The 133270-nt window shown below is 45.2% G+C and overlaps 1 protein-coding gene and 2 long non-coding RNA genes across 5 annotated transcripts; 1 reads left to right on the forward strand and 2 right to left on the reverse strand.

Annotated features, from left to right (window-relative positions):
- Positions 1-941: 941 nt before the first annotated feature.
- Positions 942-78558, forward strand: LOC125181864 (ubiquitin-associated protein 1-like). 3 transcript variants are annotated; one of them, XM_066986941.1, is made up of 8 exons: positions 942-1059; positions 42691-42731; positions 45368-45492; positions 47361-48290; positions 65163-65198; positions 65671-65868; positions 67237-67338; positions 77389-78558. In XM_066986941.1, the coding sequence occupies exons 2-8, from the start codon at positions 42698-42700 to the stop codon at positions 77527-77529; spliced, it is 1566 nt and encodes a 521-aa protein (XP_066843042.1). In that variant the 5' UTR covers positions 942-1059; positions 42691-42697; the 3' UTR covers positions 77530-78558. The 3 variants fall into 3 exon arrangements, with proteins under 3 accessions (XP_066843042.1, XP_066843044.1, XP_066843043.1); XM_066986943.1 differs by having other exon boundaries at positions 67237-67406; positions 77389-77527; XM_066986942.1 differs by lacking the exon at positions 65163-65198.
- Positions 32533-39194, reverse strand: LOC136788420 (uncharacterized). The gene is made up of 2 exons (XR_010827214.1): positions 38535-39194; positions 32533-35423 (listed from the first exon to the last, which is right to left on the reverse strand). It is a non-coding gene; the product is annotated as an uncharacterized lncRNA (long non-coding RNA).
- On the reverse strand, positions 56196-59049 carry LOC136788424 (uncharacterized). The gene is made up of 2 exons (XR_010827219.1): positions 58699-59049; positions 56196-58117 (listed from the first exon to the last, which is right to left on the reverse strand). It is a non-coding gene; the product is annotated as an uncharacterized lncRNA (long non-coding RNA).
- Positions 78559-133270: the final 54712 nt, after the last annotated feature.

Genomic DNA, 133270 nt, shown 5'->3' on the forward strand with positions numbered 1-133270 from the left:
TAACCTGTCCCCGCTTCATATTAAAATTAGTTCCAAGGAGTCATTTCCATAAGCTCCTCCCATCTGCGCTTGCGCAGTGTCTCCTGGTGGTGGTTGCCGGGGGTCATGGGGATGAAGGTTGATGACTCTTCCTCGTCACCGCTAGTTGACTTCTTGTCTTTGCACAGACTCAGTTGCTCCTTGGCTCTTGTCCATCCGCAAGACCAGTTCCTTCCAGTTTTTTAAGATAGGCTCACACTTATTAGGAAACTGACCTTGGTAATGGGTCCAAGGCTTCTTGCTTTAATTAATTTGCACAATGCACCATAGTTAGCAAAGACACTAAGTAGCATCCTAGTTTCATGCCGTCAGCACTCTATCTCTACTTGATAAGATTCCCCTAACTCCCTCTCTCACCACTGGTGGTCCCTGAGCATGTTTGAGGCTCTGACTACGGGGCCTCAGGGACAAGGTGCTTGCAGGTGCCCTGTTGTGTCACCAAACTTCCTCATTTCAGGGCAACCAAAGGGCAGATGGGGATATTTACGTTTACTCATTCCTTTATTAAAACCGAGGTGGCTATACTTTTTCTTATGTGTGCTTTTAGCGTGCGTGCCTCTAGCGAGAAAACCTAAGGACAGGACAGGACAGGACAGGACAGGACAGGACAGGACAGGACAGGACAGGACAGGACAGGACAGGACAGGACAGGACAGGACAGGACAGGACAGGACAGGACAGGACAGGACAGGACAGGACAGGACAGGACAGGACAGGACAGGACAGGACAGGACAGGACAGGACAGGACAGGACAGGACAGGACAGGACAGGACAGCCCCCCCCGCCGCTATTTCACCGCCGCCATCCCTCCTACTACCCCGCCTGGTGACGTCACCGGCGAGCATTCCCCTTCCCGATTGGGCGGCCGTGGGGCCAGCTGACCTGGCAGCGTGACGTCAGCGCGTCACCGGGGCGGCGAGGAGGAGGTGGTCAGGCAGGCAAGATGGCGGCACCTGGTGGTGGGGCCGGCGGCGCGCGGGGAGTCTAGGGGCCAGCGGTCGCGGTCTGGGGGCCGCAAGGTAACGGTTAAGGTTGAGGGAAGGGGGAGGGTTGGGGGGTATCCGTCGCCGTTATGGGCCCGGGGGGGTGCCGGTTGCTCGCCTGGGGGGGGACTCTCGGGAAGCTGCGGTGGAGGGGAGTGGGGCGGCGGTGGTGTCCGGCCTGGGGCGAGGCAGTGGAATGCCTAGTTTCCAATTATGGAAACTAGTAACAGAATAAATGATTTTGCTAGTTGTGAGAGTTGTGAGCTCCCAGTTAGTCTGGTCTACGTTGCTGGAGGTCAACGTTCGTCATGGCTATCTACTAGGTCACGTGAAAGAGTTGACTTAAGCCCTTTCCTAATGTTTGCCTTTGTGCTTCCATGGTTTGATATCTCTAGGGTAGCAGCAGATGAAGTCATGACTAGTGAGATTTATTCCCTGAGCTTTGGAGGTTGGATTTCTAAGAGTCTGCGTGTTGCAAGTTGTGCTGTGTCACGTGTAAGTGCTGTGCTTAATCTAGACATCGAGATGTACTTGTATGTTCGATTTGATTTGCTTCATCAGCTCTGGACTCTAAAATAAAATTATTTTCTTTGTTTGTAAATGATCTGTGAAGTAGTTGTTAAAGGATATGTATTTCCTTATCTAATGCAGCAAAGCTATCCTGGGTTCTACCCTAGTGACTAATACTGTCATGTGGTGTCCTTGCACAGTAATCTATAATACTTTGAAATAAAAATATAGGAGGTACTTGTAGTAGGGGAAGGTATTTATATGAATAAAATCACTTAGTTATCTGGAATAAAACTTTGTGGTGGAAAAAGTATAGAAAAGCTTTATGCTGTAACACAGTCCTAGAAAAGCATGTGTTCTTAATCTCATAATTATTAGGTCACCACAAGCAGTTTGCTGCCAGTCTGTTTGACTTCTCTTAAAAAAAAAAAAGCGACTTTCATTTTTCTTACTGTGTTCATAATAGTGTATATTTTTTAGAATGTGACTTTCAGAAAGTACCTTAAGGTCCTTTATTGGGAAGAGAGGGAATAAGTTGATGTACCTCAAGTCAGGTTGGAGTTTTATGAACAAAAATGGATGGAAAAGTAATTCAAACTAACAGTGCACTTTGGGAGGAGTAATGAGTCAAATATTTTGGGGAGCAGATTTCTGTATTTATTATATGGTTTATTAGGAACTCACCGATTTCATAAACAAGATTAGTTATTAAGCTGTAATTCTGTCAGTGGTCATGGGCTGTCAGGGCTCTATACCTGCAATTACTTTTGCAACTAAGCACTTAAATATTTGAAGTGTCATCCTCTAGATAATATCCTGAGGATTAATATTAAGAAAATGTTTGGGGAAGAAAATTTATCAAGTTTTAAATAGACATTTTAATATGAGTAACTATCAGACTTTGGAGTGAGGGGAGATGCATTTCAGGACTCCTACAACTAACAGTCTCGTGCCACAGCAAAGCTAGCAAAAATGACTGTCTCAGAAGTGCTAAGAGATGGTGGGATGCAAAATGCAATTACTTTACACCAGTGAATAGTCTGTAAAAGAGCAGCTGCTAGATGCTAGTCGGTGTCTTGACAGAGGGCAGCTCTCAGTATCTGCAGTTAGAGGCTTCCTTCTTGTCTGTACCTTCTTTTTTGTAGAAAGGAGTTGAATGCATAATTGCTGTAATTTGCCTGGAGTTCTTTGGATAGCTGGTAAAAAGCCCATAAATGCCCATAATGTATTTCTAGACTGATGAATGCCTGAGCTTATCAATGTACATTTTTGTAAAGCAAATGCAAATAGAGAGGGTAAAAAGCTTGTTGCTTTTATGTAACACTGCTCAGTATCTCTTTATAAGCCAAGGGAAAGCTAACAAATTCAAGTGTGGACACAAAAGCAATACTCTTTGTTCCATAATCTTTTCAAAATGATGATCTTCAATTGGAAAAGTCTTAGCTGTAGCTTAAAGAACCCACAAGTATATGATGAGATATAAGGTAAATGAAGAGAAAGGTGAAGAAGCTGATGGTGTCACAAGTAGCTGTGTGGTCTAAGCTGCTTTTGGAGCTGGGTACTAACTCCAGAAATGTACCTTTGGGTGACGCAGTGGCTGTGCCACATCTACTCATGTAATGTGCTAACACCATCCTTTCCATACCTGAATGTGCACATTGCATGTGTGTGAGAAACACTCCGTAGCCAATAACTTAGGCTCAGGTGAGGATCTCAGTGAAGTAGCATTTTTATTCGCGATTGCAATGGTGGGCGTCCCACAAGCAGGAGCGCACCTACAAGTTACATAGCACAGTTTATATACTTCATATTTTCCTCAATGACCGGGACCCTCCCCTGTTTCCCCACTGAGTGGGTAATCCAGGTTCACAATCTATCCCCTGCTTCATAGACAGTACATGGCTTTCAGTGGCTGTCCTGTTATTTTTCAAATTTCTTTTGACTTTTTTACTCTGTAAGGTGGTAATGTTTCTTACACAGTGATTTCCGCCTAATTGCTCTAAGGAGTCTGGTTGTCTGCATTTTACAAGGTCCTCTGCTAAGCTTTCTTATCGCTGCAAGCATATCTCAATACCACGTTCCTTACCTTTAAACAATGTAACTCTGTGCAAAAACATTTTTATTCCCACAATTCCCCCCTTTTTCTTCTTTATAAATTGCTGATTTTTGTAAAACTTTTCTCTAAGGTGTAATTTGGTAGATACCTTCCTCTTCTTCACTTTCTTTGCTTTACATCTCCTCTAATGTCATCCTCTTATCTGAGTAAGGTGGTGGCTCCATGGTCATTTGTTTCAATAGTGCAGTTTGAATTAACCACTGTACTAGTACTCTTACACAGGGGGTAGTGCAACAACTGATGGCTGTCAAAACTCCTGCTACTATGATCAAGGATGTAAATATGCCTAATTTTTCTGCCAATTCCCTGGCAAGGGTGCTAAGCCCTTGCAATGCTCTAGTTACTGTGCCATCCGGGGCAGTATTGTTGGGTATAAAAGTGCAACAGTGGTTGCTCAGTATCACACACACACACCACCTTTCTCCGCAAGCATCATATCTAATGCTATTCTGTTTTCCCAAGCCATTTTGCTGGCGGCATCTAGTTGTTCAGCGATTCCTCTTATCGCATCCCTTGTATAATTTATGAATCTCTGCTGATTATAATAAATATAATTAACCCAATCCACATTCTTATTGACTGTTACCCACCAGAACAGTGACTCAAACCCTGCAGCAATTTGATTCCTGGCTTCCTGTTCATCGGGAACTCCTCTAGGCACCCCAATAGAATCTATGTACGCTCTATCATCAAATGATACTCCTAAGCTTCTTTTACTTCTTCTGGGTATTTGTGATGTTTCTCTTTCAAATGCCAGGGTGAAGGGTATAGCTAATTGAACAAGTGCACAAGTGCCTCCCCAGTTAGATGGTAGGGTGGACCGTAAGATCTTCCCTGCACAGTACCACCAGAGATCTGCCCTGGGGATCTCAAGTCTTGAGCAGTTTCCCATCAAGTCCTCGGTAGCATTCAAGGTCCTCGTGCACAAGGCAAATTCTCCCAGATGCTGGGTAGCACTCACACCCTGCCGTGAGAGGCAAGCTGTATGGTTACCTATAGCTGTGGAGAATGCAGGAGGAACCCTGATATTGCTATCACGCAAGGAAGGGAACAGCAAAGAGAGAGACTTACAGGCCTCATTTCCCCAGGCAGTCTTTTCTTGGTACAATGCAATCATACATCGCATTCCCTGGGAGTCCTTGGTCCACCCCAATGGGCAGGGCACTATCTGGGCAATCGGTCCTCCCGAGGCACAAGCATAGCAAGTGCTATGGTTGAGACTCTGGACAGTATATTTGACCCATTCTATCCAGGCATTCACATCCCCATACCCTGTTTCAATCTCAAATGTTTGAACTGCCACATTTCAAAGAGGGCCTGCGGGGTTCTCTCCTGCGGGGTTCTCTCCTGCGGGGTTCTCTCCTGCGGAGTTCTCTCCTTTTTTTTCATGGCAGTAGAGGATCGTTTCACACAGAATCACAGAATTGTAGGGGTTGGAAGGGACCTTGAGAGATCATTGGGTCCAACCCCCCTGCTAAAGCAGGTTCCTTAGAGCAGGCTGCCCAGGTAGGCATCCACATGGGCCTTGAATATCTCCAGAGAAGGAGACTCCACAACCTCCCTGGGCAGCCTGTTCCAGTGCTCCATCACCCTCACTGTGAAGAAGTTCTTTCTCATGTTGGTGCGGAACTTCCTGTGCTCCATCTTGTGGCCATTGCCCCTTGTCCTGTCCCCACAAACCACTGAAAAGAGGCTGGCCAACCAAGAGGTTGGTTCCTTCCCAGGTGCAGGACTCTACGCTTGCTCTTATTAAACCTCATTTGGTTTCTTCCTGCCCATCTCTCCAGCCCGCCCAGGTCTCGCTGAATGGCAGCACAGCCTTCTGGCGTGTCGGCCACTCCTCCCAGCTTTGTGTCATCGGCGTACTTGCTGAGGGCAGACACTATTCCCTCATCAAGGTCGTCGATGAAGATGTTGAACAAGAGCGGACCCAGCACCGACCCCTGGGGAACGCCGCTAGTCACAGGTCTCCAGCTGGACTCTGCACCACCATTCACCACCCTCTGAGCTCGGCCAGTCAGCCAGTTCTCAACCCACCTTACTGTCCACTCCTCTATCCCACACTTTCTCAGCTTTGCTAGCAGGATGTCATGGGAGATAGTATCGAAAGCCTTGCTAAAGTCAAGGTAGATGACACCCAGTGCTCTCCCCCCATCTACCCAGCTGGTGATGCCATCAGAGAAGACAACGAGGTTGGTCGAGCACGACTTCCCCTTGGTGAATACATGCTGACTACTCCTCATAACATTCTTCTCTTCCAATTGCTTGGAGATGGCATCCGGAACAAGCTGTTCCAACACCTTTCCAGGGACAGAGGTGAGACTGACTGGCCTGTAGTTTCCCGGATCCTCCTTCTTGCCCTTCTTGAAGACCGGAGTGACATTGGCTATCCTCCAGTCTTCAGGCACCTCTCCTGTTCTCCAGGACCTTTCAAAGATGATAGAGAGCAGTTCAGCAATCACCTCTGCCAACTCTTAGCAGAACAACAACAACAACTTAGCACACGTGGATGCATCCCATCGGGACCCATGGATTTGTGTGCGTTGAGCCCACTCAGACGCTCCCGAACCACTCTCTCGTCAAACAGGGGGGAGCCCTCCATTTCCCAGACCCTTTCTCCTCCTGCCAGGGTCGAGGAGTCCTGGGAGGCAGTCCTTGAAGCAAAGACTGAAGCAAAGAAAGCATTCAGTATCTAGCCTTCTCAGTGTCCCCTGTTACCAGGACACCCCCCTCATTCAGCAGGGGACCCACATTATCCCTAGTCTTCCTTTTACTGTTTACATACTTAAAAAAAACCCTTCTTATTATCCTTTATCTCTTTTGCAAGCCTCATCTCTAGGTGGGCTTTAGCCTTCCTCATTGCGTCCCTGCAGGCCCTGACAACACTTCTGTACTCCTCCCAAGAGGACAGGCCCTTTTTCCACATTTCATAGACCTTCCTCTTCCTTTTGATCTTGTCGATGAGCTCCTTGCTCATCCACGCAGGTTTCCTGCCCCCCTTCCCCGATTTCCTACTCTTAGGGATGCACTGATCCTGAGCTTGGAAGAAGTGCTGTTTAAATGTAGCCCAGCTCTCACAAGCACCCCTGCCTTCTAGCAACCTAGCCCATGAGATACTCCCAGGCAGGTCTCGGAAGAGGTCGAAGTTGGCTCTCCGAAAGTCCAGGGTAGCAATCCTGCTTTTAGCCTTACTTCTTCCACCAAGTTCCATCTTGAACTCCACCATCTCATGGTTGCTGCATCCCAAGCTGCCCCCAACCTTCACATCCCTAACAAGCCCATCCCTGTTGGTAAGGACAAGGTCCAGAAGCACCCCCTGCCTTGTCGGCTCCTCCACCACTTGCGTCAGAAAATGGTTCCTACAATGCGTTGAAGACAATTTGGACTGCGCGTGCCTGGCTGAGTTGCTTACCCAACAGATGTCTGGATAATTGAAGTCCCCCATGAGAACCAGCACCCGTGATCATGAGGCTACTACCAGCTGCTTGTAGAAGGCCTCATCGACCTCCTCCTCCTGATCTGGTGACCTGTAGTACACCCCCACAACAGTGTCCCCCATACCAGCCCACCCCTTAATTCTCACCCACAAGCTCTCCACTTGTCCTTCACCCTCCCCCAGGTGGAGCTGGGTACACTCTAATTGCTCCCTCACATAAAGGGCAACCCCACCCCCTCGCTTCCCCAGCCTGTCTTTCCTAAAAAGGACATAGCCCTCCATGACAGCGTTCCCGTCATGCGAGCTGTCCCACCACATCTCTGTGATCGCAATGAGATCGTGGCCCTGCGACTGAACACAGATCTGAAGTTCATCCTGTTTATTTCCCATGCATTGCGCATTGGTATACAGGCAGTTTAGGGAAGCAGCAGTTTCCATACAGCTATTCTCAATCTGGCTGTTGGGTCTCTCCCAGTTATTTGTTCTCTCTGCTCAATTGTCGTTGGGCATTTAAGTCTCGACAAGCTAACACCTCACAAGCATCAAACATGATGGATTGTGGTACATAACCCTCTGTCACAGTCACCCATATTTTTTAACCGTCTTACTATTATCTGGTCATGCCTTTTCCAAGTTGCCAATTGACCAAGGCTTTCTCTGAGGCCTACAATCACTAAAAACAAAACTAATAATTGATTTTTCCCTGTCATTATTTTTAACACTTAGGTTTCCAAATATTTATCGATACAAAGAATAAGATATACACTACTACTAGAACAAAAACCCCTTGGGAGCACTTCAGTTCACTATAGGCCAGTCCTTATTCTCAATCACAAGTCACACTCATTAGTTACCTGTGAAAATAAAAGGTTAGTTTAGAATTGTAAGCTTTTATCCTGCTTAGAGTCCATTATGAGGTTTTTCTTTTTGATTTTAATTTTCAACAAGTCTTCTGTAGGAACAACTTCCCCGGTACTAGGGTCGACGGGTGCTTTCACTCGAGTATAGTGAGTCCAACCTTTTTCCGCAGTTCCTATGGCTGTTTCAGTGGTTAGTAGTACTTGGAATGGTCCTTCCCATTCAGGCTGGAGGTGATCCTTTCCAGGTCCGAATCAGGACCCAATTTCCTGGGTGATGGTGGTGAATGGGGAATTCCAAAGGTGGGGTTTCAGACAACAGCCCCTGGGTCCTGAGAGATGACAAAGAAGAGGACAACCCCAGAATATAGTTCTTAAGAAAACTCTCTTGTTTCGAATTGTGGTATCTCATTCCTTCTGCCCAGATAGGGCAATCCGAACAGCATCTCATACGGTGAAATTCCTATATCGTTTCTTGGTGCTGTCTGAACCTGCAGGAGTGCTAAAGGTAAGCATTTTACCCAAGGAAGTTGGGTTTCTAACACTCATTTAGTTAATTGCTTCTTTAATGTCTGGTTCATTCACTCCACCTCCCCAGAAGAGGAGGGGTGCCAGGGGGTGTGAAAATCCCACTCAGTCTCTAAGGCCTGCATTAACCCTTGCAGTACTTGTGAAGGGAAATGACTTCCTTGATCTGAATCAATGTTTTCAGCTATCCCATATCTAGGGACTGTTTGCTCCAGTGATACCTTAGCCACCGTGTTTGCAGTGGCAGATACCGAGGGGAAAGCTTACACCCATCCAGTCACGTGGTCAACTAGGACAAACAAGTACTTAAATCTCCCTCCTTTAGGTAACTCAGTAAAGTCTACCTGTATACTTTGTAAAGGTCGAATCCCTGGCTCCCGTCCCCCTCTAGGTGAGTTACAAATGACCTTTTTATTTGCCTTTTGACATATGGTACATCCTCTGCATATTTGCTTCACTAAAGTGTATATTCCTACACAGACATACTTTTTTCTAGAACAACATCACACATTGCTTGCACCTCCCAATGACTCTCTTGATGTAAAACATATTTGCCTCATTGGTGCTTTATTCAGCATTTCTCTCCCATCAGGGAGTATCTGTTTTCCTTCAAACTTCGTGGCTCCTGATTCCTTAAAAAAAATCTTTCTCTTAAAACTTTTTAGTTCTTTCTTAGTTTTCAACAATTCCCTGAATCCTCTCTGGATTTATTCTCCGTTTTCCCTCAGACATTAGATGCCTTAAATACCTGACTTCTCTTTCTACGTATTGTAATTTATTTTTCAACACTCCCAAGCCCTGCTTTCCCAGAAAGTTGAATAGCTTGTTAGTGGCTTCCTTCACAACTGTTTTCTCCTGTGCTGACAATAAACGATCATCCACATTTTGTAACAGGAATTCCTCCTCGGGAGGTTGGAATTGCTCCAAAATCTGTTCTAGAACTTGCCCAAATTAATCGGTGGCCCTGTAAACCCCTGAGGTAAAACTGTCCATCTGTATTGTTGCTTCCTCCCCCACTTCAGAGTCTTTCCAGTCAGAGGTGAATATATCTTTGCTCTCAGGGCCTGAGAGCACTCCATTAATACCACTGTTATTCCAGTCTAACAATTTACTATTTGAATGCCCAATTTCATCATCAAATCCCTTCCCAACAAGTTAGTCCCTGCCTCGGGTACATACAATAATTGCCCAGAGATCATTTTATCCCCTAGTCTCAGCTTGGTATCCCCCAAAGGTGGCACTGTTATCCCAGCCCCTTCTACCCCCATCACATTTAGGGTTTCATTAGTTAATTTAATCCCTGATACTTTACAGGCCAGTAATGACCTAGCTGCCCCAGTGTATTGGGTTTGATGGCAAGGTTTGGGGGGGAGGGGGGCTGCAGTGGCAGCCCCCCACGAGGAGAATCCAGAAACCTCCCCGTGGCAGATAAGGGACAATTTCATCCGGCCCCAGAGGGGCCCACCGCTGCCCAGAGCCAAGCCATGAGCAACACAGTCCGTGCCTCTGTGAGAGCACATCCACGAAAACAAACAAACAAAAACCTGCTGCTCAACAGCAGCTGGGAGAGCGAGGAGTGAGAAACCTCCCCGCAGACACCAAAGTCAGCACAGAAGGAGGGGGTGGAGGCGCTCCAGGCGCCGGAGCCGAAGCCCCCTGTGGCCTGTGGAGAGGCCCCTGGTGGTGCAGGCTGCCCCCCCTGCCCCCCCCCTTCCCGATACTTGGGAAACTGACCAAACAGCACAGCAAATATACCAAAACTTCTAGACTGTTACTTAGATAATGCCTACATCCTCTTTCCCTGCTCATTCAACTTTCCCAACTCATTCAAAAAACAGCTCTGTCAAACATTACATACCACACCTTTAACACCTTTAATAACCTTTTTTAAGCTTCACTCCCAGGCTGAAGTGGCCAGCCTGCCCACACTTAAAACATCCCATCAAAGCCTGTCCCTGCTAAGATTCAGGCCGCAACACGGGTAGCTTTCCTTGCCTGCCATTCCTTCATCTCTCTTCCTCTCTTTTCCATCCTGGCCCTGACTCCCCCTGAAGATTTTCTTCCTCTTTCTCCAACCCTCTGCCTCACTACCTGCTACACTGTCAATACCATCAGTTTCACTCTCTGCTTTTCCTTCTCATCTCCCCTCCTGACACACACCTTCAGGGCCTCGCACAGGAGGGCCCCCCAGTGACTGTTCACTACATCCCCCCACCTTCTGGAGCATTTTCTGTGCATCTTGCCAGGCTTCAATCACAAAATGAACTTTCAAGAGCCCTTGGGATACCGGGTCCTCAGGATTCATCCCCAAGTACTTTCTCATTCTGACCCCAAGTCTCTCATATGATTTCTGTGTTGCACACTATTATTCTTCCAGCCAGGATCGGCAAGTGGGTATTTCTGCCCTGCCGGTATTACCCCTGGTCCTGGTGTTAGTGTTGGGGAGAATCGAATGGATGTTTTATTAATGTCTCTTAGGTGATGGGTCATACAGTATAATTAAGCATTGCCAAATGTACTTACATTATCAATTAATTTATGTATACTGGGAAGTTTAGGGAGTATATTATCAAATAATCTATGTATACTGGGAAACTTAGGGAGTATACTGAACAGTCAAATGAATCTTTGAAGGGGAACCCTGGGAGGGAACAGATACAACCTGACCTTGGATAAGGGCCTGGAAGCGCTGAAATGAGTTGAAGCAGAACCAAGGAGCAGAGGGAGCATGCGTCGAGTGAGAAAGGTGAAAAGTTTAGCGGAGAGGAAGACTCCTTACTTCATCTGGACGACCACCAGAGAGCACCACGCATGTGCAAAGGGGAGGGGAGCTAATTAGAATGGAATGCGAGGCTGATGTTACCACCTGTAATGAATATGTATGCCTTACGTAATGTTGAATGTATAAATAATGGCTGGGAAGTAACGGGACTTGAAGCCAGATTTGGGCACCTGCCCCGGCTTCCAGCGCTGAATAAAGCACCTTCATAGAATCACTTGGTGGTTATGTGGTTGCTACGCTAACATTTTGGCGACCCAGATGGGACGGCGTGGGCACTGCTGAGGCGGATCGTGTCTCGGTTTCGCTCTAGCCGGCACCGAGGGATTCTCGGGGAGCAGTCGACCGCGACCGACCTCCGCTGCTCACGACGTACCACTGGAGCGGTAAGCAAAGGTGCTTTCAACTTTGGGTATTCGGTACCGATTTGGTTGGGAAAGCCTGCCGGTCAGACGCGGCAAAAGCCACGCTCGGTTGGGCAGGGAGCTCCCGGGGTAAGCCTAGGCGCCGTCCGTTAGACAGAGCGAAAGCTCTGCAGGTTCGGCATTGGTGGTTTGGTATTGGTAATTGTATTGGTTTGTGCTGAAGGGTCAGCACCTGGTATTATTGGTATGTGGTAAGCACGCTGCTGCTCCGGCAGCTTCTGGGGGAGTGTGCTGCTGCTCCGGCAGCTTCTGGGAGAGCGTGCTGCTGCTCCGGCAGCTTTTGGGTTTGTATCATAAGCTCAAAATGAAAAAGATTAAAGGAATTCTGGGAAAAGATGTACCTATCCCGCGAACATCCCCACTGGGGTGTTTGCTAGCACATTGGAAAGAGGGAGGTTTTGGTCAAGAAATGCGGAAAGGAAAGCTGATTGATTATTGTAATATTTGGTGGCCACAGTATAAACTAGAGGACCAAGAAACTTGGCCTGAGAATGGAACATTGCAATATAATACAATCTTACAATTAATGCTATTTTGTAAGCGGGAAGGAAAATATGAACTGCCGTATGTGGAATTATTCTTTTATTTGCGCCGAAAGCCTGAATGGCAGCATGCTTGTGGAATAATGGTGCTTGAAGTTTCAACTGAGGAACGTTGTTGTGCATGTACTAGGGAGGGACGCTGTATACAGCATCAGGTAATAGAGAATAATAAGTGTTATGGGGAAATGAATAATGGAAATATTGATTTGGAAGTTGCGCCGTCGGCTCCGCCGGAAGAGCCAGGACAGGGAGGGAAAAGAGAAAAGGAAGATAGCAGTAGTGATGGAGAATCCCCGACTTTAGTCTCCCCTGTGTCACATAGGACCCGGCAACAGCGAAGGGCAGGAGAAACTATAAATGAACAGAGAGGGAAAATAATCGCTCCCCTCAGGCAAGGAGTGGGGACAGAAGGACCGGTATATGTTAAGGTGCCTTTTCAGCCGGGGACTTAATGATATGGAAACAAGCAGCCGGCACCTACAGGGAAAACCCAGATAAAGTAGCCAGGGTAATGAAAATGATAATTAAAACCCAAAATCCCAATTGGGATGATCTCCAGGTGATCCTGGATACTTTGATGGACTCGACAGAAAAAGACATGGTATTGCGGGCAGCCAGAGAGAGAGCCCGAGAGGATATACGAAATGGATTAGTGCTTGGAAATCTAGATCAAAACTTCCCCACTGAGGATCCCCAATGGGATTATAACACAGGGGATGGAATAAGGAGGCTGAAGAGATATCAAGATTGGGTACAAGTCGGGGTACAGAATGCCATGCCCCGGACCATAAATTGGTCAAAATTGTATAATGTCAGGCAAGAAAAAGCGGAATCACCTTCCGCCTTTTTAGAGAGATTGAAAGAAACTGCTAAGAAATATACAGATTTAGACGTAGAGACTGAGCAAGCTAAAGCTCAATTGGCACTCATTTTCCTGGGACAAGCCCAAGAGGATATTAGGAAGAAATTGCAAAAGTTGGAAGGTGCAGATTTGAGAAATTTGGATAGGCTGTTGGAAATAGCCTGGAAAGTGTATAATAACAGGGAAAAGGAAACGACAAAAAGGCAACAACAGAACTTATTAGCAGTAATTCTAGGGAGAGAACATGCAGGATTAAGGGGCAGGGGAAGAGGAAATATTAATGGTCGAGGTAGAGGAACAGGGAGAGGCTACCCGAGCTCAGGGGGAAACCGGCTGGGTCTTAACCAATGTGCCCATTGTAAGGGGGAGGGTCATTGGAAAAACGAGTGCCCTCTCCGTGGACAGCTGATCGTTGGTGGGGGAAATTCGTTCCGAAACCAAGAAGCAGCCAAGGCGATGGTTCTGGGGGAATATAGTAGCTGACTAGGAGATCCGGTAGCAGAAACTAAAGAGCCCTTAGTAAAAATTCAAATAGGAAATAAAGAAGTAAAATTTTTAATTGATACAGGGGCCACATATTCAGTACTCAATAGATTAAGTGGTAAGATAGGGGAAAGGAAAACTACTGTTGTAGGTGCCACCGGGAAGGAGGAAATACGGCCGTTCTTACAACCCCTTGATTTACGGTTTGGAGGTAAAGAAATTACGCATGAACTTTTATATGTACCAGAATGCCCTATTCCTCTTTTGGGACGGGATTTGTTAACTAAACTAAACGCTACCATAACGTTTGAAGATGGAGAATTGATTATGAGAATCCCGGAATCAAAACTGGGACAAATATTAATGATTAAAGAGAAGGCTGTTCCTCATATACCAAAAGAGGTAGAAAATGCAGTAATGCCTACGATTTGGGAAACGGACGTGCCCGGAAAATCAAAAGTAGCCCAGCCAGTAAAAATTGAACTTAAGGAAGGGGCCCGACCGGTACGGATTAAACAGTACCCGTTGAAGCTAGAAGCTAGGCTAGGAATAGTAAAGATTATAGATAAATTTCTTAGCTACCACATTCTGGAGGAATGCAAATCCGAATATAATACCCCAATTTTCCCAGTAAAGAAACCTAACGGGGAATACAGGCTAGTGCAGGACCTTAGGGCAATAAACAAAATAACAAAAGATATTCACCCAGTGGTGGCTAATCCTTATACATTGTTAACATCTGTAAAAGAGAAATATAAGTGGTTTACGGTAATTGATTTAAAAGATGCCTTCTTCTGCATACCCATTGACAAGGATAGTAGAAAACTCTTTGCTTTTGAATGGGAAAATCCACGGAACGGACGGAAGATGCAACTGACCTGGACAAGATTGCCTCAAGGATTCAAGAATAGCCTGACCCTCTTCGGCAGTCAACTAGCTAAAGAAATAGAAGATTGGATTAACCAAGGGCAGATTCAGGTACCAAAGGATCGATACCTGCTGTAACAATATGTGGACGATATATTAATAGCTACCGAAGGAGAGTCAGAATGTATTCAGGTAACTATTGATATTTTGAATCAATTGGGACTAAATGGGTACAAGGTTTCTAAACAAAAGGCACAAATCGCGTGCACAACAGTAATTTATTTGGGATGTGAAATTTCTCAAGGACAAAGAAAATTGGGAGTTAACCGAATACAAGCTGTTTGTGAAATCCCCGAGCCGCGAAATTTGCATGAACTACGGGCTTTCCTAGGTATGGCCGGGTGGTGCAGACTGTGGGTAATGGACTATGGACTCATAGCAAAGCCCCTCTATGAAACCCAAAAGGCCTGTACATTTACCTGGGGAAAGCCACAACAAGAGGCCTTTAAGAAATTAAAAGAAGCCCTGATAAAGGCGCCTGCCTTGGGCTTGCCGGACTTATCAAAGGACTTCCAGCTGTTTGTGCATGAGAGACAACGATTGGCATTAGGAGTACTGACCCAGCGACTTGGGAGCTGGAAAAGACCTGTGGGGTATTTTTCTAAACAATTGGATGCGGTAAGCGCTGGATGGCCCTCGTGTTTAAGGGCCGTGGCAGCCACAGTCCTTTTAACACAGGAAGCCAGGAAGCTCACATTAGGGAAACGAATTGAGGTGTTCATGCCACATATGGTGACTACGGTATTGGAGCAAAAGGGGGGCCATTGGCTATCGCCCAGCCGAATGATGAAATATCAAGCTATACTAACTGAGCAAGATGATGTAATCTTAAGAACTACTAACTTATTGAACCCAGCAGTGTTTCTAGGAACAACTACGGAGGAAGGAGACCTCAGTCATGATTGCGTGGAGATCATCGAACATACCTATGCCAGCAGAACAGACTTAAAGGATCAGCCTCTGGGGAGACCGGATTGGGAACTTTTCACGGATGGAAGCAGCTTTGTGGAAAATGGGACTCGTTATGCAGGATACGCGGTAACTACATCAAAGGTAGTGATTGAGGCAAATTCCCTACCTCCGGGAACTTCAGCCCAACGAGCAGAAATAATTGCCCTGACACGAGCCCTGGAACTAAGCGAGGGTAAGAACGTGAATATTTGGACAGATTCAAAATATGCATTCGGGGTAGTTCATGTACATGGGGCATTATGGAAAGAAAGGGGAATGCTATCCTCACAAGGGACTAATATAAAATACCAGGAAGAAATATTGAAATTAATAACAGCTGTACAGAAACCCCAACAGGTGGCCATAATGCATTGTAAAGCCCATCAAGGAGGGGTGTCAGAGATTGCAGAAGGTAACAGACTGGCAGATTTGACGGCCCGGAAGGTTGCGCGTGAAGTATGGAAAGTACTGGCTCTAATTCCATCAAAGGTAGGCCTCTCTTGTTTTAAATTACCTAAAGACCCAAAGTATTCGGCAGAAGATGAGAGACTTGCAAATTTGATGAAGGCCCAGAAGAATCCTGACGGATGGTATGTGACTACGACAGGACAACTCATAGTGCCTCCTATAGTAATGCGAGAAATCTTACAAATAAAACATAATGAATGTCACTGGGGTGCAGGAGCAATGGTGACCTATTTGAAACGAGGTGTCATCTCGGTACACATGTTAACAATGGCAAAGTCAGTAATGTCAAAATGTGAGCTTTGCTTAAAGAATAATCCGGTAGCAAGGAAACATGCTGAGATGGGAAGAACTAGGGCTGGGATAGAGCCTGGAGATTACTGGCAAATAGACTTCGTGGAACTGCCTAAAGCAAGAGGTTATAAATACCTATTGGTAGGGGTTGATACTTTTTCAGGATGGCCGGAGGCCCTTCCCTGTCGCACCAACCAAGCAAAGGAAACGGTAAAATGGTTACTACGGGAAATAATCCCTAGATTTGGTGTACCATTGGGTATTTCTTCAGACAGGGGACCACATTTCATTGCCAATGTCGTTAAGGAGGTTAGTAGGTTACTGGGAATTACCTGGAACTTACATACCCCATGGAGGCCTCAATCTAGTGGTCAGGTAGAGAGGATGAACCAAACTTTAAAAGGACGATTAAGCAAAATTTGTCAGGAAGCTAAGATACAGTGGCCACAGGCCTTACCAATAGCTTTGCTAAGAATTAGAATAAAGCCAGGAAGTGGGATGTCAGTAAGTCCCTATGAAATCATGTATGGAAAACCTTATGAGTCTCCTGAACCGAACCCGAATATACATGTTACCGGTAAACAGGTTGGCAAAGGTAACCAAGAAGGGGTTCAAAGATTTAAACTTACAATTACAGGCTACAACCAAAAAGACCCTGCAAAACAGAATGGCTCTGGACATGCTTTTGTTAAAAGAGCATGGGGTGTGTGGATATTTGAAAGATAGAATTGATCGTTGCTGTGTACATATTCCAAATGTAACTACAGATGTGGAAAATGACATATCCCAACTAGTTCGTGTGGAACATAAGCTAGAGGAAGAAAAGCAAGAAGCTGAGCAAAATTGGTTGGGAGCAACCTTTGAGGGACTAGGCCTTCATCTGGAAGGATGGCTCAAGTCCCTCCTACAAAGCATTGTGCTGCTGCTAATTGTATTCGCTGCAATGGGAGTAATGTTCTCGTGTGTGAAGGGAGAAATAGTTAGGAGTAGTGCATGGGATCGCCGAATAATGAGAGTCCTTACTGGGAATCACCCAGAACACCCTATCCCACTTACTCCACCCCCATGCTATAGTACTAGCGTTAACAAGCAGGCATGGAGGAATCAATAAGATAGTAGACTAACGAAGATGCATTAAAATTATACTTACTAATCTCTATATCAAGTTATACTTACTAACCTCTACTAACCTGATTCAACCTAATAGTAATGAAAATACTTGCTCTTGGTATGAGTGAAGTATTTTCAAAGGGGGGAAATGTTAGCGTTGGGGAGAATCGAATGGATGTTTTATTAATGTCTCTTAGGTGATGGGTCATACAGTATAATTAAGCATTGCCAAATGTACTTACATTATCAATTAATTTATGTATACTGGGAAGTTTAGGGAGTATATTATCAAATAATCTATGTATACTGGGAAACTTAGGGAGTATACTGAACAGTCAAATGAATCTTTGAAGGGGAACCCTGGGAGGGAACAGATACAACCTGACCTTGGATAAGGGCCTGGAAGTGCTGAAATGAGTTGAAGCAGAACCAAGGAGCAGAGGGAGCATGCGTCGAGTGAGAAAGGTGAAAAGTTTAGCGGAGAGGAAGACTCCTTACTTCATCTGGACGACCACCTGGACGACCACCAGAGAGCACCACGCATGTGCAAATGGGAGGAGAGCTAATTAGAATGGAATGCGAGGCTGATGTTGCAACCTGTAATGAATATGTATGCCTTACGTAATGTTGAATGTATAAGTAATGGCTGGGAAGTAACGGGACTTGAAGCCAGATTTGGGCACCTGCCCCGGCTTCCAGCGCTGAATAAAGCACCTTCATAGAATCACTTGGTGGTTATGTGGTTGCTACGCTAACACTGGAGGATGAGCTCTTTCCCATTTTTGTATAGCAGCTCTCCTCCTGATCATTCCCATTTCTTTCCCTGTAAACAACATATTTATATACATAATTCCCCCCCCCAAGAGTATAAGCTAGGTCCTAGGAAACTCCTAACCTCTCTTCTGGTAAGGAGGGGGGGAAGTTCACTTAAGAGGACACACAGTTAGTGTTAGTACTGTTAGTATCAGGGAAGGCAAAATTCTCAGTACCTCTTCTACCTTGTTCTAATTCTTGCCAGAGCCTAGAGTACGCTCTTCTCTAGGGACAGTGTTAATTGCAGTCCCTGTCTCCTTTCCTGGAGCGACTGCTGCTGCCACCGGTGCAATATTAGGATTATAGGGAGCATAACTTGGCTCCTCCTCCAAAAAAAAAGGAATCTTATTGTTTACACATAAATTTCAAGCCTGAATTTTCATCAGGCCCGTATTTTGGCCAAAATACTGCTGTTTCCTTAATTGGTTCTTTTGTCCAGACTAATACACAATATTTAGCCATATTTATTTTTTTTTTACCATCTCCTCCAATTTTGAGATTATTTTTCCAATTTCTTATCATTCTTCAGGAAGAACTGTCGGTAGGCACTCCCCCAGGGATATCTCCCTGTCCCCTGGAACTCATATTTCCCATTTTTCCTATTCTGGAAAATGGGGCTGTACTGCCAAGCACTTCCCCGTGCAAGGATTACTGTACACCAAATTTCCCTGGTGTACTCCCAAGCACCTCCCCGTGCAAGGGCTTACCGCACACCAAATTTCCCTGGTGTACTCCCAAGCACCTCCCCGTGCAAGGGCTTACCGCACACCAAATTTCCCGAGACTCTTCCTTTCTCTCCCTTATCTCACGCTTCGTCCGTCTCCGGCCGCGCCCCTCGCGGAGCTACGGAACCGCGGATCAGGACTCCACACTCGCTTCGTACAAAAGTACGTCTCAATCACACATCACACAGAGTCTCACCCGACCCCCAAGGCAATACTTCATATTTCTTACCTTGGTCTGTGCACAGAGTTACCGGATCAATTCTTAAACCCGGAGTGCCTACCTTCTTCCCTTCCCCACTACTTCACGGATCCTGCCTCTTTAATCAGTCTCGGGCCCTCTGTCAGCTCACCGCAGAACCGCCACCGTCGATGCACAGGACCCTGAAATCAGCGGGGCATGCCTTCCTGCTGCTGCGGCGGTGGGGCTCCCCGGTAGGTGACTGGATCCCGGACGAGCCCCCAAATTGTGAGAAACGCTCCGTAGTCAGTAACTTAGGCTCAGGCGAGGATCTCAGTGAAGTAGTAATTTATTCGCGATTGCAATGGCGGGCGTCCCACAAGCAGGAGCGCACCTACTGGTTCCAAAACACAGTTTATGTACTCTTTGATGACAGGACCCTCCCCTGTTTCCCCACTGAGTGGGTAATCCAGGTTCACAATCTATCTGATGCTTCACAGACAATGCCTGGCCTTCAGTTGCCGGCCTGTTTTTGAGATGGTAATGTTTTCTCCCCTTATCTGGCTTGACTTAACATAGTGATTTTCACCTGATTGCTCTAAGGAGTCTGGTTGTCTGCATTTTAGGAGGTCACCTGCTGAGCTTTCTTATCACTGTAAGCATATCTCAATACCACATTCCTTCCTGCTATACAATGTAACACTGCAAAAACAACATTTCTATTCCCACAGTACTCCGTATAAAGTGACTGCACCTAGTAATGTAAAGGTCTTTTCTCTTTTCCTGCAAGTTGGGAGAGAGCTTGTCTATCTGTTTTATTACAGGCCTTCTTCAAGGCACATTTCTCCTGTAATTTGATGTTACCGCAGGAATGTGAGCATGATGATTCTGTTCTTTCATTAGGCAACACTAGATTTATCTTTTAAAGCTGTGTTGAATCAGACAAGGGTTAGAACAGAGGCTGGGGAAGATTCTCAGATGATGGGAGGAAATTAACATCTCAGTAGAGGAATGGTCTACTCGAAGTCTTTCCACTTTTTTTTTTTTTTAAAGAAAATCTTGCTGCTTTGTAGTGGTAATGATGGTCCAATGTGATAGATCAGGTGTTGTTAGCAGTCCCGTATTGTTGCTGATCTGTTAGTCTGTTTGGAGAAGAAAAGCTGTGGGCACTTTTGTTGGATGGTCCTGTGGCAATCTCATCCAGCAACCTACTCCAATCTAGTTATGTAGAAGTGAAGCTAGATTGCTGGAGCTGATTCAAATCTGTCAAAATGTCCTGAGGAAACAAAGCTAATGCATGTCTGAAGACTCCTTTGGCATGTCAAATGAGCTGTTTCTGTTTAGTTATTCCTTGCTTTAAGTGTTTCAGGGTTTGTGCTCATTAGCAGTGCTTCTGAAGAAATGTCTAATAGGCTGGAAAAAAGTTTATACCACTGAGGAATACTGGAGATCATGTGTAACCAAACTGCAAACTTAAATGTGTTGGAAATAGTAACTTCAACAAAGTTTGGGCTAAATCCTGTTTCATGATAACAATCCAGAAGAATATCCTTAAGGCTTTTGTAGTAAAGTGGAAAACTGAATAGGAGAAATTTGATACAGAAAATTGTGGATCAGAGGTATTGGACCAAACAGAGATAACACAGTGATATTCTCGGAATAGCTGTGGGTTTGGGAATCAGGAAATACAAGTTCTGCTCTGGCTTTGTTGTTGGCTGAGCTGGGTGACTGTGGGCATACAGTTTCATCTTTGTCCCCTGTTCCTTACACCCGCAAAACTAGGATGAATTTTGCTCCTTGGTAAGTGCCTTGAAAACTGTTTTGAAGTGTCATGCATGAACTAGGTGGTGCTGATGGTTTAAGGGAGTTTTGGCAAAATGGCTTTCTGCTCAGGGTGAAAGTTGTGAATGAGAAATTTTTTAAAAAGTGTATTCAGTTTGTGGTGGTGTGAATGCCTCAGAGCCCTTTAGGCTTCGCCTGAAAGCAGCGTGTTTCTGGGATTATGGGTTCCTCTCCATTTCTCATTCCACCTGAGTATGAAATTCTTGTTCCGTCTTCATGTGCTCTTATCATTGGGAGGCTTGTAGTTGCACATCTGTCACTCCCAGTTTCTCATGAGTTTATGGATTTTGTTCTGTGTATTTATGACTGAAGGGTGAATGTGTGTTCACAGTGAGGTGCGGGCTTCCAGCCTACAGTAAGTGTTAAACTCATCTGTTCCTAGTGTCAGTCTGCAGTGCTGAGAGGGCAAATTGAATTATTGTCTTAGAGAGAAAGCAGACCTTTCCAGGTTGTTGTTTTTTAAGCGAGGGAATGTAAATCTTGCCTTAAGTCCAGTTGTTTCCATATTAGATGAGTGTCATGTGGATACAGGTTATTTTATGATGCTTAAGGATGTGCTGGGTATTTTTTCCTTAATGTAGCTGACTTCTGTGCAGCAGAGGGGGAGGGATTACACCTGTGGTATGGAAAGGCTTTCTGAAGCAACTTGTGAAGGTGAGTTTAGTGACTGGAGCATCACTGAAAAATGTCTGGGGTTTAGGTAGTTGCTCTGCTTTTTCTCAGAGGCTGAGGGCTGTTTGCATGTGTTTATGTCTTAGCTGTGAGCAAGCTCAGCTGTGGCAGTCGCACACATAGAGGGAACCTTGTTTAACAGATGTACTCACTCTTTGCCTCTTGCTCGTGGCTTCCTTTCCTGAGCTCTGTAGTCCATTGTTGGACTACAGGCTAAGCCTTATTGCCATTTAAGCAGCCCTAAATAGAGCGGCCTTTGCTGTTTGGGAACTCCAAATCAGGAGACTGCAAGGAAGAAGTTTCTGTTTCAGGACTGGAGCACGATGCCTTCAGGGAGCTTAGGCCAACGAAGTTTTCTAATACACAGCAAGCAGCCCTTTGACTTGTCATATTCTATTTTTGTGATAAATCAACTGCTATCGCTGAGGGCAAGCTCAGTTTGGCTGCGTAAAGCTAGATTTCTACTTCTCTATGCTAGACAAGCTCGCGAAAGACAACTTCCTGTGGTCTGTTCCCAGTTAATTCAGTTCCAGAAGTGTGGGCACCACCACTTTGCTGAGCCTGTTCTGGTGTCTGTTGCTGTTTTCATATGTCAAGAGTGTTTATTCTTGATATCAGGTGACAATACTTCTGTCCCTGTGGGTTTTTAAAGAGCAAGACTGAATGTTTGCTATAAATTTCAGTCTTCCCTGAAGTTAACAAGTTTTTTCAAGAAACAATTAAGGTGTAAGTGCTCACTTCAAAATTATTTCCTGTTTGGTATGCTCAGTTATGCACCTATTCCATTTTTTGTTGAAACTAGTGGAACTTCTTTAAAAGATGACTCTTTGGAGCAGAACTTAATTCAGTGTTGACTACTGATGATATTTCCCTTCTGGACCATTTTTTTAAACTGTCATTCAGCCCTATTTGGACATGAAGGATATGAATATGGATATGAAGACAGGTACCTATGGGCTAACGAGAAAATGAGCTGAGAGCTGAAGCTGTGCCAGTGACATGCTGATTTGGTAGAAGAAGTGACGAAAACCCAAAAAAGTCAAGTCACTGTGTAAAGAATGTCACATCTGTAGCACTGAAGATGGAGTTCACATTTCTCTCGTAAGCTTAGCTTGCTGGTGTCTAATAAGGTGTGTTTTGAAAATCAGGCAGGTTTGGGATGATGTCAGTTCTGTGCAGTCACTTGCAGAAGAGTGTTTTGGTAAGCATGCTCTTCCAGGTACCCCGTGACAAGATCTTAGGTGCTTCTGAAAGTTTCCTATTACTGAACTTCTGCACTTGTGCATTTTCAATTGCATGTTTGGTGAAAGAGAAACTTGTGTCCCAGTGGTGAGTACAGGTGTTTGTTCAAAAACAGACAGCACAGAACTTGGTGGCATCTTTGAATGGTGGCTTCTAAATTACAGGGAATTTGTGTCCTCAGGATGTGACACTTCTAGCTGAGAGAAGTGAGGGGTGTCAGGTGGATGGGAACGTTCATCAGTGTTACACATATCATGGGAGAGATCCTATAGGGAGTGGGAGAAGGCTTCTGGTGGCCTGACGTGTGTTGAAACTGCTCAGGCTGAGGGTGCAATCAGGATTTGAAGCAGCAACTCCCACACCAAATTCAAGGTTTTAGCAAGGGGGCAGGCAGAGTCATTCGTAGGTGGGGATGGTTCATTTAACAGACAGCATCTTCCCAACAAAACTCAGTATGGTACTGACAGAAAGCGAAGTGTGTGGTGCAGGTGGGTAGTGCATGTGACTCGAGCGTAAGGATTAAAATTGATAACTCTCTAGTAGCCTAACAGTGTTCCCATTATTCTTGTATAGCACAATACATGTGTATCTTGGTTCTGTTTGAATATATGAAATGGCAACTGCTGTTTGACCTGCTAGCAGATTGCAGGTTTTGGTTTTAAAGCTTTTGTCCAACTTGATTTCTTGCTGGATTTTTTTATCTGCTTTAAGTAATTCCATAAGAATTCATGTTTCACCAAATTAACCAGGACCATAACTAGCAATAAATTAAAGCTCAGAAGGAAAATGGTTTAACAAGGAAAAGGTAACAGTTATATAGCTTGCTTTGGAATAGATTTTTAAGTAGTCATTTAATTGCTGTAGTGGTAAAAATGTATTAAGTCCTAGTTTATGTTGATCAAAAGAACACAAATTACTTCTGCAGTGAAATAATTGGGCAGAATTCTTGTGTCAGTGTTGAGAGTAGGTCCTGGTATTGTCCACAGTGTTGAACTCTTTTTAGTTGATATAAGACCAACTACTTTATACCTCTCTTGATCAAAGAGCATAAGAAGAAAGCTTGAAACTGCACTTTTTTGATTAAAAATGGACTTCTGTTTAATGATAAAAGCTGCTTTGCTCTGTGGTGGTGGCAGCATGTTGGCAATGTTTGTCTAGCTCTCTTCATAACTGGGAAGAGTCTGCAGTATTAATAATACTCAAGTACTTCATAGTTGGCTTGTTGCATATTGAAATCTCATTGCTACAAGGACAGCAGTATTTTAATTAGCTTAAGTTGCTCTGGGTTCCAGACGTACATTTTAAACACGCAGGATGCTCCAGATTTTTTTTCCATGCATCTTTACCAAAGGAACAGAAAAAGTGAGGCATTTTGTTGAAGCTGGTAGCTTGCTTTCTAGTTACTCTTCTCAACTTGGACTGATTATATCAAAATATTTGCTTTCTTCTGAAGTGAGTTAGCTACAAAAGTTAATACCTGTACTTTGCTCTAGCTAGTACTGAGATTACTGTTAAGGATTTTGTTTGTTCGTAAGTGGTATCAAGTCTTGTGCTAACTAACCTGAAATTTCTAAATTAATTAGCTTTCAGGCTCTCAAAAGTGGTAGGTAGTTGCTGTCCAAAACTTGAGATACATCATAGAATCCCAGGATGGTTTGGGTTGGAAGGGACCCTAAAGCTCACCCAGTCCTACCCCCCTGCCATGGGCAGGGACACCTCCCACCAGCCCAGGCTGCCCAAAGCCCCATCCAGCCTGGCCTTGAGCACTGCCAGGGATGGGGCAGCCACAGCTTCTCTGGGCAGCCTGGGCCAGGGCCTCACCACCCTCTGAGTGAAGAACGTCTTCCTAATATCTAATCTAAATCTCCCCTCTTTTAGTTTAAAGACGTTCCCCTGTGTCCTATCACTCCACCCCCTGACAGAGTCCCTCCCCAGCTGTCCTGTAGCCCCCTTTAGGTACTGGCAGGCTGCTATAAGGTCTCCCTGGAGCCCTCTCTTCTCCAGGCTGAACACCTCCAGCTCTCCCTCAGCCTGTCTCCATAGCAGAGGTGCTTCAGCCCTCTGAGCATCCTCATGGCCTCCTTTGTATTTGCTCCAACAGCTCTGTTTCATTGTGCTGGGGCTCCAGAGCTGGGTGACTCCAGGTGGGGTCTCACGAGAGCAGAGCAGAGGGGGGCAATCCCTTCCCTCCCCTGCTGGCCACGCTGCTTCTGGTGCAGTCCGGGACATGGTTGGCTTTCTGGGCTGCAGGCACATACCTGCAAATGTTAGCCTTGGTTCTGTTGTGTCTTGAGGAGCGGAAGATGGCCCTGCTATTTCTAGTTTACTGCCTTTTTCCTGGTGATATTGCAGCCTCTCCAGGTTAGTGAAGCTGACCTTCTAAAGAACCAACAATAACAAAAATAACCCCTTTTTTTCTATGCTTTACTGTTTAGCTGATCTTCAAGTCAGAAGTAGGAGCTGTGCTCAGAAATTCACATCTGCTCTCGGCCTAGATAGAACCTGAACTGTCCCCTTACTGCCCGGGTTGGTAGTCAGGCCCGCCTGTTGTTTGCAGATGGCTTTCTCTTGTGGCAGACTCTTTGGGAAAGAGTCCATTTTAAAAAGGTCACCTCCTTGTTTGTGTAGTTAAATATGAACTTAGAATTGGTGCATTTCCCATACGCTTCTTTGGCAAGACACTCTGGCCAAAGGAAAAGCTTGTGCTGATCTGCTTCCACCACAGGGCTTGTACACAAGGGATTTTCAGTTTTCTTATGCTCTTGCTCATGAAACCTGCAATTTTAGAGACTTGTGGGGTTTATAAGCCTCAACTTGGCTGGAAACTTGTGTGACTGATAAGCAATTCAGTGATAGTAAAAACTAGTGCATCAGTGTACTGCATCTCCTCAGCCGTTGCAGGGTTTTCCCTTATTTCTAGGTGAAATTTAGGGCAGGTTGCTTTATGGCCAAGAAAGATCAGGATGTTAACAGAGGAGTAGGACTGTCTGTTATCAGGTAAGAGCATTAAATCCTTAACCGGTTCAAACAGTATGCACTTCTATTGAGTGGGGTGTGTTTAACGAGCCAAGTGGGGCACTCCATGAGGAGAGCCATGTAACTACAGCTGTCTGACATTAATGCAACGAATCCATATGGGGCAACAAATGGGAGCTGCAGTGTGTGGAAATCACACAATTGTCTTCCACTTTAACTTCCCATTGATTGCATGCTGAAGCAGAAGGTCTAATTGCACGCTCTGTCACATTAAACAAGTGCACAGCTTGAAGAATCAATTTCTCCTAATGTCTGTCCCTGCTAGGAAGATATCGTTCCACAGCTGTATGTGGAGCCCCTTAATGGATGTTACTGCCATCGCTAAAGAGCCTTGTCTGGTAATTCAGTGATGCAATGTGCAGATAGCCCTGCTCCTTGGGGGCTCTTTTCTCCCTGTCCTTCCCATTAATGGGAAATGTTTTTTGAAAGCACTACCCTATTGGTTCCTGTCCCTCTGCCCCTCAATCACTGCACTGAAAATAGCAAACGAAATTAATTTGATGTTATGGGCTGTCTTTCAAAACGTAGGTCTCTCTTCAGAGTGCTTGGTTGTTGAAATGTGGGGTGTGTACACAGCATAGCTGTCTCATCCCTGCCTCCCTACACCTCCTACTGCAGTCGTTGCAATCCCTGCTCTGCCTTTCGTTAGCTGCAGGATGGCCACTTGTATCCAACAAGATGAAGATGAGTCATTAGCTTTGTTTTAACTAGTGGCCATTGAAAATCAAACACCAGGATGGAGTTTGCATTTGCTTCAAGGAGGGTCTGGTTTGTGCTCATGATCTTAAAATAGAACAAGAACCATAATGTACCTGATCTCCTGTCTTCAAGTAGCACTTGGAGTAATCATAGAATATCCCGAGTTGGAAGGGACCCATAAGGATCATCGAGTCCAACTCCTGGCACCGCACAGGTCTACCCAAAAGTTTAGACCATGTGACTAAGTGCACAGTCCCATCGCTTCTTAAATTCAGACAGGCTTGGTGCAGTGACTACTTCCCTGGGGAGCCTGTTCCAGTGTGCGACCACCCTCTCGGTGAAGAACCTCGTCCTGATGTCCAGCCTAAACTTCCCCTGCCTCAGCTTAACCCCGTTCCCGCAGGTCCTGTCACTGGTGATAACGGAGAATAGGTCACCTGCCTCTCCACTCCCCCTCGCGAGGAAGCTGTAGACTGCGATGAGGTCTCCCCTCAGCCTCCTCTTCTCCAGGCTGAACAGGCCCAGTGACCTCAACCGCTCCTCATACGTCTTCCCCTCTAGGCCCTTCACCATCTTCGTCGCCCTCCTCTGGACACTCTCCAACAGTTTAACGTCCTTTTTGTACTGTGGTGCCCAGAACTGCACACAGTACTCGAGGTGAGGCCGCACCAGCGCAGAGGAGAGCGGGACAGTCACTTCCCTCGACTGACTAGCGATGCCGTGCTTGATGTACCCCAGGATACGGTTGGTCCTCCTGGCTGCCAGGGCACACTGCTGGCTCATATTCAGCTTGCTGTCAACCACAACCCCCAGATCCCTCTCTGCGGGGCTGCTCTCCAGCGTCTCGTCGCCCAGTCTGTATGTATAGCCAGGGTTGCCCCGTCCCAGGTGCAGGACCCGAGTAATTCACATTTTCGTTCCATTAAGACTAGTGAAAGTGATGCTTTTTTTTTTATTTAACTGTAGAGGATGTGGTTGCAATATGTCAAATCCAGTTTTACAGTGACTATCCAAAGAGCTGTCACTACCAGCTTGATGCCCTTGTACTTCATAAAAGGGGAGCACCTCTCTGCAGCTTGCTGGGATCGTTGGTTGCAGAGTTGTTAGGGGGCAAAGCAAAAGCATGTGCTGTGGATTTGGGGGTGATGTCATCTCTTTGGAGATTGTAATGCTTGAAAACTGGACCTGTTGTGTGCTGTGCTGAACTTCTGGGGTCAGGTTTTACTCTGATACCCAGATCTTGTTTTGTCCTGGCAACAGGCACTGCCTCCATCTGTATGTGCTGTGGACAGCTGTATAGAGAGTTCTGACGTTGGTCCTAGCCTTTCCCTTATGCTGAAATTAGTAGGTGCAGTACAACTTTTAAAATGTTGTCTAAAACCGGTGTCTTACGTAACATCGATATGCCAGTCACTTGAATCAAACTACTTTTTGCTTTCTCAGTGTAAAATCACTGCTGAGCTCATCAATGTGATCTATGCAGAATAAAAGTGATCTTTTTGATTTTTTGTTTTGTCTTTTTGTAGTTTTTCTTCTTCAAAAACTGACCGTGTCCTGATTGTGGTCAGATATGGCAAATGGTAGCGGGTGGATTGGCCTAACTTGGGTAATATCAATACCTCAGAGCAGTTGTGAAGATGGTTCAGGTGCACGTAACTTCAGAGGCTGAGCTTGTGTTTATTGGCTCTTAATACCAGGTCTGGGACTGACGTGATGCATGGAGCCTCTTGGTATCATCACCTCCAAATGTTCCAGGGCCAACTGTGCCTTTTCTTTCATCTTGTTCTTCAAAGCATCTCAGTGCTGTCCCTTCAAGTCTGTTCAGCTCGGCACCATCTCTTTGTGCTGGTTGCTTTTGTCATCAGTTTTGTGTTGGCACTTCTTTGCTTCTGCATCTTTTTCTCTCTTATTTCCCCTTCTGTCCCTCAGTCTCTGGGCTCTACTACACTGTCTCTCTCTGGCTGCATGGCTTTAAGACTGTTGTCTCAGGGTAATTAAGTAAAAGGTGGGCTTTTCCTGTCCTCTCTGTATGTTCATACTAGGCTGTTGATGTTAAAATTACTTAGAACTTTCAGGCACCTGTAGCCCTGATCCCCTTTCCAAAGGGTTAGCCAGAACCAAGAATTAGGGGATGGGGCTAAGGAGGTCTATGATTATAGAAGAAAGCTTGGAGGTGGCTGTAAGAAGACCTAGAAATATGGAACCAACTTGTTTCACTAGCCCAGGAAGGGTGCTGAAAAACTCTACCTACAGTAGAGTAGGCTTTCTGTCAGTTTAAAATGCACAGTGAAGCGTCAAACCACAAATGCCCTTTAGCATCTTGTTCTGGTGTCTGGAAATCCAAGGGCTGCAGGCAAAAGTCCTTAGCTGGTTTGGAGGATGGCTTTGGGAGCAAACCCTTCAAATCTCCAAAAGATCAGCCCTAAAGGTGAGCAAGCCCTTACTGTCTACTGTAACAGCTTTGACCAAGCCTGAATAGCTTATCAAATCTCATTACTCAGAAGACACTGGTTTAATTAAGCCCCCTTTAGAAAGGAGGTGACGAAATGTGGCTGGCAGCCTGTGCCAGCATTCCTGCGTTCAGCGCTCCACAACGCTGTTTGCTGATGTTGCAGGCTCAGGGAATGGTCTCTTGCTAAGTGTTTGCTCACGGTGCATTAGGAAGAGCTAGTGAGATTTAAAAGATTTTTAAGATTTTTAAGATTTAAACTGGAATGCTACTTGAATCTAAAGTGTGACTATCTCTGTGAATAGCGCAGTTTCATGATAGATTGCTGTAGCTTAAAAATAAGGTGTTGCATGTGGCAGAGGAATTGTTTTTCCTCCTGCATTTCAAAACTAATGCCAGGTCCTTGGCCTCCTCTTGGATCTTACTACAGGGTTGGCAACAAAAGAAAAATACTTAGTGCTTATGTGGGTATTTTTGCATCCAGGGCACATCCAAGGCTTTATGTGGCCCCAGCCTGATATGACTGTGAAAATCCCTGGATGCTAGAGATACACATCTTTGGTTCTGGGGGACTTGTACATGCTGCTGTTCATGTCCCTGGAGTGAACTGATAACATCGCGCTAACCCGGTGTTCAGTTAGCTAAGATCAGTGTGTGGGAAACTTAGTATGTCCTTGCAGCAGCCTGCTGAAGAGGGGATATCAATTATCACTTTAAAAATGATCCCTTTGGATTTTCCTTTCGTTATTCCTTATGTGAGAAACACTCCGTAGCCAATAACACCTCACAAGCATCAACCATGACAGATTGTGGTACATAACCCTCTGTCACATTCACCCATATTTTTACGGGGTATCCCGTCTTACTATTATCTGGTCATGCCTTTTCCAAGTTGCCGATTGACCAAGGCTTTCTCTGAGGCCTACAAACACTAGAAACAAAATTAATAGTCGATTTTTCCCTGTCGTTATTTTTAAACCTCAGGTTTCCAAATAATTATCAATACAAAGAATAAGATGTACACTACTACTACAACAAACCCCCCTTGGGAGCACTTCAATTCACGATAGGTCTGTCCTTTCTCTCAATCACAAGTCACACTCATTAGTTACCTGTGAAAATAAAAGGTTAGTTTACAATTGCAAGCTCTTATCCCGCTCAGAGTCAACTATGAGATTTTTTTCTCTTCAATTTCAGCTTCCAACAAGTCTTCTGTAGGAACAGCTTCCCAGGTACTAGGGTCGACGGATGCCTTCACTCGAGTATAGTGAGTCCAACCTTTTTCCGCAGTTCCTATGGCTGTTTCAGTGGTTAGTAGTACTTGGAAGTGTCCTTCCCATTCAGGCTGCAGTTGATCCTTTCCAGGTCTGAATCAGGACCCAATTTCCCACGGGTCCTGAGAGATGACAAAGAGGACAACCCCAGAATACAGTTCTTAAGAAAACTCTCTTGTTTCGAATTGTGGTATCTCATCCCTTCTGCCCAGATAGGGCAATCTGAACAGCATCTCCTATGGTGAAATTCCCATATCCTTTCTTGGTGCTGTCTGAACCTGTAGGAGTGCTAAAGGTAAGCGTTTTACCCAAGGAAGTTGGGTTTCTAACACTAATTTAGTTAATTGCTTCTTTAATGTCTGGTTCATTCACTCCACCTCCCCAGAAGAGGAGGGGTGCCAGGGGGTGTAAAAATCCCACTCAGTCTCTAAGGCCTGCATTAACCCTTGCAGTACTTGTGAAGGGAAATGACTTCCTTGGTCTGAATCAATGTTTTCAGCTATCCCATATCTAGGGACTGTTTGCTCCAGTGATACCTTAGCCACCGTGTTTGCAGTGGCAGATACCGAGGGGAAAGCTTACACCCATCCAGTCATGTGGTCAATTAGGACGAACAAGTACTTAAATCTCCCTCCTTTAGGTAACTCAGTAAAGTCTACCTGTATACTTGGGAAAGGTCGAATCCCTGGCTCCCGTCCCCCTCTAGGCGAGTTACAAATGACCTTTTTATTTGCCTTTTGACATATGGTACATCCTCTGCATATTTGCTTCACTAAAGTGTATATTCCTACACAGACATACTGTCTTAGCACAACATCACACATTGCTTGCACCTCCCAATGACTCTCTTGATGTAAAACATCATATTTGCCTCATTGGTGCTTTATTCAGCATTTCTCTCCCATCAGGGAGTATCCATTTCCCCTCAGGCTTCGTGGCTCCCGATTCCTTAAAGAAATCTCTCTTAAAAACTTTTTAGTTCTTTCTTAGTTTTCAACAATTCCCTGAATCCTCTCTGGATTTATTCTCCGTTTTCCCTCAGACATTAGATGCCTTAAATACCCGACTTCTCTTTCTACGTATTGTAATTTATTTTTCAACACTCCCAAGCCCTGCTTTCCCAGAAAGTTGAATAGCTTGTTAGTGGCTTCCTTCACAACTGTTTTCTCCTGTCCTGACAATAAAAGATCATCCACATATTGTAACAGTAACACGTCCTCGGGGGGTTGGAATTGCTCCAAAATCTGTTCTAGAACTTGCCCAAATAAATCGGTGGCCCTGTAAACCCCTGAGGTAAAACTGTCCATCTGTATTGTTGCTTCCGCCCCATTTCAGAGTCTTTCCACTCAAAGGCAAATATATCTTTGCTCTCAGGGCCTGAGAGCACTCCATTAATACCACTGTTATTCCAGTCTAACAATTTACTATTTGAATGCCCAATTTCATCATCAAATCCCTTCCCAACAAGTTAGTCCCTGCCTTGGGTACATACAATAATTGCCCAGAGATCATTTTATCCCCTAGTCTCAGCTTGGTATCCCCCAAAGGTGGCACTGTTATCCCAGCCCCTTCTACCCCCATCACATTTAGGGTTTCATTAGTTAATTTAATCCCTGATACTTTACAGGCCAGTAATGACCTAGCTGCCCCAGTGTATTGGGTTTGATGGCAAGGTTTGGGGGGGAGGGGGGCTGCAGTGGCAGCCCCCCACGAGGAGAATCCAGAAACCTCCCCGTGGCAGATAAGGGACAATTTCATCCGGCCCCAGAGGGGCCCACCGCTGCCCAGAGCCAAGCCATGAGCAACACAGTCCGTGCCTCTGTGAGAGCACATCCATGAAAACAAACAAACAAACAAAAACCTGCTGCTCAACAGCAGCTGGGAGAGCGAGGAGTGAGAAACCTCCCCGCAGACACCAAAGTCAGCACAGAAGGAGGGGGTGGAGGCGCTCCAGGCGCCGGAGCCGAAGCCCCCTGCGGCCTGTGGAGAGGCCCCTGGTGGAGCAGGCTGCCCCCCCTGCCCCCCCCCTTCCCGATACTTGGGAACCTGACCAAACACCACAGCAAATATACCAAGCACTTCCCCGTGCAAGGACTACCGCAAACCAAATTTCCCTGGTGTACTGCCAAGCACTTCCCCGTGCAAGGACTACCGCACACCAAATTTCCCTGGTGTACTGCCAAGCACTTCCCTGTGCAAGGGCTTACCATACACCAAATTTCCCGAGACTCTTCCTTTCTCTCCCTTATCTCACACTTCGTCTGTCTCCGGCTGTTATAAGCGAGACCACGCAATTTTCTGGTCGAAGATAATTTATTAATTAAGTAAGCAGGCACAAGCAAAATAGCGCTGGGCGGCTGGGGAGTCTCCGCTCCACCACAGCACGCAACTTTCCCTTTTCAGTGTCGCCGTTTTATAGCATCCAAGTTTCGGCTTGTCAGGACTTGTTGGACCTTCTGAAGCTGCGCAGTTCGTTGTTGGGGGTCGTTGTTTTTCTTTCGATGATCATGCGTTGTGCTCGTGTTCAAGGGGGAGGGTAGTGAAGCGGCAAACAGTATTTCACAGAGTCTTTGTTTTACCAAGGACGTTTATCCAACACCCCCTCCCCACTATCTACTTGCTTAGTCTTCCCCCTTAACAAGGTCGTAAATTGCAAAACCTTATCTTCTCAGCAGATTCTCTGAATTCCTTTTAAAGACAATGAACAAACACCCACTAATTTATCACAATCCCTCCTTTTTCTTTTTCTAACATATTTTGTTCATTGATGAATTTTTGAAGCACTTGTTTGCTGAATATTAAAGTTTCTGCGTCATCCTCCTCCTGTTCAAGAGATTCATATTTCGCACGCACAAGCATAAGGTGAGCTGCCTCTAATCGGTTTTTTACAATCGCGATTACTCGATTGAATATACATGGTCCAAAAGTCAATGCTAATATAAATAACAGTAAAGGTCCTGCTATGGTTGATAGCAAGGTAGTTAGCCAAGGCGAGTAATTAAACCAGGATTCGTACCAGTTTTGGTGGGCTTCATTCTCCCTTTTTCGTTTTTCTAGCCCTTCTCTCAATTTAGTCATTGTGTCCCTTACCACTCCAGTATGATCAGCATATACACAACACTCCTCTCGTAGGGCTGCACACAATCCTCCTTGTTGTAGAAAAATCAGATCTAATCCCCTATGATTTTGTAGTACTACTTCAGATAAGGATCGCACAGATTTCTCGAAAGCTGATATAGATTGCTCGATATGGGCCAAATCCTCATCTACAGCAATGCGTAGAGAGGTAAATTCTTGGCTTTGTTTTACCAGAGAGGTAATTCCAGTTCCGGCTCCTGCAGCCCCCAGAATCATCAGAGTGGCTAAAGTAACAGCCGTAATAGGCTCTCTCTTCCTTAAGTGGTTTTTTGCCATAGCATGTTGGATGTACATATACTCCTCAGAATGGTAAAGAATCCTAGGTATAATTACTACCTGTACACAGAAATCATGAGACGAGTTGAACAATTTCAAAGATAAGCATGGAGTTACCCCCAGAGACGAACATACCCATCTGGTGTTATCTGCTGGTATTAACCATTTTTCTTTGTCTAATTGTGTAACATTTTCTGTAATATTGCATAGATGGAACTTCTCACCAGGGACCGTGCCTACGCACCTGCCATTCCCAGTTACTTCCGTTAACGTTATTCCTACATCCCTTCCCCAATTGCATTGTGGGGGATCGGTTTCGTTTGAACGGGTGGTTTCTCCCAGATCCCGCAATGGTGTCGTAATATGAGGGCCTTATATCAAGACATAACCAGCAAGGTCTAGGCACGTCTGGATTTGTTTGATTCAACAACTGATAACTAGCATTCATGATTCTCCATGTGTTATTCCCGGTCACCCCTTCATTTCTAATCCCGTACTCCGGGTTTACTGATTTATTAGCAACCTCCAGTGGTTTAGGGCTATTAGGAGTGTCCTGGTTCCAGTTAGGACAGAGTTAATTTTCCTCCTAGTAGCTGGTAGGGTGCTATGTTTTGGATTAGGATGAGAAGAGCGCTGATAACATGCTGATGTTTTAATTGTTGCAGAGCAGTGCTTACACCAGGCCAAGGACTTTTCAGCTTCTCGCTCTGTCCTGCCAGCGAGCAGGCTGGGGGTGCAGCAGGAGCTGGGAGGGGACAGACCCAGGACAGCTGACCCAAACTGGCCAAAGGGGTATTCCATACCATCTGACGTCATGCTAAACAATATATAGGGGTGGCTGGCCGGGGTGGGGGGCCGGCTGCTCGGGGATAGGCTGGGCATCGGTCAGCGGGTGGTGAGCAATTGCATTGTGCATCACTTGTTTCATACACATTATTATTAATACTATTATCATTATCATTATCACTATTATTATTATTATTGTTATTATTATTTTCCTGTCTTAATAAACTGTCTTTATCTCAACTCACCGGCTTCACTTTCCCGTTTCTCTCCCCCATCCCAGAGAGGGAGGGGGGAGGGTGAGCGAACGGCTGTGTGGTGTTTAGCTGCCAGCCGGGTTAAACCACAACAAGGAGTTAGCATTCTAAAAGCTTGTGTAGGCTGAATCCTCAAAACACTCCCCGACAGTTTCTGATTTGGTCCCATCCGTTGGGGACTCTTTGTCTCTTCCTTCTTTATATAGATGATGCCTCCCCTATCAGTCCCCCAGCAGTAGTTATCTGCTGAACAACATGGTGATCTTCCCATCTAATCAGGCTCCATTTAAAAGGTTTGTGAGGGTGCACAGACCCAGGAACAGTGTAAACAATCGTACCCATTACTATGTATCGCAAAAAAAAAAATAAAAAAATGGCTAGGGCCCATTTTCCAGAGTTCTTTACCTGGCCACGTAATTCCCCACCGTTTCACTCTCTGCCTCGCTTGTCAGTTCGGTTGCAGCGAACTACAAGGTGCAGGTTCTTCTCGGCAGCAGCAGTGTTCTTCAGGGGAGTTTCTCAGGTAACCGCGACCTTTTTCTGATCAAACAGGGTCCCCTCTCCTCCTTTTTTTACGATACATAGACAGTTAAACCATACTTATCGAGTTCGTTTCAACGTAAGCTTTAAGTCATCAGGGCCTGTGACCGCTTCCCATTTGCTTTTCTGGATCGGTCCTTTCACGCGACTGGCATGCGTCCACCCCTTCTCAGCCGTCCGGATAGCTGTCTCTGTGGTAAGTAAAACAACATAGGGGCCTTCCCACCGTGGTGTTAAAGACGTTTCTTTCCATGTCTTAATTAGAACCCTATCTCCAGGTTGTATCCTATGGATTGCTATATCTAGCCACCAAGCCTTTCGCTTGCAACTCCCTCCGTCGGTTCATAAGCTGTATTAAATAAGGTTTTAATTGGATATCCTGTACCTGGGGGTGATCAGATGGCATCTCTAAATCATAAGGCATACCATACAGCCTTTCAAAAGGTGAGATTCCGACATCGGCTCGGGGCTATGTCCGGATATTCAATAGTGCAAGCGGTAAACATTTCACCCAGGAGGTTTTTGTCTCTATCATAAGCTTTGTTAGTTGCTTTTTAATTTCACCATTCATTCGTTCTACCTTTCCCGAACTCTGAGGATGCCAGGGAGTGTGATATTCCCATTTAATTCCCAGAGCCTTCATCGTGTCTCGGGATACCTTTGACACAAAGTGTGGGCCTTGATCAGAGTCAGTTGCTTCTATTATCCCGTATCTGGGTATGATGCTTTCTAATAATATCTTTACCACGGTTTGAGCTGTGGCCCTTGCCGTAGGGAATGCTTCAACAAAGTTTGTGAGGTGGTCTACAATAACTAACCAGTTAGTTGAGAAGATAAGAAGATAAGGTTGCTGAGAAGATAAGGTTGGAAGTTCAGTAAAATCTAATTGAATCTTTCCAAAAGGTCGATGTGCCAATTCTCGTCCTCCCGGGACCCTTTTTCTCATATGTTGAGCATTTACCCTCCGACAAGTTATACAATTATTTATGATCCTCTTTGCTATATTATAAATCCCTATACACATATAATTTGTGGCAAATTGATCCACCAATGCCTGGGTTCCCCAGTGCATCTGTTCATGAAATCTCCGTAGCACCCTCATAGCTACTGATTTTGGTAACACTTCCCGTCCATCGGGCAGTACCCATTTCCCTTTATCGTTTTTTTTTTTTTTTCGAACCCCCATTTGTGTCATCTTGTCTTCTTCTGTAATAGTGAAACAGAGTAAGGGGAGGGGAATGGGTCCATTCGACCACAGGGAGTTAGCCGGCCCGCACTTGTAGCAGTTTTTTATAAGGCGGGCTTTCTTCCTCAGAACAATTGCATTCAATCCCATCAACTCCCCATTCACTCCAGCAATCATAACATGGAAATTCCTTTAAGTCTTTCCCACAGTATTAAGTATTAAGTATTAAATTAAGCATTATTATATATTATTTATATATTATATTATTAATTATTATATTAATTATTATATATTAAGTATTAAGTATAAGTATTAAGTATTTCCCACAGTCTGGGCAATCTTCCCTTGTTCTTATAATTCTTATACTCATTAATGCTGCCCTTTTTGCCTCCTGATCTGCTAGATTATTACCCCTAACCTGAGGGGTGAGGCCTTTTTGATGCCCTTTTATATGTACTACGGCAATTTCTTTGGGCTCTCTGATAGCTTGTAAAACCTGGGTAATCAATTCCTGATGTATTAAACCCTTTCCTTGTGAATTGATGAGCCCCCTTTCTTCCCATATTTTACCAAATGTATGTACTACCCCATAAGCATATTTTGAATCTGTATATATTGTACCGCTTTTATTTTTCAACAATTTTAGGGCCCGCAATATGGCATATAGCTCGCAAGCTCGGGCAGACCAGCTAGGGCTCAAAGGTCCAGATTCCACTATCCCAAATGTTTTCCCGTTTACTAACGCGTATCCTGATTTTCGCTTTCCCTCGACTACTCTCGAGGAACCATCCACATATATCTGTTCACCGATGGGTAATTCCACCTCCTCTAGATCAGGTCTCAATTTCGTTTGCTCTTCTATATTTCGGAGGCAATCATGTCCTAAGGAGTCATTTGGTTCCCCATAAAGAAATTGAGCAGGGTTCTGTAGGGAGGTTGTTTCTAATGTTAATTTTGGAGAGGAAATCAAAATTCCTTCATATTTTAATAATGTGGCGTCAGTGATCCATTTCTCTGCCTTCTGTTGCAGTACCCCGCATATATTGTGTAGAGATATTACTTTGATTTCCCCCGCAAAAGTGATCTTCTGTGCTTCTTCCACTAACAAGGCAGCAGCTACCACTACCTGCAAACAGTTTGGCCAACCCCCGGCTAACCGGATCCAATAATTTAGACAAATAGGCCACAGGTTTTTTACTCCCTGCCCATTCTTGGGCCAGCACTCCGTATGCCGTGCCTGCTGCGCTGTTCACAAAAAAAACCCAAAACGGCCTCCTTAACACTGGGGGGCGTACTAGTTCCTCCTTTAACTTGTTCAGTCGTTCCTCATCTTCTTTTGTCCATTTGAGTAATCCATCCTTATTCAGCTTGTTATATAAAAATTTAACCTTTCCACTGTAATCTTCTATCCATTGTCTACAGTATCCGGTCAACCCTAACAGTTGCCGTACCTGCCTTTTAGTTCGAGGGGACGCTAAAACCAATATTCCACTGATTCTGCCCGGGTCTAACTTCTTAGTCCCCTTACTTAACTGGTGACCCAGGTACTTTATCTTTTGCTCCACAATTTGTAATTTTGCCCCTCCTTTTTCTTTTAAAGGGTACAGATTAACTCGATTCTCTGAGCCAATCCAAAGGCTCACATATTCGCTCTCCTCTAAACAAAAAGGTTCCTTTGCATTTACATGAATGTTTAAGGCTTGGCAAACCCAGTCTTCAAACGACCCAAATATGGGCCAATAATTTGCCTACCTCCCCAAACTTCAACACAATAATGAATCATTTTTACTTTATCCTTTCCCCGCCCAAAAGGGGAATCACTCCAATTCTTAATCATTAACCCCAGCGGACTATCTGGGGGAATAGGGGGCAACCTAGCACTAGGCATTACCCCACCCATGGGACCAGAAGGCTTACTCTTCTTCTGTCCCATCTTCCGGAGTGCCTTCACACACACACAGAGCCGCTTCCCCCTGGTCGTGGCCCAGTCCCTCACGGGATGTGGGAACCGCACTACTGAGGGGTCCGCACTCACTTCGTCCGCAATTGGACGTCTCACACAGACGCACTCCGGGATCACCAACCCCAACCGAACGGATCACCGGCCTATACTTACCCACCCCGTGGGTCTTCGTTCGGTCTTCGTGCACAAAGATTGCTTGGGGTTACCGGTTTTATTTGCTTGTGCCTAATTTTGAGTTCGTCGGTGAAGGGCTCGAGTGAGGCTTTCCGTTCCAGGGGCCGCCGAAATCGGCGGGGCGCCTCCCCTAGAGGGATTCCCAGTCAATCCACCTTCATCCGAGTCACGGCACCAAATTTGTTATAAGCTATAAGCGAGACCACGCAATTTTCTGGTCGAAGATAATTTATTAATTAAGTAAGCAAGTACAAGCAAAACAGCGCTGGGCGGCTGGGGAGTCTCCGCTCCACCACAGCACGCAACTTTCCCTTTTCAGTGTCGCCGTTTTATAGCATCCAAGTTTCGGCTTGTCAGGACTTGTTGGACCTTCTGAAGCTGCGCAGTTCGTTGTTGGGGGTCGTTGTTTTTCTTTCGATGATCATGCGTTGTGCTCGTGTTCAAGGGGGAGGGTAGTGAAGCGGGAAACAGTATTTCACAGAGTCTTTGTTTTACCAAGGATGTTTATCCAACACCCCCTCCCCACTATCTACTTGCTTAGTCTTCCCCCTTAACAAGGTCGTAAATTGCAAAACCTTATCTTCTCAGCAGATTCTCTGAATTCCTTTTAAAGACAATGAACAAACACCCGCTAATTTATCACACGGCCGCGCCCCTCGCGGAGCTACGGAACCGCGGATCAGGACTCCACACTCGCTTCGTACAAAAGTACGTCTCAATCACACATCACACAGAGTCTCACCCGACCCCCAAGGCAATACTTCATATTTCTTACCTTGGTCTGTGCACAGAGTTACCGGATCAATTCTTAAACCCGGAGTGCCTACCTTCTTCCCTTCCCCACTACTTCACGGATCCTGCCTCTTTAATCAGTCTCGGGCCCTCTGTCAGCTCTCCGCAGAACCGCCACCGCCGATGCACAGGACCCTGAAATCAGCGGGGCATGCCTTCCTGCTGCTGCGGCGGTGGGGCTCCCCGGTAGGTGACTGGATCCCGGACGAGCCCCCAAATTGTGAGAAACGCTCCGTAGCCAATAACTTAGGCTCAGGCGAGGATCTCAGTGAAGTAGTAATTTATTCGCGATTGCAATGGCGGGCGCCCCACAAGCAGGAGAGCGCACCTACTGGTTCCAAAACACAGTTTATGTACTCTTTGATGACAGGACCCTCCCCTGTTTCCCCACTGAGTGGGTAATCCAGGTTCACAACCTATCTGATGCTTCACAGACAATGCCTGGCCTTCAGTTGCCGGCCTGTTAAATTTCAAATTTCTTTTGACTTTTTTACTGTTTGAAGTGGTAATGTTTCTTCACTTCTCTGACTTGACACCGTGACTTTCACCTAATTGTTCTAAGGAGTCTGGTTGTCTGCATTTTACAAGGTCGCCTGCTAAGTTTTCTTATCACTGCAAGCATATCTCAATACCCCATTCCTTACCTTTAAACAATGTAACTCTGCAATAACAAAATTTTAATCCCACACTTATACTGGTACAGTCTGGAGTAAGTTACTTCTCATAAATGAGGTAGGCAATATAAACTGTATTGCCCTCAGATAACTGAGTGAGGAAGCTACTTTTCTGTGCATCACAAGTTTTAAAATCCTTAAGGAGAGGAGCACTTGGCTTTCAGTCTGAGGTAGTAGCTAGAATAAAGCAGAGTTGAGAGAAATGCAAGGAAGTGCACAGAGACCCTGCCCCAGTTCATCGTGGACAAGTGGCCGCAGCACATGCTTGCAGTATGTGAAAACTGTGTGACTTCACAGGTGGCCTGGCTGTCTCAATAACAGCAGATCAAGTTGACATCTTAATTGCTACTCCCACAGAGATCTAGCAAAGCAGCAGCTTGTCTGACCCTGTGATCCGGGCCCAAAAGGTGCAGCTGGCTTCATGCTCTGCAGTGTGATCTCCTCCTCTGTGGTGCTGTGACCAGTAAAGCCCTTTCAACTCCAGTAGTTCACGTACAACTGTACTGTCTGGTCTTGTGGCTTTGCCCTCAGCCTTCCTGAATGCCCTCTGAGAGGCAAATTCAACACTGTTCCGTCTCCTTCCCTCTTTGAAGGCTCCATATATTGTTTCCTTCTGAGAAGCAGCTGTTGGCTGGTGCCAAAGCCAGCTCAGTGGCCGAGAGGAGCGCTTTGGGGCATACGTCCAATGCCGAGAGAGAGAGAGGGTGAGACATGCAGCGAGGAACCTGACAAACACCAAGCAGAGTGATGTGCAGCTCTTCTGTGTAAGGTGTGTGGCAACAAAAATGTTTTTGCACAGAGTTACATTGTTTAGAGGGAAGGAATGTGGTATTGATATGCTTGCAGTGATAAGAAAGCTTAACATATGACCTTGTAAAATGCAGACAACCAGACTCCTTAGAGCAATTAGGCGAAAATCACAGTGTTGAGTCAGATAAGGGAAGAAACATTACCACCTCAAACAGTAAAAAAGTCAAAAGAAATTTGAAAAATAACAGGCTGGCAACTGAAAGCCATGTATTATCTGTGAAGCATCGGATAGGTTGTGAACCTGGATTACCCAGTCAATGGGGAAACAGGGGAGGGTCCCGGTCATCAAGCAATAAAGTATATAAACCGTACTGTGTGACTAGTAGGTGCGCTTGTAGGACACCCGCCATTGCAATTGCGAATAAAAATGCTACTTCACTGAGATCCTCGCCTGAGCCTATGTTATTGGCTACAGAGCGTTTCTCACAGGTGTGTCCAAAGTTGCCCAGCATGACTCACTTCCCCACAGCCTAGTGCCTGCTTGCTTTGCCTCAGGAAGTTGGGCTGCATCTGGGTAAATCTTGCAGCTTTGGCTGTGTTAATTCCCATTAGCCATTGGTGTTGATTGAGCTATTGATTCTGATGTAATGGTGAAAACGACCTTTGCCCAGCAAAAGGTAGTTTCCAAAAGTACTTGAAACTCTCTTCCTGATCCCCACCATGTCAGCTGCTGCCAGGAAGGACAGCGAAGCTGTCTATGTAGTCCTAGGCTCTGGACACCCTTCCTTGAAGGTAACATTTGCCTCTGGAATTCACAGTGGAAACACCGAGGCTGAAGAATAAGACCTCATTTGGGGAGTGATGGGTTTGAAAGTTAGATTGGCTCCAAATTGTGCTTTGAGCACTGACTGCTGCTGGTGGGTGTGTAGCAGATAATTTCATGAGTGTGAAGATAGACTGCCCTGCCCAACAGGCAATCAGCTGGAGGGCTCCAGAAACAAAGGGCAACTCTGAGTCTTTGTTATGCATAACGTCAAAGGGGGGCTTACAGATGGAGTTATTCAGGGAAATAGGCTGTGGTGTTCTAAGGAAGATCTTGTGATGCTCTTGTACCTGCTTTAGCTGCTAGACTAGGTTATTGAGTGCGCCACAAGCATCCTGTAGTGGGGTTTTAGCTGATCAATCAACAAATATTCTCCAGCTCGCTCTAGTTTCAAAACAGCTCTCTTCTCAGGATAGCCCTGAGAAGGCCCTCTGTGTTAAGAGCTGCCTGAATAATCATGCATTTAACATCTTAGCCATGTAGGATTTGCATTGACTTCTCAAATTAAACAAACAAACAAACAAAAAAACACACACACACACACAAAGAAGCTGTTGATTAAATTCTGTGGTTGCTGGATGAAGGCTCTGGTTAGCATTGTTTCCTTGTGCATATCCGAAAACTTGAGGTCTTCCTACCAGTTACTGTGTACCGGCATTGTGTATTGTTATCAGTGTACTACCCAGCACATCTAGACAAGTGCCATGCTGGCTGTGCATACCCAATATCATAGTATCCCTTTTTAGAGCAACAGGGATTAAACTGAAGAGGATCAGTGTGGTATTTCCAGTGGGAAGGGCTATTAATGCCAGAGGAGGCAGGATGTGCTCAGTGGGGCTGGGAAGGAGCAGTCTTGGAGTGCTGTGATCTACAGCATGGCTTTCCTAATCAACCTGGTTGCTTCTTGGCTATTTGGATTGTCAGACTCTGAGCAAAGTTATTTATTCACTTGGTCAATTCTTGGCGCTATAAAATACATTTTGCTGTCTAACATAGCAAGTGTCAGCAGCGTGTCCCATACTGCAGAGATAAGACTGTAGGCTTATGCAATGCTATATGTATTAAGTTGCTAAATCAATTTTAAAATGTTTTTCAGGTTCTAAATGGCTTCTAAGAAGTTGGGGTCTGATTCTCATGGTAAGTGGAATTTGGTATCCTTGTCCTATCAGTAGGATGAATCTTACTGTTGCTGCTGACTAATGTCCTGGCCATCGAGACTAATCTGTTCAGCCCCTGACTGGCTTTTTTGTTAGGAACAAAGTGCCTTGGCTTCCTTCTTGCATATCTGCTTGCTAACGCTGTGCCTGTTCTCTGGTTAAACTGAAGTTCAGCCTATGACTATCCCCCATCATCCCTGCCCCTCTCTTATGAGAGAGTGGCTGAGGTGGAGCTCAGCCGCCCACCTGAGTAAAACCACCACGTTACCATCGAAACAGTGGCTTGGATGTTACTTTGTATATGTTGGTTTTGCTTTTTGTATTGAATTTACTGTTAGAAGACAAATCGAGTCTTTATCTATTTGAGTATTCAGGTAGTAAGGTCATCTATTTAAAAAAAAAAAAGAAAGTGAAGGATTCTTTACTTTCTGGGTCAGTTTTCAAGTTTTCCTAGACTAGTACTGTTGTGATTGGGCTGAATGCTATGAGCATCAGTGTTTTGCTTCAGAAACACTTTTTTTTTCTATTAACTGTCCTAAAACAGTTGGTGTCTCTTAGCACATGCTTGATGTTTTTGTAGCAGGATTGTATTCAAGAGAAGCATTGTATTAGAAATAGAATAGCATTGTATTAGAAAATTAACATACTGGAAAGAACCAAGAAAGTTTTTATTCCTTAGTCTAGGTGCTGAGGTTAAACTGACAGCCATCAGTTCAGCTCATCTAGTCTGGGTGCACTTAGGTTTTTTACTGTCCCAAAACAAGGGATGTTGCTCTGTAAATACCACAGAGTGTGTTCTATGGCTAGTGTGTATTTCAGGCAAACAAGAAGGCTGTGGAAGAGGAGGTGTCTCCCACTTACTGTGTCAATAGGTCTAATAAGACAAGTATTTGCATACTGAGCAATTTGGGCTGTGAGATTGGTGCAAAGAGGTAATTGTGCTTGGCTTGTGTGCTTGGATCATCCCAGTTAGAGCTGGACTTGTAGCAGTGGGACTAACCAGGGCATGGTAGCAGCAGGCAAGCTTGACTCTGAGCCTTTAGGAGGAGATAAGGCTGTCTCTGACCTGGCTGTGATGTAAGTGTAAGCACAAAGGCTGCCACAATTGCTACTTCTGCATAAACACGCACTGTTGTATCCAAGTTCTCACACTGCCAGCTCAAATACTGTTTGGGTGTCGTGGTGTTGGTGGCCAGCGAGGTGCAGTTTGAGTGCTGTACTGTGTACTGCTTCTCAGTAAGGACCAGTGAAAATACTATTATATTCTGCCTGGAGCGCTCTTTTGTTTTGGTAGTATGGGTGCCATGTAGGTTGTTCAGCCTGAGGGTGTCAGGGCTAGAGGAAATGCCCTCTGTGTCCCAACAGGGCTCTGGGACCAGCCAATGCAGTTTATAGCACAAGAGGTCAACTGATGACAGCACATAAACATTTGATTCCAAATTAACAGGATATTCCTGTTCTCAAAAGCTGCTTGTCCTCTTGGAGCTTGTGGCTGCCTTGTTGTAGATGAGTCAACAGTGAAGGAGCACAAATAGTACTTAAACTGTCATCCAAGTATGAAAATGGGTCACATAAAAATGGCAAGTCACAGCTCACTGAGCAAGAGGTTAGTCACCAAACATCTTACATTGCCACTAATGTCTTGTTGGATCTGTAGCATTCGGAGCAAAGTTACAAATGATAACAAAAATTTGGAGTGTTTGTCTAGTAATATACAGTCAAAAACCTTGTATGTAATTCCAGAAGGTTAGACCAGTTAATCTAGAAACTGACTACAATTTATGTTATGGGTTTTCTCGCACTTCTTCACAGCAGCTCATGGAAAAAAAAAACTTTAGTCTGGCTTCTTGGAGGAGCTTGAGTTGTTGGTGATTCTGCCTAGTGAGTTTGCAGGGTGCTTGAAAAGTTTTTGTCCTAAAACACTATAAATACTACACGTAAGTGACAGATGTAAAGCACAGATGGAGGACCATGGAATAAGTCTGTGGCCTCCCACTGGAGTGATCACAAATCAGACTGGATCCAGTTAGATTGCCTTGTTTGGAAAGTCAGAATTGCTACACTGAATGTTCTTGAGCTATTTCACCGTGTTTTGTTTAAAGCAGATCTCCTGGACTTGGGGCTACTTTGTCCTTGTGACCCCTTCTGTCCAAATGTTACTTTCCACTTGTATGTCAAACCTTTTTTTTTTCTTAGCTGCTCTACAGCTGGGTCATTTTAAAACTTGCTTTGAATATAACAAAAACTGATGGCTCCTTCTATAGAGGCATAACAGAACGCAACATTCAGGAGAGCTTCAATTTCTGGTTGTGTAGGCATAGTGTTGTCATGAGGGAAGCTAAGATGCTGGAATATTAACTTCAAAATCTGCTCAGCGATTGGAGTGTTGTAAAATATAGTTATGGACTAGAATATTCTTTTAAAAAGAACAAAACTGAAGCAATGAAGTCCAGGCATATTCAGTGTGTTTCTTATCACGCAACTTCCTTTGTATTGAGTCACATTGTGTGGTTGGGGTAGCAGAGAAAGAGTAGCTGCCAAATACAGAAACATGAGACTTAACTGAATGCATCAAATTTGTATGGTTTTTGATACAATTTCTTCTTGTGATCTTAGGGCCTTTCAGTTATCTCGATGACGTCCCATTTAAGATAGGAGACAAATTTAAAACCCCTTCGAAGGTTGGATTACCCATTGGTTTCTGCCTGCCTGATTCTTCTCAGCTTGTCAGAGAAGCCCAGGTAAGGATGGTTTGTGCACTTCTGCTCTTTCCTCTGTGACCCTAGGTCTTCAACGTGCGATGCTGTGAACTATATTTTTTATATATATATATCTTCACTGTGCTATACTGTTATTTCATAGTCTGCTAGAATGTAGAGGAAGATAATATTGTAAGCCATGCAAAAAGTTTGTACTACTTGTCACTATAAAAAGTCTGATGGCATTTATTTTAGTGTATCTACTCCAAAAAACCCACAGTGTTTTTGTGTAACAGGTAAGGGTTTAAATGCTACCCTGACATTGCTAAACTAAGTTGTAAACTAAGTTGCTAAACTAAGAGGAAAGATGGTAATAATTGAAACACCCATGCTATGGCATACCCTCAAACAGGGTTCTACAAGTATGACCATATTCTGTGCTATCTCTGTTTTCCAGCCAAGCTGGGGTTCAAATACAGTACGCCTGGTTGGATTGCAACGCCTCGAATAAAATGATGTGATCATGTAGGCTATGCCTTGCACAGAACTACTTGGCTTTTATACAGTTCTGGTGGGAGCTATTCAAAGTAGTAACAGTGCATTGAGGCTAAATTGACCAAAGCCATGTACTTAGTATTTCATGTGTCTAAACGTGTGTTTGTATGTATACAGCTATGATAGCTCTGCTCAGATGGCAAAGTGTGGAATGAATAGTGCCAGTGAGTTGTGTTTCAAAATCACCTTGCTGATAAATTATATGTCCCATCTCTTAGAGCTAAAGGAAGGGAAAACTACTTAGTATAGAGTTGAGATAGGTCTCCAGGTTCTCTCTGGAGCCTGCTATGGGATGGATAGCACAGTGTGAGTCCCAGAAAAGCCCAGCAGAGGCGTAGCAAACCTTCCTGACTTGTTGCTCTTCAGAGCTAGGATGTCTTATTACCCGTTTGGTTATGTGACATCATCCTGGCAAGCAGGCTGTAATTCTTGTGAGTCACAGGTAGGTTACACCCTGGACTTAGCTTTGTAGGCTGTGTTCTCTGAATGTTTTGTCATGATATGGAGGGCGCTAAGGGCATCTGGTCTCTGTAAGATATTAAAGCTTCACATGTATTTAGTGTGTTCAGAATTTTGTCCTCTCAATCAGGCTACCACAGTGGCCTGTGCGCTGGTAGTGAGTAGCTTATCTAAATGTCTTATGTGCTAACCCAACCCTGAAGGAGCTGATGTCAAATGAGAAAAGCTTGTGGGATCCAGTCATGCCAAGAACAGTGGCAAAATCTGCTACTACAGGAAGTTGTTGTCAGAGTAGCCAGCACATCCCCTTTGGCTGATGAGTCCTTAGCACAGGTATGAGAATGCTGATACCTCTCCAACCAGTGGGTCTAAAACTAGTGTCAGGTCCCTTAGGAATCTTTTAGGGGGAACTGATAAATACCTTATTGCTCTTTGGATGCAAAAATTACTCTTCTGTAGTATTGAATGCCTTGTTCAGTGGTGCCAGATCTGGGTGTGACTGTCCATCATGTGTGACATCGCTGTCACTGACACTTCAGGCTTCCACTGACTGCATCTATTTTCTTGTTGGAAGAGGGGGAGAGAGTTGTGAAACTGATCTTGTGATCATCAGTAGCTCTAAACAAAACTAAATGTAGGATGGACACAAAATATGAGATTCTGATCCAGACTATAGCCAGATTTTGCTGCAAGAGGTAAAATGAACTACTGCTGGTGTCTCCTAGTTTTGCCATTCTGTAGGTTATAAGAGATGCTGGGGAAAAATTGTCTGTCTGTGATGAATCATGTAGTTCTTGCTCTGTGTTACTTGTGTTACTTCTGCTGTAAAGTAGTAGCTGTGATTCTTATAACTTGTCTTTATTTTTTTCCCTCTTTCCTTCTCTACCACTGGTCAGTATGACTTCTCCCTGGAAAAGAAAACAATCGAGTGGGCTGAAGATATCAAAAAAATTCAAGCTGCCCAGAAAGAAGCTGAACGCAAGGCAGAAGAAGCAATAGCAAACTCAAAAGCAGCCCCAGAGGACAGCAACAGAATGGGGTTCTCAGAGGGACCTTGCCCTGAGGCCATGCCTCCTCCTATTAACCCCATCCTCGCTGGTCTGCAGCACAATAACATTCTTACTCCCACGCCAGCCGACAGCAGTGCTGTGAAGCAGAAAGTTCTTAGTCCACCTCGCCCCAAAGCAGACTTCAACCCAGCTGATTTTGAAAGTGAAGAAGACCCATTTGACAAACTGGAATTAAAAACTATCGATGATAAGGAGGAGTTAAAAAACATTCTGGAAATCCATGTCGGTACTACTGGGCCGGTTGTTGCCCAGCTGTTAGATAGCAGTTTGCCCAAAGGAGGGTCTGAGTCTGTGTTGCAAGATCAGGAGGTTCTGGCATTCATAGAAAGGGCCACGTTGGACTTCAAGCCCCTTCACAAACCCAATGGCTTTATCACTTTGCCACAGTTGGGAAAGTGTGAAAAGATGTCCTTGTCTTCCAAAGTGTCCCTGTCCCCCATCACTTCAGTGAGCAATATCAAATCCCTATCCTTTCCTAAACTCGACTCCGATGAGAGTGATCAAAAATCACCAAAGCTCATGAGCACTTTTCACAGCACTACCTGTCTCCACAACGGCACTTTCCTCAGCTCTTTGCAGGCCTGTGCTCAGACTAAAGCTAGCAAACTGAACGGACACCATGTGGTTGGTCTGTCTGCTTTAAACGAGGACAGTGGCATGGAGACATCAACGTTATCCTCTTCAACCAGGCTGCCTTCCCTGGCTGTGTCAACAGTTCGTACGGAAGAAGAATCGTCTCAAAGCACAGCGACCACGGTAAACACGCGGTGGATTAAAACTGAGTTTGTGGGGGAGATGTGGAGGTGTGGAGGCAAATGTTGATTCTAAAATGTCCCGTGGCTTTGTATTTAATTTCATTTAATGTGTGGTGTGTAGATAGGACAGGTCATGTACAGTAATTCTTTTATGTGGCAAAATCATCAGCCCAACAGGTCTTCATGCTGACAGTTGTGAACCTCAGGCTACTGCTCACAGGCTTCTCCCTGCTCCCCTCCCATCTCTGAAACCAATTCTGGTGACTTTTTTCAGCTTCTCAGCTCTTGTTGTTCATAGTTATACATAGCTGCATGCCTTTTGAGCTAACTGTAAGATTTCTTCCATGGTTTCTTACCTGTGAGGATGGGAGGATTGCTTTTTGGATACCAAAAGCAGTTTTGAAGACCATCTCAGATTTACAGATTTTGGTTGCTGTACAGCTCTGAGACAGGAGTTTGAAGCTTTGTTGCTTCTAACTTATAGCAAGTTCTGAGAGTACTTCGGGGACACCTAACTTGATGCCATCTGTTGTGGCTTTGTGAGTGGGAGTCCAGATTTGAGTGAACTTGGGCACTTTTTTCCAAAGAACCTAAGATCTGGACACCAATACTTATGAATTCTAATGGAAACTGTATAGCCAAATCTTCTAATTAGCTCTAAAATGTGAGATTTGGAAGGCTGCTTCTGTCCTGTGCGCGGTGGTTTTGCGTTCTTGCTGGTGTACTGTAGGTTTTTGTGACACCATGTGCTCTAAAACTGGTGATGGTCCTTCTCTTCCCACTGTTCTTTCATCTCTCTTCAGGCTTAAGTAAATGCAGTATTATTTGAGAAATGCAGTATTCTGGCAACTAGCATATCCCTCAGAGCATAGCAGAATAGGTGCTTATGGATCACTAGAGCAAATTCAATGCTGTAAGCTTTGGCAGGAGCAGCGGTGTGCTGAGCAAGTGCTTGCTGTTACAAATCACAGGTTTGAGGGGAGATTGCCTCATTGTATGAGGCTCAGAGGTGAAGCCTTGGAGCATGACGTCTCTAGGGATTAACATGAAAGATCACTTACCACTAGGTAGATGGGCCTTAAGATAACCAAATTATCACTGCAAGTACTTAAATCTCTGTGCTAGATTAAATCCTAGTGAAGACCGAGAGGGGAGGTGTGTTCTCGACAATGCTGTAAGGGAAGGTACAAAAGGTTTTAAAAACTAAAAAAGGAATTAACAAATAGACTTACTAGGAGACGTAATAAAAATCATCACTTGAAACTGTGTGTTTTGTAAGTAGCAAGCCAAGAAATAGGTATGTTGACAGAACTAGTTCTTTCTATTGAATTTCCAAGGCTTCTGAATATGCTTGTTTCCTATTTCCACAATAAGGTCCCAGTGGCTGGAAAAGGACAGCAGAGTTGCAAGAAGTTGAAGTATAGGCAAGGACCGTAACAAAAATCCTCGGAGTATGAAAAGGATAGAGAAGGAAATCAGAGTAAACCATGTGGCCGACAGAAGGAGGACACAATCCTCCTACTGCAAGATTGCACGAGAAGAAGCCTGGTGATTTTATAAAGCTTCAATATACTTCTGTCCCAGTGTGTTGCACAGTGCTGTTTACATACATGTTTTTTCCCTCACAAGTTCAGAAATCATAACTTTGGATTTGGAGTTACCACTGGAGCATGTTTTACCAGTAAATTGGATCTAAGGGTTTTTTGGATGCAAATAAACTTGTGATTTCTCTGCTGCACTGATTCTGGCCTGGGTGGTTCCCTTTTTCCTCGCGGTATTTCTTGAAGCTCACGGGTTTACTTTTTGCAACTTTGGCAGAGGAAGAAATGACTAGCGAAGACAACCAGTTGAAATTAAACAATTGTTTAGAGACCTGAATTTGTATGGAATGTCTTATTTGTGGAAATATTTGGTTATGGGAGGATGGACACTCCCGATGGACCATTCAGAATGGACACGCTCCCAGATAGTGTACAAAGTCCCTAAAAGTAGGAACAGTGTGCAAGCATGGGCTGAAAGCACTGCATGCCTTCTTGAAAGGCACTGAAATGCAGGCTTGAGTCTTAAGGGAGCACAGCTTCTGAGTGGCCGCCAGCTCTGGCTTTGTCTCCTGCAGTTCCTTTAGGTGATTCTGTCCTCCACTGGAAGTCCTTTGATCATGAGCACAGGTTATCAAGCTCAAGTAGATCAAGGAGCTGCTTTACCATGACTTGAATCCCTGGTGTCAGAAACAGTTTGGGTTCTTCTCGCTGTTGCATTAATAACAGAGCATCGTTCATTTGGAGTATTTGATAACCAGCTGATTTTAAGGCTATTCCAGACCCCTATTTCACTGTATCCCATATTCTAGTGCTTTATGCTCTGCCAAAAGAGTCTGGAGAAGGGTGTAATTTGAAGAGCTTTCAAACCCCTCTTACGACCATCAGGACCAGGTTCTTAGGTAAACCAGTCTATCAAACTGCATGTGATTTCTCGTGCTTTGTCTCCTGGAAGAGAAATTGAGTGGCAATGTAGAACAAACCCCCTCGCCTCCCCCAGTCCTTCTTGGGGCCCAAAGAAGGACTTTCTGAAAGAAGTGGCCAAGTTTTCAAGCAATTGATGTTGGCTGAAAAATATTAAGAAAGGCCATATACTGAGGGTTTTGGCGATGTGATTTCTTGCAGCTTCTTCTAATTCTATTTATTCGATTCTATTTAAGTCTTCCTGCATTTTAAATGTGCAGACCTTGGGCAAAGTAAAATAGAGTTGTTGGTTGGTTGTGCCCCTTGGCAGACCAGTTCTGCAGAAATGGAGCAGGTGTACAGCCCTGACACAGGTGGGTTTCCTTGCCAGGCTGTTTTGGAAACTGAACAGGCAGGACAGAGGAGGCCTCTCTGAACTAGATGTGCTACTGAAAATGGGTAATTTCTGTGCTGTCTGGCTGGAACTTCTCAAAGAAGGGCCTGCTCCCAATTGCTTATTTTTCTTCTGCCAGCTGTTTAATTAACAATTAACAGCCCAAGTTGGATATGAGAAGTTTGATATGAGTGATGTGAAACAGCCCTTTGAGGTGGCTACTTTAAGGTTCCTCTTGAAGTAAGAGCACTTAGCTCCTTTTCAACCCAGCAAAAAGTTTACTAAGGGAAATGTGGTTTAACCCGGCCAGCAGCTAAGCACCACACAGCTGTTTGCTCACCCTCCCCCCTCCCTCTCCGGGATGGGGGAGAGAATCAGGAAAATGAAGCCTGTGGGTTGAGATAGAGACAGTTTATTAGGACAGAAAAGAAAGGAAAACAATAATAATAATGATACGTATATACAATGTCCACAGAGTTTGTGTAGTCCATGACTGACTTTGGGCTCCATCTGTCACAGCAGTCGTTCAGGGCAGAAGAGGTGGTGTGTGGTGTTGGATCATTGCATGCTGAAGCCCGTTCTCGTTCCATCACACCACTGTGCTTGTCCAATTCTATCAAAATTCATTCATCATTATCTGCGTGGCTGTTACTGTGATACCATTAATGGGACATTGGCATATAGCAATCACAATGGTGATGACATACAGTATTATATAATAATTAACATACTACAACTCATGGGCTATTCTCACCCAGTATTAAATCCCCTTGAGGTACACACCGGACCTTCCCATTCTTTTGCATCACCCACCAAGTGCATCCAGGTCCCTGAGCAAAAGCAATCCCACGAATGGGTTTGCCTTTTCCTGAGGCAGGAGTAGCCCAGACTGTTTTACCCAGCATGTTTCTTACGTGCACTACAGGAACTTTATCCCCTTCTACAGTGCGTAACAGGTTTGATTGGGCAGGTCCAGCTCGGTTGGCAGATCCCCTAGTACTGAGTAACCAGGTGGCCTTTGCCAAATGCGTATCCCAATTTTTGAATGTCCCAGCACCCATTGCCTTCAGTGTAGTCTTTAACAGTCCATTGTATCGTTCAACTTTCCCGGAGGCTGGTGCATGATAGGGGATGTGATACACCCACTCAATGCCATGTTCTTTGGCCCAAGTGTCTATAAGGTTGTTTCGGAAATGAGTCCCGTTGTCTGACTCAATTCTCTCTGGGGTGCCGTGTCGCCATAGGACTTGCTTTTCAAGGCCCAGGATAGTGTTCCGGGCGGTGGCATGGGGCACAGGATATGTTTCCAGCCATCCGGTGGTTGCTTCCACCATTGTAAGTACGTGGCGCTTGCCGTTGCGGGTTTGAGGGAGTGTGATGTAAGCAATCTGCCAGGCCGCTCCATATATTTATATTTCAGCCATCGTCCTCCATACCAAAGAGGCTTTGACTGTTTGGCTTGCTTGATTGCAGCACATGTTTCACAATCATGAATAACCTGTGCTATAGTGTCCATGGTCAGGTCCACCCCTCGATCACGAGCCCATCTGTATGTTGCATCTCTACCTTGATGGCCTGAGGTGTCATGGGCCCATCGGGCTATAAATAATTCACCTTTATGTTGCCAGTCCAGGTCCACCTGAGCCACTTCAATCTTAGCAGCCTGATGCACCTGCTGGTTTTTTTTGATGTTCTTCAGTAGCCCGATTCTTGGGCACGTGAGCATCTACGTGGCGTACCTTTACAACCAGGTTCTCTACCCGGGCAGCAATATCTTGCCACAATGCAGCAGCCCAGACGGGTTTGCCCCTGCGCTTCCAGTTGTTCTGCTTCCATTGCTGTAACCACCCCCACAGGGCATTTGCTACCATCCATGAATCAGTATAGAGATAGAGAACTGGCCACTTTTCTCGTTCAGTAATATCTAAAGCCAGGTGGATGGCTTTCACTTCTGCAAACTGACTCGATTCTCCTTCTCCCTCAGCAGCTTCTGCAACTCGTCGTGTAGGACTCCATACAGCAGCTTTCCATCTCCGATGCTTTCCCACAATACGACAGGACCCATCAGTGAACAGGGCATATTTCTTCTCATTTTCCGGTAGCTTGTTGTACAGTGGGGCTTCTTCAGCACGGGCCACCTCCTCCTCTGGTGATATCCAAAAGTATTTGCCTTCAGGCCATTTCATCATAACTTCCAAGATTCCTGGGTGATTGGGGTTCCCTATTCGAACCCACTGAGTAATCAGTGCAACCCATGTAGCATCAGTTGCATGATGTGTGCTTCCTTTGAACATCCAGCCCAGTACCGGTAGTCGGGGTGCCAGGAGGTGCTGTGCTTCAGTACCGACCACTTCCGAAGCAGATCGAACTCCTTCATATGCTGCCAATATCTCCTTTTCAGTTGGAGTATAGCGGGCCTCAGATCCTCTGTATGCCCAACTCCAAAACCCTAGGGGTCGACCTCGAGTTTCCCCAGGTTCTTTCTGCCAGAGGCTCCAGGTGGGGCCATTCTCCCCGGCTGCAGTGTAGAGCACATTCCTTCCATCTGGTCCTGTTCGGACTGGCCCAAGGGCATGAACTATCTCCCGTTTAATTCGTTCAAAGTCTTGTCATTGCTCGGGGCCCCGTTTGAAATCATTCTTCTTAGGGGTTACTTGGTAGAGCGGGTTTACAATCAGACTGTAATTTGGAATGTGCATTCTCCAAAACCCCACGACACCTAGGAAAGTTTGTGTTTCTTTTTTGCTAGTTGGTGGAGACATAGCTGTTATTTTGTTGATGACATCCATTGGGATTTGACGATGTCCATCTTGCCATTTTACTCCTAAAAACTGGATCTCTCGTGCAGGTCCTTTGACTTTATTTTGTTTTATGGCAAAACCGGCCTTCAGAAGGATTTGGACTATTTTCTTCCCTTTCTCGAAAACTTCTTCTGCAGTGTCACCCCACACAATGATGTCATCGATGTACTGCAGGTGTTCAGGAGCTTCCCCCTGCTCCAGCACAGACTGGATCAGTCCATGGCAAATGGTAGGGCTGTGTTTCCACCCCTGGGGCAGTCAATTCCAGGTGTATTGGACACCCCTCCAAGTAAAAGCGAATTGTGGCCTGCACTCTGCTGCTAGAGGGATGGAGAAAAATGCATTAGCGATATCAATTGTGGCATACCACTTGGCTGCCTTTGATTCCAGTTCATACTGGAGTTCTAGCATGTCCGGCACTGCAGCACTCAGTGGTGGCGTGACTTCGTTCAGGCCACGATAGTCCACTGTTAGTCTCCACTCACCATTAGACTTTCGCACTGGCCATATGGGACTATTAAAAGGTGAATGAGTCTTGCTGATCACTCCTTGGCTCTCCAGTTGACGAATTAGCTTATGGATGGGAATCAGGGAGTCTCGGTTGGTGCGATATTGCCGCCGGTGCACAGTTGTGGTAGCGATCGGCACTTGCTGTTCTTCAACCCTCAGCAACCCCACAACAGAAGGGTCCTCTGAGAGACCAGGCAAGGTAGACAACTGTTTAATGTCCTCTGTCTCCAAGGCAGCTATGCCAAAAGCCCAGCGGAACCCTTTTGGGTCCTTGAAATATCCTCTTCTAAGATAGTCTATGCCAAGGATGCACGGAGCATCTGGGCCAGTCACAATACGGTGCTTTTGCCACTCATTACCGGTTAGACTCACTTCAGCCTCCAATACAGTTAACTGCTGGGATCCCCCCGTCACACCATAAATACAGATGGGCTCTGGCCCTTTATAGCTTGATGGCATTAGAGTACATTGTGCACCGGTGTCTACCAAAGCCTTATACTTCTGTGCGTCTGACGTGCCAGGCCATCGAATCCACACAGTCCAATAAACTCGATTCTCCCTTTCCTCCCCCTGGCTGGAAATAGGAGCAGCAAGTTTCTCAGAGAACCCCCTCTTTTGTGACTGTTTTTCCTTGCAACTCACGTACCTGTGCCTCTAGGGTCAAGGTAGATTTTCCATCCCATTTTCTCATGTCCTCTCCATGGTCATGTAGGTAAAACCACAGGGTGGCATGGGATGTGTACCCATTATATCGTCTTCCTTGCACAGATGGACGTTTACCCCTAATAGCTGAGACACTGGTTCATTCAGGTGGGGAGGAAGATAAATTCTCTTTAAGTTGGTGGTCCTCTTCCAAAGGTTTATCCACAGCCGAGACACAGGCCTGTAGGGAAGAGGAGAGACTTTCTTCGTACTGCCGGAGTTGTTTAGCCACTTCATCCATTGTGGGTTCCTCATCCTCTTTCCAGGCCATTACTGCCAATGAGCTGGCATATGATGATGGTGCACTCCGTACAAACTTCCGCCACATGGGTCGTGTACACCGGACTGCATCTGGATCTGCGGATGTTTGTGCGTCGTCTAGGTCCTTATAAATTACTTCCCGTACGGCCAATTCCCTCAGGTACTGAATTCCCTTCTCCATGGTGGTCCATTTGCCTGGTAGACATACAAGTTCTTCCTTGAAGGGATACCTTTCCTGCACAGCTGACAGGAGATGCCTCCAGAGGCTGCGAGATCGTGCTCCATCTCCAATTGCTTTGTCAATGCATGCGTCTCTAGCAAGGGATCCCAGCCGCCTGGCTTCCCTGCCCTCTAATTCCACATAATTGGCTCCCGTGTCCCAGCACCGGAGCAGCCAGGTGACAAGCTGCTCACCTATACAGCGACCAAAATCTTTTCGCACATCTCGTAGCTCACGCTGGTATAGGGTTCGGGTAGTTACTGTTGTTTTTGCGACATCCTCATCTTCATCTTCCTGTTCCTCTGATGGCCCGGCCTCATCTTCTTCATGCTTAGTCTTAGCAGGAGTTTCTCTGCGTTTTAAACGATCTGACTCTCTAAATCATATTTTCACCTTGGCTACAGGGGCAACTTGCACTGCTACAGTTTGTTTCTCTGCCCCAGCCACAGGGCCTGCCACAGGGGTTGTAACGACCGCTGGGTCCGTCACATGTCTTGGAGTGGCCACAGGGGCTGGAGCGGACGCAGGGTCCATTGTAGAGGTTGGAGTGGCTGCAGGGTCTGTCACTAGGTTGATAGTAGCATCGATTGCAGCTTGATAGGCATAGGCCAGACCCCAGCATGCTGCAGTGATTTGTGTCTCTTTGGAATTGCCAGAGTGATGACACCCCTTTTTCAAGCAGGGTTTTTTTTTTTTTTTTTAAGGGGTGAATTTCCAAAGCACTGGACATTCACACTGCTCTAGATGCTGTGGTGGTTTTACTCGGGTGGGTGGCCGAGCTCCACCACAACCGCTCTCTCACTCCCCCCTCCTCAAAGAGGAAGGGGGAGAAAATACAACACAAAGAGCTCGAGGTTTGAGATGAGAATGATTTAATTAAAGGGAAAGGGAATGGGGAGGGAAAAAAAAAAAAAAAGGCCACGCGGAAGCACAGAGAGAAAAGGGGGAAAAAAAAAGTTATTCTCTACTTCCCATCAATGATCAATGCTCGGCCACGTCCGGGGAAGCAGGGACTCAAAATGCATAGCGTTGTTCGGGAGGACAGCCCCCTCGCCCACGAGAGCCCCCCTTTTTATTGCTGAGTGTGACATCAGGTGTTATGGAATATCCCTTTGGTTGGTTTAGGTCAGCTGCCCTGGCGATGTCCCCTCCCCATCACTTGCCCACCCCCAGCCTGCTGGCTCTTGGGGGCTTGGAGGGAGTCCTGATGCTGTGCCAGCACTATGCGGCAATAGACACAACACTGGAGTGATACCAGTGCTGTTCCAGCTACGAGTGCAGAGCACAGCACTGTGTGGGCTGCTGCAGGGAAAGGTGACTCCATCCCAGACAGACCCAGCACAGATGCCTGCCCATATCCTCCCACACTCCCTGCCACTCGCAACTATCCCGCCTCAGGACAGATCTCCGGATGAGATTCCTAAGTAGTTGTTTAACCTTAAACAAAATCTGAAACACATTCAGGAGACATAATAATAACAACATGCTGGTCTGAACATCCCAAGGATATTCAACATCTTGAAGAGCTATCGTAACTAGCTCGGAGGAGAAGAGGGGGGTGAAGGAGAAAGGGAGAGTAAAGAAGTAGGAAAAAAATATCTCCCCCTGTCCCCTCCACAGATTGGCTCCCTGAAGAAAAAAAGTAATAGGTGTAATTGTTAATAGCTTCCGAGATATGGTTTCCAAAGTATGGAATTGACGACAGTGCAAATACCAGGTTAGTCTCATGGCCAGCAATTTTATCATATCATAAGCCAGTGTTATACTGCACAGTAAAATAATGATCTTAAACCAGCCCCCTGGAAAGGATAAACAGCACAACAGGGAACACAAACAGTAAGTAATGTGCTATATAACTCAATTTGGAAAACAGACACAGTAGACATGAGATCAAAGCAAGATCAAAGCAATCAACATTGTGACTAGCAACTATTAAGCAGGTCCAATACTTATACCAATTTTAGTTTAACACACTCTGGTCAGATCTGTCGTTATCTCAACCCTTCGAGCCCCACGTTGGGCGCCAAAAGGACTGTTGTGGTTTAACCCGGCTGGCAGCTAAACACCACACAGCCGTTCGCTCACCCTCCCCCCTCCCTCTCTGGGATGGGGGAGAGAAACGGGAAAGTGAAGCCGGTGAGTTGAGATAAAGACAGTTTATTAAGACAGGAAAATAATAATAACAATAATAATAATAATAGTGATAATGATAATAGTATTAATAATAATAATGTGTAAGAAACAAGCGATGCACAATGCAATTGCTCACCACCCGCTGACCGATGCCCAGCCTATCCCCGAGCAGCCGGCCCCCCACCCCAGCCAGCCACCCCTATATATTGTTTAGCATGACGTCAGATGGTATGGAATACCCCTTTGGCCAGTTTGGGTCAGCTGTCCTGGGTCTGTCCCCTCCCAGCTCCTGCTGCACCCCCAGCCTGCTCGCTGGCAGGACAGAGCGAGAAGCCGAGAAGTCCTTGGCCTGGTGTAAGCACTGCTCTGCAACAATTAAAACATCAGCATGTTATCAGCGCTCTTCTCATCCTAATCCAAAACATAGCACCCTACCAGCTACTAGGAGGAAAATTAACTTTATCCTAGCTGAAACCAGGACACTATGGATTATGATAGTCATAAAAGGTACTGATTACTGACTGTTGGTGGATGTTCTGTGGGCATTTGCTGTGGATGCTATGAAAGGAATCCAGCTGTGCAAGGCTGGGTGGATTCTGTTGCTCAGAGTCCCAGCTTTATATATGTACAAGATGAAAATAAGTTTATCCTCAAAAAGAAGGAGATAGCTTGACTTGCAGTGCTGAGAAAATAATTTCTACCTAAAGCTTCAACATATTTGATCTCATATATCTGAGATATCAGATGCTGTTTTCTTCATAGTTCCTTTTGGAAATAGAAGTGTATTTTGCATTTGAGATGATGTCACATTGTAAGAGGGTGATTAAGCTTCTGATACACAAAGAAGTGAGTGAGACCTGTTGACACAGCAACATGAGCTCCCCACGTACCCCACTTCTAGTACTAAATGGTGGCTTTGGGTACCTGGGACCTGAGAGAATACTCACCTCTGTGATGAGTATCACAGATCGCCTCGCCGAGGTGATCGGCTCCGGGGCAGACGTGTTCTGCAGCGGAGCGGGGGATCGAGGTGGGCAGGTCTTTTTTTCCAGCATCGAGGCCACTCGAGGCAGCCGAGGGAGCAGCCATGACCTGGCAGCCCTCGCGAGTGAGGCTGACGAGGCGTAGGCGGAGCCAGCAGCGCCCCCTCCCCAGCCGTACAAAGGCAGGCCCTAGGGAGCGAGAGTGACCAGGGCGCGCCACGTCAGTCAGGGCGTGGCGCAGCAGTTCGCGGGCAGGGCGCGCTCAGACAGGACAGAGCATCCCGCCCCACTCAGGAGAACAGCTCGTCTACCGGCTGTCTACCTATGGCTAAACTGCCATGGTCTCCACTAGGCAGAAAGCTCTTCCTAGAAAGTCTGTGGCGACCCAGACTGACTGCCCGCTCAAAAATGCGGCAGTTCAGGTCTCTGGGTGCAGGGAGTGCCTGGGCCTGTTGCTGCCATCTGAGGGAGGCAGAGGCACCATGTGTGTGAGGTGTGAGCAGGTGGATGACCTGGTCAGCCTGGTGGCAGAGCTCAGGGAGGAGGTGGAGAGGTTAAGGGCTATCAGGGAGTGTGATAGACTGGTGGAGCAACTCCCTGCCAGGCCAGAAGGAAAGGCACCAGGGTGAGACACCCTAAATACCAGCCCTGAGGCTTAGGCAGGCAGCAGAGGCTCCACAAGAAACACATCACCCCCTACCGCCTTGTGAGCAGGTAATAGGAGGGGACCAGCAGGCAGAGTTCCTGGTACAGTGAACCCCCTCTCCTCTCCTCCCCCTAGCAACGATGCTGATGAATGGGGGACAGGGGGCAATGGCAAAAGGTCCCTGCTCACCGTTACAAGCGTAGCAGGTGCTCCTGTCTGGTGATTCCCCTACCTCCCTAGCTGCCCCTGCAGAACAGGTACACTGCTCTGCGAGGACAACTGGACAATGGCGAGGGTGATGGTTCTTCCTACTTGGAGGTGTCACCAAAGTCTAATCAGGCTACCCACTGCATTAAAACCTCCTCAGTAAAGAGTAAAAGACGGGTCATTGTCATTGGTGACTCACCGCTGAAGGGAGCAGAAGGCCCGATATGCAGACCAGACCCGCTACACAGGGAGGTCTGCTGCCGCCCGGGTTAAAGATGTAAGGAAGAAACTTCCTTCGCTAGTACGGCCCTCGGACTATTATCCTCTTTTGTTGTTTCAAGTAGGCAATGATGAAATAGGAAGAACTCCTCTAAGGACTATGAAGAAGGACTTCAGAGCCTTGGGGAGACTGGTCAAGGGTTCGGGAGCACAAGTCGTGTTTTCCTCTATCCCTCCAGTTATAGGAAATAATGAGGTACTGGACATGATGAGCCAGCGGGTTAATAACTGGCTCCGAGACTGGTTTCACTGGCAGGGTTTTGGTTTTTTTTTGACCTTGGGTCGATTTACATGAGACCAGGCCTGCTGACGACAGACAGGAATAGCTTTTTCCTCCGGCAGAAAAGGGTTTTAGGATGGGAGTTGGCAGGGTTCATTGATAGAGCTTTAAACTAGGTATGAAGGGGGGTGTGGGTGGAACCGGGGACACTAGAAAGGAGCCTGAATGTGACATGCCAGTTCTTCTGGGTGAGGAATGTGCTAGCAAGACCTCGCAGTCTTGTGTCTTGGTGAAGGATGAGGATGACAGAACATTTTGCAGGAAGGACACAAGGGTTGGTGAGAGGTTGGTAACTATGGAAACACCTGAGTGTGGTCAGGAGGGTATTAGGGTTTCTCCCTCCCAAAAGGTGGCCTAGCTGAGGTGCATTTACACTAATGCATGCAGTATGGGCAACAAACAGGAAGAGCTGGAAGCCACCATACTAGTAGGAAACTATGATGTAGTTGCCATCATGGAAACCTGGTGGGGTGATTCCCATGACTGGAGTGCGGCCATTGATGGCTACAAACTGTTCAGAAAGGATAGGCGAGGAAGGAGGGGAGGTGGAGTTGCCCTCTGTGTTAGGAAGTGGATAGATTGTGAAGAGCTGTGCCTGAGAAACAGCCATGACCAGGTCGAGAGCCTGTGGGTGAAAATCAAGGATCGGTCCAGTAAAGGACATCTAGTGGTTGGAGTCTGCTACAGGCCACCTGATCAGGGGAAGTCTGTTGACGAGGCCTTCTTGCTTCAGCTGCAAGAACTGTCACACTCACAAGCTCTTGTCCTGATGGGGGATTTCAACCACCTGGGTATCTGCTGGGGGTAGCGGCACTGCAGGTTCCAGGCAATCCAGGAGATTCCTGGAGTCTGTTGAGGATAACTTCCTGGTCCAGGTAATAGACGGACCGACCTGACGTGAAGCCTTACTAGACCAGGTGCTCACCAACGTGGAATTAGAGAGGTTAAGATTGGAGGCTGCCTGGGCTGTAGCGACCATGCCCTGGTGGAGTTTGTGATCTTGAGGAATATGGGTCTGGCAAAAAAGCAGAGTCAGGACCCTGAACTTGAGGAGAGCAAACTTCCGGCTGCTCAAGGAATTACTGGCTGGGATCCCCCGGGAAACTGTCCTTGAGGGCATAGGAATGGAACAGAGCTGGCAGATCTTTCAGGACACCCTTCTGAGAGCGCAAGAGCTCTCCATCCCCCAGCAGAAGAAATCGAGCAGAGGAGACGGGCGACCGGCATGGCTGAGCAAGGACCTGCAGCTTAAACTGAGGGAAAAGAGGGAAATGTACAGGAAGTGGAAGCAGGGTTGTGTAGCCTGGGAGGAATACAGGGGTGTCGTCCGGATGTGTAGAGACAGGATCAGGAAAGCCAAGGCACAGATGGAGCTGAACTTGGCAAGGGATGTGAAGAATAACAAGAAGGGGTTCTACAGATAAATAGGCAGGAGGAGACAGGCCAAGGAGAGTGTTCCCCCTCTGATAAACGAGACAGGAGAACTGGCTTCCTCAGACATGGAAAAAGCTGAGGTACTCAATAAGTGCTTTGTCTCAGTCTTCACTGGTGGTCAAGTTTCCTATGTCTGTCAGGACCCTGAACCTCGAGGAGAGGGTGAGAGGAGCAGATTCCGTCCCACTGTGACAGTGGAACAAGTCTGGGACTACATAAGGAAATTGGATGTGTATAAGTCCATGGGGCCAGATGGTATACATCCCAGGGTGCTGAGAGAGATGGCTGATGTGGTTGCTGAGCCGCTCTCCATCATATTTTGGGCCCCTCGCTACAAGAAGGACATGGAGGTGCTCGAGAGAGTCCAGAGAAGGGCAACGAAGCTGGTGTGGGGTCTGGAGAACAAGTCTTACGAGGAGCGGCTGAGGGAGATGGGGTTGTTTAGCCTGGAGAAGAGGAGGCTCAGGGGAGACCTCATCGCTCTCTATAGGTACCTTAAAGGAGGCTGTAGAGAGGTGGGGGGTTGGTCTATTCTCCCACGTGCCTGGTGACAGGACGAGGGGGAATGGGCTAAAGTTGCGCCAGGGGAGGTTTAGGTTGGATGTTAGGAAGAACTTCTTTACCGAAAGGGTTGTTAGGCATTGGAATGGGCTGCCCAGGGAGGTGGTTGAGTCGCCATCCCTGGAGGTCTTTAAGAGACGTTTAGATGTAGCCCTTAGTGATATGGTTTAGTGGAGGACTCGTTAGTGTTAGGTCAGAGGTTGGACTAGGTGATCTTGGAGGTCTCTTCCAACCTAGACGATTCTGTGATATTCTGTGATATTTGAAAAATCATGGCTGTCGGGTGAAGTCCCCGGTGACTGGAAAAAGGGAAACATTACTCTCATTTTTAAGAAAGGGAGAAAGGAAGACCCAGGGAACTACAGGCCAGTGAGCCTCACCTCTGTGCCTGGGAAAATCATGGAGCAGATCCTCCTGGAAGACATGTTAAGGCATGCATGAGATAAAGAGGTGATCCGAGACAGCCAGCACAGCTTCACCAAAGGCAGATCTTGCCTAACCAATCTGGTGGCCTTCTATGATGGAGTGATGGCATCGGTGGACAAAGGAAGGGTGATGGATATCATCTACCTGGACTTGAGCAAAGCCTTTGATACTGTCCCTCACCACAATCTTCTCTCTGAATTGGAGAGGTATGGATTTGAAGGATGGACTGTTAGGTGAATAAAGAATTGGTTGGCTGGTCGCAGCCAAAGGGTTGTGGTCAATGGTTCTATGTCTGGGTGGAGGCCAGTCACAAGCGGTGTCCCTCAGGGGTCGGTCTTGGGACCGGTGCTCTTCAACATCTTTATCAATGACATAGATGGAATCAAGTGCACCCTCAGCAAGTTTGCAGATGACACCAAGCTGAGCGGTGCAGTCGATACAATAGAGGGAAGGGATGCCGTCCAGAGGGACCTGGACAGGCTGGAGAGGTGTGCCCATGTGAACCTAATGAGGTTCAGCAAGGCCAAGTGCAAGGTGTTGCACTTGGGCTGGGGCAATCCCAGGTATTTATATAGACTGGGCGAAGAATTACTTGAGAGCAGTCCTGCGGAGAAGGACTTGGGGGTCCTGATGGATGAGAAGCTGGACATGAGTTGGCAGTGCGCGCTTGCAGCCCGGAAGGCCAACTGTGTCCTGGGCTGCATCAAAAAAGGGGTGGCCAGCAGGGAGAGGGAGGTGATTGTCCCCCTCTACTCTGCTCTTGTGAGACCCCACCTGGAATACTGCATGCAGGCCTGGGGCCCCCAGCACAAGAAGGATGTAGAGCTCTTGGAACAGTCCAGAGGAGGGCCCCTAAGATGATCAGAGGGCTGGAGCACCTCTCCCATGCAGAAAGGTTGAGGGAACTGGGCTTGTTTAGCTTGGAGAAGAGAAGGCTCCGGGGAGACCTCATTGCGGCCTTCCAGTACTTGAAGGGAGAGTATAAACAGGAGGGGGAACACCTGTTTACGTGTGTTGGTAGTGATAGGACAAGGGGAATGGTTTTAAACTAAGACAGGGGAGATTTAGGTTAGATATTAGGAGGAAGTTTTTCACTCAGAGGGTGGTGAGGCACTGGAACAGGTTGCCCACGGAGGTTGTGGATGCCCCATCCCTGGAGGCATTCAAGGCCAGGCTGGATGCGGCTCTGGGCAGCCTGCTCCAGTGGTTGGCAACCCTGCCCAGAGCAGGGGGGTTGAAGCTAGATGATCTTTAAGGTCCTTTTCAACCCAGGCAATTCTATGATTCTATGATTGGCTCCCTGAAGAAAAAGCATGAAAGGTGTAATTATTAATAGTTTCTAGGGTAGGGTTCCCAAAGCATGGAGTTGATGGCAATGCTGAGTACAAATACCAGATTAGTCTCATGGCCGGTAATTTTATCATATCGTAAGCCAGTGTTACACAGCACAGCAAAATAATAACCCTATACCAACCCCCAGAAGTGATAAGCAACACGACAGGGAATACATACACTACATAATGTGCTATATAACTCAGTTCGGAAAGCAGGTACAGCAGACTTGAGATCACAAAAATCGGCATTGTGATTAGCAACTGTTAAACTGATGTAATGCTTATAAGAATCTTGTTTTAACATGCTCTAGTCAGATCTGTTGTTATCTCAACCTTTCGTGCCCCACATTGGGCGCCAAAAGGACTGTTGTGGTTTAACCCGGCTGGCAGCTAAGTTCGCTCACCCTCCCCCCTCCCTCTCTGGGATGGGGGAGAGAATCAGGAAAATGAAGCCTGTGGGTTGAGATAAAGACAGTTTATTAGGACAGAAAAGAAAGGAAAATAATAATAATGATAATAGTACTACTACTAATAATGTGTACAAACAAATGATGCACAATGCAATTGCTCACCACCCGCTAACCAATACCCAGCCTATCCTTGAGCAGCCGGCCCCCCACCCCAGCCAGCCACCCCTATATATTGTTTAGCATGACGTCAGATGGTATGGAATACCCCTTTGGCCAGTTTGGGTCAGCTGTCCTGGGTCTGTCCCCTCCCAGCTCCTGCTGCACCCCTAGCCTGCCCGCTGGCAGAACAGAGCGAGAAGCTGAAAAGTCCTTGGCTTGGTGTAAGCACCGCTCTGCAACAATTAAAACATCAGCATGTTATCAGCACTCTTCTCATCCTAATCCAAAACATAGCACCCTACCATCTACTAGGAGGAAAATTAACTGTATCCTAGCTGAAACCATGACAAATTTTTACTGTCAGAGATAGGTGTTGTTAGCCCTATGCTGGGGATGGGACAGTATTGGATGCTGGTGGGAAACCACGTGCGTTTAGCCATTGTGCCGTTTTGCTCATATACAGCATGCGAAATGCAGTGCTTTGAGAGCAGAACAAACAATCCTTATGATTATGTTATAACTACACACAACTGCATAACCTCTGCATCTCATGTGGATTACTGATCAGGCCACAGGTCTCTCCAGTACAGTAGACACAGTCCCCAGTCTCTTCCCTGAAACCTTTTTCTCCAGCTGTAGCAAACTCTGCTTGTGTGTAATGTTCATCACCTTGTTCATGTGTTGTCCAACAGGTACACCCAGACAACAAGGAAACAGAAATGCCTATGGTAAGTTCCCACCTTGCTGTGTGCTTGCATTGCGTGGTATTTGTAAAATGCTGCTGGGGTGTTTCCAGAGGTAACATTCCTCTGAGTACAGAAAATCATAGGTGATGAGTGAACTGCAGGGTGAGGGAAGCAATCCCTTGCTTCTTCCAGGGTAAAGGGCTTTCCCATATCATAAGGACCTTTACTGTTGGAAAGGTTGGGTGTGAGAAAGTTTCAGTCCTGCCAGTAAGAGAGGGTATGTAACAAGAAATCTGGGTAATCAAATGTCTTTTTGAGGGTAAAAAGGGTGTGGTAGGAGTCAGACTACATAAAGTGCTTGGTTTCATCCTACCAGTGAGCAACTTCCCCAGCACAGCCTTGGAAGTCTCCAGTTACCTAATTTTGTGGGTTGTCCTAGTCCTGCAGTAGCCAGGAATGGGGACATGGATGCAAAAGATGACCATCACCTAAGCCTCTGGGTTTTCCCTTGTAGGTAATGCACCAAAACTTCCCAGCGTCTCAAGTGCCCAACAACACCAGCTGCGCAAAGCGGTCATGTGGCCCTGCTCCTGACATACAGCAGGCCCTCTCCGCTAGCGAGAGGCAGTGTGTAGAGACCGTCGTCAACATGGGGTACTCGCCTGAGAACGTCCTGAAAGCCATGAAGAAGAAGGGACAGAACATAGACCAGGTAAGAGCTTTTGCAGGAAGAGGGAAACCTTTGAGTGGGTGCTGATTCTGCTGAGAAACAGCCTTAGCTTTGCAAAATGGAGGGGGAGGGCACTTTATTCTAACAGTGAATTGCAGAACTGCCCCAGAAGTTTTCACCTGGCAGAAAAGTCTTCCCAAACCAAAGAACATCTGCATAACTTTCTGTTAATCTGCTTCAGTCAGCACAGTCTTCCTAGGAGTCACAGAACAATCCTTGGGAAGCTTGGTATGGATCCATGCCTTTAGTGCTGCGTGACCAAAAAGCAAAGCACCTTCCCTGTTCTGAGCACAAGGGGTTACTCTGATGATGCCTCTCCCTGCAGAGAGATGGGCCCCTGCAGGCTTACTACAGCCATGAAAGGCTCGCGAGGCACCAGTGACTGACTTTTTGTGTGCTCTGACTGTGGTGCTTCCTGCCATGTGTTGCCTCAAACACTTGCTAAAACCATGTCACGGAGCATAAAGTGTGGCAGGGTGAAGTGTGGCTCTGGGTCTTGGATCAGCTTCAAACAAAGCAACGTTTTGAAGCCAGAGGAGCGTGGCCAGGCTTTCTGTGCTGGCCCCGTGCTCCCTGTGCACTGCGCAGAGCGTTGCCTCGGCAGGAGGAGCATTCCGGTAGCTCCTGTGCTGTGTAGGATTTGGCTGCTGGTAGAGCTGCTCTGCTTGCCCCCTGCCTATAAATCAAGAGCACTTTAATCTGTGTGAGGAGCTGTAGTGCCAAACAGAAGGAATGTCCCTTCGGAGGGCAGTTTCAAATCCTGCAGTATTTGCATGCTGCTTTCTATCTCATTCCTAGCACTACCTTTCTCCTACCTGTCAGACTTTCACCCATACCTCTCAAAGCTGAGAATGAATAAGAAATGTGGCAGTAGTTTCTGGGCATGTGATCTGGGATCTGCAGCTTGCTCAGCAGTATGCTGAGGTGATCTTAAGAAGCTGACTGCTTTCAGATTGCGTTAGGTCTTCTGGCTGAGAGGAAACTAAAAGCTGATGTAGCTTGATTGCTGGCCTACGGTACCACCTTAAAAATTCACAGTATAAAAAGCACTGTTAATCTTAAATTTCTGCCTCCTGAGTGATTCAGAATGGAAGGCTAGAGAAGGAAGGCTGTTTGACTGGAGTGAAAGATGAAGCTGATGGGAGAGCACAAAGACAGAAGGACTTGTTTGCTGTTTTTTTGAACAAGCTCTTGCACAAAGAGCATCTCAAGATAGAGTAGGAAGAGCTTTGTCTCGGTTCCTGGTGAAGCCTGGGACAGAGTTGTGCTCAGTTCCTCTGCACGTATTGAGGTGCACGACTCTGTGCTGTGAATGCAGCTCTGCAAACTTCTTTGTTTTGTTCCCTGCAGGTTTTGGATTACCTGTTTGCACACGGACAGCTTTGTGAGAAGGGCTTTGATCCACTTCTTGTTGAAGCAGCTTTGGAAATGCATCAGTGTTCAGAGGAGAAGGTGAGAGCGCCATGTGCTCCGCAATAGTGAGAATGCACCATGAAGGGGAATTCCAGCACAATGAAGTGGTTGGTGTAATTCTATCTCCTTGGTAATGCTGCCTTGTTGTCAAAACTGGCTGCCAAAGATCATTCTTGTAGTGATGAAGGGAATATGTTAAAACATTAGATTTCTTCTGCATTGGTTTATTGGTTTATTACCCCTACTCGCATGCATTTTTATGGGGACAAGCTCTTTTTAAAGACCCTGCTTAGTTTAATGGCAACGTTCTAAACCACAGTGTTGTCTTTTGAGCAAGGTGCTCAGTACAGAGAGAATTAACTTCAGAAGCAGCAAATTATCATCAAAATCCTTCCAGCTTGCCGTGGCTGTAAATTTTCTCCACTGTACAAATACATCTGCCTGCCAAATTGGGTTAGGGCTCTGTCTGAAAGAAGCTGGAAAAAACAGCTTTTGTGGTTTATGGTGTGGATGCTTTGCCAGCACCAAAGGTACAGAGGCAGGAACAGAGGACAGCAGAACTGCTTTTTAGTGTATGCCAGTGTGAGAAACACTCCGTAGCCAATAACTTAGGCTCAGGCGAGGATCTCAGTGAAGTAGTAATCTATTCGCGATTGCAATGGCGGGTGCCCCACAAGCAGGAGCGCACCTACTGGTTCCAAAACACAGTTTATATACTTTTTGATGACAGGACCCTCCCCTGTTTCCCCACTGAGTGGGTAATCCAGGTTCACAATCTACCTGATGCTTCACAGACAATGCCTGGCCTTCAGTTGCCGGCCTGTTAAATGTCAAATTTCTTTTGACTTTTTTTACTGTTTGAAGTGGTAATGTTTCTTCACTTATCTGACTTGACTTGACACTGTGATTTTCACCTGATTTTTCTAAGGAGTCTGGTTGTCTGCATTTTACAAGGTCGCCTGCTAAGTTTTCTCATCACTGCAAGCATATCTCAATACCCCATTCCTTCCCTCTAAACAATGTAACTCTGCAAAAACAAGATTTTTATTCCCACAGTTCCCCCCTTTTCTTCTTTATAAATTGCTGATTTTTGCAAAACTTTTCTCTAAGGTGTAATTTGGTAGATATCTTTCTCTTCTTCACCTTCTTTGCTTTCCATCTCCTCTAATATCATCACCTTATCTGAGTAAGGTGGTGGATCCATGGTCATTTGTTTCAATAGTGCAGTTTCAGTTAACCACTGCACTAGTCCTTTTACACAGGGGATACAACAACAACAAAAGGCTGTCAAAACTCCTGCTACTATGATCAAGGATGTAAATATGCCTAATTTTTCTGCCAATTCACTGGCAAGGGTGGGAAACCCTTGCAATGCTCTAGTTACTGTGCCATCCGGGGCAGTATTGTTGGGTATAAAAGTGCAACAATGGTTGCTCAGTATCACACACACACACCTCCTTTCTCCGCAAGCATCATATCTAATGCTATTCTGTTTTCCCAAGCCATTTTGCTGGTGGCATCTAGTTGTTCAGCGATTCCTCTTATCGCATCCCTTGTATAATTTATGAATCTCTGCTGATTATAATAAATATAATTAATCCAATCCACATTCTTATTGATTGTTACCCACCAGAACAGTGACTCAAACCCTGCAGCAATTTGATTCCTGGCTTCCTGTTCATCGGGAACTCCTCTAGGCACCCCAATAGAATCTATGTACGCTCTATCATCAAATGATACTCCTAAGCTTCTTTTACTTCTTCTGGGTATTTGTGATGTTTCTCTTTCAAATGCCAGGGTGAAGGGTATAGCTAATTGAACAAGTGCACAAGTGCCTCCCCAGTTAGATGGTAGGGTGGACCGTAAGATCTCGGTAAGGCTCGGTACTGGGGTTGGCCCTCTTTAATATCTTTATCGATGATCTGGATGAGGGCGTCCAGTGCACCCTCAGTAAGTTTGCAGATGACACCAAGCTAAGTGCGTGTGTCGATCTGCTCGAGGGCAGGAAGGCTCTGCAGGAAGATCTGGATAGGCTGGAGCGATGGGCTGAGGTCAACTGTATGAAGTTCAACAAGGCCAAGTGCCGGGTCCTGCACCTGGGGCGCAACAACCCCAAGCAGAGCTACAGGCTGGGAGATGAGTGGTTGGAAAGCTGCCTGGCAGAGAAGGACCTGGGAGTACTGGTTGATAGTCGGCTGAATATGAGCCAGCAGTGTGCCCAGGTGGCCAAGAAGGCCAACAGCATCCTGGCCTGTATAAGAAGCAGTGTGGCCAGCAGGTCTAGGGAAGTGATTGTGCCCCTGTACTCAGCTCTGGTGAGGCCGCACCTCGAGTACTGTGTTCAGTTTTGGGCCCCTCGCTACAGGAAGGACATGGACGTGCTCGAGCGAGTCCAGAGAAGGGCGACCAAGCTGGTGAGGGGTCTGGAGAACAAGTCTTACGAGGAGCGGCTGAGGGAGCTGGGCTTGTTCAGCCTGGAGAAGAGGAGGCTCAGGGGCGACCTTATCACTCTCTACAGTTACCTTAAAGGAGGCTGTAAAGAGGTGGGGGTTGGTCTGTTCTCCTACGTGCCTGTTGACAGGACGAGGGGGAATGGGCGAAAGTTGCGACAGGGGAGTTTTAGGTTGGATGTTAGGAAGTACTTCTTTACCGAAAGGGTTATTAAGCATTGGAACGGGCTGCCCAGGGAGGTGGTGGAGTCACCATCCCTGGAGGTCTTTAAAAGACGTTTAGATGTAGAGCTTAGCGATATGGTTTAGTGGAGTACTTAGTGTTAGGTCGAAGGTTGGACTCGATGATCTTGAGGTCTCTTCCAACCTAGAAATCTGTGATACTGTGATACTGTGATCTTCCCTCCACAGTACCACCAGAGATCTTCCCTGGGGATCTCAAGTCTTGAGCAGTTTCCCATCAAGTCCTCGGTAGCATTCAAGGTCCTCGTGCACAAGGCAAATTCTCCCAGATGCCGGGTAGCACTCACACCCTGCCGTGAGAGGCAAGCTGTATGGTTACCTATAGCTGTAGAGAATGCAGGGGGAGCCCTGGTATTGCTATCACGCAAGGAAGGGAACAGCAAAGAGAGACTTACAGGCCTCATTTCCCCGGGCAGTCTTTTCTTGGTAGAGTGCAATCATACATCGCATCCCCTGGGAGTCCTTGGTCCACCCCAATGGGCAGGGCACTATCTGGGCAATCGGTCCTCCCGAGGCACAAGCATAGCAATCGCTATGGTTGAGACTCTGGACAGTATATTTGACCCATTCTATCCAGGCATTCACATCCCCATACCCTGTTTCAATCTCAAATGTTTGAACTGCCGCATTTCGAAAAGGCCCTCCTGTTTTCTCTCCTGTTTTCTCCTTGAGTTTCTCCCTTTCTCTGATGGCAATAGAGGATTGTTTCCATACAGCTATTCTCAATCTGGCTGTTGGGTCTCTCTCAGTTATTTGTTCTCTCTGCTCAATTGTCCTTGGGCATTTAAATCTCCACAAGCTAACATCTCACAAGCGTCAGACATGACAGATTGTGGTACATAACCCTCTGTCACATTCACCCATATTTTTTAACCGTCTTACTATTATCTGGTCATGCCTTTTCCAAGTTGCCAATTGACCAAGGCTTTCTCTGAGGCCTACAATCACTAGGAACAAAATTAATAATTGATTTTTCCCTGTCATTATTTTTAAACCTTAGGTTTCCAAATAATTTACAATACAAAGAATAAGATGTACACTACTACTACAACAAACCCCCCTTGGGAGCACTTCAATTCACGATAGGTCTGTCCTTTCTCTCAATCACAAGTCACACGCATTAGCTACCTGTGAAAATAAAAGGTTAGTTTACAGTTGTAAGCTGTTATCCCGCTCAGAGTCCACTATGACGTTTTTCTTTTTGATTTTAATTTTCAACAAGTCTTCTGTAGGAACAACTTTCCCGGTACTAGGGTCGACAGATGCCTTCACTCGAGTATAGTGAGTCCAACCTTTTTCCGCAGTTCCTATGGCTGTTTCAGTGGTTAGTAGTACTTGGAAGTGTCCTTCCCATTCAGGCCGGAGTTGATCCTTTCCAGGTCTGAATCAGGACCCAATTTCCCACGGGTCCTGAGAGATGACAAAGAAGAGGACAACCCCAGAATACAGTTCTTAAGAAAACTCTCTTGTTTCGAATTGTGGTATCTCATCCCTTCTGCCCAGATAGGGCAATCCGAACAGCATCTCATATGGTGAAATTCCCATATCCTTTCTTGGTGCTGTCTGAACCTGTAGGAGTGCTAAAGGTAAGCATTTTACCCAAGGAAGTTGGGTTTCTAACACTAACTTAGTTAATTGCTTCTTTAATGTCTGGTTCATTCACTCCACCTCCCCAGAAGAGGAGGGGTGCCAGGGGGTGTGAAAATCCCACTCAGTCTCTAAGGCCTGCATTAACCCTTGCAGTACTTGTGAAGGGAAATGACTTCCTTGATCTGAATCAATGTTTTCAGCTATCCCATATCTAGGGACTGTTTGCTCCAGTGATACCTTAGCCACCGTGTTTGCAGTGGCAGATACCGAGGGGAAAGCTTACACCCATCCAGTCACGTGGTCAACTAGGACAAACAAGTACTTAAATCTCCCTCCTTTAGGTAACTCAGTAAAGTCTACCTGTATACTTTGTAAAGGTCGAATCCCTGGCTCCCGTCCCCCTCTAGGTTAGTTACAAATGACCTTTTTATTTGCCTTTTGACATATGGTACATCCTCTGCATATTTGCTTCACTAAAGTGTATATTCCTACACAGACATACTTTTTTCTAGAACAACATCACACATTGCTTGCACCTCCCAATGACTCTCTTGATGTAAAACATATTTGCCTCATTGGTGCTTTATTCAGCATTTCTCTCCCATCAGGGAGTATCTGTTTTCCTTCAAACTTCGTGGCTCCTGATTCCTTAAAAAAAATCTTTCTCTTAAAACTTTTTAGTTCTTTCTTAGTTTTCAACAATTCCCTGAATCCTCTCTGGATTTATTTTTGGTTTTCCCTCAGACATTAGATGCCTTAAATACCTGACTTCTCTTTCTACGTATTGTAATTTATTTTTCAATACTCCCAAGCCCTGCTTTCCCAGAAAGTTGAATAGCTTGTTAGTGGCTTCCTTCACAACTGTTTTCTCCTGTCCTGACAATAAAAGATCATCTACATATTTGTAACAGTAACACGTCCTCGGGGGGTTGGAATTGCTCCAAAATCTGTTCTAGAACTTGCCCAAATAAATTGGTGGCCCTGTAAACCCCTGAGGTAAAATTGTCCATCTGTATTGCCGCTTCTGCCCCCACTTCAGAGTCTTTCCAGTCAGAGGTGAATATATCTTTGCTCTCAGGGTCTGAGAGCCCTCCATTAATACCACTGTTATTCCAGTCTAACAATTTACTATTTGAATGCCCAATTTCATCATCAAATCCCTTCCCAACAAGTTAGTCCCTGCCTCGGGTACATACAATAATTGCCCAGAGATCATTTTATCCCCTAGTCTCAGCTTGGTATCCCCCAAAGGTGGCACTGTTATCCCAGCCCCTTCTACCCCCATCACATTTAGGGTTTCATTAGTTAATTTAATCCCTGATACTTTACAGGCCAGTAATGACCTAGCTGCCCCCGTGTATTGCGTTCAATGACAAGGTTCTGGGGGGGCTGCAGTGGCAGCCCCCCACGTGGAGAATCCAGAAACTGCCCCATGGCAGATAAAAGACGATTTCATCCAGCCCCAAAGGGGCCCACTGCTGCCATGAGCAACACAGTCCATGCCTCTGTGAGAGCACATCCACGAAAACAAACAAACAAACAAACAAAAACCTGCTGCTCAACAGCAGCTGGGAGAGTGAGGAGCGAGAAACCTCCCCGCAGACACCAAAGTCAGCACAGAAGGAGGGGGTGGAGGCGCTCCAGGCGCCGGAGCCGAAGCCCCCTGTGGCCTGTGGAGAGGCCCCTGGTGGAGCAGGCTGCCCCCCCCTGCCCCCCCCCTCCCCCCTTCTCGATACTTGGGAACCTGACCAAACACCACAGCAAATATACCAAAACTTCTAGACTGTTACTTAGATAATGCCTACATCCTCTTTCCCTGCTCATTCAACTTTCCCAACTCATTCAAAAAACAGCTCTGTCAAACATTACATACCACACCTTTAACACCTTCAATAACCCTTTTTAACACTTCTTCTTATCTTTCTCCAGCCTGTACTTTCCCATTTTCATTCTCTCCTCCTATTCCTATTTGAAGTGGCCAGCCTGGCCAGACTTCAAAGCCTGTCCCTGAGCTTTCCTTGTCTGCCATTCCTTCATCTCTCTTCCTCTCCTTTCCATCCTGGCCCTGACTCCCCCTGAAGATTTTCTTCCTCTTTCTCCAACCCTCTGCCTCACTACCTGCTACACTGTCAATACCATTAGTTTCACTCTCTGCTTTTCCTTCTCATCTCCCCTCCTGACACACACCTTCAGGGCCTCCCACAGGAGGGCCCCCCAGTGACTGTTCACTACATCCCCCCCCACCTTCTGGAGCTTTTTCTGGGTATCTTGTCAAGCTTTAATCACAAAATGAACTTTCAAGAGCCCTTGGGATACTGGGTCCTCGGGATTCATCCACGAGTACTTTCTCTTTCTGACCCCCAAGTCTCTCATATGATTTCTGTGTTGTGCATTATTATTATTATTCCAGACAGGATTGGCAAGTGGGTATTTCTGCTCTGCTTGTATTACCCCTGGTCCTTGAGGATGAGCTCTTTCCCATTTTTGTATAGCAGCTCTCCTCCTGATCATTCCCATTTCTTTCCCTGTAAACAACATACTTATAGACATAATTCCTCCCCAAGAGTATACGTTAGGTCCTAGGAACTGGTCTAATAGTTCAGCTGTTGGGGTCCTCAATTAAAGACTTCATCTCCTTCTTAAAACTCCTAACCTCTCTGCTGGTAAGGAGAGGGGGGAGTTCACCTAAGAGGAGACACAGTTAGTGTTAGTACTGTTAGTATCAGGGAAGGCAAAATTCTCAGTACCTCTTCTACCTTGTTCTAATTCTTACCAGAGCCTAGAGTACGCTCTTCTCTAGGGACAGTGTTAATTGCAGTCCCTGTCTCCCTTCCCGGAGCTGCTGCTGCCACCGGTGCAATATTAGGATTATAGGGAACATAACTTGGCTCCTTCTCCGAAAAAGGAATCTTATTGTTTACATATAAATTTAAAACCTGAATTTTCATCAGACCCGTATTTTGGCCAAAATACTGCTGTTTCCTTAATTGGTTCTTTTGTCCAGACTGATACACAATATTTAACCGTTTTTTTTCTTTTATCATCTCCTCTAATTTTGAGATTATTTTTCCAATTTCTTATAATTCTTCAGGAAGAACTGTCGGTAGGTACTCCCCCAGGGATATTTCCCTGTCCCCTGGAACCCATATTTCCCATTTTTCCTAGCCCTTGTCAGTGTGCTGCTACAGAAATTTCCCTCCTGCAGGGTACCACACACTAACGTTCCGATTCTGGAAAATGGGGCTGTACTGCCAAGCACTTCCCCGTGCAAGGATTACTGTACACCAAATTTCCCTGGTGTAGTGCCAAGCACTTCCCTGTGCAAGGGCTTACCATACACCAAATTTCCCGAGACTCTTCCTTTCTCTCCCTTATCTCACGCTTCGTCCGTCTCCGGCCGCGCCCCTCGCGGAGCTACGGAACCACGGATCAGGACTCCACACTCGCTCCGTACAAAAGTACGTCTCAATCACACGTCACACATCACACAGAGTCTCACCCGACCCCCAAGGCAATACTTCATATTTCTTACCTTGGTCTGTGCACAGAGTTACCGGATCAATTCTTAAACCCGGAGTGCCTACCTTCTTCCCTTCCCCACTACTTCACGGATCCTGCCTCTTTAATCAGTCTCGGGCCCTCTGTCAGCTCTCCGCAGAACCGCCACCGCCGATGCACAGGACCCTGAAATCAGCGGGGCATGCCTTCCTGCTGCTGCGGCGGTGGGGCTCCCCGGTAGGTGACTGGATCCCGGACGAGCCCCCAAATTGTGAGAAACGCTCCGTAGCCAATAACTTAGGCTCAGGCGAGGATCTCAGTGAAGTAGTAATTTATTCGCGATTGCAATGGCGGGCGCCCCACAAGCAGGAGAGCGCACCTACTGGTTCCAAAACACAGTTTATATACTTTTTGATGACAGGACCCTCCCCTGTTTCCCCACTGGAGTGGGTAATCCAGGTTCACAACCTATCTGATGCTTCACAGACAATGCATGGCCTTCAGTTGCCGGCCTGTTAAATTTCAAATTTCTTTTGACTTTCTTTTACTGTTTGAAGTGGTAATGTTTCTTCACTTATCTGACTTGACTTGACACTGTGATTTTCACCTAATTGTTCTAAGGAGTCTGGTTGTCTGCATTTTACAAGGTCGCCTGCTAAGTTTTCTTATCACTGCAAGCATATCTCAATACCCCATTCCTTACCTTTAAACAATGTAACTCTGCAAAAACAACATTTTTATTCCCACACCAGCCTGTTGTGTGCAGAGTTATAATGGGAATTCTTTGGCGGTGCAATCCCCCCCCCCCGAAGGGATGAAAGACACGGACTCCTGATAGCTCTTCAACAGCAGGACCTTTATTACCATTTTTCACCACTACATATACTTTCCCCGTAGCCCCACACGCTGTCCATGCGCCCGAATCTGTCTTACAATTGGTTAGAGACCCTCAGACACGCGCCTTGAGCCAGCCAGCAATTGGCCACTGCCCAAAGCTCATCTTTAACACTGTAGCCAATTTACTTTATCTCGACCTTGCTCAAGTTTTTGGTTCTACCGCTGTTTTCCTCATTATCTGTAACTACTCAGGGAGGTGCGAAACAGCACAAAGCTCCCTGCGAATTCCTTCCCGCCCCCCCCCCCCCCCCCCACATACACATATAGCTACTGATGAGCTTCCAAACAGAGGAACAACAGTGTGAAGATAAGGGAAGTGACATTGTTTTGGAAACACATTTGCTAGTGGCTTAACCCCCAAATTGGAAATGACTGCTCTCCTGGTTGTCTGTTTTAACCTGGTTTTCCCCTCTGGAGTGGAGGCACTGTAAGTAGCAGAGGGTTCGTAAAAATTTGAGTTGATTTACTAGTTGTCACTGTTTTAAGAGCTTGGGAAGGATTTGTTTGGTGTTAGTAGTATAGCACATGGTGTTGTGGTGGCTTTACCCCGCTGGGCAGCTGAACTCCACCACAATAGCACTCTTACTCGCCCTCCTCAGAAGAAGAGGGGGAGAAGAAACTATCCTTCCCCTTTCCCAGCTTTTATTGCTGTGTGACATCACATGCTATAGACTATCCCTTTGGTTGGTTTAGGTCAGCTATGTGATGTCCCCTCCCCACCTCTTGCCCACCCCCAGCCTGCTGGCTCTGGGGGCCTTGGAGGAAGTCCTGATGCGGTGCCAATATTGTGCAGCAATAGACACAACACTGGTGTGATACCAGTGCTGTTCTAGCTACAAGTGCAGAGCACAGCACTGTATGGGCTGCTGCAGGGAAAGTTAACTCCATCCCAGCCAGACCCAGTACAAGTGTCCAGTAGGATTTTTCATAATAGCCCCATTTTGCCCTAGATCTGAAGAGTCATTTTATAGTGAGGGCTGTTGTACTGTTCCCAAAGTCAAAGTAACTTGAAAAAACTTCATATGCAGCTAGAGCTGCTGGATGGGGGAGCAAAGTGATATTAATCAACCTTTCTGGGAGTTTGAATTGGGCCAGGCTGATTAATTTCTACTGAGAGAGACTACCCCAGACTAGGCTTTGGTGTGTTTACTGAAGAGGGTTTGGGAGATGCAGGACTACAAATGCTGGGAACTGAAAGTGGGGCCCAGAGGGCTGCTGCATGCAGAGCCCTGCTGACTCTTGTTGGAGTGGATTTGCTTCAAACTGAGTGTGTATGGACTGTGCATGGGAGTGGGATTGTCCCCATGGGGTGCCCGGTCACTGAAGACCGTCTCTGTGCTAAACCCCAGCTCTGAGTAAGACTGAGCCCTGATCTTCTTTTCTCTTGCAAATAATCGTCTGTCTCTTTCAGATCATAGAACTTCTCCAACTAATGAGTCAATTTAAAGAAATGGGCTTTGAACCAAAAGACATTAAGGAGGTCTTATTATTACATAACAGTGACCAACACAATGCTTTGGAAGATCTAATGGCCCGTGCAGGAGCCAGCTGAAAACACATTCCTGGGATCTCCCATGCCAACTTTACATCCAATGTGACTTGCTCTCGGCAGGAAGGAGTCCAGCTTTTCACACACATGGGAGAGTGACTGAGCAAGCCTACCTGCATGCATCACTCCAGCATTTCTCTTTCCACTGGGAGACAACTTTCTTAAATTAAATTTTTAAAGTGTCCTTTCCTAAGTTTCCTTTTTCTCCAGCTTGGCCACAGAGAGTTTAAAACTGCCCAGCCGCTACTGGAATTGTACATAGGCAGAGACCGGAGTGGTTCCCCCCACTGTTGCAGTGGAGTTGGAATATGAAGTTGGTTCTGAAACCTAGGATACTTTGGTTCTTTGAAGCTGCTTTCATGGTGTCTGCTTGTACTGAATTACTTGACTGTGTCACAGTCCAAATTAACTGGTTAAATTTGACCTTTAGTGCAATGGAATTTAATTTTTTGGTTGAAAGTTAGCCTATAACTTAGTAAAAACACTGGATCAGAAACTGTCGCTATGCATAAAGAGAAGCTGTTCCTCTTGTGATTTTTTTTAACCCATGCATCCAACACTTCTGCCAGACACGAGTGTCCAATGCTGAGCGGTGGAGCTTGGAACAGGTAAGCTGTGAACTCGACCTGGACCTGCAACTTCTGTTGGTTCTTGAACCCAAAGACAGAGAGCTGGGGCTCAGTATTCTTAATCCCCCAGGCTTGTAGGATATTTAAGAAAATGTTCTGCTAGGAAATCGATCATCTTTTGTTTTAAATAATACTCAGTGTGATGCAGGAGGTTTCTTTCAAGCACTTTCTTTAAAACAAATATACTCACTGCATTAGTTCCATTTTCCACACTGCTGTAGAATTACATAACATCTAGTACTAGAAATCAGGTTTTGGGTTGTTTTTGATAGTACCGAGTATTATGTTGTACATTGTTCAAGTTCTAAATACATAAAATATCATCAGTCTTGAGGAATCTTTAAAGTAATTTGCTAAATATTTTGATTCTGCAGAAGAACAACTAATAAAACCCTCAAATGTAGCTCCCAGTGGCATGGTTCCCATCTCTCATGCTCTTTGGCTTCAGCACATGAAGAACTTGCTAGATCCTGCAAGCCTAGGTGCTGCCTGCTCCTGTGGGCATGCACGAACATGGTCTGTGTTGGGCAGAGCTACCAGAGGTCTCCAGGCAGGTGGCTGCAGTGGTGGAAGGTGCTGCTTTTTTTTTCTGTGGCTTATTCTTGTTTTTTATTAAAACAAAACAAAACAAAACAAAGAAACAAGCCTAGGGATCCAAACTCATATCAGAGCATGGAGCTGGGAGCATCGGACTTTGGGAGGGGAAAACAGCTCAGCTCCTTGCCTTGGTTCAGATTTTCAGTAGGAGGTTTTGTAGTTCATCAGGACCCTGAAGGAGATGACATCAGTCTCCATTATGCTATTAACTTCGTACAGCCAGAACATCTCCTCTGGGGCTGGTGTTAACTCCGGGAATTCTGTGAGGAGCACAACAATGTTAATTACATACCTTTAGTTAAAACAAAATGATGTTGAGGAGAGATGTAGCTGTAAGTATCTAAGAGATCTGGAGATGAATGATGAGCAGGACCAGGGCAGACTTCCTTGTGTTGTATCCTGTAGCACTGAGCTTCACCAGCTTCCAGTGCTGGGGCTGAGAAGAGCTTGTCCAAGAAGGACATTTACCAGCTGATGGTCAGCAATTAATGTCTAGTTTGGGCTGCCTCTGGGGGTTCAGGTTAATCAGGTGCCCAGCTTTCCTTCCCAGGTGAGAAATGCGACAGTTTGAAACAAGGAAATGGAGTTCTGATCAGTCAGAAAAGCTGGAAAACAACAATAAACCTGCTTTACTGTTACTGCTGTGAGCGTTTGGTTGTGTTGCTTGTTTCTGGTTTCTCAGAGTTAATATCCAAACAGGTTCCTGTCTGGTACTAGGCAGTCCTGAACAGGCAAGAAGTCTTGCCAGCGAAGAAACAAAACTACTTAGACCAAACCTCTGAATAAAATCATCTCTTTGGTTAATGTGTATTATTTTTTTTTTCACAGTCACTGGGACCACACTACAATAACCACTTTGCTTACAGAGGTTGTTTTAGAAGTGAGAGCAGAGACATGAATCTGTGCAGTAGTGACAGGGAGTGGGGATTAACCAAGTGTGGTAGCAAAATGTGATGAGTGTTGGATGTTTTAGACACCACATGCTGTTAGTTACTCTGCTACTATTGTTTCATGTCAAGGCATGAACAAAGCTCAGTCTGGAAGTGGTGGGGGATGAGGCTGGGGTTCTCCTCTGCTTCTAGGTGGTGAGAAGATGACTTTTCCTGGTCAGTCTTGAGACCTTTGCTTTCCCTTAGGTTCCCAAATCAGCAGATTGATTTACATACCTAGTGAATGGCACTCAGGTGTCTTAGCTTTGTCAGAGGCTGTTCTGCCTCTGTGCTAGCTGCTGCTGAATGCCGAGATCTGGGTGTCAGGATGAGAAGTGTAGAGGCAAAGCCCAAACTGTGCTGCCCGATGGTGCCTGCTGGGCTCTGCCAGACCCTGTGCACCTGAGAGCTGGAGGGCGAGCTGCTGAAATGTGGAACAACAGGCCAGGGGCCATGGGCATCTCGTGCGAATTCCCAACCCTAGCTGATCTTTTACAATCAAACATTTTTTAGTCATTTTGATCACATTTACTTTAGAACAGATTTTGCCAGAGTTCTGTAGTAAATTGAATTTTATTTTAAATAATGTAAACTATTCAAATAAAATATCAAGCTTCTGCCATGAACATTAATAGTCTTTGTTGCACTTGCATACAAAAGTGAATCCATTTTACTTCTGTATTTGATTGTACGAGGCCAGTCCCTCAAAAATCTTCTGAAAAGACTGCTGTAACAGCAACACAAACAAAATTCACATACATTCTTCACGTTGAAAAGAAAACCATTTGTTTCAGGTGTCAGTGCAAACAGCTGGGAGGAGATGACACTTTGAAACACTGTTAGCACACCTTCACAGGAGTTTAAGCAGCATCTAGGTAATAACCCTAAGAGTGGAGAGAAAAATGGTACCGCTTTCAATAACAGCGCTGGTAGTTTCTGTTGCATGCTACGAGCCCAGTTTTGGTATCTCCTGGGCATGCAGCAGTTCAATGGTGTCAGTAGCACTGCTACTGCTAAGGATAGGTGAACTTTCACAGCCAGAGCTGCTTTTATTTTAGTAGAGCCTCACATGCAGCAGGGAATGCAGTATTCTGAGAACAGATTGATAATAAAATCTTGTATCAAACAAGGTACAACCTCATGGGTTACCTGGATGGCTCCAGTTTTAAAAAGACTTCTTGTTGTTGTTTCAAATGGATGTTTTTCAGTGTTCCTAGCCATTCTGTGAGGGACCAAGCAGTTTCTGGGGACTTGTGCTGGGGCTCAGATTTGTCAGGCTTGCTCATGTTTTTCAGGGCAGACAAGACAGGAACTGCACAGGTGGCTCCAGGTTGGTAGCTGGGTTAACTCAGATTTCCTCTGCTGATGGAAATTTTTGGTTGCTCATCTGTCTTGTTACAGCTCCTCTGAAAACACTGAGGTTAGGACATGGCACCATGGTGTTGTGTGAAAAGTTCTCCCGTGTGTGCCGCTTTAGAGATGACTGGCTTGGGTAAGAGACGGGTAAAGACTGAACGTACTTTTGCTGAGCTCCTCTTTAAATAAGTCCTCTACTGGGTTAAAGTAGAATCACTCCCCCTGTCCCAAATGTCAATGTCAAATGTACATGCAGGGAAAGTTTTCCCTCTCTTTCCACCCAACTAGCACTGCGTTGCTGGCAGGACCTCTCACTTTCTCGTGACCTGTGCATACATCCTGCAGTCCCACCTTTTCCTCAGCTCCAAGCTAACTTGTGAAAGTGCTCAGCAGCTCTGTGATTGCCTCACTTCTGTGTGCTCACTGAGCAAGGGCCGTGGGAACTACTGCAAGTGCTCACATCTATTTGTGCTTTCAGAAGACATGAGGACTAACCAGCTGCCATGTGTTCTCCTCACCTTATGCATGGGAAAGCTATCCCCGTCTCCAGGAGAAGGGGCACTGAGGCTGAGTCTTGCTCCTGAATGCCTCATTTCTCTAAGCAAGGGAGGCTTCTTGAAATGTTACTGGGAGGCCTTGCTTCAGCTGTGACTTGCTGGTGGCCTGGAGCCGGGACACAGGAACCATCTTGAGGTCTCTAAACGCAGAGCCTGGTTACATCTCAGGAGCAAGAAGGACTAAATACCCCCCCTCAAAGATCAGGGCCCTGATGTAGGACTTTCTTCCTCAGGTACAATTGTCACTCCTTCCCTTACACTCCTGTTCCCCAGGGCTATGCTGTGTGATGTTCCTTGCATCAAATACACAACCAAGAGAGCTGTGTAACTGCGACCACTGTGCTGCTGCCACCAAACCTGGCTCCTGGGGGTAGCTGTAGAAGCAGGTGGTGAAATTTGCAGCTGGTCAGACAGCAGCGTTCCCTTACCCTTAGCATTTGTGGCTATTGAGCTACTACAGCCATTACTGAGGAAACACTGTGATGGCCGAATATGTTGTGGCAGCCCTAATTTTGGAGTGGAAACACTTGCAGAGTGTTGTTTTAGCCAAGCATGTTTCAAGGTCACTTGTGGCTTCAGCAAGTGGCCTTATTTTGTGGTTCATCTGTGGTACATGCAGCAGCAGAGATTTTGGAGGGTTCCAGCTGATCATTCTGTAGTTCTTGACTCAACTACCAGTTTGGTGTAACGGCACTGTCAGCTTCTTAAATCCCACTGCCTATAACTGCACTCTTCTGATGTGATAAATCAATTGTCAACCCAGACCACGAGCACTCTGCAGCTGAGCAGAGCTCAGACATGGCTTGTAGAAGGTGAGCTTTTGTCTTCTTACTCTTGACACCTGCGTGAAAACAATATGCTTATTAACACGCTAGATGAACCTGTGGTACAAAGTCCCTTGTACTCAGCCGCTCGTTACTTGTGACTTCAGTGATCTTTTTCAGAAGGTCTGGAGTGTTAGCCCCACACAAAGAACAAATGCTCCAGTAGCCTTCCTTCTGAAAGCACCAGAACATCTTATCCTGCCTTGATTTTCATTTACTTTTGGTCTAGTTAGTGTACTTAAGCTGTTTCTTCACTTCTGTTTGCAAACGCTTTTCTGGATAGCTTTTGAACATTTCTGTTCAGACCTGAGTCTGACTTCAAAGTGTTGTTTTTTTTTTTCTTTCCCCCTCATTTTCTTAGCAGCACAGAAGTGCCTCTAACATGTGAGAAGCTGCTGTGGATACTGTGGACAGGACTGCCTGCCGCTTGGTGAGATATTTAAGCACTTCTGAGCTGTTATTCTTAAGAACGTGGCTTATTGGTATTAAGGTAATACAAAGCTCATGTTGCCAAGTAATCATCTCTTATTTACTCAGAATTCTCTCCATCATTAGCTAAAATATGCACTAATCACAAACCATCAAACCAAAAGCTAGCCCCTTCCCACCCACGCTCTGCAGCACCAAGTGTGGTGAAACACTAGCTGGCTGTTTCCAAAACTGTTCTTGTGCATGTTTAAGCACAGCAGGTCTAAACTGGTGGAGGTGTTTGCAGGGATGTGTCAGCACTAGGAGAGGCTACATAGAGCTGAAGCTGGGCTCGCATGGTTTGGATACATTTCGACTTCAGTACCAGGATTTCATCTAGCTTGGTGACGAAATTCTGAAAATCCTGGGAAGGAAGGCAAAAGGAAAGTTTAGGGAACAACAGGAGCAGCAGGTTGGAGACGTTCAGCATGTTTTATATACTGCAGCAGTGCAAAAAAACGTTTTCCAAGCTACAGTACATTTAATCAGTGTTTCCTTCTTGAAGCTCTGACCCTTATAGACAGCAAAGCTCAATACCTCTAAATACTGAGGTTAACTTAGTCCTCTCCTTTTTTTTTTCTTTTCTTTCTTCTTCTGTTGGTGAAATTACAGCTAATATACTGGTTTCAGAAAATAAAAATGTATAACGTTCCTGCTCTCACCTTTCTACACAGGTTAGCTTTTTAAGGGTTAGGTATAGAGACTGGTGATCTGATGTACAGTTTTACAATGTACTGAGCTGTGTTCCAGACACTTCTTGTGTTGCATTTAACAGTCATGAAGATGAATGGTGAGCTGGGCACCTCACTGATTAGGCATAATAGCCCATTTTACAGAGAAACGAGAGGGAAGGGATTATTTCGCATCAGGTCATAGGGCTTGTCCAACTGCTGCCTGGCTACAGGTCTGCCAGGTTGCACATGAGAAACAGCAGCAGTGTGTAGCCCAGGCCAAGTGGAACCTCACCTTCCATCACGATGTGGGATGCTGTTGGATAAAATGTGACCTGAAACTCTGATTAAAACTGAAATGGATGCAGTTATTTTTAAGTAGATCTTGTATTAATAATTGTTCTCCAGCTGAGAGCAGAGCTTGCTGCATTTATTCCCAGGTCAGTATCTAAGAAGTTGGGAAGTGTCAGTATCCTTGGGGCTAGGGGCTGCAACTGCTACCACAGAAAAATGAATCATTCACAAGCTCATTTGGCAGAACTCCAGCTATCTTGCGCATTGTATCTTTGTCCTGCACAGACATCAGCACTAATGAAGACTAGCTCAGCTGCCCTAGCTTATGTTTCTTAAGCGCTTTAAACATTGTGCGGTTCAGTGTGTGGCTGGTCTTGGCAGGAATCTCTCCTGCAGCTACAGTTTCATGGCTGGAGAAGTTGCAACCATCTGAAAGAAGAAGGAGAGAAACTGATATGGGAAGTCCAAGCTAATTGCATTGCTCAAAGCAAGGTCATGCTGTGAAATATACCCAGTAGTCTTAAGTTATTCACCCGCTGCTGGGAGGCCTGGCATGATTGTCAGAATTCTGCTGGCCAGAAAATGATTGCCTGCTACAAGGGGCAAATAATGGAAGGGTGTGACCAACAATTAGCTAAGATACAGTGGCCACAGGCCTTACCAATAGCTTTGCTAAGAATTAGAATAAAGCCAGGAAGTGGGATGTCAGTAAGTCCCTATGAAATCATGTATGGAAAACCTTATGAGTCTCCTGAACCGAACCCGAATATACATGTTACCGGTAAACAGGTTGGCAAAGGTAACCAAGAAGGGGTTCAAAGATTTAAACTTACAATTACAGGCCACAACCAAAATGACCCTGCAAAACAGAATGGCTCTGGACATGCTTTTGTTAAAAGAGCATGGGGTGTGTGGATATTTGAAAGGCAGAATTGATCATTGCTGTGTACATATTCCAAATGTAACTACAGATGTGGAAAATGACATATCCCAACTAGCTCATGTGGAACATGAGCTAGAGGAAGAAAAGCAAGAAGCTGAGCAAAATTGGTTGGGAGCAACCTTTGAGGGACTAGGCCTTCATCTGGAAGGATGGCTCAAGTCCCTCCTACAAAGCATTGTGCTGCTGCTAATTGTATTCGCTGCAATGGGAGTAATGTTCTCGTGTGTGAAGGGAGAAATAGTTAGGAGTAGTGCATGGAATCGCCGAATAATGAGAGTCCTTACTGGGAATCACCCAGAACACCCTATCCCACTTACTCCACCCCCATCCTATAGTACTAGCGTTAACAAGCAGGCATAGAGGAATCAATAAGATAGTAGACTAACGAAGATGCGTTAAGATTATACTTACTAATCTCTATATCAAGTTATACTTACTAACCTCTACTAACCTGATTCAACCTAATAGTAATGAAAATACTTGCTCTTGGTATGAGTGAAGTATTTTCAAAGGGGGGAAATGTTAGCGTTGGGGAGAATCGAATGGATGTTTTATTAATGTCTCTTAGGTGATGGGTCATACAGTATAATTAAGCATTGCCAAATGTACTTACATTATCAATTAATTTATGTATACTGGGAAGTTTAGGGAGTATATTATCAAATAATCTATGTATACTGGGAAACTTAGGGAGTATACTGAACAGTCAAATGAATCTTTGAAGGGGAACCCTGGGAGGGAACAGATACAACCTGACCTTGGATAAGGGCCTGGAAGTGCTGAAATGAGTTGAAGCAGAACCAAGGAGCGGAGGGAGCATGCGTCGAGTGAGAAAGGTGAAAAGTTTAGCGGAGAGGAAGACTCCTTACTTCATCTGGACGACCACCTGGACGACCACCAGAGAGCACCACGCATGTGCAAAGGGGAGGAGAGCTAATTAGAATGGAATGCGAGGCTGATGTTGCAACCTGTAATGAGTATGTATGCCTTACGTAATGTTGAATGTATAAATAATGGCTGGGAAGTAACGGGACTTGAAGCCAGATTTGGGCACCTGCCCCGGCTTCCAGCGCTGAATAAAGCACCTTCATAGAATCACTTGGTGGTTATGTGGTTGCTACGCTAACAGAAGGAGAGAAACTGATATGGGAAGTCCAAGCTAATTGCATTGCTCAAAGCAAGGTCATGCTGTGAAATATACCCAGAAGTCTTAAGTTATTCACCCGCTGCTGGGAGGCCTGGCATGATTGTCAGAATTCTGCTGGCCAGAAAATGATTGCCTGCTACAAGGGGCAAATAATGGAAGGGTGTGACCAACAATTAGCAAGAAAAAATCTCAAATACAATAAATAATAATAATAATAATAATAATAATAATAATAATAATAATAATAATAAAGGTTGCTTTGTATAATTGCATTCTCTGCCAGAAAACTACTACAGCTTATGGCTCTTATGCGGCTTTATGAACTTGTGTGTTATCTGGCAATACAGCGTGTGCAGCTGTGTGAGGAAAAAAAAAAAATAATTTTCTTCAGACAGGATCTTCTGTGAAGCTATTTTATTCGCGATTACCATGGCGGGCGTCCTGCCAATTAGGAGCGCATTATAGTAAACATATCATAACCTTTTATTCCCTATTACCCGACACCTGATCACCTCCCCTGTTTCCTCATCGGCTGAGTACTACAGGTTCACAAGCTACTCGACGCCCCTCTATACTATATATGTACAATATTTTTGATCAACCCTTTAATTTCTCCTTTTTCCCTTTTTTTTCTCCTTTCTTATGTTTTGAGAACTTGTGACCTTTGTTTTACTGTTCTCACACTGCTCATCCTGTTTTTCTCAAGCTTCTACCTTATTTTGGAACAGTGAGGCCTTCTACTGTCCACTTATCTACTTAGCATTTCTCCTTGTTATGACTACACAACTACCTTTGAATACAGAAGGTTAGTTTTCTACTGCAAAAACACACTCTACTTCAAAAACATATTCTACTGCAAAACCACAACTTAGTTTCTCACAATTTCTTTTCTTACTCCTCTTACTCCGTACTCCTTACTCTTCTTTTCTTACTCCTATTGTTTTTTTGTACCTCTTCACATACCGCACTCTTGAGTTTTTCCAACATTAAGGTGCAATATTTTTCTGTGGATGTCACGGGGGATGATAGATATACAATGCCATTATTATTACAATACCAACAAATAGTTGTTTGAGCCAATTCTATTCAGATAACCACAAAGTTAGTTTCTCCCAAATGTTTCTAAATCCCCAGGAAGTGTCATCTCGAGCCACTCTATGTAGGATCTTGTTTTTTTGTTTGTTTTTTTTTTTTTCCCAAATATTTTTGAGATCAGTCAAATTTGTCCCATTTGATCTTCATATATACAGCAACTAGCATTAATGACAGTGCACACTCCTCCTTGTGAGGTTATTAATAAATTTAATACCATTCAATTCCAGAGTACTATTTTTGCAAACTTATCGCCTTTTTCTTGCATCCAGACTTATTTTCTAGTTCTTCAATTATAGCTGAGATATTTACAATGGTGTTTTCTAATTCACTCACCCCTAACCAAGGTAAAAAACACCGTGCAAAACTATGAAATGCCAGAGGATTTTACTAGAGGATTATCTAGAGTCTGCTTAATTCTGCGTGTGGTCTCAAGGGGGCTTTGGCTTTGTGGGTCTTCAATAATAGTTACATTTGGAATTATTGCACCCAGGGTGCAAGCTCTCTTCCATCCTAGGGGCAACCCAAATAGCCAGTACCACCCCTTGCCATTTGGGACAGGCCATCCGGTTACAGGATTCTCATGTTGTACCTGGTGAGCATTATGTATATTAGCATTCCCGTGGCTACCATATTCGGTACAGTATGGATTATTCCCTACTTCATGGATAATATTAATACACCCAGGGTCAGTACTATTGTCCCCTGAGTTTCTATCAATGTTGTTTAAAAGGCACTTTTGATAACACAGTATATTGTAGCCAGGATTATGTGTAGGGAGCTCAACTTCAAAATCTAGTCCTTCCCGGGACTATGATCTGTCGTTTTTAGAAATCTAGAGAATCCAGACACAGTTGCTGCTGGAAATAGCAATCAGGGACAAGGCCTTTTCAGTCTTTCTAGGCATCTGGGTGCAAATCCAACAATTATTTCGAGATAGAACTCGATAGATGTTCTGGATTAATTGGAAATGCTGAATTTTTCCCTCCATCCTATCGCTAATCCATTGAGAATAGGTATTACTAAGATAAAATACATCATTTCTATGTATATATACACCCCTATAATAATAAAGAAATAATAATTAAGAAAAACAATAAAAATCACAAACTGATAAGGATTCCTCTGGTGGGGATTAAATACCCCGCCTTCTCCCACTTCCAGGGAGTGTTCCCTGGAAACACTCCAATTCTGTGTAATTCAATCCCTTTTACTCATTAATTCATTAAGAATTCTTCTGAGGAGAAGTTAAAGATTTACAATAGATAGTTTTAACAGTTTTAACCTTAAAAGTCTTTGTTAATGCAGTCTCTCAGGTATCGGGGTTAGCTGATGCTTTTACCCAGGAATGAGTCCACCCTTTCTCAGCTCTTCTTACTGTCGTCTCGGTAGTCAGGAGCACTTGGAACAGTCCGTCCCACTCAGGTTGCAGTTTCAGTTCTCTCCATGTTCGCATCAGATCCCAGTCTCCTTCTCGGAATGGATGGATCGGGGCTTCCAAGGGTGGGGTTTGAGCTAACAGTCCACGGGTCCTGAGAGATGACAAAGAGGACGACAGCCCGAGTATATAGTTCTTAAGAAAAGCATCTTTTATCTCATTTTGAGGTAATTCATTCCCTTTGTCCATGTACAGCAATCCAAATAATATTTCATATGGTGAAACTCCCACATCTTTTCTTGGTGCAGTTTGAATTCGGAGAAGTGCCAAAGGTAAGCACTTTGTTTGGGGAAGCTGAGTTTCCAGAACTTAGTCAATTGCTTCTTTACTGTCTGATCCTCTCCACCCTTCCAGAAGAGGAAGGATGCCAAGGAGTGTGAAATTTCCACTTAATTCCTAGAGTCCACATTAGCCCTTGCAATATTTCTGACATAAAGTGATTTCCTTGATCAGAGTCAATATCTTCAACAATTCCATACCTGGGAGTTATTTGTTCTAGAATTACTTTAGTTACTATGTTCGCAGTAGCAGGTACTGAAGGGAAAGCTTCCACCCACCCTGACAAATGATCAACCAAGACTAACAAGTATTTAAATCTACCTACTCTAAGGAGTTCTGTAAAATCCACCTGTACACTTTGGAAGCATTGAATTCCTGGTTCTCGCACCCTCTTTGGGCTGACTGCAGATAATTTTCCTATTTACCTTTTGACATACTACACAACTCCTGCATACTTGTTCAGCCAGAGTACATATGTATTCCTACACATACATATTTCCATAGCACAGTGTCACACGTTGCTTGAATTCCCCAATGACCCTCTTGATGTAAAACAGTTAATATTTGCCTCATTAGCACTTTATTCAGCATTTCTCTTCCCTCAGGGAAGATCTGTTTTCCTTTGGACTTCGTGACTCCTCATTCCTTAAAAACCTCTCTCTCTTAAGACTTTTTAGTTCTGTTTAGTTTTGGGTAGGGGTAGCTCAACAGTTCCCTGAATCCTCTCTGGATTTATTCTTCATCCCCCCTCAGACACTAGATGCCCTAAATACTTGACTTCTCTTTCTACAAGTTTTAATTTATTTTCCAGTCCTCCCAAGCCCTGCTTTCCCAGAAAGTTGAATGGCTTGTTAGTGGCTTCCTTCACAACTGTTTTCTCCTGTCCTGACAATAAAAGATCATCCACATTTTGTAACAGTAACACCTCCTCTGGAGGTTGGAATTGCTCCAAAATTTCTTCTAGAACGTGCCCAAATAAATCGGTGGCCCTGTAAACCCCTGAGGTAAAACTGTCCGTCTGTATTGCTGCTTCCACCCCCATTTCAGGGTCTTTCCACTCAAAGGCAAATATATCTTTGCTCCCAGGGTCTGAGAGCACCCCATTAATACCACTGTTATTCCAGTCTAACAATTTACTATTTGAATGCCCAATTTCATCATCAAATCCCTTCCCAACAAGTTAGTCCCTGCCTCGGGTACATGCAATAATTGCCCAGAGATCATTCTATCCCTAGTCTCAGCTTGGTATCCCTCAAAAGTGGCACTGTTATCCCAGTCCCTTTACCCCCATCACTTTTAGGGTTTCATTAGTTAATTTAAGCCCTGATACTTTACAGGCCAGTAATGACCTAGCTGCCCCAGTGTATTGGGTTCACATGGCAAGGTTCTGGTAGCAGAGAGTGCTGCGGTGGTAGCCCCTGTGAGAAGATTCCAGCAGCTGCCCCATGTTAGATAAGGGCCAGTTTCAGCCGGCCCCAAAGGGGCCCACCACGGCCCAGAGCCAAGCCCCGAGCAATGCAGTTTGTGCCTCTGTGAGAGCACACCCAAGAAAAGGAAAAAAACTGCTGCACAACAGCAGCTGGGAGAGTGAGGAGTGAGAAACCTCCCTGCAGACACCAAGGTCAGTGCAGAGGAGGGGGAGTGCAGTACAGAGGTGCTCCAGGTGCCGGAGCCGAAGCCCCCCCGCGGCCCACAGAGAGGCCCCTGGTGGAGCAGGCTGTCCCCCCCCCCCCACTGTCCATGGTGTACCACGGCAAAGCAGATGTCCATGCTGCAGCCTGTGGAGAGGAGCCCATGCAGGAGCAGCTGATTCGGGGGGGGGGCGCCGGGGGGGCCCAAGCTGGACGAACCCGCTCCTGACGAATAGACCCTGTAGCTCAGACCCACACCTGGAACAGCTCCCAAAGAGCCCGTTTTTCACTGCCCATGGAGAAATCCACACAGGCATAAGAGCTTTTGAGATGGCAAACATTTGGACAGATTTGAAATATGCCTTTGGTGTGGTGCGTGCACACGGGGCAGTTTGGAAGGAGAGAGGACTTTTATCTTCCTCAGTTAAACATGCAGAAGAGGCTGATAGCAATTATTAGGGAAGAAGGAAAAAGGAGGCCTAGACAGGAACAGCCCCAGCTAGGCAAGGATCAATGTGCCCTATATAAGAAATTTGGGCACTGGAAAAACGAATGCCCAGACGAACAAAAAAGAAATGGAAAAGGGAACCAGGGAAGGGAGGTGGTGGTCATGCATGCAAAAGACGACTGAGGAAGACCGGAGAAATCTACCCCAGCAGATCCGCTGGTTATAAAAATGAAGCTGGGGAAGGAGGGAAAAGAGGTGGAGCTTATGGTGGATACGGGGGCAACATATTCAGTTTTAAATAAAGCATTAGTACCAGTGGGGAATGATTACATTGTAGTGAAGGGGGCAACTGGCCAATCTGAAATAGCATATTTCTGGAAACCATTGAAATATAAATATGGGAAACTGTGGGGCATTCACAAGTTCCTATACATGCCCAGCTCTCCGGAGTCACTCCTAGGGAGAGATTTATTGGAAAAATTACAAGCAACCATCTCATTTAAAAATGGGGAGATTATTCTGGAGGTAAATGATCAAAGATATGTGGAAGTGTTGAGTTTGATGATGACAGCTACTGAAACTAAAAAGGAAATTAGTGAAGAAGGAATTAGCCCGATAACTGAAAATTTCTTACAATTAGGGTTGCTAAAAGAGTGCCAGTCTGACTTCAACACTCTCATTTTACCTGTTCGAAAACCTGATGGATCATATCGGGTCGTACAGGATCTATGAGCTGTTAATCTTACCCTGTGGTGACAAACCCATATACTTTGTTAACATGCTTAACACCAGAGCTAACCTGGTTTATCGTTTTAGATCTGAAGGATCTAAAAATTATTAGAAAATTATTAGAACTAAAAACCAGAAAATACTTCAGAAATATTGAGCTGAACAAAGATTTACAGAATCACAGAATCACAGAATCGTCTAGGTTGGAAGAGACCTCCAAGATCATCGAGTCCAACCTCTGTCCTAACACTAACAAGTCCTACACTAAACCATATCACTAAGGGCTACATCTAAATGTCTTTTAAAGACCTCCAGGGATGGCGACTCAACCACCTCCCTGGGCAGCCCATTCCAATGCCTAACAACCCTTTCAGTAAAGAAGTTCTTCCTAACATCCAACCTAAACCTCCCCTGGCACAACTTTAGCCCGTTCCCCCTCGTCCTGTCACCAGGCACATGGGAGAATAGACCAACCCCCACCTCTCTACAGCCTCCTTTAAGGTACCTATAGAGAGCGATGAGGTCTCCCCTGAGCCTCCTCTTCTCCAGGCTAAACAACCCCATCTCCCTCAGCCGCTCCTCTTAAGACTTGTTCTCCAGACCCCTCACCAGCTTCGTTGCCCTTCTCTGGACTCTCTCAAGCACCTCCATGTCCTTCTTGTAGCGAGGGGCCCAAAACTGAACACAGTACTCAAGGTGCGGCCTCACCAGAGCCGAGTACAGATTTAGACAATGCTTAGAAAAATAAGGGTAATAGCAGACCTCGAAAGATCATCGGGTCCAACCCCCCTGCCAAAGCAGGTTCCTTAGAGCAGGCTGCCCAGGTAGGCGTCCAGACGGGCCTTGAATATCTCCAAAGAAGGAGACTCCACAACCTCCCTGGGCAGCTGTTGTGGTTTAACCCGGCTGGCAGCTAAACACCACACAGCCGTTCGCTCGCCCTCCCCCCTCCCTCTCTGGGATGGGGGAGAGAAACGGGAAAGTGAAGCCGGTGAGTTGAGATAAAGACAGTTTATTAAGACAGGAAAATAATAATAACAATAACAATAACAATGACAATAACAATAACAATAATAATGGTAATAGTACTACTAATAATAATGTGTACGAAACAAGTGATGCACAATGCAATTGCTCACCACCCACTGACCGATGCCCAGCCTATCCCCGAGCAGCCGGCCCCCCACCCCACTAGCCACCCCTATATATTGTTTAGCATGACGTCAGATGGTATGGAATACCCCTTTGGACAGTTTGGGTCAGCTGTCCTGGGTCTGTCCCCTCCCAGCTCCTGCTGCACCCCTAGCCTGCCCTCTGGCAGGACAGAGCAAGAAGCCGAAAAGTCCTTGGCCTGGTGTAAGCACTGCTCTGCAACAATTAAAACATCAGCATGTTATCAGCGCTCTTCTCATCCTAATCCAAAACATAGAACCCTACCAGCTACTAGGAGGAAAATTAACTCTGTCCTAACTGAAACCAGGACAGTAGCCTGTTCCAGTGCTCCGTCACCCTCACCGTGAAGAAGTTCTTTCTCATGTTGGTGCGGAACTTCCTGTGCTCCATCTTGTGGCCATTACCCCTTGTCCTGTCCCCACAAACCACTGAAAAGAGGTTGGCCAAATCCCTCTGTCTCCCACACCTCAGGTATTTATACACATTGATGAGATCTAATCTTCATCAAGTACAATGTGTGTTGATACGAAACCTGACTTGTGGCTGATTTGCACCTCATGTCACAGCCTTTTTTCTCTGTGGTTCATAAGCAGTAGGATTCCCATTCATAATCCTACAATATTTCTGCAGCATCTAAACAGCTGGAAGAATAATATTGAATTCTTGGCTTCCTTAAATGTATTTTTGGCTTTGGGAAAAAAAGGAAGAGAGCCAGCACTCTGTGACATGCCACCTCTCCATAGGACATGCTTGGGAATCACTGTTGAGTGTTTTTGCAGTTTCCCAGGTGGGGAAGCAAACCAAACCTCCTTGATAAGAGCTAGCTATATAGAGAGATTGACTTTGCAGAATTTGTTTTAATAGACATGAATAAATCAGATGTGGCACTAAAAATGTAGGTTATCTTTACAGAGGCAACGCAAACTGCTTTGCATATGGGCAGACTGGTGCTGGCAAGACTTCCACTATGATAGGTACTCACCGGAACCCGGGACTCTATGCCTTGGCTGCCAAGGACATCTTCAGACACCTGGAAGCATTACAGTCAAGGAAGGATCTACTTGTTTTGATCAGCTTTTATGAAATCTATCCTGGACAGCTTTATGACCTGCTAAATGGAAGGAAGAGGTATTGAAATAAAAAGATGTATTGCCATAAACCTAGGGTTATGAATCAGTTTGTTACTGTTTCATGCAATTACCTTTAGCATATTACCATGTATAATAAATTGTTATGTATTTAATTAGGGTTGTTCTTAGGAAATACTTACAGGAAGGCAGAATCTGGCACTAAATACTGTTGCATTGACAGGACGCCTGGTTTGTATTGCTTTGGGGCAAAAATAAGTAAGAATAAGGACCTATGACTAAGGTATGAGCTCATATGGTTTTGCTTACACTACAGTAATATAATAGCTGAACATCCTGTAGGCAGAGAAAGAGCCTTCTTGTGACCAGAAGTTCTGATGCCAACCATTGTAGAGTCCCTGTCTCTCCCTGTTCAAACATAACCTCGGCCTGTCCCTCCTGCTGTGCCAGTGGGGCTGCAGTTCCAGCCACTGCCGTCTCGGAAGATGCTGTTGATGTCCCACTTGTGCTTGACACTGCAGAGTCCTTTACTGAGGACTTTACTGAGCTCCTTTACTGAGCGCACCTTTGCAGGTGATGCTGCCACCACCCTCAGCAGTAGCACCTCAGCCCTAGACTTGTTCGGATAGATGTGTACTCCCTTAGAGGAGCTTCATCTGGAATGGAAACCAGAATAACTCACTACATGCTCAGTATAAAAGAAGCACTGTGGGCTGAAATCTCTAAATACAACAACAGTCAGTTAAGGTTTTTGCAGTGAAATCTTTTCAGAGTGGTCTTGAAGGAACATTCCCTGTCAGCTGAAGGCCTTTAGCATCCTTGAAAGCGCTATCTTCAGAGCACACTGGCAGGCTCAAGAGGGAGGCTTTCTGCCTCAGGGAGTGAGCATCTGTTCAAGTTCTCAAGATTTTTACACAGGATTTTAAAGCAGCTCCACAGAATCAGAGTAAGCTACTTATACTACATGTCATTGAAAGAGGAGATTAAGCTTCCTTCCACGAGCCTCGTGCCTGTATCCTTCCAGTATACTGTACCACTTCTGTGTGATTCACAGCAGAGTTGCTCTGGACTCTGACTCTATGGCTATGGGAGCTGCTTCAAATTCCTGTGCAAAAATCTCGAGAACTTGAACAGAGCATAACTTATACAGTCTGAACTTCCTACAGAAGGTCTGAGATGCAGTTCAGTGAGAGACAGGAACTCTAAAATGTAGACATGGTAATTTACTCCTCTGCTTTTTTATATTCCTGAACTAGCAGAAATGCAGTGCTAGTGTCTGTTTAACAGTGAAGTTTCAGTGGTACATATTAAAAATGAAATAGCTCTTTAGGTCTGAAATTAAATAAATGACTGTGGTACCTCTCCTCTAATCGGTAGTCTTGATTGCTTGTTCACATAGTGTGTGAAGGGTGTTTTCATTGCTGCTATTTGAGAGTTCAGAAATCTTGTTTCTGTGATGTTTCATTTTCAGACTTTTTGCAAGAGAAGATAGCAAACATGTTGTTCAAATAGTTGGACTCCGGGAGGTCCAGGTGGACTCTGTAGACCTACTGTTGGAGGTAACCTCAATATTTGTCATTATTTTGTCTTCTACAGCCTGATTTATGGATTTGTGAGATAAGTCATTTGCAGAGAAGACAATTAACATTGTTGTGTCATACATGTGGATGCTTCTTTTTAAGGTTCTGAAGTTAGTAACCTCAAGCAGAACATGGAGGAGCACTGTTAATAGTTCCTTAATAAGTAAGTGTGGTGGGTCAGTGTGGCTTGTATTAGAGACACACAAGCTGTTGATCTGCAGCTGTTGCTTCTGCTGCCACTCCTTATGGAAAGATCTTTGCCAAGAAACAGACTGCTGTCACTATTCCAGAAATTTAATAGCGTTCCAGCAAGGGAAGGTAGATCTGTGTATTTCTCCTAGTGTGACTTCTTTGGCTTCTATGAACATTTCTGTATAAAAAATACATGGGAGTGGGACAAAAGATATAAATTTGAAAATTATTAGAACTAAAAACCAGAAAATACTTTAGAAATATTGAGCTGAACGAGGATTTAGACAATGCTTAGAAAATTATGGGTAATAGCAGCCGTGTGAAATTAGGATCTTTAAACAGTAGCTGACATTCAGCACAAGCAAAGCTTCGGTTTTCCTTCCCTGCCTGGCTGAGCTCAGCAAGAGCGATGGGAAATTTTCTGCACTGTCCTGCAGCAAGAAAGCTGTTTAAATCTGTCTTCTGTTTAGCTTAACTTTGAATAGCTTAACTCCTTTCTCAGAAAGGAACTGTAAATTACAAGCACCTGATAGTGTAATTGACTCATTAAAATTGGCGTTCTCGCTTATATTCCCTTTAACTTTGTTCTTTATCCTCATTAACTCCAAGCTTCAGGACATGCTGGTGATGTTTCTGTAAATTAGAGTGTAAATCTGCTATGAGGTTGATTAACACATTCCTCTGTATTATCACATCGCACACAGAGAAGAGCTATTAAATGACTTTATTCTCACAGGTATCTCTGCAAAAAACTAATTTTATATTGTCCACAGGCCCTTTTGAGCACAGAAATGTCACTGGCTTGACTCAGAGCTTCTGAATAGTCTGCAACAGATATATGGGAAGAGTCTTGAATACATCCCAAGTTATTAAACATTCATTGATTTTGGCCTTGGTTCAGAAATTAGCTGCATTTAGCACTAACATAATGCTTGGGAGCTGCAGCAGTTGGTTAGGTTACTGGTTGAGAACTGGCCACTGAAAGGCATGAATAATGCACATTTGTCAAATGAGAACGTATTGATTTTGGTAGATAATATTTAAATTTGTTCTTAAAACCAGAAGCAAAATTAATGACTCTGTTTTATGAATGTCCTCCTGCAGTTGCTGATAGATTTCTAGCAATAGTCCTTAAAAGTTTGCAGAAGTGGATTATCCAGAGTTATGTCTTGAAGGAGCCTTTGCTCTTTTGCTTTTGATCTTTTAACTTTGTTCCTTACTCCTCTGGTATAATTTCTTTTAGTTATTGAGATGGAGAAAGGTTTTGGTGTTTTGTGTATAATTTTCTGGATAACAGTACCCATCTGTATACTGGGTCGGGCTGGGATGTTAAATTTCCCTGCAGCAGCCCATACAGTGCTGTGCTCTGCACTTGTAGCTAGAACAGCCCCGGTATCACACCAGTGCTGTGTCTGCTGCTGAGCAGTGCTGGCACAGCATCAGGACTCTCTCTAACCCTCCTAGGGGGTGGGCAAAAAAGTGAGAAAGGAACATCATCAGGGCAGCTGACCTAAACCAACCAAAGGGATATTCCATACCATATGATGTCACACTCAGCAATAAAAGGTGGAAAAAGGAAGAAGAGGGGAGGGGTGGGCTCTCGTTGCGAAAATGTCTGTCCTCCCGAACACTGGCTACATGTGTTGAGGCCCTGCTTCAAGGAAGTGCTCAAGCATCGCTCATTTGTGGGAAGTAGAGAGTAATTTCTTTCCTCTGCACTTCCACACAGCCTTTACTTGTTTTGTTTTGTTTTTTCCCTTTCCCCCTCCCTTTTCCCCTTTCCCTTTTTTCCCTTTAGTTAAATTGTTTAATTAATAATAATCTTTCCTTAATAATTATTTTTCCCTTTAGTTAAATTATCCTTATCTCAACCCGTGAGTTGTTCTTTCCTTTACTTCTTCCCCTCCTCTTCTAAGGAGGGGGGGAGTGAGAGAGCGGTTGTGGTGGAGTTCAGCTGCCTAGCACAGTAAAACCATCACAGTCCTTTTTGGCGCCCAATGTGGAACTCGAAGGGTTGAGATAACAATAGAATTGATTAAAACGCTTACAACTAACACACTTACTTGCTAGTCACCATGTTCAATGTCCTGTTAATATTGGCTTGTTTGATCATGTGTCATGCAATCCGTGTCATATTCTCCTTTCTCCTCTATATCCGATCTGAGAGTGTGCTACAATCTGTGTTCGTGGTTTTTTTTTTTAAAATTCGCTGTGCTGCCAAGCACTGGCTTTGAATTTAATCTGGCATTCAGGCTCTGCACTGTTATCATTTGGGTCTCATGGAAACTATCTTTTAGAGAATATTCAGAATTACACTGCCTTCCTTTCTTCATCTGGAAGTCAGTTTATGAATAATATCAGGAATGGTACCCCCTCCAATCAGTGGGCTAATTACAACAGTTTCTGAGTATTTTGAATATCCATGTATAACCCATATATTGCTATTTCTAATTCTGAATAATGGGTTTCCTCTTCTCTCTAAAGTTAATCGATTGTTTAGAAAGCTTACCCAGGAATCTGTCCCGAAACAGTCTTGTGGCAGGTGGCAAGGTGTGTGGGAGGATATAGGCAGGTACCTGTCACGGGTGTCTCCTCCAAAAGTTTTGAACTTCACCCCTGAACAAGTGCAAAATCCTAAAAACCTGATAGAATGCTTGAGTCATATGCCCTGACCCTGACAATGCCAGAGAACGACAGCTTTCAGCACTGTGCTGGGTCCTGGCTTACGCCTATCACACACTATTCAATGCCGTCCAGCACCCTCAAGGGAGGGAGGAGGTCTCTGAATCTGATGACCAGATAACACATGCTGTGACTGACCCAGAGGACCAACCAACTATGGTATCAGTCGCCCCCATAGTCAAGTCGAAACAATGGAAACGGAAGTCAGCTGGATTAGTAAGGGAAGAAGCCTCTCCTAAGAAGGAGGGAGAAGGGGAAAAGGCAGGCAGCTCTAAAGCAGAGCCATCACAAAAACAGCAGGAAGAAGAGATGGAAATCATAAAGGAATCAGAAAACACCTGATCCCTATCCCTGAGTGAGTTGCAAGAAATACGAAAGGATTATGGTCGACACCCAGGTGAACACATCCTCACCTGGCTGCTTCCATGCTGGGACACTGGGGCCAATAGCCAACGATTAGAAGGCAATGAAGCCAAACAGCTGGGATCCCTCTCTAGAAAAATGGTAACTGACAAAGGAATTGGGAGAGAGACACAGGTTCTCAGCCTCTGGAGGTGACTCCTGGCAGCTGTGAAAGAAAGGTATCCCCACAAGGAAGATATTGTATATCAAATAGGCAAGTGGGCCACTATGGATAAAGGTCTCCAGCATCTGCGGGAATTAGCTATGCTGGAGATGGTTTATAGTGATTTGGACAATGCCCAGACACCTCAAGATCCTGATGAAGTCCAGTGCACAGCATCCATGTGGCGTAAATTGGTGCGGAGTGCACCATCATCACATGCCAGTACGCTGGCAGTATTTAATTGGGATGAGGGGATGGGACCAACAGTGTATACTATATCCTGCCAGCTTCAAAAATATGAAGACAATCTCTCTGCTCTGCTACGGGCCTGTGTCTCAGCTGTGGAGAAACTGTCCGAAAGACTTGACCACCTCGTAGAACGAGCATATCCCTCCTCATCCAGACGGAGTGATATTTCAGCCACTAAGAATCAGTATTTTCCTGCTCGAGAGAGAGAGTATCCAAGACTCACACCACATAGCACCTTGTGGTTTTATCTGCGTGACCACAGGGAAGATATGAGGAAGTGGGATGGTGAACCTACTTCAACCCTTGTGGGAAAGGAATTCGCAGGGAGCTTTGTGCTGTTTCACACGTCCCTGAGTTAGAGATAATGAGGAAAACAGTGGTAGAACCAAAAACTTGAGCAAGGTCGAGATAAATTAACTTGGGTACAGTGTTAAAGATGAGCTTTGGGCAGTGGCCAATTGCTGGCTGGCTCGAGGCGCGTCTGAGGGTCTCTAACCAATTGTATGACAGATTCGGGCACGTGGACAGCGCATGGGGCTACGGGGAAAGTATATGTAGTGGTGAAAAATTGAAATAAATGTCTCCTGTTCAAGAGCCATCAGAAGTCCGTGTCTTGCATCCCTTCAAACCCTAGCTGCTCGGGTACGTGAACTGCAAGGAAATACAGCAGCAAGAAGAGGGTCTCCGAAGAAAAATGTTGCTCCGGTTTCTGTTGGGCAGTTCCCCAGAGGCAGTAGAAGGGCTGATGTTATTCTTGACCCTGATGAAGGGACCTCTGCTTCTCATTTGCAAGAATTAAGTGGCAGACACTCCAACCAGGACTAGAGGGGCCCTGCCTCTGGCCAGGTAGAGGAGAGGGATAACCGGATTTATTGGACTGTGTGGATCCGATGGCCTGGCACATTGGAACCACAGGAATACAAAGCTCTAGTGGACACTGGCGCACAATGTACCTTAATGCCATCAGGCTACCAAGGGACAGAACCCATCTGTATCTCTGGAGTGATGGGGGATCCCAACAATTAACTGTATTGGAAGCTGTAGTGAGTCTAACTGGGAATGAGTGGCAAAAGCATCCCATTGTGACTGGCCCCGAGGCTCCATGCATCCTTGGCATAGACTACCTCAAGAGAGGGCACTTCAAGGATCCAAAAGGGTACCGGTGGGCTTTTGGCATAGCTGCTTTGAGCACAGAGAAGATTAGGCAGCTGTCTACCCTGCCGGGCCTTTCAGAAGACTCTTCCGTTGTAGGATTGCTGAAGGTTGAAGAACAGCAGGTACCAATCGCTACCACAACAGTGCACCGACGGCAATATCTCACCAACCGAGACTCCCTGATCCCCATCCGTGAGTTGGTTCATCGGCTGGAGAGTCAAGGAGTGATCAGCAAGACTCGCTCACCCTTTAATAGTCCCATATGGCCAGTGCGAAAGTCTAATGGTGAGTGGAGGCTAACGGTGGACTACTGCGGCCTGAACGAAGTCACGCCACCACTGAGTGCTGCAGTGCCGGACATGCTAGAACTCCAGTATGAACTGGAATCAAAGGAGGCCAAGTGGTATGCCACAATTGATATCGCTAATGCATTTTTCTCCATCCCTTTGGCAGCAGAGTGCAGGCCGCAGTTTGCTTTCACTTGGAGGGGTGTCCAACACACCTGGAATCGGCTGCCCCAGGGGTGGAAACACAGCCCTACTATTTGCCATGGACTGATCCAGTCTGTGCTGGAACAGGGGGAAGCTCCTGAACACCTGCAGTGCATTGATGACATCCTCGTGTGGGGCAACACAGCAGAAGAAGTTTTTGAGAAAGGGAAGAAAGTAATCCAAATTCTCCTGAAAGCTGGTTTTGCCATTAAACAGAGTAAGGTCAAGGGACCCGCACAGGAAATCCAGTTCTTGGGGGTAAAATGGCAGGATGGACGTCGCCATATTCCGATGGATGTGATCAACAAAATAACGGCAATGTCTCCGCCAACTAGCAAAAAAGAAACACAAGCTTTCCTAGGCCTTGTGGAATTCTGGAGAATGCATGTTCCAGGCTACAGTCAGCTTGTGAGTCCTCTATATCTAATGACTCGAAAGAGAAACTATTTCGAGTGGGGCCCCGAGCAACAATAGACCTTTGAACAAATCAAACAAGAAATAGCTCGTGCAGTAGCCCTTGGGCCTGTCCATACCGGACCAGCTATGCAAAATGTACTTTACACTGAAGCTGGGGAGCATGGGCTCACCTGGAGCCTCTGACAGAAGACCCCAGGAGAAACTCAAGGTCGACCTCTGGGGTTCTGGAGCCGGGACTATCGAGGATCAGAAGACAATTACACCCCAACTGAAAAAGAGATACGGCATATGAGGGCGTTTGAGCTGCTTCAGAAGTTGTGGGTACAGAAGCACAGCTCCTCTTGGCCCCACGGCTACCTGTGTTACATTGGATGTTCAAAGGGAAAATCCCCACTACACACCATGCAACCGATGCTACGTGGAGTAAGTGGATAGCGTTAATTACACAGCGGGCTCGAATGGGGAAACCCAACCGCCCAGGAATCCTGGAAGAGATCATGGACTGGCCAGAGGGCAGATTTCAGAGTACCGACAGAAGAGGTAACCCGTGCTGAAGAGGCACCACCATACAATGAGTTGCCAGAAGACAGAAAGCAGTATGTGTTGTTCTCTGACGGATCCTGCCATGTGGTAGGGGGCCATCGGAAATGGAAAGCTGCTGTGTGGAGTCCCACACGACGAATTGTGGAGGCCATGGAAGGGGAAGGCGAGTCGAGTCAGTATGCAGAAGTGAAAGCCATACAACTAGCCCTAGAAATTGCCGAAAGAGAAAAATGGCCAGTACTGTATCTCTACACTGACTCATGGATGGTGGCAAATGCTCTGTGGGGGTGGCTGCAGCAATGGAAACAGAGCAACTGGCAGCGCAGAGGTAAACCTATCTGGGCTGCTACCCTGTGGCAAGATGTTGCTGCTCGGGTAGAAAACCTGGATGTAAAAGTACATCATGTAGCTGCCCACATGCCCAAGAGTCGTGCTATTGAAGAACATCAGAACAACGAAGAAGTGGATCAAGCTTCAAAAATTGAAGTGGCTCAGGTGGATCTGGACTGGGGATGTAAGGGTGAGCTGTTTGTAGCTCGATGGGCCCATGAAACATCAGGACATCTAGGGAGGGATGCCACATACAGATGGGCTCATGATCGAGGGGTGGACCTGACCATTGAGACCATCACACAGGTTACCCATGAGTGTGAGACCTGTGCTGCAATCAAGAGAGCCGTGAAGGTAAAATCTCCCTGGAACCGGGGGAGGTGTCTAGGGTTTCAATATGGTGAGGCCTGGTAGATTGACTACATCGGACCACTCCCACAAACCCACCAAGGCAAACGGTACATACTCACTATGATAGAAGCAACTACTGGGTGGCTGGAAACATACCCCATAAACCATGCCATGGCCCAAAATACTATCTTGGGCCTGGAAAGACAAGTGCTGTGGCGTCATGGTACGCCAGAGAGAATTGAGTCTGACAGTGGGAGTCATTGGAAACAATCTTGTCACCTCCTGGGCCAAGAGACATGACATTGAGTGGGTGTATCACATCCCTTATCACCCACAAGCCTCTGGGAAGGTTGAGAGGTACAATGGACTGTTAAAGACTATGTTACGAGCATTGGGTGCTGGGACATGGAAACAATGGGACATAAATCTACCAGAAGCCATTTGGCTAGTTGACAACAGGGGGTCTGACAGCTGTCCTGGTCCTGCTGAAACAAAACCCCTACACACTGTGGGAGAATCTAAAGTCCCTGTAGTGCATGTAGGGAAGTGGATGGGGAAGGCGGTGTGGGTTGCTCCTGCCATGGGAAAAGGCAAACCCATTCGTGGGATTGTCTTCGCCCAAGGACCAGGGTACACCTGGTGGGTCATGCAAAAGGATGAGGATATCAGGTGAGTGCCTCAAGGAGATTTAACCTTGGGAGAAAACTAATCTGTAATCTAAGTTATATGTTGTAGGAAGACACTGCACGATCAACGACAGGTCAACTTTGCAAGGAACCAGGCAAGTGCAACAGTGACGTGAGCTAAGCTGGTGCTCAGGCTACATGTGTTGAGCACCAGCTACATGTGTTGAGGCCCTGCTTCAAGGCCGTGGTCAAGCATCGCTCATTTGTTGGAAGTAGAGAGTAATTTTTTTCCTCTGCACTTCCACACAGCCTTTACTTGTTTTGTTTTGTTTTTTCCCTTTCCCCCTCCCTTTCCCCTTTCCCTTTTTTCCCTTTAGTTAAATTGTTTAATTAATACTAATCTTTCCTTAATAATTATTTTTCCCTTTAATTAAATTATCCTTATCTCAGTCCATGAGTTGTTTCTTTCCTTTACTTCTTCCCCTCCTCTTCTGAGGAGGGGGAGTGAGTGAGCGGTTGTGGTGGAGTTCAGCCGCCTAGCACGGTAAAACCACCACAATCTGTTATATGAGAAAATGGGGTGAAAAAACTTGTCAATCCCACAAATCTCTTAGATTCTCTCTGCAATCTTTTTCTTTTTTTCCATACGTTTGTTTTTGATTTTATAGTCCAGATATTTTGCAAACCGGGGTGAATGTACAATGCAGCAACTTCTTGTCTGCATTATACTCTCTAAGCTCCATAGTGTCACTGCAAACAAATCCATATCCAAAGTTCTGACAGAAACATTGGAAGGGATCCAGTCTAACTTAACATCTGTCTTGCACCAGAATTTCAAGGCTGTAATGAAGCATTGCTCCTGATATAACTTCATTTTATGAGGGCAAAATCTCTGAGAGACTGTGTTTTTATTGGATTTTGTCCCCCTTATTTTGCAGGTGATTTTGAAGGGGGGGAAAGAACATAGCACAGGAGCTACTGGAGTCAACTCGGATTCCTCTCGATCTCATGCTATCATCCAAATCCAAATTAAAGATACAACCAACAGGACATTTGGAAGGTAAGACTAGAACTGGGACTGTTCAGGACTGATGAGGAGATTGACCTCAGGGACATCAGGGAGGCAGCCTAAGAGGAGGTATTGAGTTTGTGGGCATCAGGGAGTTAAATCGGAAGATACAGTTCAAAGGGAATTTAAGAAGTTTCATAGTCCTTTCTCTGCTCCAAGGGGTCGTGCTTGACTCACATCTGTGAGAGGATTGTCAAACTTGCTTGTAAAAATTTCCAGTGAAGAAATTTGTCAATCAAATCTATCCCTTCATCTTCAGTGTTAAAAAGCTTTTCCTGTCTGGGGTGTTAATCTGCCCAAAGGTAGATGTCTGCAATGGACACATCCACATGTGAGCTCATCACCTTTGAAGTCAGTGTAAAGAAAGTCATTTCTGGGATCCAGTTCATCCCATTCTGCATAGTCACCAAAAACAGAGGCAAATCCATCTGACATAAAAGCATTTCTCTCCTGTAATTGACTACAAAGGGAGCCTGGGGTGACTAGCCCAGGTGGAGACGATTCCATTACAGATGTTTACCTTTGGTCAGAGGAATACTAGTACCTCATCTAACCCTCTGATAATTTGAGAATGTGACTCTGATGCCATTTGCACCGGACAAAAAGAGCAGCTTACTTCCTTTTGTAGCAGCCATTAAGACTGCAATTGTGTCTCAGTCATCTTTTTTCCAGACTAAACATCCCCAAGAAATAGGTCTGAGGATAGAGGTCTAAGTATCAACCTTACTGCTGAGTGTCAAAAAATGTGTTGGCACACCCCTACAGCAACTACAATGCAGACTAGCTTCCCAGGATCTTATTTTAAATACAAGGCAAAATGGAAGAGCCACAAATAGTGAAGAGAGGAAAAGGCATAACAGGCAGTTTAGAAATAGAAGTGTATGTGGTTACGTAGGTGTGGCATGTGTGCTTTTTTTTTTCTCTTTTGGTACTGAAAATGAGGTGGAACAGGGGTGGGGAAAGGATCTCAAAATATGTCCATAAGAGAAGTCAGAGCTCTTCCAGAAATAGGTGGACAAAGATGATGATATGGTGCAACAGTCAGTTCATCACATGCAATTGTACTTTCTGTTATGATTGTGCTAGTGCCAGAATGCTCTGATGCTGCTCTGCTGCTACGCTTATTTTGATGCTTCAGATATTTCCATCAGGTGTTTCTCTTTGTTCAAAGGTAGTTATTGCTAATCATTCTTCTGATTTCAAGTGTTGCTTCTCTGTGGTTTAAAAAAGGGAAAAGAAAAAAAAAGGAAAAAAAAAAGGAAATAGAAAAAAAAGAAGCCCCTAAGATAAATGCAACTTTGTTTTTTTTTCTAGGATATCATTCATTGACTTGGCTGGCAGTGAAAGGGCAGCTGATGCCAGAGACTCAGATCGACAAACAAAAATGGAAAGAGCAGAAATAAACCAAGGTCCTTTAGCACCTGAGGAAGGTTTTGTAATTAATTGATTTTTGGATAAAAATGAACTATGGAATAATATGTATATGGATTCAATGGAGGGCAAAAAATATCCGGAGTACTAAGTTTTTTCAGTTTAATGTGTCTCATGCCTGAAAGACAATTTAAGAAGGGAAAGATTTTGTGATGAAAATAAAGTCTTTTTGATTGATTCTTACAGCCAGTTGGGTAAACACAGTATAGAAAATGTTACTTATAGCATGCCAAGTGTCTCATATTTTATGTAGAAAGTTTGTCCCTTTTACTTCCAGAGAATATTGGCTTGGGATTAACATATATGTTTCATAAAAGCACATCTGTTCCTTTTGCGTATTTCACCACTTGAACTCAGGCTTCTCTGTCAAATCAGGAGCAAAGGGCTTAAATACTCAAGAGACCAGGAACTATCATGCACATGTGGGAGAAAAAGGAACAGGAAGAAATACATTCTTAACGCAAACCATCTTCTCATATAAATGTACACAGTTATGTTAAGAGGGACAAGGAGCAGAAAAATGCTATTTAATATACCACAGAAGCACCTCTAAGTAGAAATTGTGCAGAAGACTTTGCACCTCCTTCGAATTAAAAGGAACAAAGCTCACTGATGACTGAGGGCTTCTCTAAGTGAGATGAAGGTGATTTGCAATCAGTGAGTATGAGTCAGCAGTGCAGAAGTTGCTGTACACAGCCATACCTTGTAGACACTCTTAGCATGCAGTAAATAGGTGGCTCCCTCTGTTTTGAGAATGGAGAATGCTTTTCTTGCACAAAGACTTTCCTGCTGTGGAATATTAGCACTCATACTGGGAGATAGCTTGTAAAGTGAATGTGTTTGCATACTTCGTGATTTCTTGAGTACTTGCCGACGAATAACAGAGTCGTGGGGAATCAGGACTTGAACAGAAGTGATTCCTGAGGACTGAGGTTTAATGTAGGTTTGTGAGACTGTTTTAAAAGGAACTTTAAAATCTGAGTGTGTGCATTTTTGCAGAGTAAGTACCTAGGCAGTCTAGAAGTAGTGATTGAATTAACTATAAAAGGCATTGTTGGTAAGCCTGCAGCCTGTAAAACCTAGCTCTGTCTTTCATGATCATACTGTTCTCTTCTAGCCTTAAAATACATAAAGTTTGTAGTTTGCTACTAGTTTAAATATTTGTGGTGATTTCAGGTAGGATACTCAGATACTGCAATTATGAGAAGCAGTATAGTTCGATCTTGCTAGAGGTGTGATTTTTTAATAAAATGTGGTAAAAGAAAGAAATAGGTGTAATTTCAAGTGGGTGTTGTTCCTTTAAATGTAGGAAGTCTGCTTCATGCTAGTATCAGTATCACCATGACAATACTGTCATCTGCTTATTTTTCCCATGATAAATCTTATAAATGACTTGTCTCGTGGCTATACAGTCCACTTCTGCTGGTTTTAGAGAGCATCCAGGCTTGATATGCAGTGTGATGCTATTCTGCTTATTCCAGTGGAAACGTGGGGAAAAAAGTGTAAACCTCTGTTTGAAAATGACATCTTATCCAAGGCTGGTAATAATTCAAGAGATGTTTCTTCAGGACTACTGGCTACCTCTGTTGATGGTTGCTAGCAAGGAGAACATCTGATGTGTTTTGTGAAAGGCATAGGTGTAGCTAGCTGCACATGTTCTGCTGGTTTTAAAAGTTCTGTGTATAGTTCTTATTTATTAGCCTCTCAAAGGCCACATTGAAGCATTTATGTAGACAGACAGGCTGCATCTGTACTGCCTTCTGAGCATGGCCTTAAACTGGGCTTGAACCCAGCTCCCCCTACAGCTAACTGGTGCTGGTTCGTGCTCTCCCCGCTGGTGGGGTGTGGGGCTTTGCACCGGTGTGAGGAGGAAAGAGATCATCTGCCTTCTAACAGAGTCCAGCGTACCCACACTTACAGTGTGCATGGGTGGAATATCTAGACTGCAGATTAGAATGAGTATGGGGAGGAATATGCCTTTGTTTAGCTCATATGAAAAAGCTCTGGTATGAAAATATTAAATATTGTCAGTGGCATAAGAAATTTGCACTGCTGTTATCTAAACAGCAGTATTTTGTTACATTTTCAGAAGGGAGAGAATTTCTTTTAGAAGAAAGGAATTTATAAGAGATAAAGCTCAGAAAGCTCTGTTCTTAGGATGTTACAGGTTTATGAATCCAGTGTACACCTGCCATGCAAGCTGCAGAATAGTCTGTTGTACACCTGATCTGACTAAAAAGTAGGTAGCTATGGTGCAGGCAGCAGCAGGTCCACAGTAGCATGGAGCTCTGTGTGTGCTGAACATTAGTGTATTTACACAGACTTTTGGACATGTTTTTATAGCCCACAGAACCGGCAGGCTGGGCTAGGGATGCTCTGTGCTGCAGTTTTGCTCTCTGAATGCAGCTAAACTGCTGCCAATGCCTGAACTAGCTGAAGCTGGCCATTCATTGCTGTGGCAGCAACGGACTCCGCTTGCGAGGGACACTGTAGGAATTAAAGTGCATGAGGGAAATAGTAAATTCATAGGTTAGATTTCATGCAATTCATTTAAGTGTTATTGTCAGTGTTTCACTGAAATATTTCCCCCCCTCTGTTTTTTTCTTTTCTTTTATAGCTAAAGGAATGCATTTGGGCCTTGGATCAGGAGCACGCGCATACACCTTTCCGGCAAAGCAAATTAACTCAGGTAAAAGGAGCAGAAAGGCAACGGTAGTAGATACTCCACTGGTGAGGACAAAATGAAAATTAAAAAACCTCATGATTCAGTAACTATTATTAAACCCTTGGGGAAAAAAAAAAAAAGGAGAGAGAAATGCATAACTCTTCCAAAAAATAATGTTAATCACAGGGTTGAGGCCAACTGCCAGCTCACCCAGTCTATCCTGGGGACTAGCACAGTAGTTTAAAACAAACAAGCAAACAAACAAACAGAAACCTAGCTTCCCCAAAAGTGCCCTAACTTTCAAATTCTGGGATTGAATCTTCGTTGTTCTGTGTGAATTTTTATATGAAGAGCCCAATGAACTAGTCATAATTGGATATTCATATTGTGTATAACTCCAGAAACAGACTCTTTCAGAGTTACATCCATTTCCACCCACTCTGTAACCAGTCTTCCATCTTATGTGCAGTAACGGTTACGGGAGTTTTGATAAACATTTCTTTGCTGCAGTTGTAACATATGTTTTGAGGAATAAAGCATATGGGCACCCTTGTGATGCCTGTCTTGTTCAGAGTGCTGATTAACACTCATAGTGATTTTAAATTTGTGAGAAAAATCTCAATTTCCTTCAGACAGGATCTTCTGTGAAGCTATTTTATTTGCGATTGCAATGGCGGGCGTCCCGCCAATTAGGAGCGCATTATAGTAAACATATCACAGAGTGTACCCAGCTCCACCTGGGGGAGGGTGAAGGACAAGTGGAGAGCTTGTGGGTGAGAATTAAGGGGTGGGCTGGTATGGGGGACACTGTTGTGGGGGTGTACTACAGGTCACCAGATCAGGAGGAGGAGGTCGATGAGGCCTTCTACAAGCAGCTGGTAGTAGCCTCATGATCACGGGCGTTGGTTCTCATGGGGGACTTCAATTATCCAGACATCTGTTGGGTAAGCAACTCGGCCAGGCACGCACAGTCCAAACGGTTCCTACAATGCGTTGAAGACAATTTTCTGACGCAAGTGGTGGAGGAGCCGATGAGGCGGGGGGTGCTTCTGGACCTTGTCCTTACCAACAGGGATGGGCTTGTTAGGGATGTGAAGGTTGGGGGCAGCTTGGGATGCAGCGACCATGAGATGGTGGAGTTCAAGATGGAACTTGGTGGAAGAAGTAAGGCTAAAAGCAGGATTGCTACCCTGGACTTTCAGAGAGCCAACTTCGACCTCTTCCGGGACCTGCTTGGGGAAATCTCATGGGCTAGATTACTAGAAGGCAAGGGTGCTTGTGAGAGCTGGGCAACATTTAAACAGCACTTCTTCCAAGCTCAGGATCGGTGCATCCCTAAGAGTAGGAAATCGGGGAAGGGGGGCAGGAAACCTGCGTGGATGAGCAAGGAGCTCATCGACAAGATCAAAAGGAAGAGGAAGGTCTATGAAATGTGGAAAAAGGGCCTGTCCTCTTGGGAGGAGTATAGAAGTGTTGTCAGGGCCTGCAGGGACGCAATGAGGAAGGCTAAAGCCCACCTAGAGATGAGGCTTGCAAAAGAGATAAAGGATAATAAGAAGGGTTTTTTTAAGTATGTAAACAGTAAAAGGAAGACTAGGGATAATGTGGGTCCCTTGCTGAATGAGGGGGGTGTTCTGGTAACGGGAGCTGCTGAGAATGCAGAGATACTGAATGCTTTCTTTGCTTCAGTCTTTGCTTCAAGGACTCCCCCCCCGGGACTCCTCGACCCTGGCAGGAGGAGAAAGGGTCTGGGAAATGGAGGGCTCCCCCCTGTTTGACGAGAGAGTGGTTCGGGAGCGTCTGAGTGGGCTCAACGCACACAAATCCATGGGTCCTGATGGGATGCATCCACGTGTGCTAAGGGAGTTGGCAGAGGTGATCGCCAAACCGCTATCATCTTTGAAAGGTCCTGGAGAACAGGAGAGGTGCCTGAAGACTGGAGGATAGCCAATGTCACTCCGGTCTTCAAGAAGGGCAAGAAGGAGGATCCGGGAAACTACAGGCCAGTCAGTCTCACCTCTGTCCCTGGAAAGGTGTTGGAACAGCTTGTTCCGGATGCCATCTCCAAGCAATTGGAAGAGAAGAAGGTTATGAGGAGTAGTCAGCATGGATTCACCAAGGGGAAGTCGTGCTCGACCAACCTCGTTGCCTTCTCTGATGGCATCACCAGCTGGGTAGATGGGGGGAGAGCAGTGGATGTCATCTACCTTGACTTTAACAAGGCTTTCGATACTATCTCCCACAACATCCTGATAGCGAAGCTGAGAAAGTGTGGGATAGAGGAGTGGACAGTAAGGTGGGTTGAGAACTGGCTGACTGGCCGAGCTCAGAGGGTGGTGATCAGCAGCACAGAGTCCGGCTGGAGACCTGTGACTAGCGGCGTTCCCCAGGGGTCGGTGCTGGGTCCACTCTTGTTCAACATCTTCATCGACGACCTTGATGAGGGAATAGTGTCTGCCCTCAGCAAGTACGCCGATGACACAAAGCTGGGAGGAGTGGCTGACACGCCAGAAGGCTGTGCTGCCATTCAGCGAGACCTGGGCGGGCTGGAGAGATGGGCAGGAAGAAACCAAATGAGGTTTAATAAGAGCAAGCGTAGAGTCCTGCACCTGGGAAGGAACGACCGGACGTATCAGTACAGGCTGGGGGACGACCTGCTGGAGAGGAGCTCTGAGGAGAAGGACCTGGGGGTCCTGGTGGACGACAGGTTGGCCATGAGCCAGCATTGTGCCCTCATGGCCAAGAGGGCCAATGGGATCCTGGCGTGCATTAAAAGGAGCATGGCCAGCAGGTCAAGGGAGGTGATCCTCCCCCTCTACTCTGCCCTGGTCAGGCCTCACCTGGAGTACTGTGTCCAGTTCTGGGCTCCCCGGTACAAAAAAGACAGGGATCTCCTGGAAAGAGTCCAGCGGAGGGCCACAAAGATGATACAGGGCCTGGAGCATCTTCCCTATGAGGAAAGGCTGAGAGGCCTGGGTCTGTTCAGCCTGGAGAAAAGAAGACTGAGAGGGGATCTCATCAATGTGTATAAATACCTGAGGTGTGGGAGACAGAGGGATTTGGCCAACCTCTTTTCAGTGGTTTGTGGGGACAGGACAAGGGGTAATGGCCACAAGATGGAGCACAGGAAGTTCCGCACCAACATGAGAAAGAACTTCTTCACAGTGAGGGTGATGGAGCACTGGAACAGGCTGCCCAGGGAGGTTGTGGAGTCTCCTTCTCTGGAGATATTCAAGGCCCGTCTGGATGCCTACCTGGGCAGCCTGCTCTAAGGAACCTGCTTTAGCAGGGGGGTTGGACCCGATGATCTTTCGAGGTCCCTTCCATCCCCTACAATTCTGTGATTCTGTGATTCTGTGATATCATAACCTTTTATTCCCTATTACCCGACACCTGATCACCTCCCCTGTTTTCTCATTGGCTGAGTACTAAATTGAAAAATTTATATGAATCCAGCGATTCAATTTAATTTAAATTGAATCCAGCTAAATTCAATTTAAATTGAAAATTGTCTGCAATTAGCATTATTAGGAGTGTCAATCTGACTTTAACACTCCTATTTTGCCCGTATAACTGAGGACCTTTACCCTGTGGTGGCAAACCCATATACTTTTCTAACATGGTTAACACCAGAGCTAACTTGGTTTACCATTTTACACCTGAAGGATGCCTTCTTCTGCCTCCCTCTCCATGAAGCCAGCCAGAAAATTTTTGCATTTGAATGGGAAAGCCCTAAAAGCGGGTGAAAAACACAGCTCACATGGACAAGGTTGCCTCAGGGCTTTAAAAATTCACCCACCTTATTCGGAGAACAACTCGCGAAGGACTTGGAGACCTGGGAAGCCCCACCAGGAGAAGGAAGGCTGTTGCAGTACGTAGATGACCTCCTAATAGCCACCCAGACAGAAGAAGCCTGTGTGGCCTGGACAGTAAGCCTTTTAAACTTTCTGTGACTCCAGGGATACTGGGTATCGAAGAAGGCTCAGGTGGTAAAGCAGAAGGTGATTTACCTGAGTTATGAGGTTAGTGCCGGGCAGTGGACCTTGGGGCAGGACCACAAAGAAGCAGTATGTCAAACCCCGAAACCTGAGATGATAAAGGAACTGCGAACCATTTTGGGAATGACGGGGTGGTGCAGATTGTGGATCTATAATTACGGATTGCTTGTAAAACCGCTGTATGCACTCATTACAAATGGGAACAGGGACCTCCAATGGACAAAGGAGGCCACGTGAGCCTTGGACCAACTAAAGAAGGCTCTCATGTCAGCTCCAGCTCTGGGACTTCCAGATGTGAATAAACCATTCTTCCTCTTCTCCCATGAGAAACAGAGGATTGCCCTGGGAATACTAGCACAGGACCTGGGCCCATATCAAAGGGCCCAGGTCTTAATAAGCAAGGCCCAGTTGCTTATTTTTCTAAGCAGCTGGATGCCGCCACCAAGGGATGGCCGGGATGCCTCAGAGTCGTTGCAGCAGTGGTGCTAAATATCCAGGAAGCATGCAAGTTCACCTTGGGCCAGAAAATAACTGTGCTAGTGTCTCACACAGTGTCCGCAGTGCTGGAAGTGAAAGGCAGTCACTGGCTTTCCCCACAAAGGTTAAACCAAGGGCAGCCAGTACACCACGACTGCCTGGAGACCATCGAAGCTACCTACTCCAGCCGTCCAGATCTGAAGGACACTCCTGGTGATGATGTGGAAACATGGTTCACTGATGGGAGCAGCTACATCATCAGCGGAAAACGACATGCTGGGTATGCAGTTACCACTTGCAAAAAGGTAATAGAATCTGAAACTTTGCCAACAGATACCTCTGCACAAAAGGCCGAGATAATTGCTCTGACCCGTGCCTTAGAAATAGCAAAAGGAAAGAAAATAAACATCTATACGGACTCAAGGTATGCATTTGGAGTCGTGCACCCACACGAAGCCATCTGGAAAGAAAGAGGACTGTTAAATTCGCAAGGGAAAAATATCAAACATGCGAAAGAGATAATATGCTTATTGGAAGTGGTCCAGCTACCTGAAAAGGTAGCAGTCATGCGTATTAAGGCACACCGGAAGGTGAGCTCAGAATTGGAAGAAGGATATGATCTGGCGAACAGAGAGGCAAAAGAAGCAGCAAAAGGTGAGATAGCAACTGAGGGAGCCCTAATCCTAGACGGGCAGATCCCCCTTGAAGGTAAGATAGTATATAACAAAAAGGACAGAAAATTAATCGAAAGTCAAAAGGGAGAGTATAACCAAGAGGGATGGGCTATTACTGAAGAAGGGAAAGGGAAATTAGTCATCCCCTCTAATTTGCTATGGTCACTAGTAAGGGAAGAACACCGGAAAACTCATTGGGGAATAAATTCCCTATATAACGATCTGATTGGGAAAATTACGGCTAGGAATTTGTATGCTACTGTCACACAAGTAACCCGACAATGTGACCTCTGCCTCCAGACCAACCCCAAAAATACCCCCAAACCGAAATTGGGCCAAATTGGGAAAGGCCATGGGCCTGGACAACAATGGCAGATTGACTTTTCTGAACTTCCAAGAAAAGGGGGGTATTGATATTTGTTAGTATTAACGGATACTTTTTTAGGTTGGCCAGAGGCAGTACCCACTAGAACTGCCAAAGCCCGAGAGGTAACCAAGGTACTGCTACAGGAAATACTACCATGCTTCGGAGTTCCAGCCACCATGTCCTCAGACAGGGGGCCACACTTTATCTCAAAAATAGTACAGCTAATTAGTCGGCATTTGGGCATAGACTGGGAACTCCACACTCCATACCACCCTCAATCGAGTGGCCAAGTGGAGAAAATGAACCATTTGATCAAACAATATATTGTAAGGTTAGGGCAAGAAGCTAACTTGCCCTGGCCCCAAGCTCTCCCGCTAGCATTGCTGCGGATTTGGACTAAGCCCCGAACTAAAGAAAAATTAAGTCCTTTTGAAATGCTTTATGGGAAACCATACGGGGTCCAGAAGGGAATGTCTACCCAGGTTAGGGAAGAGATGCTGACTACCTATATGGTGGCTTTGAGTAAGCAACTTAGAGAAATAGAAAAACACGTGGCTGGAACTGAGAGCTGGATGGACCGGTGCATGACATACAGCCTGGAGATTACGTATATGTCAAGTCTCTTGCAGAGAAAACTTTGAAACCACAGTGGGAAGGACCATACCAGGTGCTCCTTACTACCTTCACCGCAATTAAGATCATTAGGGAAGGAAGTGAAGAGGTTTTCCCGGTTGAAGTCCAAAAGGCTGTTTGGGACAATGCCAATGATTTTGAGAGGAAGTTTCAATCTTGGTGGACTCTGGTAAATTTTACCTATGATCCCATTGTTAACATGGCTACTGCCTTTGTGCTTACTATACGTAATGCCACAGTTTATGTTATCCACCCCATCACTGCACAAGGATTAAACCATGAGGAGACAGTGCTCTATCCTTTGGAGCATAGAACATGGGCACGGATGGGGAGTGGGAAATGGCAGTCTGTAAATCTGGAATCATGTGTTACCCGGGAACAACAAGGATTTATCTGTGAAAGCAACACAACTGACGCTCAGGATGTATGTCTTGACACTGAGCAAGGTGTTTGCCACTTTGAAATTCATCCAAATACTAGTCAAAAGACTGTGCTTATATATATTGGTCAAGGCTGTGTGTAAGAACTGCTTGTGCTTTTGTAGAAGTAGATAAGGAGAATATAACTCTCCCTAGCAAAAATAATTCTAACTTTTGCATTTGTAACTTTGTTAGAATTGTCAGGTGTGATTTTTATATTTGGCACCAGTGGTATCCCACCGGTTGATCAAGTCTAACAACACAATGTATCACAAGTTATTACCTACACCTATTGGGATGAACCTCACGTTAGTGAGGCAATTAGTTAAACACCAAGACCTGATCAAAAGGCATTCAGGAAAATGGAGAAAAGACATTAATTACTGTCCATCACGACACCAAGGAAATAAGTAAGATTCTACGAAGGGTGAAACAAGACGCTAGTTGCTAAATCAATTTTAAAATGTTTTTCAGGTTCTAAATGGCTTCTAAGAAGTTGGGGTCTGACTCTCATGGTAAGTGGAATTTGGTATCCTTGTCCTATCAGTAGGATGAATCTTACTGTTGCTGCTGAGTAATGTCCTGGCCATCGAGACTAATCTGTTCAGCCCCTGACTGGCTTTTTTGTTAGGAACAAAGTGCCTTGGCTTCCTTCTTGCATATCTGCTTGCTAACGCTGTGCCTGTTCTCTGGTTAAACTGAAGTTCAGCCTATGACTATCCCCCATCATCCCTGCCCCTCTCTTATGAGAGAGTGGCTGAGGTGGAGCTCAGCCGCCCACCTGAGTAAAACCACCACGTTACCATCGAAACAGTGGCTTGGATGTTACTTTGTATATGTTGGTTTTGCTTTTTGTATTGAATTTACTGTTAGAAGACAAATCGAGTCTTTATCTATTTGAGTATTCAGGTAGTAAGGTCATCTATTTAAAAAAAAAAAAGAAAGTGAAGGATTCTTTACTTTCTGGGTCAGTTTTCAAGTTTTCCTAGACTAGTACTGTTGTGATTGGGCTGAATGCTATGAGCATCAGTGTTTTGCTTCAGAAACACTTTTTTTTTCTATTAACTGTCCTAAAACAGTTGGTGTCTCTTAGCACATGCTTGATGTTTTTGTAGCAGGATTGTATTCAAGAGAAGCATTGTATTAGAAATAGAATAGCATTGTATTAGAAAATTAACATACTGGAAAGAACCAAGAAAGTTTTTATTCCTTAGTCTAGGTGCTGAGGTTAAACTGACAGCCATCAGTTCAGCTCATCTAGTCTGGGTGCACTTAGGTTTTTTACTGTCCCAAAACAAGGGATGTTTTTCTGTAAATACCACAGAGTGTGTTCTATGGCTAGTGTGTATTTCAGGCAAACAAGAAGGCTGTGGAAGGGGAGGTGTCTCCCACTTACTGTGTCAATAGGTCTAATAAGACAAGTATTTGCATACTGAGCAATTTGGGCTGTGAGATTGGTGCAAAGAGGTAATTGTGCTTGGCTTGTGTGCTTGGATCATCCCAGTTAGAGCTGGACTTGTAGCAGCGGGACTAACCAGGGCATGGTAGCAGCAGGCAAGCTTGACTCTGAGCCTTTAGGAGGAGATAAGGCTGTCTCTGACCTGGCCATGATGTAAGTGTAAGCACAAAGGCTGCCACAATTGCTACTTCTGCATAAACACGCACTGTTGTATCCAAGTTCTCACACTGCCAGCTCAAATGCTATTTGGGTGTCGTGGTGTTGGTGGCCAGCGAGGTGCAGTTTGAGTGCTGTGCTGTGTACTGCTTCTCAGTAAGGACCAGTGAAAATACTATTATATTCTGCCTGGAGCGCTCTTTTGTTTTGGTAGTATGGGTGCCATGTAGGTTGTTCAGCCTGAGGGTGTCAGGGCTAGAGGAAATGCCCTCTGTGTCCCAACAGGGCTCTGGGACCAGCCAATGCAGTTTATAGCACAAGAGGTCAACTGATGACAGCACATAAACATTTGATTCCAAATTAACAGGATATTCCTGTTCTCAAAAGCTGCTTGTCCTCTTGGAGCTTGTGGCTGCCTTGTTGTAGATGAGTCAACAGTGAAGGAGCACAAATAGTACTTAAACTGTCATCCAAGTATGAAAATGGGTCACATAAAAATGGCAAGTCACAGCTCACTGAGCAAGAGGTTAGTCACCAAACATCTTACATTGCCACTAATGTCTTGTTGGATCTGTAGCATTCGGAGCAAAGTTACAAATGATAACAAAAATTTGGAGTGTTTGTCTAGTAATATACAGTCAAAAACCTTGTATGTAATTCCAGAAGGTTAGACCAGTTAATCTAGAAACTGACTACAATTTATGTTATGGGTTTTCTCGCACTTCTTCACAGCAGCTCATGGAAAAAAAAAACTTTAGTCTGGCTTCTTGGAGGAGCTTGAGTTGTTGGTGATTCTGCCTAGTGAGTTTGCAGGGTGCTTGAAAAGTTTTTGTCCTAAAACACTATAAATACTACACGTAAGTGACAGATGTAAAGCACAGATGGAGGACCATGGAATAAGTCTGTGGCCTCCCACTGGAGTGATCACAAATCAGACTGGATCCAGTTAGATTGCCTTGTTTGGAAAGTCAGAATTGCTACACTGAATGTTCTTGAGCTATTTCACCGTGTTTTGTTTAAAGCAGATCTCCTGGACTTGGGGCTACTTTGTCCTTGTGACCCCTTCTGTCCAAATGTTACTTTCCACTTGTATGTCAAACCTTTTTTTTTTTCTTAGCTGCTCTACAGCTGGGTCATTTTAAAACTTGCTTTGAATATAACAAAAACTGATGGCTCCTTCTATAGAGGCATAACAGAACGCAACATTCAGGAGAGCTTCAATTTCTGGTTGTGTAGGCATAGTGTTGTCATGAGGGAAGCTAAGATGCTGGAATATTAACTTCAAAATCTGCTCAGCGATTGGAGTGTTGTAAAATATAGTTATGGACTAGAATATTCTTTTAGAAAGAACAAAACTGAAGCAATGAAGTCCAGGCATATTCAGTGTGTTTCTTATCACGCAACTTCCTTTGTATTGAGTCACATTGTGTGGTTGGGGTAGCAGAGAAAGAGTAGCTGCCAAATACAGAAACATGAGACTTAACTGAATGCATCAAATTTGTATGGTTTTTGATACAATTTCTTCTTGTGATCTTAGGGCCTTTCAGTTATCTCGATGACGTCCCATTTAAGATAGGAGACAAATTTAAAACCCCTTCGAAGGTTGGATTACCCATTGGTTTCTGCCTGCCTGATTCTTCTCAGCTTGTCAGAGAAGCCCAGGTAAGGATGGTTTGTGCACTTCTGCTCTTTCCTCTGTGACCCTAGGTCTTCAACGTGCGATGCTGTGAACTATATTTTTTATATATATATATCTTCACTGTGCTATACTGTTATTTCATAGTCTGCTAGAATGTAGAGGAAGATAATATTGTAAGCCATGCAAAAAGTTTGTACTACTTGTCACTATAAAAAGTCTGATGGCATTTATTTTAGTATATCTACTCCAAAAAACCCACAGTGTTTTTGTGTAACAGGTAAGGGTTTAAATGCTACCCTGACATTGCTAAACTAAGTTGTAAACTAAGTTGCTAAACTAAGAGGAAAGATGGTAATAATTGAAACACCCATGCTATGGCATACCCTCAAACAGGGTTCTACAAGTATGACCATATTCTGTGCTATCTCTGTTTTCCAGCCAAGCTGGGGTTCAAATACAGTACGCCTGGTTGGATTGCAACGCCTCAAATAAAATGATGTGATCATGTAGGCTATGCCTTGCACAGAACTACTTGGCTTTTATACAGTTCTGGTGGGAGCTATTCAAAGTAGTAACAGTGCATTGAGGCTAAATTGACCAAAGCCATGTACTTAGTATTTCATGTGTCTAAACGTGTGTTTGTATGTATACAGCTATGATAGCTCTGCTCAGATGGCAAAGTGTGGAATGAATAGTGCCCAGCACTTCTGCCAGTGAGTTGTGTTTCAAAATCACCTTGCTGATAAATTATATGTCCCATCTCTTAGAGCTAAAGAAAGGGAAAACTACTTAGTATAGAGTTGAGATAGGTCTCCAGGTTCTCTCTGGAGCCTGCTATGGGATGGATAGCACAGTGTGAGTCCCAGAAAAGCCCAGCAGAGGCGTAGCAAACCTTCCTGACTTGTTGCTCTTCAGAGCTAGGATGTCTTATTACCCGTTTGGTTATGTGACATCATCCTGGCAAGCAGGCTGTAATTCTTGTGAGTCACAGGTAGGTTACACCCTGGACTTAGCTTTGTAGGCTGTGTTCTCTGAATGTTTTGTCATGATATGGAGGGCGCTAAGGGCATCTGGTCTCTGTAAGATATTAAAGCTTCACATGTATTTAGTGTGTTCAGAATTTTGTCCTCTCAATCAGGCTACCACAGTGGCCTGTGCGCTGGTAGTGAGTAGCTTATCTAAATGTCTTATGTGCTAACCCAACCCTGAAGGAGCTGATGTCAAATGAGAAAAGCTTGTGGGATCCAGTCATGCCAAGAACAGTGGCAAAATCTGCTACTACAGGAAGTTGTTGTCAGAGTAGCCAGCACATCCCCTTTGGCTGATGAGTCCTTAGCACAGGTATGAGAATGCTGATACCTCTCCAACCAGTGGGTCTAAAACTAGTGTCAGGTCCCTTAGGAATCTTTTAGGGGGAACTGATAAATACCTTATTGCTCTTTGGATGCAAAAATTACTCTTCTGTAGTATTGAATGCCTTGTTCAGTGGTGCCAGATCTGGGTGTGACTGTCCATCATGTGTGACATCGCTGTCACTGACACTTCAGGCTTCCACTGACTGCATCTATTTTCTTGTTGGAAGAGGGGGAGAGAGTTGTGAAACTGATCTTGTGATCATCAGTAGCTCTAAACAAAACTAAATGTAGGATGGACACAAAATATGAGATTCTGATCCAGACTATAGCCAGATTTTGCTGCAAGAGGTAAAATGAACTACTGCTGGTGTCTCCTAGTTTTGCCATTCTGTAGGTTATAAGAGATGCTGGGGAAAAATTGTCTGTCTGTGATGAATCATGTAGTTCTTGCTCTGTGTTACTTGTGTTACTTCTGCTGTAAAGTAGTAGCTGTGATTCTTATAACTTGTCTTTATTTTTTTCCCTCTTTCCTTCTCTACCACTGGTCAGTATGACTTCTCCCTGGAAAAGAAAACAATCGAGTGGGCTGAAGATATCAAAAAAATTCAAGCTGCCCAGAAAGAAGCTGAACGCAAGGCAGAAGAAGCAATAGCAAACTCAAAAGCAGCCCCAGAGGACAGCAACAGAATGGGGTTCTCAGAGGGACCTTGCCCTGAGGCCATGCCTCCTCCTATTAACCCCATCCTCGCTGGTCTGCAGCACAATAACATTCTTACTCCCACGCCAGCCGACAGCAGTGCTGTGAAGCAGAAAGTTCTTAGTCCACCTCGCCCCAAAGCAGACTTCAACCCAGCTGATTTTGAAAGTGAAGAAGACCCATTTGACAAACTGGAATTAAAAACTATCGATGATAAGGAGGAGTTAAAAAACATTCTGGAAATCCATGTCGGTACTACTGGGCCGGTTGTTGCCCAGCTGTTAGATAGCAGTTTGCCCAAAGGAGGGTCTGAGTCTGTGTTGCAAGATCAGGAGGTTCTGGCATTCATAGAAAGGGCCACGTTGGACTTCAAGCCCCTTCACAAACCCAATGGCTTTATCACTTTGCCACAGTTGGGAAAGTGTGAAAAGATGTCCTTGTCTTCCAAAGTGTCCCTGTCCCCCATCACTTCAGTGAGCAATATCAAATCCCTATCCTTTCCTAAACTCGACTCCGATGAGAGTGATCAAAAATCACCAAAGCTCATGAGCACTTTTCACAGCACTACCTGTCTCCACAACGGCACTTTCCTCAGCTCTTTGCAGGCCTGTGCTCAGACTAAAGCTAGCAAACTGAACGGACACCATGTGGTTGGTCTGTCTGCTTTAAACGAGGACAGTGGCATGGAGACATCAACGTTATCCTCTTCAACCAGGCTGCCTTCCCTGGCTGTGTCAACAGTTCGTACGGAAGAAGAATCGTCTCAAAGCACAGCGACCACGGTAAACACGCGGTGGATTAAAACTGAGTTTGTGGGGGAGATGTGGAGGTGTGGAGGCAAATGTTGATTCTAAAATGTCCCGTGGCTTTGTATTTAATTTCATTTAATGTGTGGTGTGTAGATAGGACAGGTCATGTACAGTAATTCTTTTATGTGGCAAAATCATCAGCCCAACAGGTCTTCATGCTGACAGTTGTGAACCTCAGGCTACTGCTCACAGGCTTCTCCCTGCTCCCCTCCCATCTCTGAAACCAATTCTGGTGACTTTTTTCAGCTTCTCAGCTCTTGTTGTTCATAGTTATACATAGCTGCATGCCTTTTGAGCTAACTGTAAGATTTCTTCCATGGTTTCTTACCTGTGAGGATGGGAGGATTGCTTTTTGGATACCAAAAGCAGTTTTGAAGACCATCTCAGATTTACAGATTTTGGTTGCTGTACAGCTCTGAGACAGGAGTTTGAAGCTTTGTTGCTTCTAACTTATAGCAAGTTCTGAGAGTACTTCGGGGACACCTAACTTGATGCCATCTGTTGTGGCTTTGTGAGTGGGAGTCCAGATTTGAGTGAACTTGGGCACTTTTTTCCAAAGAACCTAAGATCTGGACACCAATACTTATGAATTCTAATGGAAACTGTATAGCCAAATCTTCTAATTAGCTCTAAAATGTGAGATTTGGAAGGCTGCTTCTGTCCTGTGCGCGGTGGTTTTGCGTTCTTGCTGGTGTACTGTAGGTTTTTGTGACACCATGTGCTCTAAAACTGGTGATGGTCCTTCTCTTCCCACTGTTCTTTCATCTCTCTTCAGGCTTAAGTAAATGCAGTATTATTTGAGAAATGCAGTATTCTGGCAACTAGCATATCCCTCAGAGCATAGCAGAATAGGTGCTTATGGATCACTAGAGCAAATTCAATGCTGTAAGCTTTGGCAGGAGCAGCGGTGTGCTGAGCAAGTGCTTGCTGTTACAAATCACAGGTTTGAGGGGAGATTGCCTCATTGTATGAGGCTCAGAGGTGAAGCCTTGGAGCATGACGTCTCTAGGGATTAACATGAAAGATCACTTACCACTAGGTAGATGGGCCTTAAGATAACCAAATTATCACTGCAAGTACTTAAATCTCTGTGCTAGATTAAATCCTAGTGAAGACCGAGAGGGGAGGTGTGTTCTCGACAATGCTGTAAGGGAAGGTACAAAAGGTTTTAAAAACTAAAAAAGGAATTAACAAATAGACTTACTAGGAGACGTAATAAAAATCATCACTTGAAACTGTGTGTTTTGTAAGTAGCAAGCCAAGAAATAGGTATGTTGACAGAACTAGTTCTTTCTATTGAATTTCCAAGGCTTCTGAATATGCTTGTTTCCTATTTCCACAATAAGGTCCCAGTGGCTGGAAAAGGACAGCAGAGTTGCAAGAAGTTGAAGTATAGGCAAGGACCGTAACAAAAATCCTCGGAGTATGAAAAGGATAGAGAAGGAAATCAGAGTAAACCATGTGGCCGACAGAAGGAGGACACAATCCTCCTACTGCAAGATTGCACGAGAAGAAGCCTGGTGATTTTATAAAGCTTCAATATACTTCTGTCCCAGTGTGTTGCACAGTGCTGTTTACATACATGTTTTTTCCCTCACAAGTTCAGAAATCATAACTTTGGATTTGGAGTTACCACTGGAGCATGTTTTACCAGTAAATTGGATCTAAGGGTTTTTTGGATGCAAATAAACTTGTGATTTCTCTGCTGCACTGATTCTGGCCTGGGTGGTTCCCTTTTTCCTCGCGGTATTTCTTGAAGCTCACGGGTTTACTTTTTGCAACTTTGGCAGAGGAAGAAATGACTAGCGAAGACAACCAGTTGAAATTAAACAATTGTTTAGAGACCTGAATTTGTATGGAATGTCTTATTTGTGGAAATATTTGGTTATGGGAGGATGGACACTCCCGATGGACCATTCAGAATGGACACGCTCCCAGATAGTGTACAAAGTCCCTAAAAGTAGGAACAGTGTGCAAGCATGGGCTGAAAGCACTGCATGCCTTCTTGAAAGGCACTGAAATGCAGGCTTGAGTCTTAAGGGAGCACAGCTTCTGAGTGGCCGCCAGCTCTGGCTTTGTCTCCTGCAGTTCCTTTAGGTGATTCTGTCCTCCACTGGAAGTCCTTTGATCATGAGCACAGGTTATCAAGCTCAAGTAGATCAAGGAGCTGCTTTACCATGACTTGAATCCCTGGTGTCAGAAACAGTTTGGGTTCTTCTCGCTGTTGCATTAATAACAGAGCATCGTTCATTTGGAGTATTTGATAACCAGCTGATTTTAGGGCTATTCCAGACCCCTATTTCACTGTATCCCATATTCTAGTGCTTTATGCTCTGCCAAAAGAGTCTGGAGAAGGGTGTAATTTGAAGAGCTTTCAAACCCCTCTTACGACCATCAGGACCAGGTTCTTAGGTAAACCAGTCTATCAAACTGCATGTGATTTCTCGTGCTTTGTCTCCTGGAAGAGAAATTGAGTGGCAATGTAGAACAAACCCCCTCGCCTCCCCCAGTCCTTCTTGGGGCCCAAAGAAGGACTTTCTGAAAGAAGTGGCCAAGTTTTCAAGCAATTGATGTTGGCTGAAAAATATTAAGAAAGGCCATATACTGAGGGTTTTGGCGATGTGATTTCTTGCAGCTTCTTCTAATTCTATTTATTCGATTCTATTTAAGTCTTCCTGCATTTTAAATGTGCAGACCTTGGGCAAAGTAAAATAGAGTTGTTGGTTGGTTGTGCCCCTTGGCAGACCAGTTCTGCAGAAATGGAGCAGGTGTACAGCCCTGACACAGGTGGGTTTCCTTGCCAGGCTGTTTTGGAAACTGAACAGGCAGGACAGAGGAGGCCTCTCTGAACTAGGTGTGCTACTGAAAATGGGTAATTTCTGTGCTGTCTGGCTGGAACTTCTCAAAGAAGGGCCTGCTCCCAATTGCTTATTTTTCTTCTGCCAGCTGTTTAATTAACAATTAACAGCCCAAGTTGGATATGAGAAGTTTGATATGAGTGATGTGAAACAGCCCTTTGAGGTGGCTACTTTAAGGTTCCTCTTGAAGTAAGAGCACTTAGCTCCTTTTCAACCCAGCAAAAAGTTTACTAAGGGAAATGTGGTTTAACCCGGCCAGCAGCTAAGCACCACACAGCTGTTTGCTCACCCTCCCCCCTCCCTCTCCGGGATGGGGGAGAGAATCAGGAAAATGAAGCCTGTGGGTTGAGATAGAGACAGTTTATTAGGACAGAAAAGAAAGGAAAACAATAATAATAATGATACGTATATACAATGTCCACAGAGTTTGTGTAGTCCATGACTGACTTTGGGCTCCATCTGTCACAGCAGTCGTTCAGGGCAGAAGAGGTGGTGTGTGGTGTTGGATCATTGCATGCTGAAGCCCGTTCTCGTTCCATCACACCACTGTGCTTGTCCAATTCTATCAAAATTCATTCATCATTATCTGCGTGGCTGTTACTGTGATACCATTAATGGGACATTGGCATATAGCAATCACAATGGTGATGACATACAGTATTATATAATAATTAACATACTACAACTCATGGGCTATTCTCACCCAGTATTAAATCCCCTTGAGGTACACACCGGACCTTCCCATTCTTTTGCATCACCCACCAAGTGCATCCAGGTCCCTGAGCAAAAGCAATCCCACGAATGGGTTTGCCTTTTCCTGAGGCAGGAGTAGCCCAGACTGTTTTACCCAGCATGTTTCTTACGTGCACTACAGGAACTTTATCCCCTTCTACAGTGCGTAACAGGTTTGATTGGGCAGGTCCAGCTCGGTTGGCAGATCCCCTAGTACTGAGTAACCAGGTGGCCTTTGCCAAATGCGTATCCCAATTTTTGAATGTCCCAGCACCCATTGCCTTCAGTGTAGTCTTTAACAGTCCAGTGTATCGTTCAACTTTCCCGGAGGCTGGTGCATGATAGGGGATGTGATACACCCACTCAATGCCATGTTCTTTGGCCCAAGTGTCTATAAGGTTGTTTCGGAAATGAGTCCCGTTGTCTGACTCAATTCTCTCTGGGGTGCCGTGTCGCCATAGGACTTGCTTTTCAAGGCCCAGGATAGTGTTCCGGGCGGTGGCATGGGGCACAGGATATGTTTCCAGCCATCCGGTGGTTGCTTCCACCATTGTAAGTACGTGGCGCTTGCCGTTGCGGGTTTGAGGGAGTGTGATGTAAGCAATCTGCCAGGCCGCTCCATATATTTATATTTCAGCCATCGTCCTCCATACCAAAGAGGCTTTGACTGTTTGGCTTGCTTGATTGCAGCACATGTTTCACAATCATGAATAACCTGTGCTATAGTGTCCATGGTCAGGTCCACCCCTCGATCACGAGCCCATCTGTATGTTGCATCTCTACCTTGATGGCCTGAGGTGTCATGGGCCCATCGGGCTATAAATAATTCACCTTTATGTTGCCATTCCAGGTCCACCTGAGCCACTTCAATCTTAGCAGCCTGATGCACCTGCTGTTTTTTTTTGATGTTCTTCAGTAGCCCGATTCTTGGGCACGTGAGCATCTACGTGGCGTACCTTTACAACCAGGTTCTCTACCCGGGCAGCAATATCTTGCCACAGTGCAGCAGCCCAGACGGGTTTGCCCCTGCGCTCCCAGTTGTTCTGCTTCCATTTCTGTAACCACCCCCACAGGGCATTTGCTACCATCCATGAATCAGTATAGAGATAGAGAACTGGCCACTTTTCTCGTTCAGTAATATCTAAAGCCAGGTGGATGGCTTTCACTTCTGCAAACTGACTCGATTCTCCTTCTCCCTCAGCAGCTTCTGCAACTCGTCGTGTAGGACTCCATACAGCAGCTTTCCATCTCCGATGCTTTCCCACAATACGACAGGACCCATCAGTGAACAGGGCATATTTCTTCTCATTTTCCGGTAGCTTGTTGTACAGTGGGGCTTCTTCAGCACGGGCCACCTCCTCCTCTGGTGATATCCAAAAGTATTTGCCTTCAGGCCATTTCATCATAACTTCCAAGATTCCTGGGTGATTGGGGTTCCCTATTCGAACCCACTGAGTAATCAGTGCAACCCATGTAGCATCAGTTGCATGATGTGTGCTTCCTTTGAACATCCAGCCCAGTACCGGTAGTCGGGGTGCCAGGAGGTGCTGTGCTTCAGTACCGACCACTTCCGAAGCAGATCGAACTCCTTCATATGCTGCCAATATCTCCTTTTCAGTTGGAGTATAGCGGGCCTCAGATCCTCTGTATGCCCAACTCCAAAACCCTAGGGGTCGACCTCGAGTTTCCCCAGGTTCTTTCTGCCAGAGGCTCCAGGTGGGGCCATTCTCCCCGGCTGCAGTGTAGAGCACATTCCTTCCATCTGGTCCTGTTCGGACTGGCCCAAGGGCATGAACTATCTCCCGTTTAATTCGTTCAAAGTCTTGTCATTGCTCGGGGCCCCGTTTGAAATCATTCTTCTTAGGGGTTACTTGGTAGAGCGGGTTTACAATCAGACTGTAATTTGGAATGTGCATTCTCCAAAACCCCACGACACCTAGGAAAGTTTGTGTTTCTTTTTTGCTAGTTGGTGGAGACATAGCTGTTATTTTGTTGATCACATCCATTGGGATTTGACGACGTCCATCTTGCCATTTTACTCCTAAAAACTGGATCTCTCGTGCAGGTCCTTTGACTTTATTTTGTTTTATGGCAAAACCGGCCTTCAGAAGGATTTGGACTATTTTCTTCCCTTTCTCGAAAACTTCCTCTGCAGTGTCACCCCACACAATGATGTCATCGATGTACTGCAGGTGTTCAGGAGCTTCCCCCTGCTCCAGCACAGACTGGATCAGTCCATGGCAAATGGTAGGGCTGTGTTTCCACCCCTGGGGCAGTCAATTCCAGGTGTATTGGACACCCCTCCAAGTAAAAGCGAATTGTGGCCTGCACTCTGCTGCTAGAGGGATGGAGAAAAATGCATTAGCGATATCAATTGTGGCGTACCACTTGGCTGCCTCTGACTCCAGTTCGTACTGGAGTTCTAGCATGTCCGGCACTGCAGCACTCAGTGGTGGCGTGACTTCGTTCAGGCCACGATAGTCCACTGTTAGTCTCCACTCACCATTAGACTTTCGCACTGGCCATATGGGACTATTAAAAGGTGAGTGAGTCTTGCTGATCACTCCTTGGCTCTCCAGTTGACGAATTAGCTTATGGATGGGGATCAGGGAGTCTCGGTTGGTGCGATATTGCCGCCGGTGCACAGTTGTGGTGGCGATTGGCACCTGCTGTTCTTCGACCCTCAGCAACCTCACAACAGAAGGGTCCTCCGAGAGACCGGGCAAGGTAGACAACTGTTTAATGTCCTCTGTCTCTAAGGCAGCTATGCCAAAAGCCCAGCGGAACCCTTTTGGGTCCTTGAAATATCCTCTCCTGAGATAGTCTATGCCAAGGATGCACGGAGCATCCGGGCCAGTCACAATACGGTGCTTTTGCCACTCATTTCCGGTTAGACTCACTTCAGCCTCCAATACAGTTAACTGCTGGGATCCCCCCGTCACACCATAAATACAGATGGGCTCTGGCCCTTTATAGCTTGATGGCATTACAGTACATTGTGCACCGGTGTCTACCAAAGCCTTATACTTCTGTGCGTCTGATGTGCCAGGCCATCGAATCCACACAGTCCAATAAACTCGATTCTCCCTTTCCTCCCCCTGGCTGGAGGTAGGGCCCCTCTAGTCCTGGTCAGAATCAGAGGTAGGTAGATTTAAATACTTGTTAGTCTTGGTTGATCATTTGTCAGGGTGGGTGGAAGCTTTCCCTTCAGTACCTGCTACTGCGAACATAGTAACTAAAGTAATTCTAGAACAAATAACTCCCAGGTATGGAATTGTTGAAGATATTGACTCTGATCAAGGAAATCACTTTATGTCAGAAATATTGCAAGGGCTAATGTGGACTCTAGGAATTAAGTGGAAATTTCACACTCCTTGGCATCCTTCCTCTTCTGGAAGGGTGGAGAGGATCAGACAGTAAAGAAGCAATTGACTAAGTTCTGGAAACTCAGCTTCCCCAAACAAAGTGCTTACCTTTGGCACTTCTCCGAATTCAAACTGCACCAAGAAAAGATGTGGGAGTTTCACCATATGAAATATTATTTGGATTGCTGTACATGGACAAAGGGAATGAATTACCTCAAAATGAGATAAAAGATGCTTTTCTTAAGAACTATATACTCGGGCTGTCGTCCTCTTTGTCATCTCTCAGGACCCGTGGACTGTTAGCTCAAACCCCACCCTTGGAAGCCCCGATCCATCCATTCCGAGAAGGAGACTGGGATCTGATGCGAACATGGAGAGAACTGAAACTGCAACCTGAGTGGGACGGACTGTTCCAAGTGCTCCTGACTACCGAGACGACAGTAAGAACGGCTGAGAAAGGGTGGACTCATTCCTGGGTAAAAGCATCAGCTAACCCCGATACCTGAGAGACTGCATTAACAAAGACTTTTAAGGTTAAAACTGTTAAAACTATCTATTGTAAATCTTTAACTTCTCCTCAGAAGAATTCTTAATGAATTAATGAGTAAAAGGGATTGAATTACACAGAATTGGAGTGTTTCCAGGGAACACTCCCTGGAAGTGGGAGAAGGCGGGGTATTTAATCCCCACCAGAGGAATCCTTATCAGTTTGTGATTTTTATTGTTTTTCTTAATTATTATTTCTTTATTATTATAGGGGTGTATATATACATAGAAATGATGTATTTTATCTTAGTAATACCTATTCTCAATGGATTAGCGATAGGATGGAGGGAAAAATTCAGCATTTCCAATTAATCCAGAACATCTATCGAGTTCTATCTCGAAATAATTGTTGGATTTGCACCCAGATGCCTAGAAAGACTGAAAAGGCCTTGTCCCTGATTGCTATTTCCAGCAGCAACTGTGTCTGGATTCTCTAGATTTCTAAAAACGACAGATCATAGTCCCGGGAAGGACTAGATTTTGAAGTTGAGCTCCCTACACATAATCCTGGCTACAATATACTGTGTTATCAAAAGTGCCTTTTAAACAACATTGATAGAAACTCAGGGGACAATAGTACTGACCCTGGGTGTATTAATATTATCCATGAAGTAGGGAATAATCCATACTGTACCGAATATGGTAGCCACGGGAATGCTAATATACATAATGCTCACCAGGTACAACATGAGAATCCTGTAACCGGATGGCCTGTCCCAAATGGCAAGGGGTGGTACTGGCTATTTGGGTTGCCCCTAGGATGGAAGAGAGCTTGCACCCTGGGTGCAATAATTCCAAATGTAACTATTATTGAAGACCCACAAAGCCAAAGCCCCCTTGAGACCACACGCAGAATTAAGCAGACTCTAGATAATCCTCTAGTAAAATCCTCTGGCATTTCATAGTTTTGCACGGTGTTTTTTACCTTGGTTAGGGGTGAGTGAATTAGAAAACACCATTGTAAATATCTCAGCTATAATTGAAGAACTAGAAAATAAGTCTGGATGCAAGAAAAAGGCGATAAGTTTGCAAAAATAGTACTCTGGAATTGAATGGTATTAAATTTATTAATAACCTCACAAGGAGGAGTGTGCACTGTCATTAATGCTAGTTGCTGTATATATGAAGATCAAATGGGACAAATTTGACTGATCTCAAAAATATTTGGGAAAAAAAAAAAAACAAACAAAAAAACAAGATCCTACATAGAGTGGCTCGAGATGACACTTCCTGGGGATTTAGAAACATTTGGGAGAAACTAACTTTGTGGTTATCTGAATAGAATTGGCTCAAACAACTATTTGTTGGTATTGTAATAATAATGGCATTGTATATCTATCATCCCCCGTGACATCCACAGAAAAATATTGCACCTTAATGTTGGAAAAACTCAAGAGTGCGGTATGTGAAGAGGTACAAAAAAACAATAGGAGTAAGAAAAGAAGAGTAAGGAGTACGGAGTAAGAGGAGTAAGAAAAGAAATTGTGAGAAACTAAGTTGTGGTTTTGCAGTAGAATATGTTTTTGAAGTAGAGTGTGTTTTTGCAGTAGAAAACTAACCTTCTGTATTCAAAGGTAGTTGTGTAGTCATAACAAGGAGAAATGCTAAGTAGATAAGTGGACAGTAGAAGGCCTCACTGTTCCAAAATAAGGTAGAAGCTTGAGAAAAACAGGATGAGCAGTGTGAGAACAGTAAAACAAAGGTCACAAGTTCTCAAAACATAAGAAAGGAGAAAAAAAAGGGAAAAAGGAGAAATTAAAGGGTTGATCAAAAATATTGTACATATATAGTATAGAGGGGCGTCGAGTAGCTTGTGAACCTGTAGTACTCAGCCGATGAGGAAACAGGGGAGGTGATCAGGTGTCGGGTAATAGGGAATAAAAGGTTATGATATGTTTACTATAATGCGCTCCTAATTGGCAGGACGCCCGCCATGGTAATCGCGAATAAAATAGCTTCACAGAAGATCCTGTCTGAAGAAAATTATTATTTTTTTTTTTTTTCCTCACACAGCTGCACACGCTGTATTGCCAGATAACACACAAGTTCATAAAGCCGCATAAGAGCCATAAGCTGTAGTAGTTTTCTGGCAGAGAATGCAATTATACAAAGCAACCTTTATTATTATTATTATTATTATTATTATTATTATTATTATTATTTATTGTATTTGAGATTTTTTCTTGCTAATTGTTGGTCACACCCTTCCATTATTTGCCCCTTGTAGCAGGCAATCATTTTCTGGCCAGCAGAATTCTGACAATCATGCCAGGCCTCCCAGCAGCGGGTGAATAACTTAAGACTTCTGGGTATATTTCACAGCATGACCTTGCTTTGAGCAATGCAATTAGCTTGGACTTCCCATATCAGTTTCTCTCCTTCTGTTAGCGTAGCAACCACATAACCACCAAGTGATTCTATGAAGGTGCTTTATTCAGCGCTGGAAGCCGGGGCAGGTGCCCAAATCTGGCTTCAAGTCCCGTTACTTCCCAGCCATTATTTATACATTCAACATTACGTAAGGCATACATACTCATTACAGGTTGCAACATCAGCCTCGCATTCCATTCTAATTAGCTCTCCTCCCCTTTGCACATGCGTGGTGCTCTCTGGTGGTCGTCCAGGTGGTCGTCCAGATGAAGTAAGGAGTCTTCCTCTCCGCTAAACTTTTCACCTTTCTCACTCGACGCATGCTCCCTCCGCTCCTTGGTTCTGCTTCAACTCATTTCAGCACTTCCAGGCCCTTATCCAAGGTCAGGTTGTATCTGTTCCCTCCCAGGGTTCCCCTTCAAAGATTCATTTGACTGTTCAGTATACTCCCTAAGTTTCCCAGTATACATAGATTATTTGATAATATACTCCCTAAACTTCCCAGTATACATAAATTAATTGATAATGTAAGTACATTTGGCAATGCTTAATTATACTGTATGACCCATCACCTAAGAGACATTAATAAAACATCCATTCGATTCTCCCCAACGCTAACATTTCCCCCCTTTGAAAATACTTCACTCATACCAAGAGCAAGTATTTTCATTACTATTAGGTTGAATCAGGTTAGTAGAGGTTAGTAAGTATAACTTGATATAGAGATTAGTAAGTATAATCTTAACGCATCTTCGTTAGTCTACTATCTTATTGATTCCTCTATGCCTGCTTGTTAACGCTAGTACTATAGGATGGGGGTGGAGTAAGTGGGATAGGGTGTTCTGGGTGATTCCCAGTAAGGACTCTCATTATTCGGCGATTCCATGCACTACTCCTAACTATTTCTCCCTTCACACACGAGAACATTACTCCCATTGCAGCGAATACAATTAGCAGCAGCACAATGCTTTGTAGGAGGGACTTGAGCCATCCTTCCAGATGAAGGCCTAGTCCCTCAAAGGTTGCTCCCAACCAATTTTGCTCAGCTTCTTGCTTTTCTTCCTCTAGCTCATGTTCCACATGAGCTAGTTGGGATATGTCATTTTCCACATCTGTAGTTACATTTGGAATATGTACACAGCAATGATCAATTCTGCCTTTCAAATATCCACACACCCCATGCTCTTTTAACAAAAGCGTGTCCAGAGCCATTCTGTTTTGCAGGGTCATTTTGGTTGTGGCCTGTAATTGTAAGTTTAAATCTTTGAACCCCTTCTTGGTTACCTTTGCCAACCTGTTTACCGGTAACATGTATATTCGGGTTCGGTTCAGGAGACTCATAAGGTTTTCCATACATGATTTCATAGGGACTTACTGACATCCCACTTCCTGGCTTTATTCTAATTCTTAGCAAAGCTATTGGTAAGGCCTGTGGCCACTGTATCTTAGCTTCCTGACAAATTTTGCTTAATCGTCCTTTTAAAGTTTGGTTCATCCTCTCTACCTGACCACTAGATTGAGGCCTCCATGGGGTATGTAAGTTCCAGGTAATTCCCAGTAACCTACTAACCTCCTTAACGACATTGGCAATGAAATGTGGTCCCCTGTCTGAAGAAATACCCAATGGTACACCAAATCTAGGGATTATTTCCTGTAGTAACCATTTTACCGTTTCCTTTGCTTGGTTGGTGCGACAGGGAAGGGCCTCCGGCCATCCTGAAAAAGTATCAACCCCTACCAATAGGTATTTATAACCTCTTGCTTTAGGCAGTTCCACGAAGTCTATTTGCCAGTAATCTCCAGGCTCTATCCCAGCCCTAGTTCTTCCCATCTCAGCATGTTTCCTTGCTACCGGATTATTCTTTAAGCAAAGCTCACATTTTGACATTACTGACTTTGCCATTGTTAACATGTGTACCGAGATGACACCTCGTTTCAAATAGGTCACCATTGCTCCTGCACCCCAGTGACATTCATTATGTTTTATTTGTAAGATTTCTCGCATTACTATAGGAGGCACTATGAGTTGTCCTGTCGTAGTCACATACCATCCATCAGGATTCTTCTGGGCCTTCATCAAATTTGCAAGTCTCTCATCTTCTGCCGAATACTTTGGGTCTTTAGGTAATTTAAAACAAGAGAGGCCTACCTTTGATGGAATTAGAGCCAGTACTTTCCATACTTCACGCGCAACCTTCCGGGCCGTCAAATCTGCCAGTCTGTTACCTTCTGCAATCTCTGACACCCCTCCTTGATGGGCTTTACAATGCATTATGGCCACCTGTTGGGGTTTCTGTACAGCTGTTATTAATTTCAATATTTCTTCCTGGTATTTTATATTAGTCCCTTGTGAGGATAGCATTCCCCTTTCTTTCCATAATGCCCCATGTACATGAACTACCCCGAATGCATATTTTGAATCTGTCCAAATATTCACGTTCTTACCCTCGCTTAGTTCCAGGGCTCGTGTCAGGGCAATTATTTCTGCTCGTTGGGCTGAAGTTCCCGGAGGTAGGGAATTTGCCTCAATCACTACCTTTGATGTAGTTAC

This window comes from Anser cygnoides, chromosome 36 (genome assembly GCF_040182565.1).
Source record: "Anser cygnoides isolate HZ-2024a breed goose chromosome 36, Taihu_goose_T2T_genome, whole genome shotgun sequence".
NCBI lineage: Eukaryota > Metazoa > Chordata > Aves > Anseriformes > Anatidae > Anser > Anser cygnoides.

What these genes read in the sequence shown, in the direction of transcription:
- LOC125181864 (XM_066986941.1), top strand. Translation starts at nt 42,698, where the DNA reads ATGGCTTCTAAGAAGTTGGGGTCTGATTCTCATG. An exon ending in AGCTTGTCAGAGAAGCCCAG is followed by an intron (nt 45,493 to 47,360) that starts GTAAGGATGGTT and finishes ACCACTGGTCAG; the next exon opens with TATGACTTCTCCCTGGAAAA. An exon ending in AGGGACAGAACATAGACCAG is followed by an intron (nt 65,869 to 67,236) that starts GTAAGAGCTTTT and finishes TGTTCCCTGCAG; the next exon opens with GTTTTGGATTACCTGTTTGC.